At 28.9% G+C, this 141777-nt stretch overlaps 7 protein-coding genes across 7 annotated transcripts; all 7 read left to right on the top strand.

Moving 5' to 3' along the window:
* The first annotated feature begins 13542 nt into the window (after positions 1–13542).
* On the top strand, positions 13543–21166 carry LOC113378589 (ejaculatory bulb-specific protein 3-like). Its single transcript, XM_026619131.1, has 3 exons — positions 13543–13678; positions 17569–17773; positions 20842–21166. Exons 2-3 carry the CDS (start codon positions 17575–17577, stop codon positions 21048–21050), a joined length of 408 nt encoding a protein of 135 aa, XP_026474916.1. The 5' UTR covers positions 13543–13678; positions 17569–17574; the 3' UTR covers positions 21051–21166.
* Positions 21167–28471: 7305 nt separating this feature from the next.
* On the top strand, positions 28472–32956 carry LOC113375388. Its single transcript, XM_026615325.1, has 5 exons — positions 28472–28538; positions 30135–30577; positions 32344–32531; positions 32615–32856; positions 32941–32956. Exons 2-5 carry the CDS (start codon positions 30205–30207, stop codon positions 32954–32956), a joined length of 819 nt encoding a protein of 272 aa, XP_026471110.1. The 5' UTR covers positions 28472–28538; positions 30135–30204.
* Positions 32957–38472: 5516 nt separating this feature from the next.
* On the top strand, positions 38473–44914 carry LOC113378588. Its single transcript, XM_026619130.1, has 6 exons — positions 38473–38615; positions 39272–39434; positions 39628–39854; positions 40100–40296; positions 42243–42386; positions 43536–44914. The coding sequence occupies exons 1-6, from the start codon at positions 38502–38504 to the stop codon at positions 44410–44412; spliced, it is 1722 nt and encodes a 573-aa protein (XP_026474915.1). The 5' UTR covers positions 38473–38501; the 3' UTR covers positions 44413–44914.
* Positions 44915–52524: 7610 nt separating this feature from the next.
* Positions 52525–83355, top strand: LOC113375387. Its single transcript, XM_026615324.1, has 18 exons — positions 52525–52566; positions 59877–60089; positions 60300–60590; positions 72478–72755; positions 72836–72936; positions 73591–73755; positions 74875–75111; positions 75348–75623; positions 76026–76128; positions 76197–78211; positions 79794–80099; positions 80697–80858; positions 80956–81026; positions 81133–81353; positions 81429–81559; positions 81632–81722; positions 81849–81931; positions 82976–83355. Exons 4-18 carry the CDS (start codon positions 72653–72655, stop codon positions 83252–83254), a joined length of 4344 nt encoding a protein of 1447 aa, XP_026471109.1. The 5' UTR covers positions 52525–52566; positions 59877–60089; positions 60300–60590; positions 72478–72652; the 3' UTR covers positions 83255–83355.
* Positions 83356–92027: 8672 nt separating this feature from the next.
* LOC113375386 (RYamide receptor-like) lies at positions 92028–104959 on the top strand. Its single transcript, XM_026615323.1, has 9 exons — positions 92028–92282; positions 95757–95905; positions 97017–97138; positions 97220–97317; positions 97534–97659; positions 97999–98099; positions 98244–98334; positions 100001–100156; positions 104717–104959. Exons 1-9 carry the CDS (start codon positions 92028–92030, stop codon positions 104858–104860), a joined length of 1242 nt encoding a protein of 413 aa, XP_026471108.1. The 3' UTR covers positions 104861–104959.
* A 4858-nt stretch (positions 104960–109817) lies between these two features.
* Positions 109818–118183, top strand: LOC113375385 (DNA (cytosine-5)-methyltransferase 1-like). The gene is made up of 20 exons (XM_026615322.1): positions 109818–110028; positions 110326–110445; positions 110511–110709; positions 110790–111081; positions 111306–111485; positions 111580–111699; positions 112020–112199; positions 112274–112437; positions 112521–112664; positions 112742–112820; positions 112979–113104; positions 113598–113715; positions 113785–113970; positions 114040–114255; positions 114406–114580; positions 114650–114808; positions 114881–115141; positions 115398–115575; positions 117512–117683; positions 117933–118183. Exons 1-20 carry the CDS (start codon positions 109818–109820, stop codon positions 118181–118183), a joined length of 3531 nt encoding a protein of 1176 aa, XP_026471107.1.
* Positions 118184–133448: 15265 nt separating this feature from the next.
* Positions 133449–138085, top strand: LOC113377924 (ejaculatory bulb-specific protein 3-like). Its single transcript, XM_026618382.1, has 3 exons — positions 133449–133511; positions 135476–135673; positions 137779–138085. Exons 2-3 carry the CDS (start codon positions 135484–135486, stop codon positions 137958–137960), a joined length of 372 nt encoding a protein of 123 aa, XP_026474167.1. The 5' UTR covers positions 133449–133511; positions 135476–135483; the 3' UTR covers positions 137961–138085.
* The last annotated feature ends 3692 nt before the right edge of the window (positions 138086–141777 follow it).

Here is a 141777-nt window from a genome sequence, read left to right as displayed (position 1 = left end):
TAAACTTTAAGTTATTTTTCAGTTTACTTAAATATAACACAAAAACTAATATTTTGAAATGCCCCAAAAACAGTGGTGATTGTACTTGATGCAATTTGCTTATGCTCTACATAAGTGTTTTGCGAACGTTATTGATATAATATGCAGAACATGGATATATGTATATATATTTATATATATAATATATATATATATATATATATAACATATTTTCGAAATGTTTTGTTGCCAGGTATACAAAAAAAATGTTAACTATTTATTATGTACGTTTTTTATATGTATCATCATTCAGCAAGTTACAAATTCAAACTAGGAAATATCAAAACTTAACATTTAGGTATATATATATAGATATATATATATATATATATATATATGTATGTATATATATGTATATGTATATATGTATATACAGGCAACCCTTCGTTAACCGTGCTATAAATATATATATATATATATTATATATATATATATATTTTGAATATATAAATTTTTAGGTTGTTAGTAAAACATAATAATTAAAATTATTGTTGATATATTTATCTAATATTCTATGCATTATATACATAACTAAAAATGACATGCAATTTCTTTGTAACATTATATCAAGATCTTGCAAGATAAATAATGTGTAATGACATTTTTCAAATCTATAGAGAGTTACACACAAGTATGGAAATGTGCAGCTGTTTTAAAAGGTGATGGCTTTAAACCTGGAAATGATATATCCGCTATTGCAAATGCTACACACAATATTGTAGCGGCCCATTCAACTACCAGATATTATAAATTAGGTACAATTAGTCATCCTAATCAAGTACCGTGGCATTAGTTAGCATTTCTTTTCCTTAATAATGTGTAAAAAAATTTCTAATACTGTCTTCTTTATTTCATAATAAAATTATTAATTTTACTTGGGCCAACTTATTAGTTTTATCTATAATTTTATTTCTTCTATTATGTAATATTTGTCCTTTAGATTAATTAATATTTTATATTATTGAATTTGCTATATGTTAGGTAGAACAATATGATTAATTTTAAATGGTGAATGTGTCCATTGTGAAATCATTGTATTTAGTGTCCGTGGCTCATAACAAATCTTTACTAACATTTTTTTTTTGTCAAAATAGATAATTTTTGAAAAACATGGAAAAGAAATTGACTGTCTCTCAAAACAATCCAATAAATGTAATGATAACGAGAATTTTATTTTTTATTTGAATGAATACGCTTGGATGTTAGTGCTAGAAATTACACATTTAAGGGGGTATTCTACTGTAGACGCATGAATTTCGCCCGGTTTTTGAAGCGATGTATAAAGGAAACAAATAATATTTTTACTATCGATTTTTTTATCATTTGTTTATTGATATTTTATTATTACATAAAAAAATTATTAAAAAAAAAATAATTAAAATTCACAAAGTTATGAGCAGTCAAAGTGGGGTTCCCAAAAAAAGAGGGTGTCCTGGCGTACATGATTCCAACCCTCCTGGTGATTTGAAACATAAAAATAGATGGATTCTTAATTATAATAGATGCCGCTATCGTAAGAACCTTGGAGAAGTTAAAAAAAATTTTTTTGGTTGAATGGCGGCAGTTTGAAAAAAAAATTTTTTTCATGTTTTTTTTTAACAATTCCGAATTTTTTAAAAATACTAAATGAAAAGTTATAGTTTTGAGCAAGGTCCATACGATAAAGCGATGTATAGAGAAGATCCTCTCCAAATTTGAAGTAAATCGGTTAATTAGAACTCGAGATATCCTTACCGCCAGCTCGAAAAAAGTAGTTCCGAGAAAAACGCGTTCAAAGTTTTGAGACTCGGTCGGACCCTAACCGAGGCCACGTCACTAAAACGGCTATAACTCAGGAAATAATAGTAATTTTGAAAAATCCTTTTAATGACATATTTTTGAATAACTAAACTTTGAAAATATGGAAAAATTTTTTTTTCGATTTTTTCAAAATTCTACAGTAGAATACCCCCTTAAATGTATAAAATTTATGAATTGTTTTGTTTTTGTGTATGATTTAGTTACTGATTGATGTTCAATTTTGAGAGCTTGTGATTTGAGATTCCACTGATGAGAAATCTAGATAAAAATTTAATTGTAAACTGGATATAATTGAGGCTAAATGAGATTCTAACAACAAATGTTCAATTGTTTAAATAATGATATACAGTAGAAGTTCTGTGTTCTCGTTTTCGCTATTTGCTATTTGCGGAAATTGCGGCCCTATTCATATATTCGTGGGCACAATATCCTTTGTAAATTTGAACATTTGAACTAATAAAAAAAAACGACATAAGCCGCCTTCTTTCATTGTCTTGGCTGGCCGTTTTGGCCGCTATCGGTGTTTTTAAGAATTTAGACGAACAAAATGAAGAAAAAACATTTTTTATTACTCAATGAATAATAATATTTTTAAACGTTGCTGTTTCGTTTTATAGTAAAATTTGACACAAACTGACTCGAAACGAAACATTCCCAATCTATTGAAGAGAAGCAATCCATTTGTTTCAACAAGCAATAAAAACGTGACATTTATTTTGAAAAATCATACTGAAGACCTAAAAATGACAAATGATCTGTGCGATTTCTATCAGATATTGACGCAACAACGCTTCATTTTCAAGAGGTAAATTTTTGATGAGACTGTTGACTATCAGTTTGAATTGAAGAAGCTGTTAAAAACCGCAGAGCAAGAGAATATTCTCAAGTTTTTTTTAATCTGAACTTCCTAACTGCCATAGCCTGATCATAATTAATCAAAACGCTCAAAAACTAAAATTAAAAATGTTTTTTTGTATATATATATTTTTTGTTTTATTTTACTGCCTTGCAAGGTATACTCCATAATGCTAAATGAATTACAATCACGGATTATTTATTCGCGGCATTTTTATGGAACGTATCCTCCGCAAATAAGGAGCTTCTACTGTATCTGAATAATATGGGTTAGATTATATACTAAAATAGTACAGTTAAGTGATGTTAACTAATCGTAGATTGATTTTAGACTAATTTGCAATATAATTTTAATAGATTTTTTGAATTGGTATACTTTTTGGGTAACAACGAACGCCGGTTATTGTTGTTGGCCAATAACATTGTATCGTTTTGTGCGGGGTGGGTGCATACCACTCGTCAGTCATATATACAGTATTGTAATGATCATGAAGAAAATTTATAAAAAAGACCATGTACATAATTTAAAAATATTATATATTGTAAGACTGAAAACTGGTGAATTCTAATATCTAAAAAAAAGTTGAGAATATGTAAATATACGGCCAGCGGTGCTATGTGTACGTTTGTACACATTGTTCGTTGTTATTAAGCAGTCGTATATGAAAGCATTCTGATTAGTATCTGTAATTATTAGTCTGAGTTGATTACAGGATTAGATAGTTGACCAGAGGCTAAGATTACAGCAAACGATCTAGATCTGCTTAATCCGTCCGGGTAGAATTACTTGCTTTGTGTCCTTACCTGCAACACGTCACACAATTTTATATTTTATAGTAAATATTAAAAAATATAACGGGTAATTAAAGTGTATTAATGATTTCTCGATTTTAAGAACAGGCGATTACATAAATAATTATTTAAATGAAGTTATGTTTATATTTTTATAATAATAAATGGTAGTCTGCCTGAAGGCAGGTCCATGGTTGGGAGCACCACAAATCGATTATTAACTTACCGAAGGAGAAGTTTATGTTTTCATAAAAAAATTCGATTCGCCAATTTTGTTTTCTCGACGTTTCAAGCCATTCTGAATCGAATGAGACCAATTTGGAAAAAAAAGTAGTGTGTGTCTGTGTGTGTGTGTGAACAGATTTTTTGCCGTAAATCGACGTTTTCTCAAAAACGGCTGGACCGATTTCAAACATTTAAAAGCCATTCGATGTATCTCGATGAGGACTAGCGTTGCTCAGTTTTGTGCGGCGATCGGCCGAGCCGATTCTTTGTAAATAGCAGAAAAGTGAAAAGTTTTTCGTCCACGTTTTAGCCCGCAATTCTGAATCGATTTTGAAAATTCAAAAACCGTTCGAAAGATATTGGTTGGGAATCGTGCTGATTAGTTTTTTGGTAGAGATCGGCCGGGCCGTTTTCTTGTAATAAAGTGCACTTTTTTTAACATGTTAAAAAAATTTTTTCGACGATTTTTATGATTTTTTTTTGACGGTAGATACCGTAGTCTTATAGATCATACTAAAATATTACGGCCCTACGACAAGTCGTTTAATTTTAAAAATTTAGCGTCAAAGTTTTCAAAAATTAGTGTCGTTTTTCGGCATTTGTCAGAATTAGACCTTTCATCGACGTTTGCTCGAGAACGCCTGAACCGATTTCAGAAATTTAAAAGCCATTTGATGTATCTGAGGATTTTCGTTTGTCAGTTTTGTGCGACGATCGGCTGAGCCGTATCTTTGTAATTTGGAAAAAATGTGTTGAACTTTTCGTTCACATTTAAGCTCATTCTACCGAATCGATTTTAAAAAATCAAAAACTGTTCGAAAGATATTAGTTGGGAATGATGATGATTAATTTTAGATGAAAATCTACCGAGCCGCTTTCTTGTAACTAATAGTTGAAAAAAATATTTTGCTTAATGATTACAGCTTAAATCCACAAGCTATATTTTCAATGTCTCTACTTCGTAATTTTTCCGCCGGCCAAAGCGCCACTAATGTTTATCTATCTCACTCTTTCAACAAATGACGAAACGAAAAGCTCTTCGAGTTTCCTTATCTATACATACAAACACAATGCACTCGTTAAAATTTTTCCACACATATAACATGTCTCGAAAAGAAGAGTTCTTTTTTAATATCTTTTTCATTTATTTTATTTTAATTTAATATTTATTTCTTAATAATTTATAGAATAAAAAATTATTGTGAAAGACAGATCAAATTGCTTATTCTAAAGGATTAATTAAGTAATTATTTACACATTTCGGGAAGTTCTTGCAACTTGTCTTAAGGCTAAATGCACTTTCAACTAGTTTCCTTTCCCTCCCTTGTTCATTATTTCCGTTAGAATTCCACTAGCACTATTCACGTTTATACATTTTCCTTTCCAAACTTCTGCTTCAATACTTTCTGGTCCTGTGTTTCGGCTTTCAGTTTTGTTTTTTTTTTCGCGTAGGTCATATATATATATAGTGTTCCAGAACTCAACGTCAAACCGAAACAGGACGATAATATTGATTGTAACGATCATGAAAAAATAAAAAAAAAAACGCCATGCACATAGTTTAAAAATTATGAGCTTTCAAGTACAACCGGTTATTGTGGTTCATTTTTATTTATTTTATTTATATAAACTTTGAATTTCTAATCGTTTCTAGGACCACGGTAAAAATACCAAAATTGCCTCAAGTTTTCAGGAATTAAGACTTTTTGTTGAACTATGAATTTAAAATTTTCAAAATTGGTCGAGTTTGAGAGGCCCTACTTTAAAAAAAAATGTACCACAGTGTATTCGCAAGTTTTATCAAAAGTTTGCGCATTTAGTCAGAATTGTCAGTTTCATAATAAAAAAAAATTGAGTAACAAAATAAAAGCCTAAAAATAACATAATTGCTAGTGCATTTTACTCACAAATAAGTTCAAATGTTTGTTGTACGCGCAGGCTTCAAGGTACAAAAACATTTGAACTGAATGTGAGCGAAATGCGTTAGCCGTTCGTGTTATTTTTAGTTAAAAAAAACGTAATCCTTATTGATTACTTTTACTCGTTTTTTATTACGAATCTATCGAGTATTTTAATAACTTACAATCCGCAAACTTTTGATAGAACAAAAGTTTGCGGAGGGCATCTCAAAGTCGATCTGTTTTGAAAACTTCAAATTCATAGCTCAACAAAAAGTATTAATTCTTGAAAACTTGGGCCAATTGTGTCATTATTTTCATCCGTGGTCCTAGAAATGTTATTTACGATTACGGATCCGAAACTTAAATGAAAACAAAAATTAACAACAATAAAATGGTGACATTTTTACTGAGGCCCGTGTTGCACTTACAACTCCTAATTTTTAAAATAAATGGATTTTTTTTTCTAATTTTTTATGATAGTTGCGATCAGGGCCGGTCCTGGGGTCCAAGCTCCCCCCCCCTCTATTATTTTAACGGTTCTCACAGTCTATCATTAAAATTATGTAAACATTTACAGTAATTTTTTAAAATACCTTTGAATATAATTTCGAATTGATATCGTAAGAGCCAAATTGTATGTATTAATCTTTACTTTCCCATCGTGTATCAGATTATTTGTTTAAAGTTAAATTTTTTATCGTATTTTAAAAATGTTGAAAGATTAGTATTTTTTTAAAATTTTTTTTGAATGATATTGGAAAAAAACTATATTGCAAATTTTATATCCGAATCTCATTCTGGCGCCCCCTAAGACGTGCGTCTACATTTTTCGCATGCATCGCATTCAATATAGGACCCGCCCTAGTTGCGATTATACAGGGTGTCAGCGGACCTTGATGACAAGCCGAAAAAAGTTCATAGTATTGACCTTAACCGTTCTGAAAAAAAAAATCTCACGTTGTTTGGAAATTATTTCATCATAGCTCTAGGTTGTACTTAAAAGCTTATGATTTCTAAACAACAATTCATTTTTTTTTTTTAATTTTTTCCAGGATAGTTAAGGTCAATACTACAACCCCGTTTCGGCTTGACGTCAAGGTATAAGACACTCTGTATGTTATATATTTTTCTTTAAAAACTGTGAAAATACTGTTAAAAATGTTTTATTAAATTTTTAATGGAATAAAATTATATAAAACTAAGTTTGCAATTAACAATATTCGAAATTTTGTCAAAAATAGCTCATATTATAATTTTACATTTAACAACGAATACATTATTTAAGATTTATCAAATATTTCTTATATTTCACACACTGGCACAAATTACAATTAAAAGTCTGAATTGAATCTTTATAGATTTTTCACACATAAAAATCGACGATCTATGAAATCGATTTTATTTAAAATAAAATGATCTAATTAGCGAATTAGATTTTTACTATTAGTTAAAAATAATAACTTTTTGTAAAATGGTGTAAATGTATGTAAATAACAAAAATTGTTAATTGTCCAATACATATATTTGGCTCTATGGAAAATTACTCATGTGCGTTTTCACTCTCAATTTTGCTCATACTTCTTATTATGGCAAGACGTGTATGTTATTAATGTCTAATGAATTAAACAATAGTTATTTGTTGCTCTTGTTGTTAATTAATGCAATTTCGTTTATAATTAATACAGGCCTTCCCGATTATTATGGAATACTAATATCTCGTCAATTCCTACTTACCGATATAAAAAGTCACATAAAATTTAATTATTATTTATTAAATTATTATTCAAGAAATTATGCAACGTTTAACAAATTTATAAAGTATATTTCATTAAAATTAAACCTTGCTTTTCCGCTAGTAAAGTTTAAAACTTTGATGAATCATAACATTCTGTTTGAGAATTTCATATTTTATATGGAAACAGTAGTCACATTTATTTTATGATCTAAAATAAAACAAATTTTTAATGAATTGTGTAAATAAGCAAATTCTAGTTTTCATAACAAACAAGAATCGATGTTATCACTTATAACAACGGAAATAACATTGATTATTGAAGTACATTAATAGTAACATAAAAAAAGTTTATAATAAACCATCATGTATTTTTTTTGCGAATGAAGCTTTAGCATAATTTCTGATATTGTTATTGATTCTAACGTTTCAAGAGCTTTTTTCTTTAAATAAAGCCGATTGCGATTTTGCTTTCAAATTCTTCTTTCAATATTCCATCAATTTCCTGAAAAAGTAATCTTCTGTTAAAGCGTAAAAATTGTGATATATCTGAGTATATTAATTTCGATATTATTAGGCAATATTTTGCTAAAAAACTGTTAGCAAGTCGTATTAAATGTATTTTATCATTCGACAGTTTTGATCACAATACTCATTATTATTGTTTCTTTACACTCGTATCAGCATTCGGACTTACTTCTTCTCAATTAGTTTGTGCTACGTTTTATTTAAATTAAGAAATAGATATATAATTTGCAGTTGTATACATGAAACGTTTTTAGTCATATTTCAAATCTTTATTTTAAACCAGAATATTATTCTTATTATATTCTATATATATTATTGCGTATATACGAATATACGTGTATGTATATTAATATTAGTAAATGTAATGTAAGTTTATATCGTAATATTTATGATGTAAATATAAATTCATAGCACTTTTTTTCAAGCAAAATGGGCTGATGAGTTTGGAGTAGTGCTGATAGCACTCCCTTGAACTAATTTGAAACAAGACAGATGGAAAACAGACAAACTGGAGGACTAGGACCAGAAAAAGCGTGTTATCGATGAATATTTGTTAGAGAAAATAAAATACGGAGAATGAAATGCTGAGACACAGGACACCTGACAATTGTTGTCACCAAAGTTTGGGAAGTAAAATGTACTAAAGCGAACTATAAACAGGGAAATGCATCAGAGTGAACTGTAAACAGGTGAACAATTTAGTGAACTCACACCAAGTCTTCGGACAGAGTGCAAATAATAATAATAATAATAATATATATATATATATATATATATATATATATATATATATAGGGTATACCAGACTTTAACGGGGCACAAGCCGAAACGTGTTAGTATTGACCTTAAATGTCCTGAAAAAAAAGGAAAATAATATCTCACGTTTTTTGGAATTTATGAGCTTTTAAGTGCAATCTAGAGCTTTGGTGAAATTATGACAATTTTCGATTACTATGGTTAACTTTATTTTATTCATCTAAACTTTTCTACGATCACGATGAAAGAAAATATCACAATTGCCCCAAGCATTTCAAGAAATAAGACTTTTTGTTGAACTATGAATTTTTTTTTAAAAATAAGTCGACTTTGAGAGGCCCACCTTAAAAAATGTACAAAAAGGTGTTGGCAAGTTTCATTGGCGCATTTAATCAGAATTGTAAAATGGTAAAACACCGCCGAAAACTTCAAAAAATTCGAGTGAAAAAATAAAAACCTAAAAATGGTATGAATTTTGCTGGTATTCAAATTCAGTTCACATGTTTCTTTCTCGCACGAAGAACTCTCTCTTGTTAATTTGAACTAATTCAAAGCAAAAAATCATGCCATTTTTAGATTTTTATTTTTGTACTCGAAATTTTTCAATAATAAAATTATCAAGTATTTTACCATTTTACAATCCTGAATGAACGCGCTAACTTTTGATGAAATTTGCCAACACACTTCAGTACATTTTATATAAAGGAGGGCTTCTCAAAGTCGAACAATTTAAAAAAAAATAAGTTCATAGTTTAACTAAAAGTTTTGATTTTGAAAACTTGAGGCAATTGTGTTATTGTTTTTTATTGTGATTCTAGAAATGTTATTCGTGATTACGGTTCCAAAGTTTAAACGAACAAATTTAGTAAAAAATATCTCTAATAACCGAAAAATGGTGATTTTACCAAAGCTCATAATTTCTGAACTTCGATAGATATTTTTTTTTTTCAATTTTTTTTCAGGCCGATTAAGGTCAATACTATCACCCTGTTTCGGCTTGACGTTAAGATCTGGGACATCCTGTGTATATGTGTGTCTTTTAGTCAAATCATTAAAATAAAATACGATAAGTAATGAATTGTTCGTTTTGTACATTTTGACACTGTATGTGTATCGTAAATCAGCAAGTTGATACTAGGAAAAATCTAAAAGAAATAAACATTGTTTTGTAATAAAACAAAATTAACACCAAAATTTCATTTAAAATTAAAATGTAAACAATTTTATAAAGTGATATAGTATGTTACACTATTTTTCAAACAAAAGTCAAACATTGAATTAAGCTGAACTTGCTGAATGACAAGGTGTGACGTACAAAATAAATAGTTCAAGTATTTATCGTTTTTTATTTTGACAATTTGGCTGAAAAAATCTCTAGAATTATTCCACGATTAACAAAAAATCTATATATACATATATACATATACATATATATATATATATATATATATATATATATATATATATATATATGTGTGTGTGTGTGTCTGTGTGACGAACTTATACAAAACGTGCAATCATTGGACTCACTAAAAATATTATTGAATATTCAAGAGGTAGATTCTATGTATTATTCTTATGTAATATGTTCTTGCATGTAATGGCGTATCAAAAATATATAGAAATGTATAGAGAAGCGATGAATAATACACGAATAAGTCATAAAAAGTATGAATTCATATCATATATATCGTATCATAGTTTCATGTTAAAGATTTTATTTGAACTATACATAAGCGATATTTCGAGCGAAAGTAAGATTATTGCATTTTGAATCAATTTAAAAAGTTACCAATGATAAATTGAACAATATTTCACATCCAATACTTTGGTCACATAAAAATTGCACATTTTCCCGTTAACTAAAACCCGTTGGTTTAATAATAGTTTTTCTCATTTTACTTATCATAATTTTTGTCTTTGGAACAAACAGTTCTGCTTTGTTTAATTTTTATTAAAATACAATAAATTATATAAAATCAATAAAAAATAACAAATACTAAATGATTTTGAAGACCTACTGTTAACAGTCTATAAGATAATCATGATAAGTTTTATAGATACTCATTTCATTGGTGTTTTCTCATAACGTTTTTTTTTCAATTTCAATTCAATAGAACATCTATTGTTTTTTGTGAAGGTGCATTACATCTAACCATTGCTAATAAAAAGTTGTTTTCAACGGGTATTAAATAAAAAATAATCAAGAAATAAATTACTTATTTCTTGGTACAAGGTTATTTGTGTTTATTTTTTGTGGATTTTCCTGATTTATTTAAAATAATATTATTGCCTGTTACATAATATTCAAGACAAATATACATTATGATAAATGAAGATACTTAATGATTCGTGAAAAAAAGTCCATATAGTGTACAATTATATTCAAGATAATTTATAAAAACTAGTGGTGTGTGACATTGCGTCTTAAGGTAAATTGCTGGAACTTTCCGTATTGTGAACAAATGTTAGAAGAGCTAGTGGGGGTGCATGGCATTGTGCCTTAAGGCAAATTGCTCGAACTTCCCGTACCGTTATTGAAAATTTTGGTACGCAATCCAAAAAAAAAAAATACACAAAATGTGTACACATTATGAAAATGTGATTATGTCTAATGATCATTTTTGGCCTCCAAAAGGCATTTTTTAAACTTATTTTTATTGAGAGTCCATAACCGCTAGATCTGCCTTCACAGCAACTAATCAGCACGTTTCCTTATCAATAGGAATCGAATGTTTTTTGAATTATTCAAATCGGTAGATCCGTGTTCCCGAAATTGTCAACGAAAATTTGTATTCGCGCACACACACACACACACATACATTCAAACTGTTCACATACATTCCAAAATGTTCAGAATCCTTTGAAACGTAAAGATATATAAACATTTTCATTTTCAATTTTTTTTGTGATTACTATAACTTGCCCTACGGGAAGTTAATAAAATTGATTACATGCTATTACGGAATTCAAAATTAGTAAAAAAAGCTATAAAAATCTGATATGATCTTTGAGCACGTTTTCTCTCTAACTCCAAAACCGTTGGCAAAAATGAACGGGATGTAAGAAATTATACATGTTTGTTATATTATGCTTATAGGCCATGAAATTAAAACTGCAACTGTTCTATAAACTAATCTGAAAAAATCGATTAATCCTAGCCACCAACAATGAGGTCAAAAATACATAGCCATACATACATGATTTAATGCAGATTCATACTCTTCTATAATTTTACGAAACGCTATTCTGCATAATGAAATTCATGCGTTATTCTGCATAATTCTGGTCACCTCTATTTTCTTTTTACAAATTTTTACCTTTAGATTGCCTTTTTAACTTCCCGTAGGGTAGTTATAGAAATGGGTCAAAAATCAAAAATGACAATTTTTGCATTTCTCGACGTTTAGAAGGTTTCTGAACAGTTTGGCATACCTCAGAAAAAATGGATGTGTGTGTGTTTTGTGTGTCAGCATTTTTTCGTTCACGTTTTCGGGCGCACGGATCAACCGATTTGAATGGTTTAAAAAACGTTCGATTCCTATTGATAGGAAGATGTGCTGATTAGTTATTGGCAAAGGCAGGTCCAGCTGATACGGAAATAAAGAGCAAAGAGTGCAAAAAATAGAAATCGAGCTTTTTGAGAGATCCGTTTTGAATGATCTAAAAACATTCAATTTGTAATGATTGGGAGAAGTGGTGATTAGTTTTTGGCAAAGGCAGGTCTAGCCATTTTGGAGATGCCGAGATATCAAAAAACTTTCTGCTTGTGTTAACGAAACAATTGCTTTTAAAAAAAATTTAATTTTTTTTTAGTTTATCGAAAATAATTCAGATTCCAATTTTAATTCAGGTTAAAGTCTAAAGCTCACTTATGTACTTTAAGTGAATAATTTTAGCTTTGTAATTCAGTTTATATAATTCTTATAAAATATTAGACGATATTACAGAATTTATAATAATCTATTTGTAGACATTTAATATTCTTCGAACAGTTTGTTATGGTACGTGAAGTTCCAGCAATTTGCTTTAAGGCACGATGTCAAACACCACTAGTTTTTATCATTCTTAAGCATTCTAATAAAAAAGCGTAAGCATTAGGGATAAAATTTCCAAAATGTATCTATCACACATGCGAAATAATAGGTTGTCAAATATCTCCCTTCCGCCTTTTCCGAGAAAAAAAGCGGAAGGGAGATATTTGACAACCTAATATGTTATGTAAGATTTAGATAGCAATGGCAACACAGATTTTTTTCAATTGTCTTACCAAAATGTAGGTTTTAGTTAACTGAACAATCAATAAAAACAAATCGTAATTGATTTAAGATATAAAGCGTTGCGAATTCTAGTATTATATTATATTCGCATACTATATATTTTTGCTAAGTTAAAGCATAATATGCTATGTTATATTATAACTTTAAAATCAACAAGTAAGTTTTTTTTAGAGTTATGCACCCGTAGAGATCGTTCCGAACACTGATGGTACACTAGATTCGAAAATGTTGTTGATCTTTTCCTAATCGTCTCAAAGTTCAAATATCCCCATTCTCGCTACGGTTGTAAATTACGAATCCTCGCGCGCAGTATTTGCAGTTTATTGAAGTTGGCCAATGGGAAATCGCCTTGAAACCAATATTTCGAATTACAATGGAATAACACTAAATCTGCTACCGGGAATTACAATGGAATAAAACAAACAACAAAATTCGCTACCGGGTCGCGCGTCTTCTCGTGTCCCTACCGGAGCGCGGGAAATGATGAGAATGACAACGCGCATTCGGCCCGAGTGGCCGAGTGACAGCAAATTGCGAAATATAACAAGGACAATGCGGACGCATGAGGCCACACCTGTGTGTGCATGAGCTTTTCCACTTCCACCAGAAATTTGAAAACAAAAACTGGAAACCCATGCAAATTAATTCAGTGTTATGATGCGCATATGATGTCAGTACATTAATATATAAAGTGATAACTCTTTGCTCTAAGCACAGTGCCTTCTAAGCAAAGGAATTGATAACAACTTCATCAATACTCTTACTTACAGGTACGTTAATTTTTTTTAAATTTTAACGTATATATATATATATATATATATATATATATATATATATATATATATATATATATATATATTTGTTATTGTTTAAGTTGATTGATGATTTTATTTTTCTGAACTGAGTCACAATTTTTCTAAAAAAATATTAATTTATTTATATTTTACAAATATTTTTACTATAGTTTCGGGGATATGGAAGTTTTCCTATGTACTCACAATGGTAAACAAATTGTAGTTCATAGTTGGGAACATTTTATATCCTCAAAATGTAGAAAAATTTTGTAAATGATAATTTAAATACATATTTTTTTGAGAAAGAAAGAGGATTTCAATTCAGAAAAATAAAATCATAATAAATATATATATATATATATATATATATATATATATATTAGGGTGGTCCTTAAAATGGTCATTTTCGAATTTCCTTGCTCCCAGGGCCTCAAATGGTTACAAATTGATAGAAAACAATTCTCTGAAAGTTTTAGCTCTTAATATTAACGTTTAGATAGAGCGCAATTCAATCAAACTTCGTATGGAAAGAGCATGGAAAATTTTTTGAAAATTTAAAAAAAATGTTTTAGGTATAACTTAGCGACAAATGAATGAGTTGTTTTCATTCATTTGTTCGCTAAATTACATCTAAAAAACATTTTTAAAATTTTCCATGCTATTTCCATACACAACATTGTTTGAATTGCGCTCTATCTAAACGTTAATATTAAAATTAAAACTTTGAAAGAATAGTTTATCAATTTGGAACCATTTGAGTCCCTGGGAGCAACGAAATTCGAAAATGACCATTTTAAGGACCACCCTATAGAAGTGTTTTTGTGCAGACATACAATAATTAAAAAAAAAAATAATGAAGAAAAATGTCTTCATTTTAGTAGCGAAGTTATAGTCTTGATTTGACTCGTCGATTCTTGATCAGACTCATTTACCATGCTTTGATGAAAAGTACCTTTATAAAGTTTTTCATTTATTTTTTATTATTGATATTTATTATTTTTTCTTGCTTTATAACTAAGTGTTAAATTAATTAGTGGTCGTTCATTTGTTTTTGTTATTTGTATGCACTGAAGATGAACCAAATCGAGACTCGAAACGTTTGCTACTACAATAAAGACATTAAATCTTCATTAAATTCTTTTAATTTTTGGATGGTTGCCCAAAAACACTTAATCATATATATATATATATATATATATATATATACATATATATTTGAATATTCTTGAATTTGATGTTGATATAATATATTTAATTTGAGTTAAAAAGTCGGGCGTTACATCAATATATATATATATATATATATATATATATATATACAAAATATATAAATATATATATATACACATATATAAATATATATGTATGTATATATGTATATATATATTATGAGCTGTTTTCAAAAAATCTAAAATTTTTCAATAAATCTGAAAAATCGGGCTGATCGAATTCTACACTTGTTTATACTTATCAAATACTTCTTACCTGACGTTTTTCAAAGCTTTGTTAACATAAATTAAAATAAGTGATTGTTTTATTGTTATAATTATTAAATATTGTTAATTATGAAGTTTATATTGTTAAATATGAACTATTATTATTATACTAATAGTTTTCCACGCCAAGATTTTCATTTAACACGACGCTTGAGAAAAATGTTTGAACTGGCTGGTCATTACTTTTTTCACGAACGTCGACCAACGATCTTTTTCTCCTGAACATTGTAACATACGAATTTAAAATTTAAACTTTTTGACCACGTGAAATTTTTCAATCTAAATACCGAATTTAAATGTAGAGATGTTAGACAAAAAATCTTAATTGACAGCAATAATCACATTAAATTAGGATTAAATAAATCAATGGATTCTTAATTTAAAATTTTAATCAAATAACTATGATAATATATGATCGACCAACAATCTTTTTCTTTTGAATAGTGTGACATTCGAATTCAAAATTTAAATTTTTTGATCACCCGAAACAAACATTTTTATATAAGAGATTTAATGTTTTCTTATTATTGAGACGGAATAGATATTTCAGATAGGATATCTCTATATTAGATTACTCTATTTCAAATTGCAAACTATTTGGAAATCGCATCTCAATTTAGTATATTTATTTCTTCGTAATATTTCACCCAACATTTAAATAATTGTCAAAGTAAATAATTAAAATGAACATATGATTAACTTATACAGTATGATTCACTTAACTACCGGTTTACTAAAAACAGCAGGGACTACTATTAAAATACTATGATTTATTGTATTATAATATCGTGTATGTGTGTATCTATGAAATTGGTACATTTTATCGAAACTTGATTCACGCATATTCTATAAGTATTCTAGATCTTAATAGTATTATATAGGATGAATGGTTTATTATTTTCTGCTTAGACTCATTGCTGCAATCATTTATAAATAAATTAGACGTTGTCGCATTCTAATGAACAAAGCGACTATATCAATGCTATTTTGAGATTTTCTTTGCCAATCATTTATATATATATATATATATATATATATATTTGTATTTTTTATTGCTTTAATTTTCATATCCTTTACTGGAAGATTTATCGTATCTTAATATTGTGACACAAACTGAAAATCTAAATGAAATGCCTTGATTCATATGTTTTACACTAACTCGTCCTCGAAGACGGTGTGCGTGATAATAAAATCGCTTATTTAATCATAATTAATGTAATTGTATTATTTTAAATGGTTCTTATAGAGATCAAGCAATTTTTGTCAACGTCATTTGATATAATAATTTATTATTTGATTTAATCTTTTTAGATATCTGTTGCGGTGTTTCATATAAAACTCGATTGAAATTTATTTCATGAACTTATAGTTGCTACTAAATTTTAATAGAGTCAGTAATTTTGTTGACTTTTGAGAATTTTTTATTAAGCTTATATAAATATTATATTTTTCAATTATTTTGTATTTATTTGTGTTCTTATAAATATTGTCTAACGAGTTCTAGAAGGACATACTAGCTTAACATAATCGTGAATACCTACCTCCATTGAAAATATTGTTTCAACACAATACTCGAGCTTTCGCGATTTATGTGAATAGAAAATAAAAACAATGACATTAGTCGTTTCTTCCATTACTATAAATATCAACTACATTAAATAACAATAATGTAATAAATTCACACTTATGTGCGACATTTGTATTAAACTGCTACTGAAAAGATAGGTGCGCCAAAGTTAATGGTATAATTGCTTCTCAAACAGAAAAGAAACATTCTTTCATATTTGTTTATTTACGCCTTTTGTGGTGTCATTTGGAATTATGCAACAGCTTATTTGATTTGTTATGTTTTGCAAAAGTGTAAAATGAGTTAAGACATTACCGATTTTTTTTATATCTACCAAGCATAGCTTTGAGTTTCGCAGAGTTACGATTTACGAATTTATCTTGAATGAGTGCATGTTCGACTTTTTTGGAAATTTAATTTGCACTAATTATGAAATCTAATAGGTCTCACTCTTAAATCTGAATTTTTTTAAATTAATTTTGTTTTCGATTTGTGCATAAATCTTTTTAGAAGTCACATAAAATTTTATATGCGTTCTGGATAAATATACCTTTCAATATCTCGTGTAATGAACATTTGGCGCACAAGCCTGCTTTAACATTTCCTTCTATTTTTCTAGTAAATTATTAAATACTTTAAATAATATTAAAATATAGTTTTATGGTCGATCATTATATCAACATTATATGAAAATTCGGTATTGGTAAAAATGATGTTTGTTATATTAAATATTATGCATACATACATATACATATTTGAATAAAGAAATTCCAAAAATATTTTTACCATGTTATGTTTTTCAGATCAAAATGAGATCCTTCCTCCTCGCTACATTCGCAGCCTTGTTGGTTTGCTCTGTTTTTGCTAGACCTCAAGAAGATAAATATACTAGCAAATTTGATAACATCAATTTAGATGAAATTTTGCAAAGCAATAGATTGCTCAACAACTATGTAAACTGCCTTCTCGACAAAGGCAGCTGCACAGCAGAAGGAAAAGAATTGAAAAGTAAGTTCTTAGTACGATTTTAATATTTTCCGATTAATTCAATTTTATCGCCGTGGAATTAAAAAAAAGTTTTATAAGTAACGCTCAATAGTAATAAAATTTGTTAAAATTTGCGCATACTATCGAAATGTATTTTTCAATCTAAAATTGCAGTTTTCAGCAAAAATCACTTTAAATTAGGATTAAAATTTATGAATTCCGAATTTAAAATTATGATCATACATAAGTAAATAATTTTATGCAAATTTATATATACATCTTTGCACTCAAATTTTTATATTTGATCTTATTTACCTCAATCGCCTTATGTAACGCGTATTATAATTATATATCCGATAGTCAAGATGAATATTAAAAAAAACTTGCCGGTTTATGATTCGAGGACGGTAATGAATTAATTTTCAAGGCCTAGTTTATTTATTCATAATATTGCATGATACAGTTCTTTATAGCTCTAGAAATTGACGTTTTTTCCCGATATTTATTTTTTACAAATAATGCACGTTAGATTGAAATCTCTAAAAAATCTATAACGATTTATGTCTTACTACGTAAAAGATTTTGTATAATGGGTTGTGTTAATTATCTGCGATAATTTAATTACCCTTGAGGTTTCGCGTGAAAGCCATCTTAGCTCGACATTTGTTATTATTTGTGGCAATAATTAATTAACCAAAATGCACATAAATTTTAATATCATTGCCTTCTCTGTCTTTTATCAATTTTGACTTCCTTGAGCTTTTGTGGTATTCTTTATTTTTATACATCGTTTATACTACAAATCACTATTATTCAAAAACCCTAAATTGGATACTACCACCACGTATTTTGTGATGGTCAAATATAGATGAAATATATGTTTCCAATTGAAAATATCTTATTTCGGGCACTGCGGTGTGAATAGGCAATGAGAAATCTCTCATCCTATTCTTTCCTGAATCGAGTTGGAGTTTAACTCATGTCAGTTGACGGACCTACCCTAGGGAAGTATTACCTATTATTTCCAAATTAATTAAAAACGTCGTATAAAGCTAAGTGATTCTCGATGATTTATTTAATATTAAGATTTTGTCTCGTATCAAAATCATTTAAAAATAACGTTATACTCGAATTCAAAATTTAGACCATCATTAGCCAAAAAACGTACATATATATTCTTTATTACATAGAGGATCGCATAACTCATTTATTTGTCAACTGCCATGACCTTGAAAGATGAAAGAAGAATTGAATAATATTATTTCCAGTAGATTTAATGTAAAAAAGCCGAATGTCACTTGGACCATCTCACAAATAAACGGTTATAGACTCTATTTAATATTCTAAACATTGCCTGGAAATTGTTTTCGAGATTGTATAATCGTTTCGACCATTGAACGTGTTTTTATGATATTACGTCAAATAAATATTATCGGTTTGAATTTCTCGGAACAGAGGAAATAATGCCGAACACACTAACAGAACTAGTTTTTTTAACGAAAAATAATGCGCGTACTTAAGATCCCACGGTCAAAGTTAGATTTACTCTATATCGTTATAGTGGTATTTGTACACGTGTGATTTTGTGTACGTATTTGTATATCTCTATATTTATCATGGCTAATAATGCTATATATAAGATTGCAGAATAAATTATGCATTGGTGGAATTTTACCCTAGTGCAGCATAGCGCGACATCAAAAGGAAACAAATTAATAACGACGTCAATTCATAAGTTGACATTATATAATGCCAATAGATGAAATGGTATTATTAATTCTTTTTCAACCAATTGCAGATAAAAACTAAATAATATTTTTTAGCGTGCTTATCCATCCATAAGGTCGGTTTCACTTTTTTTAAAAATTCATTTTGATTATGTAGAATCTTCTCGAGTGATCTTTGAAATAATTATCTGTGTTCATTCATATGCAACTGGTGCAGCGTTCGACATGAAATCATTGCATTGGTTATTCTTTGCACGCATTTTGATTTGAATTTAATCGAAATTTATATTGTTTTATATTGTTGCATCAGCGGAAAAATCCTTTCGATTTAGTAGTTTCCTTTTTAGAACCATACTAGACATTAATCATTTGTCTCCGCCGTTTTTCTTCTAATCTAATAAAAATGGAAATAAAAAATTTTCACTGTCGACGCTTTTGAATATGAATATGTATATGACTCTAAATCTTAAAAGAAACATTGTTGGCACGTTATTCTATAATAGTTTAAAAAAGTTGTTTTAATTCGAAAATGTGGGATACATTTTATTGACCATCTCAGAACGCAATTTTTTAAATTTTAAGTATGCAACTGGATGTTACAATATATTTACATCATAATGCAATATTTCACAATTATTTTAATCGAAGATTTTATTTATAAATTATTATTTTTTGAGAATGTACTTGAACTTACTTTCACGTTATATTACTATTTTATTCGTACCTACATATTGTTTGGCATCTTCGGTGGGACCTTCTACATATTTTGGGGTGTCATTGGTGATTCAGCATAACAATATTTACTATTTGTTTTTTTTTTTATTATTTTATGGAATAATTTGAAATGGTTATTTGAAGCAATAAAATATATTGGCACATGTTGTCCTTGTGAATATTCTATAATAAATAGCAAATAATATAAATAAAATGATTAATTCAAATGTGAAATAATGATTACTTAAGTGTTGTGCGCGATTATATTATTATTCTTATGAGGGTTTCGAGATATTGATCACATGCGCGTTCTTCCGTAAAGAAACGACAATTATTCTATAATCATAAAAACTTTTATGCACATTTAGGAATACGTTATGAGCCTTGGAATTAATTTTGTCCTCGAATCCTGTACGTGAAAGCCGTTGTTAATTCGATTGATCAATTTTTAATTAATAGATGTGTGAATTAATTTTTATGTGGCAATGTAAATGCACAATTTTATAGATTTATTATTATCAATGTATATGTTTTATTCATGATTTTGGTAACAGATTATTTAAAAAAATGTATTGAACATTGTCACATTGCAATATATTTTAATGACTTTATGTTCTTGTAATTAATCAAGTGGCTTTATTATTGCAGAAGTCTTACCTGATGCCTTATCCAACGAGTGCGCTAAATGTAGCGAGAAACAAAGAGAAGGAGCTGAGAAAGTAATCAGATTTTTCGTCAACAACAAACCAGAAGAGTGGAAGAAACTTTCTGCAGTTTACGATCCAACCGGCGAGTACACAAAGAAATATAGCACCCAAATTGAACAAGTGAAGAGAGGCGAACCCGTTACAGTTTAAATTTCCAAAAAGAGATTTCTCAAAATATTGGCAAGTCATTTAGGAATCATAGTGTTATTTTCACCTGTAGATATTTCTGTTTTTAATAATAAAAAAAATGTAGTTGTAGGACAAATAGAGCATATTTAAGTAAAATAATGTGTTTTATTCATTGCGACATGTACTGTACGCATTAAAAGCTAAACATACATTCGCATGATTATTTATAAATTGATATTAACTTTTAACTTTAATCCGAATTTATATTGATATTGGGGGAACAGATCTATATTTTGTATGATATTCGAACTGAATATTCTTGTAAGCTGTGTTCAGAACTCCTTATCTTTCCGTAGGGTACGTTATAGTAAAAGCAAAAATTTTATAATAAAATTCTTGCATAACTTAAGTTTTAAAGTCTTCCGATCATTTTGGCATAACTTTGAAAAAAAATAGTATATGTGTGTAAGGATGTATGTGTGTATGTTCGGATGCAAATGTTTGTCCACCATTTCGAGAGCACAGATCAACGGAATTGAATGAAAGTTTTCGATTCCTATTGATGGGGAGACGTGCTAATTAGTTTTTGGTAAGGCAGGTCTAGCCGTTTCGGAAACTCGGAGAAAAAAGTTCTTAAATGGCAATTCACTTTTTGAGAGCACGGAGCTTCCGATTTCAATAAAACACATACTTGTATTAACAAAATTCTTGGGAAGGCAGGTCAAGCGGTTTCGGGAATCGAGTGAAAATTAAAAAAAAAAGTCATTTGCTGCGACGAAATGAATTGAATCATTCAAACCGGTTCAACCGAGTTTCCGAAATCTTCGACGCACACATACGAATACACGCACACACACACGCACATATATATATATATATATATATATCTATATATCTATATATATATATATATATATATATATATCCATTTTTCTTCAGTATGCCAGAAAACTTTGAAACGTAAAGATACATAAACATTTTCATTTTCAGTTTTCTGCGCTTACTATAACCAGTAGGGTAATACTGGAAGTTAATAAAATTATTGAATGGTGTTTAAGTATATAGAATTAATCATGCTAATAAATACAAAAATAACAATCTTAATTGATGCATGAATGTATAACACATATACTCATCTATATGTGTATATTTATATTGTTTAAACATGTATATATATAAAAAAAAACTCGTATATATACACATATGTAACATATTGTTTTCCTCTGAATGAACCTCGAGTGAACTGAATGTTTATTATTGGTTTAATAAGAAGAAAATATATTCCTACATCTTTAAATGTTGAAGATTGTTTGATCCTCATTGTCACCTTCGTCTCTTACCAAACTTCGTCGCCAACCTCTCCTTGGATGGCATTATTAAAATTTTTGAAAAAATAAATAGTTAAAGATTCGACTTTTGTTAAATTGTTTAACGTTTAACTTATTATTAATATCATTAATAATATAATAATAATAAGTTATAAATATTATTAATATTATTTTAAATGCAAAAAAAATTAATTAATAAATTCATTAATTAATTATCACATTGCGGTAATTTATTAATAAATTAACGCATGCACCTTGCACATATATAATTTTTACCGCATAATTATGTCAATAATCTTGGCTAATTATTAACGTATGGCTAATATAAAAGCACAAAAAAATAAAATTTGTTCCTGCGCGCGCTTAACTCTACGTTTTCTTTACGAACTGTCAATGCCCCCATCGACGTCAACAACTACATAATAGAACGCATCGGAAAATCAGAGCTCTATTATTTCAAAACTGTTTGGAACGTAAGGAAATTCCACGAATTTTTGAGTTTACGAAAAATCGGTAACAATTAACTTTCCGAGGAGAAGTTTGTTTTTGCCAGCAAATTCGACTTGTTGATTTTGTTTTCTCCATATTTGAATTCATTATGAATCATTTGAGAACAAAATTGGTAAAAGTATGTGTAGGCATGTATGTGAGTCGAAATTTGATTTTTTTATTGGCGTTCTCTCACAAACGCCTTTATTGATGAAAATTGATAAAGATTTGCGTCGATAACTTTCGGGGGATGATTTAGAATTTTTGCTAAAATTTTTGTTTGGCGATTTGAATAAGACTTCGTATTGGGATGGAGTTTATGGTCTATAAACGTATATCCAAAATTAATATGTGCTTACGACGTGTGGTATAATTATACAAATTTATTAAACTTTGGAAGAATGAGCTGCGATTTTAGGATAAAAATCGTGTGTGATCTAAGCCCGAGTTCGGAATATAAGACTGTTTGAACGATGACAGTTGAAAATCGCATTGGTTAATATCATAGATAAACAAGTATAAATGGTTAATATTTAAGGCAAAAGGCTGGAGCTTTCCCGTACCGTAATTTAAAATTATGAAAAGCTCAAGAAAGAATTTTGATTTTTTTCCAGTATTTTTAAAAATTTTGAGAACATTTGAAAAATTTGAATAATAAAAAAAAATTTAAAAAAATTACTTTTTTCAAAGTTATGATATTTTTTTTAAATTGAAAATTAAGATTTTTTTTCTATTTTTTTGAAATTTTGAAATTTCTTGAAAATTTACCCATTCATGTCGGTTGATGATCCATCATTCTGTCGAAAATTTCTAATTCTCGACCGCAAAATGGCATTATTTTAACTTTTTTTTCTGGATCTCCAAAACCGCTAGATTTACAAAAATCTTGGAAATCGTTGGACGAACCTCTGCCAAATCTAATCAGAATCGAATACTTTTTGAATAATTCAAATTGATTGATCTGTGCTCCCGAAACCGTAGATGAAAATTGTATCTATGCATACATACATTTATACACACTCATCCATTTTTTCTAAGGTATGCTAAAATGTTCAGAAACGTTCGAAACGTGAAGATATGCAAAAATTTATTCTATTTATTATTATAACTCCTCCTTCAAAAAGTTAAAAATTATTATAATTCAGTAAGTAACCTGAATTAATATATTACAAATTTCCATCAAGTCTTATGCAAATGTAAAATGTATTACACTTAATAAATTTCTGAAGACTTCGTAAAATTGCTTCATAAATTAAAATATTTTTTTAAAAAAACACCAATATTTTTATTCTATAAAAATCATGTGCATGTGTATAATTTTCCTAAATTGAAATTTATTTCTGCGACCATAAATGAACACATCAAAATAACGTATTAGCACAAACAAAGAGACAATTATCATAACAGCGTTTGCGGAGTGAAAATATTTACAGAATTTTATATCTTTTTATTTATTTATTTATAGTAGCCAGTCAGAAAAACACGATAAACTTTACTTCGGGACTCTTTTGTTGTATTGCTCCGACAAGAGCGACGTAGAGCTTTCTCCATCAAGCGAAATTCTTATATTATGATAAACATTCGGAAAATTTCAAATGCGGTGTTTGGCTGCGGGACAACAATTCACACTTGATAGTTGCGCGTGCGGTTCAAATTCTTATTAGTTATACTTCAAAGAATTAGTTAGACTTCAAACAATTTGGATAAAAATGTTTTCATTCCGCTTTTCTTTGAAGTCTGCTTTTGCTTTGTTTGGTTTTCTTGGTTTGTTTGGTTTCATCGACATAAATCAATTGATATATAATTACATAAGGGGGTATTCGGGAGTAGAGGAATAAATTTTGGGTCATTTTTAAATCATTGTGAAAAAGAAACAATCGAGTTTTTTACCATATTTTTTTCTATAATTCATTTATGAATGTTACAAAAGTAAAAAAATGTAAAAACAAAAAAGTAAATTTTAAAAATTTGCAGTTGAAGTGGGGAGTCCCAAAAAATTGACACGTAATCATGCCTACGATGCCTTCTAGTAATCCGAAATGAAAAACAAAAGTAGTGGTGTATGGCATCGTGGCTTAAGGCATATTGCTGGAACTTCTCTCAGTGTAACGAAATGTTCGATTAATAAAAAATGTTTTCAAATAGATTATTATAAATACTGTAATACTTTCTAATATTTCTAAGAATTATATAAATTGAATTAGAAAGTTAAAATTATTTATTTAGAGTATATAAGTGAGCTTTAGAACTTTAGCCTGAATTCAAAATATTTGAATTATTTTCGTTACAAAAAATATTTTTTTTGAAATGAAAGTTCTTTGAATCATTCAAATCGGGTGCTTAGTTCTTTTAAAAACTGCATTTTTTGTACATTTAGCTTGGTATCTCCAAAACGGCTGGACCTGCTTTTGCCAAAAACTAAACACCACTACTCCTCGTCATTACGAATTGAATGTTTTTTGGATCATTCAAATCGGATGCTCTGTTCTCTCAAAAACTTGATTTCTATTTTCCGCACTTTGGTTCACATCTCTCCGCAACGGCCTTTGCTAAAAACTAATCAGCACTTCTCCCTATCAATAAGAATCGAATGTTTTTTGTACCATTCAAATCGGTTGATCCGTGCGCCCGGAAACGTGGACGAAAAAATGCGGGCATACAAAACACCCACACATCCATATTTTCTGTGGTATGCCAAAATGTTCAGAATCCTCTGCAACGTGAAGATATGCAAACAATTTCATATGGATTAAGTTAGAATTTTTTATTGACAAACTGGCGATTGTTTGAAAAAAAATGATCATTTTTCTTATCACTTTTTGAGTTTTTTGTGTTCTTCTTTAAATAGTAAAAATTGAAATTTGAAGATGAGACTACTATATACCAGAGAGTAGTCTATAATAAAGACACACTGACAAGACAGTTTTGAGAAAATCGCGATTAAAGTTTCGCATAAGGAAGGAAACAGAATAGGATTATCATGGTCAAATAGCTGTATCCCTGTGTATGCTTTAAAAATATGAAAAAAAATTTTATCTTTATTTTTATATTTATATTAAAAATTACCCCTTAGGGGGTATTCTGGTCTAGAATTAGAAAAAACTAGATTTTTTTTCTTTCATATTTCAAAGTTTAACTATTCATGAATCTTTGTAAATCGGGATTTTTCAAAATTTGAATTATTTTCGGAGCAGTAGCTGTTTGAGCACGATAATCCTTTCATGTTTTTTTTCCTTCGCGTAACTTAAGACACATATTTTTCGATACGATACCCATGATTTTGCAACTTTTACTGGACAGATTTTCTTTAAATTTTTAAAGTCTCTTCCTCGATTATCTTTCAAAATTCCATATTTATTAAAAATTCGAGAATATCAAAAAATAAATTTCAGACAGTCCGTGTTTTGCAAAAAAAATTGACGTGCACGTAGTTCATGTTATTGTAGATTAATAATATATATACATTTTTTCTTCCAGAATGAAACCTTTATGATTATTTTGAATTTTTATCTTTTTTATTATTGTTTTTTGAAAATAATTAATTAAGACATGAATATTAAATACAATAACATGTTTTGTCAAAGATATTTGCGTATTTAATCAACTAAATAATGAGATACATTTGTTGAGGAAATCCCAATTTTAGCTTAACGGACTTTGTTTATAAGAGTTCTCTTCGATGTTAATGACTCCACTGATGCTGAACTTGTGACGTCAATTTGGTCGAGCATGATTTATAGCTAGTCATTTCAAATCGAATATAATTATATGTATTTTTAATAGTTGATTTCTTCCTGTTCTTGCTAACGTCTCGAAGGTGATGTTTATGTTTTCGGCAAAAATTTTAATTCGATAATTTTATGTTTTTTTGACATTTTAGATAATTTTGTATAGTTTCGATCTTTTTGAAAAGCAAATGTTTTGATGAAAATTGCAGCACCGATTTAAAAAATTTAAAATTAAATAATGGTTCACGTCGATTATTATTTGACTGATGACTTGGTTATTGTCCAAGCCGTTTGTTTGCAATTAACAGATTTATGAATCAAATTTTTACTCTAATTTCACGTGATTTGCTTCAAAGCTTAGAGTTGACTTAAATTTTATTTATTATAAATTTAAATATTAAATGTTAAAATTATTGTTCAATTTTTAAGTTATACCGAATGTTAATAACATGACTATTTGAACATAAATATTTTATACAATGTGATTGTCGGTGGCATTTTGCTTATGGGCAATTCCGGATACGTGCAAATAATTGACTTAATCATTAACAATTGAGATTTATAGCTAGTTAGATGAAATTTTCAACTGTCAATTTCGAAAATTTAAATAATCAATGCGATTTCCAATTAATGACTTTCTAGCAGACTTATAATATCTGTTATTGCAATAATTATAGAGTACGTACCCGTAGACCATAATTGCATACCTAAATAAATTTTCATTTTTAAACTACATTTTGTAGGTCTCTAATATTTTAAGATGATCGTTAAGACTATGAACTATCACTGTACAAAGTTCAATCGATTTTTTTTAACAATAAATTACTAAGAAACTACTTGGCCAATCTTTACCAAAAACGAATCAGTACGATAACCAACTGATATTTTTAGAACAGTTTTCGAATTTTGAAATTTGGTTCAGGATATTTGATGGGATTATAAAATTTTTATAGACAAAAGGTGAAATTTTTGCTGCATACACATACATACTTTTCCAATGTTGGTATCAAACTATTCAGTACGACTTGAAACGTCGAGAAAACTAAAATTAGGAAGTCGGTTTTTATGACAGGAATTTAGACTTCTCCTTCGAGAAGTAAATAATAATAATAATAATTGTACAGGTCGTGAGTTGAGATGATAAAGAATTTTTATTGCGTTTCTGCTTACATTGTCCAGTACACTGAACGCGCTTTTTAAAAATAATTGCTTCTGATACCATGGACAATCTCGATTCCTTAAATTAACTAAATCCCATGGAGCACACGTTTTTATTTAATAAGTGATAAAAATTGACGCAATAAATCTCAATGTTGGTTCATCGCAATGACAACCTCGACTTTTTAAATTAACCCCTTGAGCACACGTGATTATTTAATAAGTGATTAACGCAAATTCTATTAAATACCTGTTGTTATTAAAGTTAAGATTTTTTTATGGTACTATTGGTTTATAAATAAATTTCAGTGGCATCCAAATTCGGATTAAATTTGCGTATGTATTATTTTGATAATGTTATTTACAGTCTAGAAAATGACATACACATGATTTCCTCGAGCTAGGCTATCAAAATAAAATGTGCAGTCATGTTCTACGTCTGTAGGATTATTAATAGAACACGAACGTTTGTTAAATCTTATGCCTGACTCGCAAGGCGGCGATCAGCAGTTTCTTTTGTGTGATCGTTATAAGAACATCAAAATATTTATAAGAATCCAAGTTTAGACAATATTAAGTGTAAGTTATAAGTAATTAAGTACAATGAACGTTATTCAACAAATTTATTTTGTAAAGTATCTAAAACAGAGTTATTTTTTGGTGAATATATAACGTGTTATTGCTCAAGACTTCTAGCTCTCGAAGCATATCCATGTATATGCTGAAAGCAAATTCATCTCTTGTAAATAAATCAAAACTTTTATTCACAATAAATAATGTTACACTTTTTAATATACCATGTGCATGTAAGTTATTTTGTAATTAATAATATGTAAACACTAACTTTATGTAATTAATAATATGTAGTGTAGAGTTTCGTTTTGTTTTATAACAATGTCATTTTGTCGATCATTATTGCAAAGACGGAAAAATCTGTGGAAAAACATTTTGTTTTAAACAGTAGTATATCAATTTTATATAGTCGTATATATGAACAGAAAACTTCGATTTTCATATTTTAATTATTGACAAAAAATAGGTATCAGTTCATAAATAGTTCTATATCAATCTAGTTTCTAGAAAATTCCGCAGATGCGCTTACGTACGCTTAATGAATATTAATTAATTATTGGCATACAGTTTATATTTTTATATGTTGTATTTTTAAGTACTTTATATTTAAAAATTTTAAGAACAAAAGGAAAGTGCTTAGATATGTTTGCTTGTTAATGTTCGTTTATATTAATTTAAAAATTAACATAAATACACAAAATAATTTTTAATTAATTATAATTGTAGTTTTATAATTATTTGAAACGATTAGATTTTTTTTAATTAGACAGATTATTTCTTGCCTAAAAGCTTGATCATTATTTGAAACATGTCAAGAGTGACTGATGTGTCAAATGCGCCAGGCTTTGTGATATAAATTGCACTACAGAATGTGATTTTTGATTCATATTTATTTTTGAATTTCATTGACTTTAATTGCGTTACTTATTTGTTTCTATCAACAGCTGACTTCTGTCAAACTCAAAAAACACGTTTTACAATAATCGAACAAAATATGGTTTACTGATCAACACTTAACTGTTAATGTTGTTTGTCATCACTTCTATTTTTGTAGTAGAAGAAAATAAATCAAAACTACACATAACCGAAAAATAGAGAATTATGAGTTTTAAGCTCTAGGTTATGTGAATTATATAGAAGTTTGTGGCTCATAAGTTGTTACACAATATTACAGATATTTCTCAAACTAAATAAGTTGTCATTATATTTAACAATATGCGAAGACGAAATTTAAAAAATATAATCCATTTACATTGGTCATCAAAACAATTGTAAGGTAATGACGCACTTTTATTCTGTTTATAGGCTGGTGTGTAGGTATTTACCAAAGTTATTTTGGGTATTGAATAATGTTTAGTTTAATCTTAGAAATATTATACAGCGCAATGTGTGGTCTTCAATCGAAAGTATTTAGTTAGCTTTTCACTTTCAAGCTTTGAAAATTAATTTTCGGGCTAATCAATTGATTAGTTTGTCTCTTCATATTCTTGCAGAATTTTATAGTCACGAAACTTACTCTATATACTTACATATTTATTAAAAACCTGTACGCGGTATTAACCATAATTGTAAATTCAATTTAATTAAAATAATTAATTTTGATTATATTAAAAAACAAAGAGTTGAATAGTATAATATTGGATGATTCTGTGTTGTGCTAAGATCAACTGATAGAGATATTGAATAGTTGTTCTTAATTTATGCATGTTACCAATTTAAATGTTATTTACTTATGTTTGTTTTTCTTTCAAATTAATATTAACAACATTTTTTATTTTTGGTTTTATTTTAATTCTATGAATACTGATCATGTTTTCTTTATTTTTCAGAATTTCTTGTGATGCAATTGAAAAAACTTAAATAGTGTCAAGAATAGGGGTTTTTGTTTATTATTAATACATGGACAAAATGGGCGCTTTACCAAGCCACATTGGAAATGAGGATAATGCAGGACAAAGTAGTTCGAGCGCACCATGGAATTCACCTGTATTTAAATTTCCAACTACTTCACAAGACGAAGACGAAGACAGCTCCAAGGAGGAAAAGCAGGAGTTTTCCGATAAGCTATCAAGAGAACGCAAGCTAAAGATTTTTCAAAAAAAGCTTTTAGAGAAACGAAAGCTACGCCATGAGATTATAGCCAAAAAGTCCGACGAAATGAACAAATTGCGGAAATTAGTGAATGATTTGACTAATAAAGTGGAAGTGCTTGAAAATGAAAATCAACAGTTGCGAATGGGAAATGCCACTCAAGTTGAAACTAAACGAGAGGGTACGTTTTAATAGACAATATTATAGTCTAATTCATATAATAAAACTGTCAAATTTTTATTGTTGTCAAACAATTCAAGTGATCACGAAGAGTTGAATTTGATCTTACACTGGAACCACGTGTTGTTCTTCCTCATTTTTTTAAAATACAACGTGGTGCATCTTGGGCTTCGAAATTGTTTGGTCGGATTTTTGAAACTAGTTTTTTACTGACATCTATCGTTCTTGAGCGTTGATTGAAAATATTGTTATTCTTCATATTTAAAAAGGGCATCAATAAAAAACAAATGCGACCAAAATAAATACTATTTAAGCTTGTATGGATATCTTCTACACGTGAATAAAAATTACTCGTTAACCAGTTAATTGTGATTGACTAGTGTTATATAATAATCATTGAAAAGTGGCAAAATTTTGTGTAATGATGTGTATATTCGTCACGCTTATATATAAGTTAAAATTGGCTAATTAACTTGTAGTTTTTGAGAAAATAAAAAATATTCTGGAAAACACGTTACCAGTTCGCATAAGAGTTGTTCTGTGTATGATGATAACGTTTTAAAGATTATTTATAATTAAATTAATAATAATTAAAGTCCCTATAATTTACTGCTTTACTGGATATCCACTCCATAGCTAAAAATTGATTTTTTTATATGAATAATATTTAACTTCCCGTAGGGTAAGTTATAGTAATCGCAAATATGTGGAAAATATTTTTTTTTATATATCTTTATGTTTCAGAGGCTTCTGAACGTTTTGGGGCCTACCTTACATTAGAAAAAATGGATGTGTGTGAGTAAGTGTGTGTGTGTGCGTGTGTGTGTGGATACAATTTTTTGCCGACGATTTCGCGAACACGGATTAAACGATTTAAATAATTCAAAAAACCTTTTACTTGTATTGACGAAATGAACAACTGGTGAAAATTTTGTAAAGGCAGGCCAGCGTGTTCGTAGATCCAATAAAAAAAAGTGAAAATCAATGCCATTTGGCGGTCAAAACTGAACATTAGACTAGGCATACGCACAGCGTATTATCATATATTTTATAAAGATAATAATAATAAATACAGATTTAGTGTACATTTATATGGGTTCCATACCAATGTTTACACGTTAGACAACTACGCGGCGCTAATGCGCTTTGATATTTCGACTCCAAATCGACTATGAAGCGCGATTGCTTAAAAAAATGTTCAAAATTCTCAAAATAAATCAAAATACCAAAAAAATCAAATTTTTCAAAAAAGTCTTTTTTTTCAAAAATTTCAAAATTTCTCAAAAATCTATTTTTTTCAAAGTTTTGGAAAGTTTTTTTTTAATAATTTAGTTTTCGGTACGGAAAGTTCCAGCAATATGCCTTAAGACACGATGCCATGCACTACTAGTTAATTGAATATATGCGTGTGATGAAAAAGTAAATATTACTAATAAAAAATTTAATTTTACAAAATAATCCTGTCCTTTTCAACTAACGTAACTTATTCCGTAATTCACGAATATACTTGCTATGATTAGACTTCACAAAACTGTACGCACTTTTAAATAATCCACAGTTCACTGGTTAATTTAATTTAGAAGTTCGAAAACTTTATTAAATAAAAATATCACTTTTATTCATATAACATTTTACATGTCTTGATTATATAATTTATATTTTAATATGCTCAAACAACATTATTATTATTATTAATATTATTATTAAAAACAATTTTACGATATTCACAATAATTATTATCACATGGTTAATCTAATTATTTTTTAGATGTGAATAATTCCGAAGAAAATGCATCGAAAATGGCGCAGACAATGGAAATGCTTGAAAATGCCAATGAAGAATTGCAGTTGGTCACAGTGGAACGTGACGCATTGAAAAGTCAGATAGAAGGATACAGAAAAGTTACGAAGTGTACTAAGGACATGCTGCAGATAAGGGACGAACAATTGGCCCAGGTTAGATACGGCCTGAATATATATTCTTATATATAATATATAATAAATATTGCTAATATTTATTTATTTATTTACTTCTTTAGTTGAAAGCAAAATTGGCGCTAATCGAGTCATCAGTAGCAAATTTTGAACAGGAATCAACGGTTGCAACCATTGAACATGAGTGCCTCACCAATTTGAAAAGCGAGTATGAAAAGCAGTTAGAAAATATGAGGGAATTGAAAATACTGTATGAAAAACGCTCAAAAGTATTTGCATATAAAGAAATAAAATTCGATACTAAAATGGCTGAATATAAAGTTCTGCTGGAAGACCAGACAGTAAGGTATAAGAAAATTAATTATTTTTGAGCAAACACGCAATGGAATTCAATCAATAAATACGCTAACAAACCAACTTTGTTTGTTAGCGTACTTATTGATTGAATTCAATTTTATTTTTAACTTCCCGTAGGGTAAGTTATTGTAATCGTCCAAAAATCGAAATCGAAAATTTTTACATTTCTCGACGTTTTGAAGGTTTCTGAACATTTTGGCATACCTCAGAAAAAAAGGATGTGTGTGTGTGTGTGTGTGTGTGTGTGTTTTGTATGTCCGCGTTTTTTCGTCCACGTTTTCGGGAGCACGGATCAACCGATTTGAATGGTTTGAAAAACATTCGATTCCTATTGATAGGGAGATGTGCTGATTAGTTTTTGGCAAAGGCAGGTCCAGCCGTTACGGAGATATGGAGCAAAGAGTGCAGAAAATAGAAAGCGAGTTTTTGAGAGAACGTATCAACCGATTTGAATGGTTTGAAAAACATTCGATTCCTATTGATAGGGAGATGTGCTGATTAGTTTTTGGCAAAGGTAGGCCCAGCGGTTTCGGAGATACAGAGCTAAATGTTAAAAAATTGCAGTTTTTGAGAGAACTAAGCGTCCGAAAAATGGCTGAATATAAAGTTCTGCTGGAAGACCAGACAGTAAGGTATAAGAAATTAATTATTTTTGAGCAAACACGCAATGGAATTCAATCAATAAATATACGCTAACAAACCAACTTTGTTTGTTAGCGTACTTATTGATTGAATTCAATTTTATTTTTTAACTTCCCGTAGGGTAAGTTATTGTAATCGTCCAAAAATCGAAATCGAAAATTTTACATTTCTCGACGTTTTGAAGGTTTCTGAACATTTTGGCATACCTCAGAAAAAATGGATGTGTGTGTGTGTGTGTGTGTGTGTGGTGTTTGTTTGTATGTCCGCGTTTTTTTCGTCCACGTTTTCGGGAGCACGGATCAACCGATTTGAATGGTTTGAAAAACATTCGATTCCTATTGATAGGGAGATGTGCTGATTAGTTTTTGGCAAAGGCAGGTCCAGCCGTTACGGAGATATGGAGCAAAGAGTGCAGAAAATAGAAAGCGAGTTTTTGAGAGGAACGTATCAACCGATTTGAATGGTTTGAAAAACATTCGATTCCTATTGATAGGGAGATGTGCTGATTAGTTTTTGGCAAAGGTAGGCCCAGCGGTTTCGGAGATACAGAGCTAAATGTTAAAAAAATTGCAGTTTTGAGAGAACTAAGCGTCCGATTCAAATGATTCAAAGAATTTCTGCTTGTTTCAACAAAATAATTGATTTTGGAAAAAAAAAATTTTGTTTCTAATTTTTTTTTCAAAAAATTTTTTTTATAATTTTGGATTAAAAATTCAAAAAATCACCCAGGCTAAGCACAGTCTAAGCGCCACTCTGGTACAAATGTTTACGCAAGTGCGTTTAGACTGTTTATGTAGGAGCAATTTTCCAATTTTGTGAGAAACTATTGAAAAATGTGAAAATGCCGCCAAGCTAAGCACAGTAAAAGTGAAAATGTCGCACAGAATTATTTGCAAATGCGTTTAGACTGTGACTATGCGGGAGCACTTTTTTAACTTCCCGTAGGGTAAGTTATAGTAATCGCAAAAAATCAAAAAAATGAAAATTTTTATATCTTTACGTTTCAGAGGTTTCTGAATATTTTGGCATACCTTAGAAAAAATGGATGTATGTGTGTGTGTGTGTGTGTGTGGTGTGTATGTAGTATGTATGTATGTATGTATGTATGTACGTGTGTGTATGTATGTGCGGATACAAATTTTCGTCGACGATTTCGGGAACACGGATCAACCGATTTGAATAATTCAAAAAACATTCAATTCGTATTGATAAGGAGACGTGCTGATTAGTTTTTGGAGAAGGCAGGTCTAGCCGTTCCGAAGATACGGGCAAAAAGTGCCGAAAACGGTAACTCAGTTTTTAAGAGAACGGAGCGTTCGATTTGAATAATTCAAAAACATGTCACTTGTATTGACAAGATGAAGAATCGATAAAAATTTTCATGATGGTAGGTCTAGCGGTTTCGGAGATATGGAGGAAAAAGTAAAAAAATGAGCCATTTGGCGGTCAAAAATGATCATTAGACATATGCACATCAAATTATCAGATATTTTATAGAGATTTTAACAATAAGTATACATTTTGTTAACATTCCTATGGGTTCCGTACCAATGCTTATGCTTTAGACAGCGCGCGGCGCTTACGCGCTTTATATTTTGTCCCTATGCAGTTAAAGCAGTACGATTGCTTTGAAAAAAAGTTCAGATCTTCTACAATATGTCAAAATAAAGAAAAAAATTTTTTCAAAAAAAAAAAAATTAAAAAAAAAAAATTTTTTTTTAAAAAATTTTTTTTTCAAAAAAAAGTAATTTTTTTCCAATTTATAGTTTCTCAAAAATCTTATTTTTTCAAAGTAATTTTTTTTTCAAAAATGTTAATCGTTTTTAAAAAAATAATAATTTTTGGTACAGGAAGTTCCAGCAATTTGCCTTAAGGCACGATGCCTTAATTGCCTTAAGACAGAATTCCACTTACAGCTAGTCAGTTTTGTGTAAATTTGGCAACTTTTTTTTTTTTTGAAATTGAATTTGAAATGAAATGACGATTGTTAATGTTCTGGAGATGATAAATTGATTTATTTATAATTAACTTTCCATAGGGTAAGTTATAGTAATCGCAAAAAATTCGAAAATGAAAATTTTTATATATCTTTACATTTCAAAGGTTTCTGAATATGCGTACCTTAGAGAAAATTGATGTATGTGTGTGTGTATGTGTGTGTGTGTGTGCGTGAATGTATGTGTGTTCGGATACAAATTTTCATCGACGATTTCGGGAACACGGATGAAGCGAATTGAATAATTCAAAAAACATTGGATTCGTATTGATAAGGATTCGTGCTGATTAGTTTTTGGCGGAGACAGCTTAGCCGTTCTAGGGCAAAAAGTGCCAAAACGGTAACTCAGTTTTTAAGAGAACGGAGCGTCCGATTTGAATAATTCAAAAACATTTTACTTGTGTGAACAAGATGAACACTTATCAAATTTTCATGAAGATAGGTCTAGCGGTTTCGGAGATCTAGTAAAAAAAATTAAAAAAAATACCATTTGGCGGTCAACAATAATCATTAGACATATGCATATCAAATTATCAGATGTTTTATAGAGATTTTATTTTAACAATAAGTATAAGATGTGTTAACATTCCTATGGGTTTCGTACCAGTGTTTATCCGTTAGACGACGACGCGGCGCTTACGCGCTTCGATATTTAGTCACTATGCATTTAAAGCAGTACGATTGCTTTGAAAAAAGTTCAAAATTTCCAAATATTTCAAAATAAATTTTTCAACAAAAAGTAAGTTTTCGTCAAAAATTTATAGTTTCTCAAAAATAATTTTTCAGAGTAATTTTTTTTCAAAAATGTTAATCTTTTTAAAAAAAAATAATTTTTCGTACGGGAAGTTCCAGCATTTGCCTTAAGGCACGATGCCATGCGCCCCACTAGTTGAAATTTTGATTTAATTGGAAAGGAACATAATTATCATGGTTACAAGAAAAAAAGTTATAGGTAATTTAAGGATATAATTTTTAGGTAAATTAAGGGCACAATTTTTGTTATAAAAAATATTAAATTAATTAAAGTCAATATTAATAAAATATTAATAACAATATAGAAAATACAATAAACAGAGTGCTTGCTGAAATGTATAATTCATTAATTTTTGTGTTGGTTTAACAATTTAGAATGCATTGTCAAGTTCACTGTTTTTCAATTGTTTTACTCACCGCCATGATGTTTAAAGATTTTTTATTAAAATTCGTTATTTTAAATAATAATAAATAGTTCAATTCGAATTATGTAATGATAATTTTGTTTATTTGGTAGCACTACGTTTTATGGAGATTTTCCATTATTTACTAATGCCAAACTTCATTGCTATAGTTTCAAAATATTTCTTAAAGTTGTGATTTTGCATTTTCAAAAGTAATTTATGATTAGTCATGTTGTTCAAAAGTATATCTATATTTAATTATTTCTCTCTGCCATCTGTGTTAGATAATGAATAGATGCGAAACTTTCTGTTTAATGGATGGGTCAAAGTTAACGATTCATTGTAGATTTTACGATCGCGTAGTACACCACGGTCAAAGTTAACGATTCATTGTAGATTTTGTTAAATAATATATATTTATTCATGATTTTCATTGATATTTATCTTTTAAATCTTAGCGTAAAAAATAAATCATTTTGAATGCAAATCCAAAGTTGCTATTGGCCGTCAAGAGCGTCTGAGTTCTAGATCTTTTCGAAAGATTAATGGTGTGTAGTGTGGAATATTAAATATTAAACTAGTGGTGCATGCATCGTGCCTTAAGGCAACTTGCTGGAACTCCATACTTTAACATTTTCGAAAGCTTTACAATTTTTTGAAAACTTTGATAAAATTTGATTTTTGAGAATTTTGAAATTTTTGAAAAAGCTGGCCTTTTTGGGAAAATTTGTTTTTTTTTTTAAATATTTCAAAATTATTTGAAAATTTGAATGTATTATCAAAGCAATCGCGCTGCATAGCTAGCCGTTTTAGAGATAAAATATCGAAGCGCGTGAGCGCCGTTGTCTAACGGTTAACATTATAAATCTTGGTACGGAAATTATTGAAATGCAAACTAAATTTGTACTTAATATTCAAATCTTTATAAAATATCTGATAATTTTATGTGATAAATATCTGATAATTTCTTATGATATTTTTTGGCTTCCAAATAGCATTATTTTTGTTGTATTCCGAAACCGCTAGACCTGCTTTAGTAAAAATATATTTTGACACATTCAAATTGGTTGATCCGTGTTCTTAAAATCGTCTACGAAAAATTGTATCCGCATTCGCATATGACACGCACACATACATTCATTTTTCTAAAGTATGCTAAAATGTTCAGAAAACTTTGAAACGTAAAGATATGCAAAAATTTTCATTGTTGATTTTTCTGCAATTACTATAACTTACCCTATGGGAAGTCAAAAATGACTATATATTTTTGTATATTATAAGGACAGTTTTCATAAAAGCAAATTTTTTGAATAACCAGTTAAATGTGATTAACTAGTATACTAGTCATAGAAAAGTGGTAAATTTTGGTATATCAACGAGTATATTTATGATGCGTTTAAATAAGTGACCACTTGCTTTATAAATTAAAATTTTCGAGGAAAACCAAATATATTCTCAAATTTCAAGATGTTTAGAATATTTCAAAGGTATTTCAGAATGAAACAAAGAAAAAATATAAACAGTTTGAGATCATTGCTCTGGTTGAAAAAAATTACCAGAGAATTCTATTTTTTATTCTGACAACAAAAACTGTGTGCGCTTTTAAATGTAGGCGTAATTTTGCCATTATTCATCATCGCACATTATAGTGCGAATTGTATACAAAAGATTAAGTGCCCATATTTAGTCACAGGTACACTATCCTACTAAGTGATTTACATAAGGCATTTTCTGCAAAACTTTTAATCATGATTATCATCTTCTTTGAATTAAACTACATATTACATATTTTTTCAGCTTTTTTCACAAACATTATTAGGAGCTAGCAAAAAAGATGCAATGGACATCGATCAACTTGCTGTTTTACTTGAGCAAAACCATGACTTGCTCAGAGATATGGCTGTGAACGAAACGGAAGAGATGAGCGCGATGCCGCGCACACTTCTCGATTTGGTTCGTATTTTTTGATAATAATTACATTTATATTCATACCACGAATTATATGTAATAATCATAATTATTAATTTATTATATTTATCAATAGTTTATTAAATAGTATTTGTTTATAACATAATTAGAACATATCAAAGCATTAGTAAGCGCCCGGCATTGTAATCACAAAGTCGCTGGTTCAAATTCGCGTTTCGCCAACCTCTTCTGGCAGTAGTAATATTCAATTTTACTGAAAATATAGATCATAGCATGTTTCCATTACTGCAAAAAATTTTAAATGTTATACTAATAGATAATGTAAGATCAATGGGTTTCCGATTGTAAAACATATCAAATAACACCACAACACATTGATTTCTAACAGTTCTGATTACTATAAAAAATAGCTTATAGAAATTATTTCAGTACATTATCGTAAATGTTCTATTCCACATTCTAGTTTAGATTCGGTGTAATTAATTTAATAATTGTAAAACATTATTTTAGTGAATATATTGAATTTAATGCCAAGTTTTCTGCATAAAAGTTTATTGAATTCCTTTACAATTTACAATATATATTTCAAGTAATATGAATTCAATGTTATTTTCAAGTCTATCTATTATATTTTGAATTCAATTCATATTAGTTAAAGATGCTATTTTTTAATAATATAGATAAACCAAGTACAAAAAAGTACGGAAAATCGAACTGAATCCTGTAGCGATTCTGAAGTGTCACAATCTAATACCGAGAATTTACCTGCAAATGATGATGAGAGTTGCGCTGGTGACAATACTGATATGTCTTCAGAATCATCTGAATCTGATACATTGACAGGTGGGGAAACAAATCACTATGATCATTTAATATATTTGGATATAATATTTTTCTCAAAAATTACTGCGTTTTTAAAACTTTGGTGTGTGTAAATGAAATAATTGATATTTTAATTTAAAATACTTGCAAAATTATTTAATATTTATTCAATTCAAGTGTTTATATAGATCAATATTAGATTTTAATTTTACAGTAAATTCAGCTGAAGAGATAGTTTCAAAACTCCAAACTGTATGGAGAGTTCTAAGAGAATTACTTAGTCACCAAAGTGAATGTCCGAAGACTCAGGACGTTCCAGAAGTTGAACAAAATGATGGAATGGTTCCAAAGAATAGGGGCAGTGCTTGCTATAAGTCTATTCAAACTCCAACTGGCCCTAGATTAGTGCTCAGCGTTAGCAAAACTTACATTAGATTGAAGGTAATTTATTGACTCAACAAATTATATTTAAATTCATATTTATTTGTGTTCAAATGCACTTTTTTATTCTGAAAAGTCTTTTTATTCTGAATAAATAGTGGATCGCAAACGTGTTTTTGCAATTTATTTCTCTTTCTAACCATCTGATTTTTTAATTTTTTTTTAATTGTTTTAGGATCTAATAATAGAGAAAAAGGCTCTGCTAATCTGATGCTGATTTTTGAATTCTTTTTTAATTGTTTCAGGATCTAATAATAGAGAAAAAGGCTTTGCAAAGAGAATTGGCACGCCTAAAACAGTTGAATAGCCATTTAGAAGCTCGTTTCGGTTCTCAACAAAGGCGATTAGGAAATGTTTCATCCGAACTCTCACAAACATGGTGTTTGGCTGGACGAATGCAAAAATCTTACAAAACTCTGCACAGTCATGAACAAATATTGAGGTAATTACGCTAACAGTTATTATTGAACTTCTTATAAATTCAAGGAGACTTTTGAACAAATTTAAATTTATTTTACTTCATTATTTTAATTCATTATCAACTTCCCGTAGGGTAAATTATAGTGAATTGAATATTTTTGCACTTTACGTTTTGAGCGTTTTACGTCACAAATATGTTGGCATACCTTAGAAAAATTGTATGTGTGTGTATATCTATGTTCGTGTATAATGTGTGCGTATGTGCGGATACAAAATCTCTTGAGAGCATGAATTGACCGATTTGAATTATTCAAAAAATATGTGATTTATATTGATGGGAAATCGTGCTGATTAGGTTTTGGCAAGAGCAAAAAATGGCAAAAAACAAAATTGATGATTCAAAAAACATTTTATTTGTATTGACGCTTTGTAAAATATTTTTGAGAAAGCACCAGGTCCAGCGGTTTTTGAGATAAAATTTGGATTTTTTATTAATAAAGTGCCTTTTGGGAGCCAAAAATGATTTTTAGACATACAATGTATGTAATGATAATTAGACATAATAATATGTACATCAAATTATCAGATATTTTATAGAGATTTTAATAATAAGTACAAATTTTGTTTTCATTTCATTGGGATTCGTACTTTAACTTTGAACTTTATGAATCAAAATTTGGAATTTTTGACAGTACGGATCAACCGACGCTTTAAAAAAATTTAAAATTTTGAAACGTTGATTTTTTTTAAAAATATGAATGATTTTAAAAAATCTTTATATTTTTTTTCAAATAATTTAAAAGCTTTAAATAATATACAAAATTGAATAGTGAGACTGATACATTTTCACCATTATATAACGCAATGGAAGTACAATCATTTTTGTGCATATAAAATACTTACATAAAATTTTATGCTTAAATATTCAAATAATATTTTAAACTAGTGGGGTGGGTGGCATCGTGCCTTAAGGCAAATTGCTGGAACTTCCCGTACCGTAACGAAATGTTCGAGGAATAATGAATGTTTTCAAATAGATTATTAAAAATTAATATTGTAACATTGTCTAATATTTATAAGAATTATATAAACTGAATTGCAGAGTTGAAATTATTTGTTTAAAGTATATTAGAACTATAGTCAGAATTAAAAATAAAATCTGAATTATTTTCGATATACAAAAAATTAAAAAAAAAAAAAAAAAAAAAAAAAAAAAAAAAAAATGGTACAAAATTTTTTTTTCCAAAATCAATTATTTTGTTAAGACAAGCAGAAAGTTCTTTGAATCAATTGAATCGGACGCTTAGTTCTCTCAAAAACTGCCATTTTTTGTACATTTAGCTCTGTATCTCCGAAATGGCTGGGCCTGCCTTTGCGAAAAACTAATAACCCTTTCTCCCAATCATTACTAATGGAATGTTTTTTAGATAATTCAAATCGGATGCTCCGTTCTCTCAAAAACTCGATTTCTATTTTCTGCACTCTTTGCTCCTTATCTCCGTAACTGCTGGACCTGTCTTTGCCAAAAACTAATCAGCTCTTCTCCTTATTAATAGGAATCGAATGTTTTTTAAACCATTCAAATCGGTTGATCCGTACGCCCGAAAACGTGGACGAAAATTTGTATCCATACATACATACACACACACACACACACACACACACACACACACACACACATCCATTTTTTCTGAGGTATGCCAAAACGTTCAGAAACCTTCAAAACGTCGAGAAATGTAAAAATTTTCAATTCCGATTTTCGGCCCATTACAATAACTTACCCTACGGGAAGTTAATTAGTAGTAGTTTTGTGTAATAATAGTGGATATATGAAATACATTTGACCACTGTTTTATTTTCAAATGCTAGACATTTGACAACATTTAAAACTTCATTTTTTCAGAATATTGGGGCATTGAAATAAGCAACATTTTCTTTTTCTAAAACTTTTTTTTATGATATTTATAGATACGAACTTCAACAAAAACGCAAAATGTTAAATGAACTTAAGCAAGAACTACAATTATGCAGAGAAAAGTGGCAGCAAGCAAAAGAGAAAAATTGTGAGAGTGAAGTTGAATGGAAGCGTCTTAGATCAGAATTCGCCAGCAGGTATAAAAAATTAGAAGTTTGTTCATAAAAAGGTTTAATATATATATATATATATATATATATATATATATATATATATATATATATATATATACCAAATTCTAATTCTCATGATTATGAGAAATTAACTGATGCCTTGCATGCTTTTAACTGCATGTAATTATTTTCGTAGGTATGTAAGAAGCCAAGATAATAAAAATAGATCACAGCACATAAATTTGTATACGAGGTGTGTTCAAAAAGTACCCGGAATTACTAATAATTAAATTTCGCGGGTCTGGAGTGTCTGATTGTCAAAATTTTTTTTTTATTGTGTTGGTATACATGCCCCTAAAGTATGATGAAATTTTCAGCTATATTCACTGTTTACTTTGTCTGTGGTAGTCGCTAAGGTTCGACGTGTTTTTCTGAGCTCGGCGATTTTTACAATGGAAGAATTGAAAAGTCAAAGAATTTGTATTAAATTTTGCGTAAAAAATGAAATAAAGTGTTGCAAAGTGCAAAAATTCACCAGATATGGCTCCGTGTGACTTTTTCCTATTCCCAAAGTTGAAGAGACCCATGAAAGGACGGCGGTTTTCCTCGATTGAAGAAAATCGCTGAGAGTGCTCAAGGACATATCAAAAAGTGAATATCAAGGGTGCTTCAAAAATTGGAAAAAACGCTGGCATAAGTGTATTATATCTGGGGGGGACTACTTTGAAGGGGACCACATTAATGTAGACGAATAAATAAATATTTTTTTGAAAAAACGAAAATTCCGGGTACTTTTTGAACAGACCTCGTATATTAAATTACAGTTCATGCTACATCAGATAAATTTTTGCATAGTTTAATCTTTTCATTTTACCCAATATATTTTTTGAAATAACTTTGTTTAGAGAGATCTATTTAGTATTACTATAGACTCAATAGTATTCCGCTATATCGGAAAACATTTATTTGCAATTCTTTTTGTTAGGGATTTGAAGTAAAACAACATTTTAACTGTGACAATCGAACTTAAGTTAGATGAATTGTTTTATTCGCAGTTTACAATTTTATATTCTTTTTTCAGCTCACAATATTAATTCGTCGCAGCATTGCAAAACTAACCTATATTTAATATAAGTAGCTTAAAAATACAATAACCAAAAATCTGATTTTCAGAAAAAAATTGGATCTGGCTGATGGTTGCGGATCCGCTGAGAGCGGATATAGTGACGAACGCAGTGATGAAAGCGATTGCGAGACTAAAAATTTAGCTAATGATTGTACTGATAATTTAGATAATGATGTTGAACATGTAGGTAGTTCGAATGATATTGTAGAAGAAGATGAGCACGTACTGAGTCACAATAATGATGTAGTAGAAGACGAAATTGTGAATGTAATAAATTCGATTGAAATAGAAGAACTCTCTGGTAATGACATTAATGAAATAGACGGCGTGGAAGTAGAAGACGAGACTGATATTCATATTAACAAAGAAAACAGTTGTAAATCTGATTTTAACACAACGCAAATTGGAGATGGCTCAAATAATGTGACAGTCGTTGACAATCCAGATAAAGAAGGAGCAGATAGCACACTTGAACTTGAAGCGCAATCGTGTTCAAGTTCTGGATCTTTTAATAAAATCTCTAATATTGATAATGATGAAAAATCTCAGAATTTAGACAAATTGAACACATGCAAAGACGATAAAGTTGATGCGTGTTCAGAACCATCTACATCGTCGAGTTTTAATGTTAGTTTATTGAATCAACCTGTAGCATCTAATTCTCAAACAAATCCGACTACTACGAGACCAGAACAAACCGCTGCAGAGAAACTATTAGCACGTGATGAAAGACTAAGAAAAATGGAAGAGCAATGTAAACAGCTTGTGAACAAAGTAACTAAGACATCTCACAGGAGCAAAGAACTATGTTGTAGATTGGAAGAACTACACGAGCAATATGGAAGAGATGATCAAACCCGAGGTGAAACAGAATGCGAACCAGCTGTTACCAAAGAAAAAGAGCATTCGGAAGACGAGGAATAGGATCATAAAATATAGTTAGTCTACTAATTTAAGAAAATTAAAGAGTTAAAATATCAATAACGGAATATTTTAAAGACAAACTAAAAAATATATAATAATGGTCTCATGGAGAAAATACCAAAAATGTAGTCTCTAGATTACGTAATATGTTGTTAGCTAAGTTTAAAATTGATATTGTGTTTGAGTTTCGAACAAGCATGAAAATTTTTATTATTAGAAATCCCTACTGGTACGAATTCCTTGTTTTGTCTCATAGTCTTTCGTCGAGTGTTCATTATGTTTCGTTGCGCCTTTAGCAAAGTTTTTGTTTTCTCTAGGATTTTACCAAACCTTATTTTTCTTTAATTGATATTATCGAGACTAGCACGATCACGGTCCCTAAGTTTGTTGGCGAGTTTTCGTCATTAACTGTTATGGCATGTTGTAATTTATACATACGTTTTATAAAATAGAAACAAAGGTTATTATATATATATATATATATATATATATATATATATATATATATCTGAACTGATTTATTTAATAGTATATTACCCCTCTACTTGCTTATTGAATGCCCTTATTTTATTTATACGAAAATTTTAAGCTTATAGATCAAAGTCTTGTTCTTATTATTTATTTTATATTTATTATTTAATTTAGTACTTTTATGACTTCTTACATAATCAGTTCATAAAGTAATTGTAAACGTAAGTACAAACATATTTTTATATAAACGTATTTTTATATCATAGTTTATAAAATTTTATAACTTTATTTATATTTAATAAACAATACTTGCAAAATCATTCAGATAATATTTGATTATCTTTTTAGCAAACAAAGAATTGTTTGGCACTATAAATTTTCGGACAAAATTCTTTTATGTTGTCCAAGCATCCATCTGAATCCTTCGAGCTGAAAGTCTATCTCATGTTGGTTCATCCTTGTTTTGTTAGTATTTTTAATATCCATTAGATAAAAATAATAGATAATTAAAATCACATGAAACTGTACAAAAAAGGAATTTGAAAACGCTTAATGTGTGTTAGAAGTTAAAATTAATTAAATAATGTTAAATTTTTACAATTGAATGATATTTCAAGAATGAGGAACAATGATTTGCATATAATATGCAAATGAACATTATATAAATGGAGAAGTATTATCAGCATTAAAAAAAGAACGCGATGTTCAATAGGAAGACATTTGGTAAATCTGGGTTGAAAAATTTTGTTGCATTCTTCTTATTACACGGATTTAATAATTTTAATAAAATGTCAGGTCTTAAAACACGTCGTTCTTGGTATGAACTGATATTATAGTTTCTTAGTCTTATCGGCTAACATCTATATGAAGTAATTAAAAATTACAAATTTATTACGTGTTTTAAAAAATCTGAACTTATCCTGAGAATAACGAAGCCAAGAATTCTGACCGAAGAACCTTTTACTTGAGTAAAAGCAATATAAAGGAAAACTAATGGTGTACGAGATGGCATCGTGTCTTAAGGCAAATTGCTTGAACTTCCCGTACCGTAACGAAATGTTCGAGAAATATTAAATGTTTTCAAATAGATTATATAAATTAAATACTGTATCATTGTCTAATATTTATAAGAGTTGTATAAACTGATTTGCAAAGTTGAAATTATTTGTTTAAAGTATATTAGAACAGAATTAAAATTAAAATCTGAATTATTTTCGATATACAAAAAAAAATTGAAAAAAAAATGAAACAGAAAACTTTTTATTCCAAAAGCATTTATTTTGTTGAAACAAGCAGAAATTTCTTTGAATCATTCAAATCGGACGCATAGTTCTATCAAAAACTACCATTTTTGAAATGGCTGGACCTGCCTTTGCCCAAAACTAATCGCTTCTTCTCCCGATTACTACAAATTTAATTGAGTTTTATTCAAATCAGATACTCCGTTCTCTCAAAAACTCGATTTCTATTTTCTGTACTCTTTGCTCCGTATCTCCGTAACGGCGAAACCTGCCTTTGCGAAAAACTAATCAGCACATCATCCTATCAATAGAAATCGAATGTTTTTTGAATTGTTCAAATCGGTTGATCCGTGCGCCCGAAAACGTGGACGAAAAATGCGGACATACAAAACACACACACACTTCTGAGGTATGCCAAATGTTGAAAAACCTTCAAAACGTAAAGATATGCAAACATTTCTATTTTCGATTTTTGGTCCATTACTATAACTACCCTACGGGAAGTTAATAAATATTCGCAATGGTAAATTCGATTCATGTTTAAAATCCTGCAGCACCAGCACCTGCTTTATTATTATTTAGATAAAATTATTATTATTTCCAAAGACAGAATATGTAAACATTAAATAAACCATTGTCATCCTTAAATGATTTATCGAGTGAAAGAAAAAACAGTGTTTTGTCAAAATGTATGATTTTAATCTTGTGAAGTTATTTAATTGGAACATGCAGCAATTAGCACTTAATTTTCTACCATATCTCTGACCAAGTGAAAATATGAAGATTGAAAATCATTTTATTATTTTCACCAAAATTTCCACACTAAACAAAAACTAAGGCATAGGAACTATTTTATCATCCGAAATTCATTTGATTGAATGCTTTATTACACAGCTAAAGCAATATTATATTGTTACTAATTTAATAAATGATATTATTTTTGTTAAATAAGTAAAACCAAAGAAAATATTTCGTGATAGGACATCACAACATGCCAAAAAAATAAATTTTTTTTTTTTTGTTTTTTTAAATTTTTGTATTCAAAAAAATGTCATCCACTAATAAGGAAGCGTTTTGCCCAGCTTGCAAGGAGAATGTTGAGCCCACAACAAAAGAGATGGTATAATTTCTACAATATTATATTATAGAACAATGTCAATTAAAATGTCATTTTAGTATGTTAGTTTGAATGCATATGATCTTGGTGTAAGAGTGAAAAATTGAAGTTCCATTGAATATATTAATGACATAAATAGATAAAAAATGACATGCTTTATACAACCACAACGTAACGGTATTAGTTTATTTAAAAATAACTTATGTGGCAGTTCTCATTTTATAGAACAATAATTTTTATTTCACTATAGTTATCCACGTGGAAAAGTAAACTTTCTTGTAAACAAAATTTTCTTTCAGAACTCTTGTCTAACCTACTTTATGTGTATGTTGTTGGTTCTGGTTTGTAGTTGTCTCTACCCATTCAAGGTAAAAAACTGCAAAAGGACTATACAAGTACAGTAGAACTCCAATTATCCGAACTCCGATTATCCGAATCACTTTCAGAAAAAAAATTGTCCAAAAAAGTCTAAGTGCTTCCACCAGCAAAGCCAGTGTAGGCACATTGTTTTTTTTGATTTGACGGAGATGTTTACAAAACAATGATTTTTATTTCTAAACTTGTACATAAGTACATTTTATTTATATTTAAAACATGTGAAAATGTCATGTTTCTTTCATTTAATTCAATAAAAAAGTAGTGCAATATCAAAACGTAACTTTTTTTCTCTCCAATGGCAATTTAAAAAAAAAAACTCCTATTATCCGAATGGGTCCCGGTCCCCATTAATTCGAATAATTGGAGTTCTACTGTATGCCCGAAATGTGGCCGGCGCGTCACGCCAATGATGATGGCAAAGTCGGAATCTTAGTAATTAACTAAAAAGCCCAAATATGTATGTATAGCAATAAATTTTTATGTTAACTGATGCTCATAACGATTATAGTTGTTTGTGGCTAACATATTCACGTACTCGACTAACAAATGCATATTTACCCTTGTGATTACAAATCTCACATAAGTTTTATTTACTAAATGATATTTCTATTTCTTTTCTGATTTTTATATCGCCTGGCTTTGGAATCACAAGGTTTAAGATCGCGTTTCGGTTTTTTATATCTTTATTTACATATATATATATATATATATATATATATATATATATATATATATTATTGATTGTTTTTTTTCCGAACAGTAAATCCAATAATAAAAAACAATTTGTTTTTTGAAGATGTTTAATAACGACGTTTCGGAACTAGGTACGTTCCATCATCAGGTTTATTCTGTCAAATACAATGTTTTTTAAAAATATTGATTAACATTAATTAACGATGGTCAATACAGATTAATTAGCAAAAAATTTTTATAAAGGAATGGATTATGTACCGGGGTAAAGAGTAATAAGACTTAACTAAAAAAGGTTTTATATAAAATTGAGAAGCAAAAATTATTTACCTGTAATAATTTCCAAAAAAATCGAGTGTTTTTAACAAAAAAATATTAGTGATATGGATATATAAATTATTACAGGTAAATAATTTTTGCTTCTCAATTTTATATAAAACCTTTTTTAGTTAAGTCTTATTACTCTTTACCCCGGTACATAATCCATTCCTTTATAAAATTTTTTTGCTAATTAATCTGTATTGACCATCGTTAATTAATGTTAATCAATATTTTTAAAAAACATTGTATTTGACAGAATAAACCTGATGATGGAACGTACCTAGTTCCGAAACGTCGTTATTAAACATCTTCAAAAAACAAATTGTTTTTCATTATTGGATTTACTGTTCGGAAAAGAAACAATCAATATATTGAAAAAATCCAGGACTTATCTATTGAATATATATATATATATATATACATATATATATAGCATACATAACACCTCAATATGTCCAAGGAAACTTATTGAGTTTGCTTGAATATATTAAAGAATTAGAAAAGGATTTGATGTTTTACATTTTATAGTGGCCGGTTATAATATATCTTAATACTATTAAATTAATAATTATATATCACTTTGTTAAATTTATAATTAAGTAGTTACAATATATCTTACGTACTTTATTGAGTGATGTTACATGTCATTTAGAAAAAACGACAGATGCATATTAATTACTGAACGATTTTTCTATAATTTTATAGGACTGTTTAGATATTATCAAAAATATTCAACTAAAGCCATTTTTGGGGCTTTCGCGGCAATTTACGCTATTTTTTTTTAAGTTACTAATGGAAAAATTTGTTTTCGACAGAAGATTCGGCTTGATAATTTTGTTCTCTCGGCGATTCAAGTAATTTTAAGTCGTTTAAGGCCTGAATTGAAATAAAGTATGTGCGATAGCTATGATTGTATATGCAATTAAAATCTTCCGTTTTTTACCATGACTAAGTGTAGATTTGATTTGATTGAAAATGAAACTGGTGTGCGTTTTCGCAACGCTTATTGTTTTATTTATTTATTTGTTTTTTTTTTTCTCTTGTGAATGTCCATCTTTTGTAAAGGGTGTGCTTCATTCTACTTCTCTTTTATTGCATTTTGTTTGCTACTTTATTATCATTTGGATGATGTCGGCATACTAGTTTAGAACGGTGCACTGATTTTTATGTAGGTACTTCATATCCATTTTGACAATTTGATAGTAGAAATAGGTAATTTTTGTTTTTCGGTTTTGCTTATGTCATATCTTTTTGATAAATTGATAAAGTCCGATTTGGGGAATGGCTATGCACATATCAAAGTTGTCTTCATTTGTTAGAAAATAAATATGAAGAGCAATTAAACAAATAAATGAGAACAATAATATTTTATTCGTTATTGTGCTGTGTGTAGTATCCCTAAAAACGACATTAAATGCTGAAACGTATAGTTTAGCATGCCAGAACAAATGACAAAAGTTTCACTTTATAATGACTTTTAAGTCAATATTTATCATACATATTTAAAATCAGCATAAATAAATATGTATGATGAATATTGATTTTATAAATTACAAAGCAAAATTAAAAGTACAATTAATTAATGTATAACAAACAGGTAATGCAACACTTAAAATGTTTATTTGCTATTTTATTAAGCAGTTGATGAGAGAAAATAATTTGACTATATTTTATTCTGTTATCATTCTAAAATTTTAATATAGTTTATGATATAAATCTTACAAAAATAAACTTATAGCAAATTGAAAGAAATTTTGTATATGAAATCTAATAATATTTATAACATTTCTGGTTAACAATATTAATACGTTTGTAGAAGAATGATGACCATCAACCCGTTGATCAATCCGTTTTGATGACTTCAACAGAGTCTCCTAAGTTTTTGGTACGTTGTGTATTGTGTGGAGAAGGATTGCTGTACAGTCGACACCATACATGGAATCTAATATTGCATCTACGAGAAAAACACCCTAATGCAACACTAACTCAATTACCTTGTCAGGTATAATATAACATTACACTATTTTACATATATAAATGAAATATTTTGCCTTAAGGAAAATTGCTGGACCTTCCCGTACCAAAATTAAACATTATTCAATAATAATTGATTAACATTAATAACAATTGTTTTAAATATTTTTCAACAGATTAATATAAATGTTGTAACTATTTGTATTTAGTAGACGAAATATAAGAGTTTATAAATTAGGCGACGAATGGTATTGGACACTTATGCATATTTTCTTAATGTAAGCATATTTTTTAACGCATTATAAGACTTTATTTCTAAGAACTCTATATGAAAGGGTAAATAAGTGAGCTTATATAATTTTAAATGCCTGTGTTTGGACCTTTTTTTGTATCAAAATAAGTTAAGTGTTTTTTGAATCATTCAAATCGGCTGATCCGTTTTCAAAATCTGATTTGCCATTTGTTGCGCTTCTTGCTTCATATCTTCGAAATGGCTGGACCTGCCTTTACCAAAAACTTACCAGCTCGTCTTTCCGTCGATAGGAATCGAATGTTTTGCAGTTCTTGAATCATTCAAATCGGTTGATCCGTGCCTTCGAAATCGTGAACGACAAATTGTTTTCAAACATATATACACACACATACATCCATTTTTTCCAAGGTATGCCAAAATGTTCAGATAATGATATGCAAAAAAAAATATTTTCGATTTTTTTTGCATTTTTCGATTTCAGTTATAGAAAAATATATCAATATACCATACGAGAAGCTAATTATGTGATATTAGGCATTTCATACATTCAAAGCTTCGAAATAATTAGGTTAAAACTGAAAAGTTTTATTATTTGTACGCGTTTTTATCAATATTCTGAATATAACTATTGTAATTGTAAGACAATCTATTAGTTTTGAAGAATCAGAATAAAATGTATTATAAAAAATTACAAATGAAGTTTTATGTATGGTACTAAAAGTATTTATGTGTTACAATTATTAATAATAAGTTAATAAGACCATTTATTATTAATATATTTCTACATCGCTACGGATTAAATTTGAATGAAACAATATATTCTGCTTATTTTCTCAAAATTGTTTATATATATATATATATATATATATATATATATATATATAAACTACTATATATATAATATATATAGTTTAATATAAAAATACATAATTATAAATTTTTCTTAATACTATTCTTACATAATTTTTTCTGAGAAAATCGATTAGACTTATTTACTGAAAACCTTTATTTTTTCTAGCTAAGTTCTACAGCTACGAAACGAAAAAAGAGCATTATAACTCTCTTCATCAGAAAAGTTGAGTACAAATATTATCATAAGTCTTCAAAATGACGAAATAATCAACTATCAAATCTATTCGACTTTCAGAAAGATTCAAAGTCGACGCAGAATCCTGAGACACCACCAAAAATATTAATCGAAAAAGAAGTGGAAATAAATACTAAGAAAAAACTTTCTCCCACAACAAGTAAGTTCTACTCTTTCCGTAATGTATATATATATATATATATATATATATATATATATATATATATATATATATTATGAAAATTGGTATACGTATAATATTTGTGTGTGTAAATATTATGTGAGTTCCCTTCTGTTTTAAACAAACGATTTTTGTATACATTTTTACACTTTTTAATTATTTGAAAATTGAAACAATTTACTTTGAACTTTTGAAGTATTGAAGTTGAAAATGTTTGAAAATGAGTAGTCAAAAAAAAAAATGGTTTTTAGTGTGCGTAAAAACAATTTTTAATTTTTCAATGTACACACAAATTTTATTGAAATGCAGCATTAAATTATTTAAAAATTACAAATTTAGTTTCTACGTTATAGTTGAAACTTGGCGCCCCGGTCCATCGCAAACAACGTGTCTCGCTTGTGGGAAGACAGTGATGCCTGTTTACGAAAACAGAGATCTAGGGTAAGATTATTTTATTTTGATTTACTCGATTCTTTGCAGTTTTGCCAATCATTTAGTTTTTACTTCACGTAGAAGAAGTTATATTTATTGCAAAAAAAAAAACGAAAATGAAAATTTTTATATCTTACGTTTCAAAGGTTTTAGAATATTTTGGCATACCTTAGAAAAAAATTGTCAGTATATAGAACTCAATATCGCATGGGCATAATACCGACGAACTAAAATATCCGCTATTTTTTTGCTACTGGAAACCGCCGTTAGGCATTACTTCATAGGGGTATGATCTAGAATGCTATAATTCTTGCCCTGAAATTATTCTATTTTTATAATTATATGTAATATATTTGCTATTGGTTTTTTTTCTTTTCGAAGATTGCAAGTCTATTTAACACTTTGGTAGCAAATGTGTCTATGGCATTCCCCGCAGCCTCAGTTAGTAGAATCACGTCTGCAACAGTATCTTTTAGAGTGATTCTTTGGCTTAATGTCTTTCCTACTGCGGCCCGTTGTGCACTATATTCCGGGCACACGAAGAACACATGCATCTTCGATTTTGCTCAAACAATATGGGTAATCCGGCGAGCTATCGTGCTTGAAGCGGTTTAGGTAGGCTCGAGAACAGCCGTGTCTAGACAGCATTTGTGTAATTTAAAAGTTAAATTTTTCATGCTTGCTATTTAGCCAGACTTTGATATTTGGATTGAGACGACTATTGCCCTTCACTGCGGCATCCCACTGCTGCTGCCATAAGTCAATGCTGTTCTGCCGTTCTTCTGTTCTCAATTTTTTAGGACCCTCAAAAGTTTGGTTTTTGTTTTTTTTTATTGGTAAATTGTCCGTGTTTTTTCTGCTAAGACTATGAGAGACGGAGTTCCTGAAATGTCGCACACTGCTTTCTCTGATGTTGTGCGAAATGCGCAAGCAACTCTAAAGGCACTCAGACAATATATGGGTCCTGCCATTCTCCGTGATTTTTGAGTCTTGATAGCATCAGGACATGTGTATATGGATGTGGTTAAAAATTTTTGTCGATGGTTTTAGGAACACAGATCAACCGATTTGAATAATTAAAACTACATTCAATACTCTTATTTATGGGGAGACGTGCTCATTAGTTTTTGGCAAAGGCAGATGCAGCCGTTTCGAAGATGGGGGAAAATAGGTCCAAAAATTGGAATTCAGTTTTTGAGAAAACGCAGCGTCCGATCTGAATGATTCAAAAATATTTTATTTATATTGAAAAAACGAGAATCTGATTAAATTTTTGGGTCCAGCGGTTTTGGAGATCCAATAATTAAAAGTAAAAAAATCATTTGGCGGTTAAAAATTGTCATTAGACATGTGCACATCCAATTATCAGATATCTTTAGAAGTTTTGAAAATAAGTAAAAAAATCTATTGGTTTCGTACTGATGTTTATCCCTTATACTGCGAGCCGGCGCTTACGTGTTTCGATATTTTGTCGCTGGAACAGCTACGCTCACTATTGCTTTAAAAAAGTGTTCAAAAATAAATATTCATCATACTTGTTTAAATCAGCTTAAATAAATATGCATGATGAATATTGATTTTATAAATTGCGATGCAAAAAAAAAAACATGTATAATTTACTGAATTATGAACGGTTTGTTATATATTCTGATGCCAATGCTAGAAAACCTGACTAATATTGGCAAGACCAATATTGGTAATACCAATATTGATCTGGCCAATATTGGCAAAAACCAATAATAATAATAATTAGTCTAGAATGTTAATGATATTTGAAGAATAAATAGGCAAGAACAAAGTATATGGGTAGAAAGCAAACAGACAAAACATATGAATAGAAAGCAAATATTGATTTGCTTGATATGAATGACCAATATTGATTTTTAAGAAATTTTGAAATTATTGATACAATTTGACTGTATTTTGATTTATTTTGAAATTTTTGAACATTTTTTTTGAACAATCGCACTGCATACGTTACTGTATGAATGAGTTATAGTTATCGCAAAAGAATCCAAAATAATCTTTTTTTGCATACCTCACGTTTCAAGTTCTTATGAGCATATTGACATTCCTTAAAAAAAATGATGTATATGTATATATGTATGTTCAATTCCTATTGATAAGAAAGCGTTCTGATTGAATTTTGGCATTTGATTAAAAAAGTAAAATCTTGTCTATTAAAAAGGGCGCCTGATTAGATAGGGCCTAGGGCGGCAGTAAGCTTAATCCGCCATTGACGGTAGATGCCCATAACAAACAGGTAATGCAACGCTTATAGTGTTTATTTGCTATTTTATTAACCATTTAATGAGAGAAAATGATTTGACTATATTTAATTCCGTTATCATTCTAAAATTGTAATATAGTTTATGATATGAATCCTACGAAAATAAACTTATATAAAATTGTAGGAAATGTTGTATATGAAATCTAATAATATTTATAACATTTCTAATTAACAATATTAATACGTTTGTAGGAGAATGAAAACCATCAACCCGTTGATCAATCTGTTTGATGACTTCAACAGAGTCTCCTAAGTTTTTGGTACGTTGTGTATTGTGTGGAGAAGGATTGCTGTACATTCGACACAATACATGGAATCTAATATTGCATCTACGAGAAAAACACCCTAATGCAACACTAACTCAATTACCTTGTCAGTTGTGATAGAATATTACAATATTTTACATATATAAATGAAGTATTTTAATAAATATAGAAAATTAGTGGTGCATGGCATCGTGCCTTGCAAATTGCTGGAACTTCCCCTACCGTAATTAAACATTCGAGGAATGAAAATAATCAATAATTGTTTTTAAGATTTTCAAACAGATTATTTATTATGAATACATACTGTTTCATAAGTGCTTTTTAAATTGGACGATGAGCGTATTTTATAAACAACTTATGTGTACATTTACAAGAGCCATTTTTTTAAATTAGATTTTTTTGAAAATTCAGAAATTTTTTCAAAATTTTGAAATTTTTTTCGAAGTTTAAAATTTTTTGGTATATAAAAACACGTTTTTTTAAATATTTTGAGAATTTGGAAATTTTTGAAAATATTTTTTGTAAGAAGTCTTTTTTTTCAATTTTTCAAAATAAAGTTTCGAAATTTGAATTTTTTGAAACTTTGATTTTTTTTGAAAATTTTATTGTTTTTTAATTTTCAAAGTTACTAAAATTTTTGTAAGAGCATTTTTTGCACACCATCTACTCAAGCAAAATGTTTCTTCAATTAATCTAATCGGATAATCCTTTCTCTCAAAAATTGCATAACCGTTTTTACACCTTTTACGCTCCATACGAACCGAATGATTTTTTAATCATACAAGTCGGTTATTCCATACTGTCGAAAATGTCGAAGACATTTGCTTGAACCATATAAAAAACCTTTGTAATTAAGAATCTTGGTACGGAACCCAAAAAAATTTACACAAAATGTATACACAATATTAAACCTTTATAAAGTATCTGATAATTTGATGTACGTGTGTTCAATAAACATTTTTGACCGCCAAATGACATTTTTTTTAACTTATTTTTATTGAGAGTCCATAACCGCTTGACCTGCCTGCCCAAAATTTTTACCAGTTGTTCATTTCGTCAATACAAGTGAAATGTTTTCTGGATTAATAAAATCGGACGCTCCGTTCTCTTAAGAACTGAGTTACCGTTTTTGGCACTTTTTGCCCCATACTTCGGAATGTTTAGACCTGCCGTCGCCAAAAACTAATCAGCACGTTTCCTTATCAATACGAATCGAATGTTTTTTTAATTATTCAAATCCTTTGATCGGTGTTCCCAAAATCGTCGACGAAAATTTGTATCCGCACTCACAACTCACACACACACACACCCACACACAACACACGCACACACACACATACACACACATACATCCATCTTTTTAAGGTATGTCAAAATATTCAGAAACCTTTGAAACGTAAAGATAAATAAAAATCTTCATTTTCGATTTTTTGCGATTACTATAGGTTGCCCTACGGAAAATTAATAGGTGGGGTTCAGAGAATGAATTATACACGACGATTCTAACCTTTTCTATTACCCAGCCTATTTCCAGTAGGTCAAGTGCCGGAGTAGATATTTATAAGAGTCTACAGATTGACGAAAATTTGTAAAATTATGAAATTGTTTATTTTGACAAATCTCTTTATCATTTTGGATTATTAGAGTAGTTGTACAAGGCGTGACTGTTAGGTTGTGTGGCATCAATGATGAATGCCATTTATCCGATTTGATCTTTACGTTTAGAATTTGCTTTATCCTTTCTAGTCATCCACAGAACATCTGTTTATTTCACGACAGTTTTCCTGACTGACAAAGATAAAATTCTAAATTTTCTTGCCTACATAAATTTATTTGGAAAAATTTATTTGTATACATTTCTAAACATATGTTACGTATATATCAAAACAATTCTCTGGATATTAGCGACGAAATGAAAAAACTCGATAAACTAGATGCATCAAATTATGGATCGATTTTTGCATAATCACTGATTTGCAGGATTATCCTATCACACTATTATTTCCCGATATGTACAATAATCACATAGTTTTTCAACGTCTCGCAGAAGAAGCAATTTTAGGGAAAAAAAACTGTAAAAATTTAATATTAAAATCTGAAGATAAAACTGTGTTTGATAGGAAAGTGGATTTTTTAAATTTTTTTATATTTTTTATGTCTTACTCGATTTGCTAAGCATTACACAATATAATACTAAAATGAACGTTAGTATTATGCTCCTTAATTTAAAAATGAACACTTTGCACTTGCGAATTCCGAGATTTGTGTGAATCTTGCCACAATTTCACTTATTTTTTGGCTAAACAACGTTTGCGGGCTTATTATATCCGAAGCCGGATCAACTCGGATTTGACTCCGCTTCATGGTGGAGTTATATCCGCTAAACAACTCCAAGACTCCGGCAATTTTGAAACCGAAATACTCGATACAAATGTGTTCTATAGTACGCTGTTCATGTATCTAAGGATTTGTCAAATCCCATTAATTATTTGAAATGAAAATTTATGAAAAATTATCAATAAAATAATTTTTCTAAAAAATTCACGAATAAATGGCGGATTGTAAAATTTTTCGGTCGAACAGATGATCGACTCAGTGACTCGTATTTTTAGCAGTGTTGACCAAAGTAAAAACGCAAAACTTGAGAATCAAATTCAATTTAATGATTTCCTTTTGATGAGAAAGTAATTGATTTTTGGGATTAATTTTATATAAAAATTATGTAGTCAACTTTGTAATAAAAGCCAAACATAATACTTCTGCTTTCAAAATTTTTCTTCTGCTATTTCCATTTGAGAATTAATATTATATCGCGTAGTTCGATTAGTATATTATAACTTTTACACAATTATATAATTGTGTAAAAGTAATAATATAATACTGAATATTTTTTACTGCTTAAATACTAATGATATCACTGATAAATTTTGTACTCTAAAGTGTTGTTATTTCAGGCTATGGAAAAACAAGATTAAATAAATGTATTTCGTTTCGTATATTTTTCGGTATGTATATACTTGATTGCCGTCATTTACGGCCAAAGTTTGTCGTAGTTAGAAATATCAACCCTTACTATTCAATAAATTATACATTTGAGCTACTCACACTTGAATACAATTTCATTGTTCTGTATCTTCAAAGTAACATTTTTGTATTTTCTGGAGAATACACAATGGTATTTATTTTGACTTTTATACCTAAAAAAAGGTCATAAAACTGCCTGCGAGACAAGAAAGTGACCGCTTCCTTCCTAAATCAAAAACGACAAAAACACTAAATGCCTGTACGAGTTAACAGATTTAATACCAGTTTAAGGAAGTCGGATATGACAAATCCTGTGAAACAACTCCACTCGGATTCACTCCGAGGGAGGAGTTGTATCGGAGTGATAACTAAATTTTTTCATGCTATTTCCATACAAAGTTTGATTGAATTGCGCACTATCTAAAAGGTAATATTAAGAGCTAAAACTTTCAGAGAATAATTTTTTATCAATTTGAACCACTTTAGCCCTTGGGAGCAAGGAAATACGAAAATGTCCAAATTTAAGGACCACCCTAATATATTATGTATAACATAAACATATATATTTTTTATTGATATTACGCCTGGATAATTGGTTCTTATTCATTTTAAGACATTTATACATATGTCAACATCGAATTTATGTATATGTATATATATATATATATATATATATATATAATATAAAGTTTTGTATCATTCTATTTTAAAACTTCTAATTCAATCGTCTTTGGAATACAAATGCGAAATATACGAACACGTACAGAAGTACAGGTATGAGAGAACAGTGAGAAATTCTCACTGGGTGTGTTCGCCAACAATATCACACGGCACGACACGATTTTTATGCCGTTGAAATAGAAGTTCTGGAAGTATTATTTTATATTATCAATGATTCAAATGCATTATTTTTATCAAACATTACAATGCTTCTCGCAAATTTCGTGAAAATTCAGTTTAATATTTGCTCTTCCCAATAACAAGAAAATATCAAATTCTGAAATTATTAACTATTGTTTCTCTCAAATCAATTTTTGCCATATTGTTTGAACAAATTTCGTCATGAACGAAATCATATTGTGTGCATTTTATATCCATTGTGATTAATTGAGTTTATTCAGCATAAAATATTTATCTGAAAATGCAAAATTTTATTCTCAAAACCATATTAACATTTAACGAGCACATTACCTAAAATTATACCCATAGTAGGTTTAAGAAGTTAAGTGCTTCATTTTCAAAGCGAGAGAAGTTGCATAATTAATATCGCTTTATTGGATTTGAATAGAATTGTGTTCGTCTAATATTGCTTGTTGACCAATATTCAAATTAGTTTTTAACTGAAAATTACAGAAAGAAAAGTCCGAAATTTTATGGTAACGCCATGCCGCGTGTATGGCGGCATTCGACTATTTTAGAATATTTACAATGTCGCCAGTATGGTGGAACTCGTTCGTTAAGGGTTAATTTGTTTTAGGCACTATTCCTATATCATGAGATGTGTGCTTGATAAAGCTGTATTATTAAATTTTAATCATTTTAACCGCGACAAAAACGTCCCGTCCCGGGCATTGCGTCGGCGTTCAATATCACCGGTATTCTTCATCAAGTCCATTTTTTTCTAAGGAATGTCAAAATATTCAGAATGACTTATCGTACGGAAAGTTAATACAATATTTTTATTTAAACATTCTGTTTACAGCAAATATGTAAATTAGTAATAATAGAACAAGTTGCAGGATTGACTATTGCACTAAGGTTTTTCTTTCGATGTGAATAATGACGAAGATGTACGAAGATGTCCATGGGTACTCGGCCTCATTTCGAAATGTCGCTGGTATAACAGTATTCGCTCGTATTCGCCGTCGTTCGCTCGCCTGAAACAGAGAACGCAGAGAACACACAAAGCAAAATATGAAATGTCAGTTACCATAACGTGCGCGACGCGTCAGGTTTGTGACCTTGTTCAGCATTAATCTCACTTTTACTCTTTTATTGAAATGAAACGATTGTAATGAAAAAGTATCTTTTTATTTTAACTAAATACATATTGTAATAAATGTGGTGACCGTTTCTATTTCATTCCATTAAAACGTTTATATATTTATGTAAATCTATCAGTGTCATTTTCAATATTATTCATGCAAGTGATATTGTTCCAGGCAGGAAGTTAAAGGAATGTTCAATTTGGGATTACTAAGGACTTTTCAGTGAATTTGATATCGAAGTGATTTTATTTCTAATGCTACAACAAAACATATTGGACAAAAGTCTTGCACAAAGGATGGTGGCGTAAAGCGAAACCAAGACCGAAATGTATTTTAGAAAGTGATTTCTCGAATACAACCTTCAAGTTATAACGATTCAGATTTAATGTAAATATCATCGAATCGATCAATTCTGGATTGTAATATTGTTTGTAACAGTCTATCATCGGAAAGTGAAAAATTCAGGTATTACAAATAAAATTAAATGGTTGTGGGTGTGTTTTGCTAATTGCCAAATTGTAAGAACTTTTTGTTTGAAAGTGATTGGTTTTTTGCACTTACAGTTACTTCATAATATTATATTCATGTAACATTTTAAATAATCATGTCTATAAATAATTCTTAGGTGTATGATCCTTTAAAGAACAATTGTTAAATTGTAGATTAATATTGCTCTTTCATGTTTCATAAGTCATTTATATGTACTCACACTATAGATATACATACACATACACACACATATATATATATATATATATATATATAATATTTACAAATGTATACATACATACTATATATGAATTATTAAAAATTTTGCGAGATTTCACATTTAAGAATTTCTTTCTTATAATTTAAGAATTTCTTTTTTATATTATTGTTTCATAATTTCTCCTTCAAATTGCTACTTCAGATAATTATTATTCATTACTAAGTCAATTTTACATTTCATAGTATATATATATATATATATATATATATATATATATATATATATATATATACTCTTCTAAGTGTTATAAAGATTTTGTTTTATATTTATTAACATATAGTTTTGTGTAATAGGGGATACTGGGTACGGTTGTGGCAGGTTACGGTAGTGGCAAATATCATAACAGCTAAACTACACTGATTTTAAGATTCGGTCCAAAGAGAGAAAAATTAAGTATGTTTATTTGAACAAGTTTCCATTGAGTCAGCGCCCTACATTAACATGATCTGTAGACCAATTTACTTTAAAGAGCCAAACGTAGGTTCTTTTGTTCGATTTCTTTTAATAAAATCTGTTACTTGTATATAGACAAATTTACTTTCTTTGTTATTTTGCTGTAAGTTGAACATTAGTAGTTATAATTACCAGCAATTAGTTTTGTTTTACGTTACATGTATATTTTGTAACGTGTATTTCTTGTCCTTATTGGGTGAAATTTAAACAGTTGAAAAAATCTAACTTAATTAAAAGAAAATACCATAAAGAAAAGAACACAAAAATTCAATACAAGAAAATAAAAGATTTCATAAAAATTTCAAGTTTAAAAAATTTGGTTTTGTCATATATTGTTTTATTTCATTCATAAGCTTAGTTTAATTAATTATGCTGTGTTGTGTTACATATTTCTGACTTTAAAAGTAGTTAAAAATAATTTTGGTGTTTATAGCTGTTATTTTTCATTCTATTTTTATACTTGTCACACCCGTCTCTCGGGTGTTTACGGTTGTGACACTTGCCCTTTTCTTGTATGATTTAATTTCATGACTAATCCATCGTATTTAAAAACAGTATTTCAGTATTTAATTCAATTTTCTCCCAGCAAATTAGTAAATTGACAAAATTATTGCCGATAAAAGTTGCACAACCGTATCCAGTTTTCCCTATTTCATTATTTATGGTTTAAATCGAAAATAGAATTATGATTCATCTACACTCTTCTTCTCAAGGTGTCAAGTTTACCTTGAACATATGCTTTCTCCGAAAAATAAGTCTGGTCTGACTCAGTTTTCTTTAACTTTTCATGGTTAACATTGGATTTCCCCATAAGATAATTCCCCAAAATTACTCATAAGTTTGTTAACATGTGCATTAATCCTTGACCACAGGTCACTGCCTTCTCCAATTTATTTATTTAATAACATGCAACTCATCGTATGTGCAATATTAACTTTAAACATTTTGACACCTTTTTGCCATTGCTCTTACGGATCAATAACCTGCATATTATCGAAAAAAGGAGGAGTAGGATCAGGCACTATAAAAATTCTTAATATATGATGAGAAACATTGTATTGCTGCGCAAAACTCCTCGACTGTTTGACTTGTGTTAAAGTTAGTCTTTACCTATTACAGTGAATATATAGTTGTGTAGTGCATGGATAGTTGAAGTATTTAAAAGTAAACTTTATTATTATTATTTATATATTATATATATATATATATATATATATATATGTATATATACTAGATGACACAACAGGCGTTGTCCTGTACCCACGTCTTCGATTTAAGTTCCAAATTTTTTAATATCCAATTCTATACTTTTTAATATTCTATTTAATGTCCTTCCATTTATGGTCTTAGCATAAGCTATATACGTATTGGAAACTGCAGTTTTTTTATCAGTTTAAGAACTTCAGAAAAAATAAATATAGTAAATAAATTGCTTCAATAATTTATATAATATATAATAGTCTATAATTTGTTTAATCGCGTACCCTATATTATTTGCTTTTTGGCAATTACAATTTCTAAATTACATTTTTCTTACTAATAATTTAATAAACATTATTACTTTAGTTAAGATCTTAGGTGAATTAATTTAAACAAATTAAGATCATGAACAAACGAATTTTTGACACATGAAACAAAATTCTAAATCATTTTCTTAATAAGTAGAAATATTTTTTTGTATTTAAATAATTTAGTAAAGTAAAGCAAAATACAATATGCATAAGTTTAAAAAATAATGTATATACAATTTTAGACCATTGTTATTTATTAAACTAAATTATATAATTTCATCTGCCAAACATATATTGTATGTTATATTGTTTTAATTTCTGGCACATCTCAGCTGCTTTTCGGCAATAATATTGTAGATATTACATTTTCCTCTTTCATAATTATGAATATGGATATTATATACTAATATTATCTGGGCTCGCTTAAACTAAATTTAAATTTCAAATGAATCGACGTTTTTGGCAGATCAAAATGTGTTCAATGTCAAACAATGATATGTTGTTTTTTGCAAATTTTTCCATTTATGTCTACAATATTACTATATTTTTATAATTACATACTAAAAAATTCCCTTAACAAACTTCAGAAAGATTTATCAAAATCCGAATAATCGTTTAGGAAGAGTATATTTACATACATCATTACAGAAGAATTTTATATATAAGATATATATATATATATATATATATATATATATATATATATGTATATATATATATAATATCATTGTATAATAGAAATTATGAATAATTTTCGTATTTTTACTTTTTTGTTCCAACTGATTCTAATAAGAAAAATTCTAATGGAAAATTGACGAAGGGTGTACAATGACAATTATAATAGGTGGGAATCAAAATTTTGTTGAACTATTTATTTAATGTTTTTAAAAAGATTTAATTTATAATTTTATAATAATAATAACTGTTGAGTCAAATGTCGATAACAAAGTGTTATCATGTTTTACAATAATATTCATTATTCTAGGTTGAAAACTAAAGAAATTTTTAATATAGGATATGTGAGAATTTATATTAATGGTCTACTATACGTGATATTAGAAAGCAAAATTATTTATGAATTGAAAACTACTTTTTTAATTTCTCGCAAGGTAAGTTATAGTAATCGTCGAAAAATCAAAAATGAAAATTTTTGACATATATTTCTGACAGAGGTTTCTGAACATTTTAGCATAGTTTAGAAAAAGTTTATGTGCGTATGTTGTGTGCGTATGTGTGGATACAATTTTTCATCGACGATTTTGGGCATACGGATTAGTTCAAAAAAAAACTGATTCCTGTTGATTGGGATACGTGCTGATTAGTTTTTGGCAAAGGCAGGTGCAGCGGCTTTGGAGATATAAATATCATTAGACACATTTAAATTTCCTGCATTCATTTTTAATAATAGTCACTACAGTTTTAATAATTCGCATATATTCAATTTATTTTATAATATCATTATTTGGAGCATAACTGATTGGCATCTGTCAATTACACTTTAGTTTTTTGGCCTGTCTTTATTTTTTGTGGGAAACTTAAAACTTTATTTAAGTTTATAACAAGCAGCTTATTAATTTTTCTATTAAGGTAAACGTGCTTTTCTTAAGTGTGAACTTAATTTTACTTTATGGTATATCATCATGATGAAAAATATTATAATAGTTATATTTTAAATGTAACTTTGAAAGTTTCATATTATAATAACAATAGATTACGATTATTCTGATCAATGTAGCTGAATTAAATTTGACTTCAGAATAAAATCATTCTTAATCGGGCTAACTAATAGTACATGTATATTTTATTCGAACTGTCTTTAGATTATAAATTGCCAATATATTATTTTTTAATCTATAAACATGAATATTAAGCACTTGATATTCCAATATGTTTCATCGGAAACAATAAGTTATTAGCAATTAGGTCACCATAAATGCCGCGCCATACGCCACTGCATAGTACGCCACACGCATAGTAAAACGCTTTTTATTTTTTGAATACTATTAGAAACTGTTATTAATGAAATGATTCAAGTGTAATATTTTCATATTGAGAAAATGTTTCAAACCTGCTAATTATTCTGCAGTAGAGATACAACGTTTCTATCATTAATAGTATGAATTGTTGGTACGTAACGTAATCACAGAGGTTTTCATCATATCGTCCAATCCTGTAGGATGCCTACAAAGTTAATTTGGTGCTCAGAAAAATCGTTGAAATTTATGACCCAGGGATTGAGCATAAACTAAGTTTTTTAATTAACGGTCGAATTGCAATATAGTTTGCAATCTAAGTAAAATAAATAATTTTCAAGACTACTAATTAAAAAATAAAGTTATCGAAATTTATTTGTTTTTTTTTTTTAATTTAAGTTTATTAATGTTAAAATCTAAAATAATATTGAAACAAATCAAAAATAATCCTAATCTAAATGATCTAATTTTTTCTCGTGATTTGCATTAACATTTTTTTGGACGGATTTTGCTGTAACTCGCAGTGTTTATTCATTATAAAGTTAGAAAAATGCTACAAAATTACTAAACTAATTTAATTGCTTCTTTAACTCAATTTACATTTTTATTCACTTTATACAACTTCTATAAAAGCTTGTATGTGGATAGAGTAAAAGTAGGTTTAAAAGCGTAAATTTTTGGTTGTTTACACTTTTTCCAGGGCGAAGGTTCAGTTGGTTTCTTTTACCCTATTCACAAGCAAGCTTTTATAAAAGTTATGTAAAAAAACTGTTGAATCTAATTTAAAAATAACATTACATCTTATAAAATAATTAAATAACGTATACTTAAAAATTATATTAAGGTTTAAAATCAACAATAGTGCTCACAACAAAACTAACAACAAAGGAAAATACTTTTGTTATAGATTTTCAAAAATTATCATTTATGAATATAAAAATAAAAAAACGACGCTATAGAATTATAGCGTCGTCAGAATCAAGGTGGTGGCTAGTTATACATCTTTTGCCTTCTACTTACAAATAAGGTTAAAGATATCTGCTCTACCATACATATTTTTTTCAGATGTTGAAAGGTATATAGATAAAACAAAAAAGCTGTTTAAACAAGCACACATACAGATAATAGAAAGAAAACTAAATTATAATTCTAAACAAATTTTAATAACTTTAATACGTTTCGAATCTCAATTTGACTCTTCCTCAGTGGATAAATCTACAAGAAAAACGATTAAAGTAACAATACGACAAATTTTGTACATTTTTAACTTCCCGTAGGGTAAGTTATAGTAATCGCAAAAAAATCGAAAATGAAAATTTTTATATATCTTTACGTTTCAGAGGTTTCTGAACATTTTGGCATACCTTAGAAAAAATGGATGTATGTGTGTGTGTGTGTGTGTGTGTGTGTGTGTGTGTGTGTGTGGTGTGTGTGTATGTACGTGTGTGTATGTATGTGCGGATACAAATTTTCGTCGACGATTTCGGGAACACGGATCAACCGATTTGAATAATTTAAAAAACATTCGATACGTATTGATAAGGAGACGTGCTGATTAGTTTTTGGCGAAGACAGGTCTAGCCGTTCCGAAGATACAGGGCAAAAAGTGCCGAAAACGGTAACTCAGTTTTTAAGAGAACGGAGCGTCCGATTTGAATAATTCAGAAAACGTTTCACTTGTATTGACAAGATGAAAAATCGATAAAATTTTCATGAAGGTAGGTCTAGCGGTTTCGGAGATATGGAGGAAAAAGTAAAAAAAATGAGCCATTTGGCGGTCAAAAATGATCATTAGACATATGCACATCAATTATCAGATATTTTATAGAGATTTTAACAATAAGTATACATTTTTGTTAACATTCCTATGGGTTCCGTACCAATGCTTATGCGTTAGACGGCGGCGCGGCACTTGCGAGCTTTGACATTTCGTCTCTATGCAGTTCAAGCAGTGCGATTGCTTTGAAAAAAAGTTTAGAATTTCCAAAATATGTCAAAATGAAGAAAACATTTTTTTTCAAAAAATTTTTTTTTTTAAAAAAAGTAATTTTTGTCAAATTTATAGTTTCTCAAAAATCTATTTTTTTCGAAGTAAATTTTTTTCAAAAATGTTATTCGTTTTTGAAAAATAATAATTTTTGGTACGGGAAGTTCCAGCAATTTGCCTTACGGCACGATGCCCTAATTGCCTTAAGACAGAATTCCACTTACAGCTAGTTTATTCGTCTACATTAATGTGGTCCCCTTCAAAGTAGTCCCCCCCAGATATAATACACTTATGCCAGCGTTTTTTCCAATTTTCGAAGCACCCTTGATATTCACTTTTTGATATGTCCTTGAGCACTCTCAGCGATTTTCTTCAATCGAGGAAAACCGCCGTCCTTTCATGGGTCTCTTCAACTTTGGGAATAGGAAAAAGTCACACGGAGCCATATCTGGTGAATTTTTGCACTTTGCAACACTTTATTTCATTTTTACGCAAAATTTAATACAAATTCTTTGACTTTTCAATTCTTCCATTGTAAAAATCGTCGAGCTCAGAAAAACACGTCGAACCTTAGCGACTACCACAGACAAAGTAAACAGTGAATATAGCTGAAAATTTCATCATACTTTAGGGGCATGTATACCAACACAATAAAAAAAAATTTTGACAATCAGACACTCCAGACCCGCGAAATTTAATTATTAGTAATTCCGGGTACTTTTTGAACTCACCTCGTATATATATATATATATATATATATATATATATATATATATATACATACAACTGTTATTTTGAATAGTTTTTGCGAATCTAGCAATACTAAATTTAAGTCATAAATACTTATGTATTTAAATAAGCTTAAAATTATCATAATCCCATCAATATAGGTGTTAATCATGAATCATCACTTGAATTAAGCCCGGTGCACACGACGCCAGTTTTCATGCTGGACAGTTTTTGTTTGTTTGTTACCCTAGGAACGACATGATAAACCATAATTTACGATCTTGCGCGACATAATTTGCGATCTGGCCTGCTAGATTTCACGCATTCACAAGGGCGGTATACTCATCATAATTTCTAAGTGAAACCGTTGCCTTAACAACGTCGAAATTTGATTTCATAACAACTTCAGTCCTTGCAAATTCCTGCCGTATTTTACGAATGGAGCATGTCCTATGTCGGCGATAGATGAACGATCTCGTGGCCGATACCTTCAGTGTCCAATAGGAAAGCTGTATTTTGACACGAAAATATCAATGCGTACTTGATTCATTTACTTCTATTTTGGAAGCGCTTAGTTTTTATTTTGTAAATAGCTATTGTGTATATATAGCGGCGTGAATAAATGATTAGTTTAGCAAATTTCCGAAAAAATTTAAATATGCATTTTTTTTTCAAATTTTCGTAATTTTATCTGAAATATCAAAAAATTCAAAATTTCCAAAAAATTACAAAAAAATTCAAATCGTTTTATTTCAAAAATTTCGAAATTTGCAAAAATACTCAAAATTAAAAAAAAATTAGTTGGGTGTATGGCATCATGCCTTAAAGCAAATTGCTGGAACTTCCCGTACCGTAACGAAATGATCGAGGAATATTAAATGTTTTAAAATAGATTATTATAAATATTGTAACATTGTCTAATATTTATAAGAATTATATAAACTGAATTGGAAAGTTGAAATTATTTGTTTAAAGTATATTAAAACAGAATTAAAATAAAAATCTGAATTATTTTCAATATACAAAAAAAAAAAAAAATTTTTTTCAAAAAAAAAAATTTGAAACAAGAATTTTTTTTCCAAAATTAATTGTTTCGCTAAAACAAGCAGAAAGTTCTTTGAATCATTTGAATCGGACGCTTAGTTCTCTCAAAAACTGCCATTTTTTGCACATTTAGCACTGTATCTTCGAAATGGGCTGGGCCTGCCTTTGCCAAAAACTAATTACCACTTCTCCCAATCATTACTAGTTGAATGTTTTTAGATCATTCAAATCGGATGCTCCGTTCTCTCAAAAACTCGATTTAAATTTTCTGCACTCATTGCTCTTTATCTCCGTAATTGCTGGACCTGCCTTTGCCAAAAACTAATCAGCACATCTCAAAATTTTTGAAGAAAAAAACTAAATATCTTTTAAGTTATCGTCGATCTCCAACGCACAAAAAAGGCCTTTCACTGCTGCAGTGATTCCGGCCTTCTACGTGGATCAAATCCAAAAAAAAAATCGTTAAACTAGATAATGTTGTCTGTAAAATGAACTACGATAAAACAGAAATCAAAAATTGATTAAATGGCGGCGTTTTTATAAAAAAGTTTTTGGACTGCCAAAATTCGATTTTTGATCCTATCAAAAAATCGATAGTTTATTTTACGAGAACTATATATAAAGCATGTACAAAAAAATTGATAGTGATCGGATCATTTGTTTTTGAGTAATCGCTGCAGCAAATTCGGAAAATGCTGTTTCGAGAAAAACGCGTTTAAAGATTAAATGATCGTTATACTATATACTATATACGAGTATATACTCTTTAAATGGCTGTGACTCAAAAACTATTTAAGATATCGATTTGAAATTTTGGTATGTTATTTTTAAAGGTATAACCTATCGAAATATGAAAAAATATGAAAATTCGACTACAGTTTGAAAATTTCACACTAGTTGTGCCCCTTAAACTGAAGCATTTTATTATCTTTTAATTATTATTATTTCACTTAATTCTAATCAGATGCGATACGTACATGTTTTTGTTTACAATTCATACAATTCTCTGTTTGTACACTTATAAGCATTAGTGTATTTTAGACCTATAAAATATAAATTGTGAAATTCACAGTATATATTTATAATAATCTATTTGAAAATGTACGAAATTAATATTAATCATAAAATAAGTGAAAATCTGGCGCAAAATTCTTGCTCGCTAGAAATCCTGTTACGATAGAAATCATATTACAAGGAATACTGGCGTCGTGTGCACCGGGCTTTATTTTATTGATTTCTATAAACAACTCTTCAAAAAGTTAATGAGCGATTGCTGCAATATAAAAAATAAAACCTATCTATGCGAAGTCTTCAATAAGAGACTAAATTGATATCACGATAAATGTGAAATTTTTTTATGATTTTTTTATTGCGAATTTCATTACTATTTTATGAATATCACAAGGTTCTAAAGTATAGTATTAATTTAATTTTTAATCAATTTTAAATTGAAATTGCGATGTGTAATTTTGAAATACTTCTAGTACTTCTTGCCGAGAAGGAAACTGCAACCTAATTGTTGCCATTTTGAATTTCTTTATTTGCTTGTTCGTGTGCAAAAAATTACCAGTATCCAACATTGTGAAATAATTATTGAGTTATCAATCGTTGAGGCATGTGGCTGCTAATGGGTAATTTATTCACATCAGACTCTCAAAATTAATGATTTTCACTAAAAAAAATGAGAAAATATATGTATTTATAATTCATACATTCAAATACATACATACTATTGGATCACATTGCGATTTTAATCATATAGGTCATTTTAATAAACTTTACCGAAGGCAGTAAAATTCGAGCTGGCAAAATTTCCAATATAATTTATTCTCTAATACTAAAGCATTGTGTTAAAAATATCTTTTCACTGGTCAAATGTGCATGCGGGATTTTTAAGGTGACCATGGTTATAGAAATTATTACTACCACAGGGCGCTTTTTTCTAAGGTGACAATACGTCCAGGTTTGGCCGGGACATTCCCGGATTATTTGTCCCGGATTGTTCGCGTTTTTGAAAAGTATAGATTCAAAATGAATCTTTGCAATTACTTGATAATATGGTTATAATTACTCAGGAAATATCTAAAAATAATATATACAACAAGTGTGCTTATATTAAACAATACGATGTTGAATTCAAAATTCCAAAGACGGGTTAATATAGCCTAGAGCCCTAGATCATTGATATAAAAATATAATCGAATAATTAGTGGTAAATGGCATCGTCTTAATGCAAATTGCTGGAACTTCCCGTACAGTAATGAAATATTCGATGAATATTAAATGTTTTCAACTAGATTATTTTTTCAAATACTGTAACATACTTATGTTTACAGAAAACTAATCAAACAAAACTTAATCAATCAAATTTAAACACATTATCTAATATTCGTAAAAATTATATAAACAGAATTGCACAATTAAAATTATTTATTATTACTATATTAGTGATTCTAGGGCTTTAGTCATAAAAAAAATAAAATTCGATTTATTTTCGATATTCGGGAATTAAAATTTTTTTTTCCAAAACAATCGTTTCGTCAACACAAGCAGAAAGTTTTTTGAATCATTCAAATTGGATGCTTATTTCTTTCAAAAACTACCATTTTTCGCACATTTAGCTTGGTACCTCCGAAACGGCTGGACCTGCCTTTGCCAAAAACTAATCAGCACATCTTCCTATTAAAAGAAATCGAATGTATTTTAAACCATTCAAATCGGATGATCCGTGCGCCCGAAAACGTTGACGAAAAATTGTCTCCAAACATACATACATACATACACATACACACACATCCATTTTTTCTGAGGTACACCTAATGTTAGGAACCTTCAAAACGTGAAGAAATGTAAAAGTTATCAATTTCGATTTTTGGACGATTGCAATAACTTACCCTACGGGAAGTTAAAAAAGTTCCTAATAACGCCGGTAATTTTGATTTGAGAAAAATATATATTTTAGAAAAACTGATTATTATTGCATACTTAAATAGCATTTGTTACTTTAAATCATATTTAAATTATTTAGCGTAAAAAACATCCTTTAGATAATCCTTTTAGCTAATTTTTTTTTTGCTTTTTTAATACCTATGTTGATATATGAGAGTATCTTGAAAAAAAAATTTCATTTTCACTTTTTTTCAGTAGATAAAACACACAAATTATTTAAAAAACCCAAAATCACATTCAATGAATAAAATTTTCGATTAAACTAAATTAAAATAACTAATATTTTTTCATTTTGCCTAATTATAAATATATTTATATGCGTTAATTTAAAAAATCGGCAAGAACAAATAACACAATTAAACTCGTAGTTTGTTACGCTATAAATATTGGAATTTCTTTATATAAGAGTATCTTCTATATAACTTTTTGTATGTACCCTTTTTTACCTGGCTTTGACTTTTATTTTCATATTTTTTTTATAAAAATATGAAAATAAAAGACTGTTTAATAAAGTTAGAGGCATTGTTTCTTAAAAATGTTTTTTCTCTAAAAAGAAAAATGATACAACAAATTTGGGCAATTTTTAGCTTATTAATCTAATTTATTTATTATACCAGTAAGGCCAAAAATAGCATAACACAATTCGTATGTTTTTATTTAATGCATCACCCATGCAAGCGCAGTAGACTAGTAGAACTGTATGCAATTTTCAACTTTCTCTTGCCATTGTGATATATTATTGATTACAACATTGAAAGTAAAATAGAAGTACCTACTCAGTATAGAAATAGAAAATGGAATTATATGATCGTTATTATTATTTCAATGAAGCAATTGATTTTCCAAAATATTTCAAATTTTAACTATCAAACATAAGTAGAATAACATATGTTTTTATATTTGTTTTATTTTAAGTTCAATTTATTTTTTATTTCAGAATACTAGTGAGGGTTTGTTCGAGTCTAGTGGTAGCCAAACATAAAATTCAGAACAAATATGATTTTCTAAATAAATGATTAGATGCAAAAATATAAATTAATTTTTAAGTTGCATCATCAAATGCCGCGTTAATTAGGAATTAAATAAATATGCGTTAGTGTACTATTTATAATATGGAATCGATTAATCCTATGATGACCAGAGAACGATGCATAAGGACAATAGTTTCTATCTTATTAGTTTTGGGGTTTGGACCAGCGAGGAGTTGGCAACAAGGTAATAATTTTTATCTTTCAATCACAATTTTACAATGAAGTGATAATTTATTAAAACTAACATGAGTTTATATTTTGCAGAATCGCTGTTGTTCCAAAATCCAAGACTTCAAACGCATTTTCAACAACCTTCTGATTCTTTTCACACTGGTGCTGATCAGTTTCACTTTCAGGGGTTTCAGGTAATGCTATTTATACATAATATATTATTCAATTTGGGTGAAAATATATATATATATATATATATATATATATATATATTATATATATATATAATATATATATATATATATATATATATATATATATATATATATATATATTATATATATATATATATATATATATAAAGTATGTTATGTTATAATCAATTTATGTCGATCAACTACATAATCGACAACGTCGATCAATTTCATGATCTATTATTCCAAAAGCTGTGAAAGTGAATTGTTTGATATATATATAAAGTTTAATGTAGAATTATTGCATAGCATATCAGTCTATAGATACAATCAGGAAAGTTGTCTTAGGTACCATTTCGATTATAAAAATGATACTAATATCAGAGTCGAATGTTGAAAAAAAATCCAGTAGTAAGTAATTCATTGTACCAATTAGCTCTGAAGAACGCTGACAAAAGGCGTATATAAATACAGCTTTTTACATTATAAATGAAATTAATAAGTTGTACATAGCTGTTTTACATATTTTAGGTTTTAGCTTGACACCAGCTAAAGCCACTCAATGATAATGCCACAGGGCCTGATATTAATAAATTAGGTATTACAATTAGTAGATGAGACAGATTAGTGATAAATAAAAACATTTATTTTCAGTCATCTCCGATAGATTCGTTAAGGCATCAACCTTCGCCGTTTATAAAACCATCTTCAAATAGTTTTCTTTCGAATTTGCACGTACAGCCGTTGCCGCAGCAATCTCAATTTCACAAACATCCGCCAAATACACATGACAGGTTTCTGGGACAAGTTGGATTGCAGGTATTATTTATAGACACGTCCAAATTATAAGCAATATATTTACGTTAATGTGTATATTGTTTTTACATCAACGTTCCTATATTATATCAGATGTTTATTAACTTCCCGTAGGGCAAGTTATAGTAATCGCAAAAAAATCGAAAATGAAAATTTTTATATATCTTTACGTTTCAAAGGTTTTTGAACATTTGGCGTACCTTAGAAAAAATGGATGTATGTGTGTGTGTGTGTGTGTGTGTGTGTGTGTGTATGTGTGTGTGTATGTGTGTGTGTATGTGTGTGTGTATGTATGTACGTGTGTGTATGTATGTGCGGATACAAATTTTCGTCGACGATTTCGGGAACACGGGTCAACCGATTTGAATAATTCAAAAAACATTCGATTCGTATTGATAAGGAGACGTGCTGATTAGTTTTTGGCGAAGGCAGGTCTAGCCGTTCCGAAGATACGGGGCAAAAAGTGCCGAAAACGGTAACTCAAACGGAGCGTCCGATTTGAATAATTCAAAAAACATTTCACTTGTATTGACAAGATGAAGAATCGATAAAATTTTCATGAAGGTAGGTCTAGCGGTTTCGGAGATATGGAGGAAAAAGTAAAAAAATGAGCCATTTGGCGGTCAAAAATGTTCATTAGGCATATGCTCATCAAATTATCAGATATTTTATAGAGATTTTAACAATAAGTATATAATTTGTTAACATTCCTATGGGTTCCGTACCAATGCTTATGCGTTAGACAGTGAGGCGGCGCTTACGCGCTTTATATTTTGTCCCTATGCAGTTAAAGCAGTACGATTGCTTTGAAAAAAAGTTCAGATCTTTCACAATATGTCAAAATAAAAAAGACAAAAGAAAACAAACAAAAAAATTAAAAAAAAATTTTTTAAAAAAAAATTTTTTTTTCAAAAAAAAGTAATTTTTTGTCCAATTTATAGTTTTTAAAAAATCTTATTTTTTCAAAGTAATTTTTTTTTTTCAAAAATGTTAATCGTTTTTAAAAAAATAATAATTTTTGGTACGGGAAGTTCCAGCAATTTGCCTTAAGGCACGATGCCTTAATTGCCTTAAGACAGAATTCCACTTACAGCTAGTTTGATATTTATTTTTTAATTTCAGCAAACGGCAAATGAGCACTTACTTCACAGTAATTCCTTTCCTCTTGATTTGGGCGACGTCGGTTTTAACAAGCCGCGATTTAGGTTGCCGGGTTTGAGTGATTCTAAACATAAGCCAGCTCCGATAAGAAGTTTTCCTCAGCCACCGGAAAGATCATTCGCCAGCACAATATTTAATAACAACAATATATCGGGTAAACCATTTAGCTCTCCAGATAGAGCTGGAATACCGGCACAGGTAAATTTAATTAACACCACTGCCTTTAAGCTATTGTAAATAGTTCCAAAAAAATTTCAAATAAAGTCTAAACTCAATTAGCGTTATATTTTTGTTAATTTTATATAGATCTTAAAAAATGATTTTAGACAATTTTGATTTAGATAATGATTATATAGATCATAGAAATGATTTTAGATAATTTTCTGCTACATCAGCAACTTTTGTTAAAATCAATACGACCTCATTATCTACAGCAATATCACAGCAACGGCAGAACTCCTTTCTCATCACAAGAACGTAACTTGAACAGTTTCGGTTTTCGTGAAACGGATCGTATATTTGGCACAACACAGCATAAAAGTAGACCATTTATAGTACCCGCGGAAGAACAGGGGAAAGATTACGATTACGAAGTTCGTTATTCTGGTTCAAAAGAGAAACAATCATCTAATAGCCGATTTCTACCTAATCGTACTGATGCACCACCAGTTGTAACATTCAGAAACACTGACGCCTATTTGAGATCACAGGTACGTTCAAAACGAAAAATTTGTAATAAATGATGCTCATAACAAAATGGTGATATATTCCGGGCCGGATTTAGAAATTTGGCATCCTGGAGCACTGACGAAAATGCCGCCCCATTTTTTAGGTCTCATTTTTCTAAAATTAAAATAACTATTTAATTGCAAAAAATTTATTTAGAAACAAGAAACATAACTTACAAAGTGTTATGGCCGCATTCATGTCATAGCAAAATTTTCTTTTCAGAAGTACCTTTATATTAATAATAATAAAAGTAATGAGCGGAACCAGCGCGAATAAAATGAAAAATTTGTATATAAATAATATTATATACATTTTTCATGGATGTAATATTTATATTACTGCAAATTATATTTTGTTTACTTATAAATATTTTTTGTGTTTAGAAACAGAATTTAGGAGAAGCTGTTGACAAGAAAAAGATTTCCATTACAACACACTCAGTTTTTGGAAATTTAAAAGGTGATTTCGATGAAACGACGCCACCAGGTACTATATTTTTTTATAATTACTTCACATTTTCAATAATTTGCTCACAAAAGTTTATTCTCATATAGGCGATGAAGAATATTACGATGAAGGAGAAGAAGAATTGCATAAAGACTCTCCTGATATACTCATCGATGAAGACGAGGATGTACATAATAAACCAATAAAGGATGAAATCAATAAAGAAAATGGCTCGTTAAAGTATGATGTTTTTAATAAAAAATTGTATGAAAATAGTGATAATGATGACAACCAGCAAAACAAGAAAATGGTCGAAGAGGTGCTTGATGAAATAGATACACATGATGAAGACATCATCGCAGACGATATGCCAAACCAGAAATTAGTAAATAATGATTATAAAATAAACAATATACAACTTGATCAAAATATACCTGAGTCAGAAAATGATCCAAACATCATAACAGTCCGTCCAACATCAGCAGTACCTAATACTACAAATGGTTTCGATGTTCTTACAATGAATGCAGTTACTATGGTAGAAAATGATAATTTCAAAGAATTTATTGATAGTGGTCTTATTGATAATACAGAAATGTTGGCGGTGTTGGATTTGGCAGATCACGCAACGGTTACACCAGAGATAATATCACAAAATGATGAAATAAATAAAACTGATAATAAGTCTGTAGTTAACGATGCTGATAAGCCGAATTCTGAAGGAAAAATAACCGAAATTGAAGATAATAGTTATGATCAAATACAAGATGAACAGGAAGAAATTGATGATCAAGATACCGTCGATGATGATACCAACGACAAAAATTTAGAATACACTGAAAATGAAGAAAATAAGCAAATCGATGATTTACCACAAAATGATGAAGACGTGCCAATTACTGAAACATCAACAACTGTTAATGAAATTAAACCTGAGTCTGCGACAGAAGAGTTAGTTTTAATTCACGAAGTTGTATCAGTTGTCACAACGAAAAGCGTGATAAATGGTACAATATTACCTGATATTACTAAACCAGCATCAATAGAAACATTCAATAATACATTTACTAATGATACCGAAGGTTGGTTTATCATAGGATCAGTGCAAACCAGTAAAAGTGTATCTCAGATCAAACCAATATTAGAAACAGATTCGGAAGAAGAAAATGGTAATGATTTTGTAACTGAAGCTATTGGTATTAACGATTTTTCTACCGACACCACTGTTAGTGATGTTACAGTCCTTCCTGATTCTGTGCAAGATGTAACTCCAATTCCGTCAACAGAATCTATAATTGATAAACTAGATCAGTTGCAATCAGAACTTTCCAGTAGTTTTCTTACCAGAGCCTTTAATAATATTTCTGACAATATTGCAGTATTGACAGATATGCAACATATCAATAACGCAACCAGCACTGCCGCTCCACCGGTTCGAGAAACTCAACAACCATCGCCGGTGGATGTGAAACCAATTAGAAAATTCATACCAAATTTGCATGTGACTACTAGTACATTTAGGCCAAGGCATAAAGCTACAAAAGTTGAGCCGAAAGTAGATTCTGAATTATCTGCATTATTGCCTCCTGGTTTCAAACTTCGAAACTACAATAGAAAAACTACAACAGCTCCTTGGAGCAAACCGGATTCTGAGGTAAAACATAGAAATGGTACAACAGGTAGAAGTTTAGAGCAATCTCATGACGATAATAAAATTGCTGGGCAAAATTCACAATTCAACTTTAAGAACAGACTTGAGAAAAACATGTCGGAAACAAAAGACTTATCGCAAACCGAAAAGATATTGGGAGGTGCTGTGCAGATAGATATCAGCTCCTTACTTCCCCCGGGATACGTGCCACCGCAAGTTAGTTCTAAAACTAGCAATGAAAATACTTCAGAAGCAATTCATACTACCGTTAAACATGTTGATGAAGAAATTAAGACTGATAATAAAAGTAGTAATAGTTCTATTGATAGTTTACTAAAGAATTTAACCTTCGAGAATATTAGTTCTAAATTATTACCACAAGGATTTAACGCAGGTGTAGAACCGGTCAAAGAAGCTAAAGAAAAGCCAATTGAAAAACCGGTTGAAAAACCATCAGGTGGTGGATTAAAGGTAACAAAGGACATATAACTTTTATTCTATTTTTTTAGAATATTACGACACTTTTATAATTGGACACTTAATTACCCTTGGGGAATAACATGTTTTAATTTAATTACGATAATTATACAGTTTGCCCGATAATGAAAAATCAATTCATTTTGTTATACACTTACGAGGTCTGTTCAAAAAGTACCCGGAATTTTCGTTTTTTCAAAAAAATATTTATTTATTCGTCTACATTAATGTGGTCCCCTTCAAAGTAGTCCCCCCCAGATATAATACACTTATGCCAGCGTTTTTTCCAATTTTCGAAGCACCCTTGATATTCACTTTTTGATATGTCCTTGAGCACTCTCAGCGATTTTCTTCAATCGAGGAAAACCGCCGTCCTTTCATGGGTCTCTTCAACTTTGGGAATAGGAAAAAGTCACACGGAGCCATATCTGGTGAATTTTTGCACTTTGCACCACTTTATTTCGTTTTTTACGCAAAATTTAATACAAATTCTTTGACTTTTCAATTCTTCCATTGTAAAAATCGCCGAGCTCAGAAAAACACAGTCGAACCTTAGCGACTACCACAGACAAAGTAAACCGTGAATATAGCTGAAAATTTCATCATACTTTAGGGGCATGTATACCAACACAATAAAAAAAAATTTTTGACAATCAGACACTCCAGACCCGCGAAATTTAATTATTAGTAATTCCGGGTACTTTTTGAACACACCTCGTACATATTTTATAGTTATTATTTTTGTTATTAGTTCTTGGTTCACTGTAATTGGTCTAATAACGTATTGAATACTGTGACAATTCTTTTTTTTAATTTTCATGCATTTATTTCGTATATGTTTCAAGCTTTGATCGTGTTCATCTTCAGCACAAAGGTTTACACAAGTATGATTAAAGTCAGCGTTTATAACTATTAATTCCGCACGTGTACAAGCGCAAGTGTCTTTAAATAAATTTTAGTTTTATTTTAATATCGTTTATTTTTAACTTCTCACAAGGTAACTTACTGAAATAACAAAATAATCAATATAATTTATTTATATCTTTACTTATGACCATTTTGACATACTTAAGAAAAATAGATCTGTGTAGTAGTGGCAGTAGCAGTATGTACTCGTATGTATATATGAATGTATAGATCGGCCACAAATTGGGTGGAACGATTCGAAGAATTTGGTTGGACCGAAAATATTTGGTTCATATTCATACCAATGAATGGAATTTTCATAAGATATACATTGATAAAGTTATATATTACTCTAAACAAACATTTCAACTATTGGGATGAGTTACTCCAATTTTCAGTTGAAGATAGTTGAAAAGTCGATGGCCTTTCACTTGATTTGAGATTCTGTATTAATGTATAAGAAATTTTGCTCTCGTATAAAATTGAAATTAACAAGAGGCTATAAGGCTATCTTATATGTTAAATATAAGACTTAGACTTGTGACCAATTTTCTATACATATTGCTGTATATTGAACATAATTTTTCGATATATACGAAATAAATGTATAGATAAATTTTTTAAATCTTATATCTAAGTAAACATATATAATTATGCATATTATTTAAAGGTTGTTTTTCCGAGCCGTCCTGGTGGCCGCAAGCCGATTTCAAGAACAAATGACGCCCGTCGCCCTGGCTCGGATGGAAATGCTGTGACGACTCCTCGTACATCGACGCTGAAAGCATGGCCTAGTCGGTCAACAACCGAGTTTACCGGTTGGCCTTCACCTTCAACAACTCCCATCTCTATTGAAAAACTTCTAGAGTTGCAGCGAACTCAACAAATAGCATTCGCAAATAAATCATTACTCCCCGAGGGTTATGATCCAGGTGCCTTGAGTGAGACGTCCAGTACAACGACAACAACTACTGAGGCAAGTAGTTATATAATCTAAAGTGAAATAAACAACTACGGTGAGAATATAAATAATATAAAGTGAAGTAGTAAGTATTATCTGCTTCATGGTGCAATGTTCGAAATTCAGAAGCAGCTCTGTCAGCTCTTGCTGAGAACAAATTTGAGACTTAAGGGGACATATTTGTAAATTAAACATCATTAAACAGTATAAATGAGAACTATAAGAATTATGTAAACACTTAACCACTTCGATACGAGTGACAAGTATACTTGAAGGCCGCAAAATGCACACAGCCTGTCGTCACGTTTAGTAGACGGCTGTAATATGAACGCCCAGCGTACGGACGCTGCATGCCGGCTGTGAGCGACGTTTCGCGGCCGATAGGCGCCGTACCGAAGTGCTTAAATAATATCACAAGGCACGTTCTGCCTTGCCATCAGTCTCATTTAGATAAATTATATTAACATATGTGATCAAAAAGGTGTTTTATGTCTGATCTCTTTTAATGGACTTACTTTACTCTAATAACATTTTAATATTGTGTTATAATTTAATTAATATTTGTTAATTTTCAAATTTCGAAATATATTTCTACTAAAAATATTATAACAGGCAACGTCGACTCCAACAACTACACACGTCCCTGGTGTCTGTGAGAATGAATGTTCTCTTGCCGCCACAATCAAGCTTGTGGGCGGTAGCACTTGGGTTCCTGAACTATTAGATCATCATACTAAAGAGTGGCAACTTCTTGCAAATGAAGTACAAACTGAAGTAAGAACGTGTTTCAATTTGTTCTAATTTGTTGTTATTATTTATTAAATTAATATGTAAAAATTCACACATATTTAATTAAACTGTTTACTTTTAGTTGGAGTTAGCATACAGTAACTCAAACATTTTGAAACAGTGGTTCAAGAAAGTTAGAATCGATAGTTTTAGGTAAGATTATTTTTTTGTTTGAATATTTATGAATTTCACTAATATTACGAATATTCATTTTTAAATTAATTTGTAGTTAATGTGTTTTTATTTCTTTGTTCTGCAGTAAAGGAAGCATATTAGTGGACTATTTTGTCGAACTCGCAGATCTACCAGGTCAACTGGGCACTTTAGAAGTAAAACGAATATTTCATGCAGCTTTAAGTCCTGCTCCTGAATCAGATTTTAATGCCGAAAATAAAAGTGATACAGAAGATAGTGAAGATGATTCTTTAAAATTATCATTAGGAAAATTTTTGGTCGATCCTACTTATACGGACTTTGTTGGTGAGCACATTGAATAACTAAATAATCCCGATGCAAAACATATCTTTATTACACTAATCAAATGTTGATTTTTAGTGCTTCCAAAGGCACCAACTTCTACTGTGGGATATTCCGAAAGCGATGTGCTGCTACCACAATGGGCTATTGCTGTTGTTGTTATAGGGTTTGCTTCGTTGTGCTTCGTTATTATATTTGGAGTCACAGTTGTAAGTTATTGTGATAATACTTAAATAATATCAATTTTTACTAAATTTAATTTATCATTTTATTCATCACAGCTCGTCAATAAACAGAAAAATAATCAAAAGAAAAGTAAAGCAGTACCACTGACAGAAGATATGTTACAAGAATTAAACAAAAATCACATGGGTATATTTTCATATAACTCTTTTGAAACAGTCAATAAATAATATACAAAAACTTGAATTTAGACATGAAAAATATTATTTAGGTAAATTATGTATATCATATTAAAATTTATTTTACAATTTATAGGAGGCTTGGATAATTATGGTGCTGATGATTTATATAATGTTAATCTAGAGGACCAATGGAATCAATCAACCAAGCAGGCAAAGGTATTCCAGCGATTATTACTTAGTTTATTATGAATTTTTGCCTGAATCGTTATTGGCTGATATCAACACGTATTTTACAACAATTCTTAAATACTGTAAGCATAATCATTTTTACCCCGCGTGTATTATAACACAATGTTGGAATATTTATTAACTTTCCGTTGGAGATGTCTCTTTTTGCGAAAAAATCCGTTTTTCTAATTTTATGTTTTCTAGACTTTTCAATGGGATTTCTAGACGTTCTAAATAGAATGAGACCAAATTTGGATTAGGTATGTGTGTGTAAGCCGATATTGAGAATTCAAAAACTGTTTAAAAGATTTGGAAAGTTTGGAATCGCTTTGATTAGTTTTTGGTCAAGATCGACTGGGCTGTTTCTTCGTTGAAAATGTTGAAAAAACATTTTTGACGTATTTGTTGAATCTTTATATGATGATAGATTTCGTAATATAAAATATTATAGGCCTACGACAAGCTGTTAATTCATAAAAGATCATTAACGTTTAGAATTTTGCCGCGCGCTTTAGCGATTCCGGTTAGAATCCATACCGAGCAAACATGCACATTCCGTGTTTCGTATGTAGCTACTGATTACAGTCGACGTCCACACATAAATAAAATGGAACACAAAATTTATAAAATAAAATGTACCAAACCAACTAATTTAATTAATACAATTACAAATATTATTGGTATATTTGAAAGACATCAATTGGAAATCGCATTGATCCATTTTTAGTAATAGCGAACATTTTATTTTGGAAATAAACCGTGGAACATAATATCTAACAATAAGTAGCTGAATCACAATTTTTATTGACTAAGTTAATTATGAATACGTATCGGGAAGTTAAAGCAACTAGTTACATATTATCATACTATACTTAACATAGACGTACATAGAAGATGATGCGAGTTTTATTATTTTATTTACTGTTATTATGCAGTACTAATGCATCTATGTTAAACATATGACCTGAGAGAGTTCTGCGCAGAAATTTAACAAAATACGAAAAATGTTTTGAATTGATGAATTGTTTGCAGCGGCCGATGGATAATGACAATATTGGCAGCAACCTATACGATAGTTGGCGTTCGCAGTGGACACGTCCATCCCAACTTCATCCGGCAGAGATATTCCGAGACACGCCGTGGAAAGCGCCCCCACAAGGATTTAGAAATGCACCCCCGCAAAACATGATGTCCATAGCTCCAGAATATAATCCATATGGAGACTCAAGGGCCTACGATGTTTATTTAAATAGCCATCATTATGGCTCAAGTTATCAAAGAAAGCGTCCGGATTACGATACTAATTTTTAATTTCCTCCAGACTTTATGCATGCTAAACAATAAACATTAATAATGAAAAATACTCATTGCGATTTAATTTTCTAATATAATTATTTTCATTTTACATCCAATGGCGCACTCGTTGAAAACATTTAAAATTGACATAATTTGGATAATAATGATAAACCTTTATTAAAGAGCTTACTAGTTTTGTTTTAAATGTGTATAATGATTTTCTACAAATCCGTTCATAAATTGTTGAAATAAGTCCGGGATTTAAAATTATTATGACAATATTATACCATCAATAGTATATTTATTTTTATATAAAATGTTGTAATATACATTGTCAACATGCTGAATAAATATTTTCGATTGACAAATTAAATGATAAAAATATGCACTTGAATAAGAAAATTTTCTTTTTTAATCATAAAGTAGATCATTGCAGAGATTGAGTGTAATTTGTAGTTACAAAGCCACATGCAGTTTTGATTGAGGGATGAATACGATGTAAAATTGCTTTGATATAACGGTTTATGCTTCAGTAGCCCGACGTCTTTCGACTGACATAGATGTTCTGATATATTTATAGAGTGATCCTACTACGGCATATAATCTATAAGTATATGATATACAATTTTAAATTTGAATTAAATAATCAAAATATTGTTTTGCGGTGTTCCTCTTTTAACATTAACCAAATCGTGTATATAATGCATAATAATGAATATATTCATTAATATATATATCTATATATCAATAGTATAAATATATATTAATGAACATATATGTATGTGTGTGTTATACATGTGTGTTAATTTTAGTGTTAAATTAAATCCTGAGTATATATACATATAAGTTGAAGCCTTTGAAGTTTTTTTGATATATATATATATGTGTGTGTGTGTGTGTGTGTGTGTGTGTTTAATTTTGTGTTTGATGTACCTGCAAAATAAATATTCGTTCGCAATCGATCGTTCCAGAAATCAACATCTCTGCACTTTAGACGTTAATACATCGGAATATTTTCACTTTCTCAATTGAATATTCAGAAATGTATTTAAAATTAATATTAGTTATGGTGTGTTTTTTACATATATTTATAACTTGCGTATTAACGCAAGGTGCGATATATTTAAATTTTCACCTCATTCAGACTTGTTGTGTGAAATTTTTCCATTGCAATATTTTTTAAGACTCCGATGTAGGTTTTCACATTAGATTCATCTTTTCGATAAACTGAAATTTGATCACATTCTAACCGTTAATTCGCTAATTTTTATATATTAAGGGTGTATTCTAGTGCAGAAATTAAAAAAAATCTAATTTTCAAATTTTGTTTCATATTTTCAAATTTTAATTATTTGAGAATATGTGTATAAGAAATTATTTTTGGAGGTACAGCTGTTCGACCATGATAATTTCTTCTGTTTTCCTTTTTTTGCGTAACTTTGAACACGTTTTTCTCAATTTTTCAATACAATGTACACGATTTCTTGAGTTCTTGAGCCGAATCACTTGAAATTTTCAAAGAATCATCATTATAGACTTTTCTCTGGTATATACTATATTCTAGCTTCATCCCCAAATTTTAATTTTTACTATTTTTAAAAAAATCGTGAAACAAAAAGTTTTAAGAAAAATTATCCTTTTTTGTAAACGGTCGTCATTTTTATCAAAAAAAAGTTTTTAACTTAATCCTAGTATATACCATTGCGACATCATTCTAAATTAACAATCTTTTTTTCATCATTTTGGTTTACTGGAGGGCTGCAATCATTGGCATGGTTACGTGTCAATTTTTTGGGACGCCTCACATCTATAACTGCTAATTTTTAATATTATAAACTTTTATTGTTTTTACTTGTAACTCAACTCTTATAACGTTGATAATTAAAATATAGAAAAGATGATAGTAAAAAAAATTATTGTCTTTTTTCAAATATTTAAAAATGACTTCAGTAAATTCATGCTTCTACACTAGAAAGCCCTCCTAATTGTTATTTTTAACGGCATTGTCCACAAATTTGCAGAATATGCTGAAATGAATAAGCATAAAACTAGCGGGGCGCATGGCATCGTGCCTTAAGGCAAATTGCTGGAACTTTCCGTACCAAAAATTATTTTTTTTTAAAAAATTAACATTTTTGAAAAAAATTTACTCTGAAAAAATTAGATTTTTGAGAAATTATAAATTTGACAAAACTTTACTTTTTTTGAAAAAAAAGACTTTAAAGAAAAAATTATTTTTTAATATTTTGGAAATTCTGAACTTTTTTTCAAAGCAATTGTACTGCTTTAACTGCATAGAGACGACATATCGAAGCGCCGCGTCGCCGTCAAACGGATAAACATTGGTACGGAACCCATAGGAATGTAAACAAAATTTATACTTACTCATTGTTAAAATCTCTAAAATATATCTGATAATTTGATGTGCATATGTCTAATAATCATTTTTGACCGCCAAATGGCATTTTTTTTACTTTTTTTACTAGATCTCCGAAACCGCTAGACCTGCCTTCATGAAAATTTGATCAGTTCTTCATCTTGTTAATACAAGTAAAATGTTTCAAATCGGACACTCCGTTCTCTTAAGGGGGTATTCTACTGTAGAATTTTGAAAAAATCAAAAAAATTTTTTTTTCATATTTTCAAAGTTTAGTTATTCAAAAATATGTCATTAAAAGGATTTTTCAAAATTACGATTATTTCCTGAGTTATATCCGTTTTAGTGACGTGGCCTCGGTTCGGGTCCGACCGAGTCTCAAAACTTTGAACGCATTTTTCTCGGAACTACTTTTTTCGAGCTGGCGGTAAGGATATCTCGAGTTCTAATGAACCGATTTACTTCAAATTTGGAGAGGATCTTCTCTATACATTGCTTTATCGCATGGACCTCTCCCAAAACTATAACTTTTCATTTAGTATTTTTAAAAAAATCGGAATTGTTAAAAAAAACATGAATTTTTTTTTTTTTTTTCAAACTGCCTCCATTCAAACAAAAATATTTTTTTGACTTATCCAAGGTTCATACGATAGCGACATCTATAATAATTAAGAATCCATCTTTTTTTCATGTTTCGGATCACCAGGAGGGTTGGAATCATGCACGCCAGGACACCCTCTTTTTTTGAGCTCCCACTTTGACTGCTCATAACTTTGTGAATTCTAATTTTTTTCTTTAATAATTTTTTATGTAATAATAAAATATCAATAAACAAATGATGAAAAAATCGATAGTAAAATATCATTTGTTTCCTTTATACAACGCTTCAAAAATCGGGCAAATTCATGCTTCTACAGTAGAATACCCCCTTAAAAACTGAGTTACCGTTTTTGGCACTTTTTGCCCCATATCTTCGGAACGGCTAGACCTGCCTTGCCAAAAACTAATCAGCACGTCTCCTCATCAATACGAATCGAATGTTTTTTGAATTATTCAAATTGCTTCTTCTGTGTTCCCGAAATCGTCGACGAAAATTTGTATCTGCACACACACATACACGCACACACACACATACACGCACACACACACATACACACACATACATCCATTTTTTCTAAGGCATGCCAAAATGTTCAGAAGGTTTTGAAAAGTAAAGATATATAAAAATTTTCATTTTCGATTTTTTTGCGATTACTATAACTTGCCCTACGGGAAGTTAATAAATATTATAGCTCACAGGATATTAGTTTTGGCTTTAACTATTTATTTTATGAACTTTTTAATTCTTGTGTATTGAAACAGGTATTAGAAAAATCAAAAAAAATATTTATTATTGCGAATTGGTACATTTACGGATCATGGTGGGGCACGAAGGCACCGCGGTCCTGTACTTGTGAATCACTGGTGAGTCCTGAAGAATGCACCCACAAAAATGATTTCGTAAGTATTAAATCTCACATTGTATTAAAACGGCGCATTGAGTTTATGCAACAAATACAACTGAGTCAAATTTAAAAGTTTGCCGTGCTTATTAATGCTAAAATATTTTTTGTAGTGAGGCGTTCAGAGTCGCGCACGAATTTTGAACAACTTTAAAAATGTATTACACATAATGTGAGTGCTCTGAGAGAATATGATATATATTTCTGCATTCTATTGCAGTACTTAATTGTGTTATCCCGAGAAGTAAATAATTATCTAATGTGCTCCCTGAATATATAAATAATACTGTAAACAGTTTTTGAAATGGATTCGGTGTGTCACGTGTTTCTAATTCGAGGTGTTTTAATACACTTATTTTTACTATGTTGATATTATGTGAGCTACAAGTGAAATAAAAACCTTTAAATATATAAACATATCATGAAGTAAGTACTGTACATACTAAGTATAATATGTAAGCTGGTTACACACGTGTATATATATATATATATATATATATATATATATATATATATATATATATGTGTGTGTGTGTGTGTGTTGTGTGTGTGTGATATATGATTGAGTTGTAATGTTCCATCAGTAAAAGTTTAATGCATCTTAATATAATTTATTATTTTTATAATTTATTTAAAATCCATACCTTTCAAGTGATCCCGTATTCAGTATAATGGTGGTGGTATTCAATTTTTTTTTTCATTGACTACAAGCTAGGATATTACGCGATAGCCACGGATTTTAAATTGTATATATTAATATAATTAATTAAAATTATATTTACATTATATATATATATATATATATACGTATGTGTGTGTTTGTGTACATTTACAGAGCCGGCCTTAAAATGATTCTGTAATATTCCAATTACTTAACGCTTCAGTCGAGGTATTTAACTAAACAATATAGGTACTTCTAAAGAATTCTTTGTGAAAACTTAAACATACTTAAACATACCTAGATTTGTATATACAAATAAAGTATTTGAGTTGATTCGTAATTTAATAATTTAATTACAATTGATAATTAAAAGTTACTAATGATTCATCATTGAAAGCGAAAAGGGAAAGTCGTTTTGTAATGGTGGCAATTTACCAAATTAATCTCATAAAAAAATTTGATTTTTTTAGTTTCTTTGCCATTCTCAAATTTATTTATTTAATACTTAATTGTTTGTTTTGAATTCATATCTAAATGTTTAATTATAAACTTATATGTATATTTAAATATTTTTATTGTTGATGGAGGATTGATATGGATTATTTATTAATATGTATATATAAAAATATATTATTGTACTGAATTCTTGATCAATTGAAATGTAACGATTTTTCGGAAATATGGTTTAATTTTTCGTTGTAAGACGTTGTAGACGTTCAGGTTTAGTTCGGTCATTTTTTCGATTAGATCCTTGAGTTAGTGACATTTTCTGTTTTTATATAGAATTTTGTTATTGTACAACAACCAGAATCATATAATTTAACATAATTATCCAACAGCCAAAATAAATATATATACAAGTTCGTCTTATTAACTTCCCGTCGGGTATGTATTTTTGCATATTTTTACGTTTCAGGGGTTTCTGAACATTTTGGCATATCTCAAAAAATGAATGTGTGTGTGTGTATGTGTGGAGACAATTTTTCGTCGACGATTTAGGGCGTATGGATTAACCGATTTCAAAAATTCAAAAAGCAATCGATTTCTATTGATAGGGAGATGTGCTGATTAGTTTTTGCCAAAGGCAGGTCTAGCCATTACGGAGATACAGAGCAAAGTGTGCAGAAAATAGAAACAGTGTTATTGAGAGAACGGAGTATCCGATTTGAATGATCCAAAAAACATTTTGCTCGTGTTGGCAAAACAATTGTTTTCGGATTTTTTCCTTCAAAAAAATCATTCAGATTTTAATTCTAATTCTGGCTAAAGTTCTAAAGCTTACTTAAATACTCTAAATAAATTATTTTAACTTTGTAATTCAGTTTATATAATTCTTATAAATATTCAAAAATGTTACAGTATTTATAATAATCTATTTGAAAACATTTAATGTTTCTCGAATATTTCCTTATGGTACGGGAAGATCCAGCAAATTGCCTTAAGGCACGATGCCATACGCCACTAGTTTATAAAGAAGTAGGATTAAATAAAGGAAATTATTTATAAGGGATTACTGAATATGAAATATCAGATTAACATTCTATAAACCCACAATAGATTTAGCTCTATTTCAATTTGAGTGTTTGTTGGTAGAAGGCCGATTATACGACGCGCAGTATAGAAATTACAAAAGAACATATAATCAGTTAATTAAACAACAAGAACATAATGTAAATATTGAAGAGCTTATTTTAAAGTTCATTTGTGTGTACATATTTAATATAAATATATGTATACACACACACACACATATATATATATATATATATATATATATATATATATATATATATATATATGTATGTAGGAAATATGTGTTCGCCTAAAACAAGAGTTGTCTTCTATTTTACATAAGGATGTTTTAATAAGTTAGTTGACATAATTAATAAAATTATATTTAAATAAATCAATTTTAACCTCATTGCCGCATAAAATATCAAAGATGCTTAAACTTTTCTCTGATTTTTTCAAAAGAAATTAATTTGTTTTTTTTTTCAAATTTTTGAAGCGCAAAAATTTAAATCATTTTATCGAAATTAATAATACATATAAAAATTGATTTCAGAAAAAAATATATTTTTAACATAGTTCTTTTGTATTTATGTGTTTTCGCCAAATCCTTTTGATTTTCGGTTAACATCTTTCGAAGCTTTTTGTCAAGATTTCTTTTATCTGCTGTGTTTAGTTTGCTATTAATTTTGCAAATCGTTGATTAAACAAGTTTTTTTCACTCATTCGGTATATTTGATTTTAACTTTTTGAGTAAAAATTTTATTATTTTATTTTTCACTATATAATAAGAAAATAAGGAATAATATATATTCCATTTTTGAGGTATAGAATCTCAAAGCACTATGTTGTTTTATGAATTTAGAATTTTCTAGATATAATAATTTTTGTTCATTTTATAATTGGTAGAAGCGTTTGCTCTTTCCCATAAGTTGCCGGACAATGAAACTAAATTTATGATTTATGTATCTATAGACTATTCATGCCAAGTGAATCCTGATCAAAATTATTTTACTCTAAAAATATTAGTCAATATACAGTTCAATATACAGTCGCCTGCACAATTATTTTGCAACTACTTTCATAAATGGTCAAGCAACAACATAAATGCAAGTTGAAATAACTAACTTAAATTAGTTCCTTTTTGCCAACCTGGTATAGGTGCTGGTACCAGCTGGTGGTACCAGCTGGTGGTACCTAGCTGGTTCATTTTTGAGCACATACACATATATATATATATATATATATATATATATATATATATATAAACATAATTCAATCTTAAATATAAATAAATGACATTTCTTCACCTTCAGAAATAAGCAAATAAACTTTCATTATTAATTATGCATTTTATTTAACGGTGCTAATATATTTTCAGCAGCACTGATGGACAGAATCTTATTCATTCTTCTACAATTTTGTTCAATATAAGCATGTTTAATAGTACGGAAATCAATGAAGGTCAGTAAACGAAATAATTATTATTAATATATTATTGGATAATAATCTATAATATAAGAATCGATACAAAAGTTTAGAATATTTCAAAGAAAAATAAAAAGTTATCAAAAATCAAATATGATTCTTTTTTAGAAATTTAAACTTTATTAAATAAATAACACCATAAAAGTGTGTTGGTTAAAAAGTACCGTCTAATCTTAACTTTGAGAATAACAAAAATGATCTGCATTTCTAATAGTAATTATGTATTTAAGTTTTTTTCGTAACAATTAAACTTGATCCTTCTTAAATGATCGTTCATTTTTATTTTTTATGCGGTTTATTTCTTGTTACCTTACCGCTTTATTTTATAAGCATTATTTCAAAAATAGCTGCACCAATTTAAAACATTTAAAAACCATTTTTTGAAACTTGATAAGAACACGCTTCAATCAATTTTGCAAGTTAAAATTGACAAAAAAGTACATACATGAACCGTTTATATTGCCATTGCCAAAAACCCTGAACCGTTTTTTAAAATTGAAAGTTATCAGGTGGGAGTGATTAGCCCTTGGTAAAGATAGATAAAGATCTAAATAAATCTTTGAAAATTTAGCTAAATAACTTAACTCAATTTTTATTGATTTACACGATTATTTACACATATCAACTTGCAACTTGACTAAGACAATATGCCACTTACACCTAGATTTTATTTATTATACATCCTTAACCATTAACTGTATTGTACATGCATCGATTCCTTAGAAATGGACTCTGAAAATTTGTTTAGCATCTCTAACTTTTCCTGGGAAAAACCAGGATTCATCTGAGTTAGGAAGACTCATATACTTCAGGAAGACATTAATATTTGCATTATGTTCGAAACTTTTTGCTAGGAAATTTGGGACACTAATATTCTAATATTTTATGATGAAAATAGTTCATGATTTATGGTACGGTATTTAGTTTTAAATAGTAATCAATATTAAACAATCACAAATATCTTCAAATAGTTATATGAAAACAATATTAAAATTTGGCATTTGGCAACAGATTTTTTACATGAAATCGCCATTCTGAATATTTACATGTAATATATTTTTTTCGCGTGAATAACATTTACATTTTATATAACGTTATATTAGAGTAGGATTACAGAGATCTGCAAGATGATCTTTTTTTTTCATCTTTTTGTCAGAGAACAATAATAATTTACAGTAAATTTTTAATTTGCATTATATGATGAATTACAGTAAATTATTACCGTTATATATAAACATTTTCTGAAGTGATATGTGTTTGGTCGTTATTTCTGGTGTGTTTTCCTCATTTGATATCGTTACAGATTTACTGTACCAAGTGCCCGGTTCGATAATAGCCCTACTGTCGGTTTTCTATGGGTCAATTAGTGTGATGTCGGTGGCTGGTAATTCCCTGGTCATATGGATAGTAGCCACTTCGAGGAGCATGCAGTCAGTCATTAATTGCTTCATTGCCAATCTGGCGCTTGCCGACATTGTTATAGGACTTTTTGCCATACCCTTTCAGGTGAGAACAAATTTATTTTTAAAAAAACCTGTGGGCTCTTTTGCGGATTAGTGGTTTACGCTATGTGCTTCCAATCAGAATTGGACAGACTGGCGTCAAGCAGTTGTGATATGGATTTCTGTTGATAGCAATATGTTTTCAAGTCAAAATAGCCCTCACTCGGCATTGCTGCATCCAATAAGAAGTCAACACTATTAGAGTTATTTCAATAATAAATTCATCAAAAATAGATATGCCAATAATGTTAGATTGCGGTTTCAAAATCCGCGTGCTGAAAAAGGTTTACAAACAAGCAATAGGAAATATTAAAAACTGCGGACTATCTTAAGGTTAATATTAAGAGCTAAAACGTTTAGATTTTTTTTTTATCAATTTGGAAGCATTTAAGTCAAGCCGAAATGAGGTGATTAGTATGAGTATTGACTTTAACTGACCTGAAAAAAAATAGAAAAAAATATCTCACGTTGATTGGAAATTATGAGCTTTTGAGTGCAACCTAGAGCTTTGGTGAAATTATGACCAATTTTTGGTTTTTGTTGTTATTTTTACCTAATTTTGTTTATTAAGACTTTAAAACCATGATCATACATAACATCTCTAAGACCATAATCAAAACCAATAACAGTATTGTCCCCAGTTTTCTAGAACTAAGACTTTTTTTACTAAAGTATAAATTAAAATTTGCCAAAATCGATCCACTTTGAGAGGCCCTCCTGTAGAAAAAATGTACTAAAATGTGTTGGCAAGTTTCATTATAAGTTGACGCATTTAATCAGGGTTGCAAAATCGTAAAATACTTGAAAATTTTATTATTGAAAAATTTCGAGTAAAAAATAAAAACCTAAAAATAACATATTTTTGCTAGAACATTTTACTCACAATTAGTTCAAATCAAACAAAGCACAAAATTTCATTTGATATCATTTATTTTGCCTATTATTGTTTAAAGTTTAAAGTTAGTCAAATTATATAAAAATTTATCGATTACTAAAATTAAAAAAAAAAAACATATTTAATTAGTTTAATTCAAGGTATATTGATAACTTTTGCTATTTTATGTGACTTTTACTTTTATTGTAAAAAATATTCCTTCAAACATATATTTGTGAAGTGAATTTTTGAAACCAAGTATCTAAAATCCACCAAGAAACCTATAAAGGTATTTTTATAACATAATACAAAGGTGTAGGAATAAAAACTTGAGATACAATAGATCAAATTGAAGAATGTTAGAAAGTTCATTGGTTTCAGGAATAGTTGCTAATTTGTCTAAATAGATATGGCTATTGTACATCTCTCTATCCTTTATACTTAGGTTGATTTTATCAATTTACACATATACGTATATACATATACATAAATCATATTGATATGCCAATTATATATATATATATATATATATATATATATATATATATATATTTATATATACATATGAGTATATTTCAATAATTAGAGAATTTTATAATTATTAACTTAATATGTTTATGTACTGTTTTTTATTATGATTAGTATTGTATAATTTTTTTTTATTTTTTAAATTTATCGTAGGGTTATATTTTTTAAATTAAAATATAATTCCAATAATTGATGCTTGTTTTAATCAATTTAGTCCATCCGTCATGTCAATATATTTTACCTAATATGCGATCGATTCAAATCTACGTTAATTTTTGTTCTGGTGCAAATTCGTTTTTTTTTCTACAATCTCATAATAAAATGTCGATTTAATATTCTATGCTAAGTCAAATAATCCGTTAACGAAAAAAGAAATGATTTTAACATTTATACGAAAGATTTCTATCTTTTCTAAATTAGTTTTACGATGGCTGCGTTATTATTTTACAGATTTTCCCGCTGCCCACATGACGGTGAACTTTTTCAATAACGCGGAGAACTCATAATATTCTATCAGACTTGGCTATTGATTCCAACGACAGTCACAACAAAAGGACTCGAAAAGTTTTTTGGCTAATTGAGTAAGTAACTAGAACAAAAATAATTCTTCTTGCCAACGATATCCTTGTAACTTTATTTTCACCCTTCTACTTTCTTTCACAAAGTCGATTTTTCATACTAATTTCTTTCTTTCACTGTCTTTATAATTTTATATGATTTTAGGCTTTAGTAGTACATAATTATAAATATATATCGTAATATATAAATATATTTATAAGTGTGAATTGGTTTCTGTAAATTTGTAAATATTTTAAGAGGACGAGTTAGATAAGAAATAAGTACGTTATTGCCATGGCTTTTATTTTAACATTGATTTCCAAAGCTAACCGATAACCTTTATAAAAACACTAGTATATTTTTGGCATAAAATATGTATATGTATAAATGTATATGGAACCATAAGTACATAGGGGTGGCTGGGTACGATTGTGCCACTTTTTTTGATCAGCAATAATTTTGTTAATTCAAAAGTTAGCTGTGAGAAAAGCGAATTAAATGATAATTTGAACATTTGTGTACATGGAAATTGTGAAATCAAATCATACAGAAAAGGGCAAGTGTCACAACCATCTACACCCTCAGGGACGGTTGTGACCGGAATAAAAGTAGGTTAAAAAACAATAGGTATAAACACCAATGTAAGTTTTATTGTCAGAAACTACATTCATTGTCAGAAATGCAACAATATATAATAAAACTTATTTTTTTAAACGAAGTTAATAAGAAATCTTTGTAAAACCTTTTTTTTGTCTTACATTGATTTTTATGTCTTTTTCTTTTTTGCATTTCGTCTTAATTAAGTTAATTTTTTTATCTGTTTAATCTTCATTCGAAAAGGACAAAAAACACATTTTACAACCGTATCCATAAAAGTTGTCACAATCGAACCCAGCGGCGCTGGGCCAGCGCACACTTTTGGATACAAATCATCGTTATGATCGCGCTAAATTATCTACGCTAAAGGTAATTGCTGATAATTAACTACTAATGTTCAACATACAGGAAAATAAACAACAAAGTAATCTCTCTGTATATAGTTATCATTGAAAGAAATCGCACGAGAAAACTTACTTTTGACTTCTTAAAGGCAGTGTTGAAGGCACGTTAACGCAGTGCGCCGAATGAACGCAATAATGAGAACTTGTTCAAACAAACATAATACATCTTTCTCTTCTTGGACTCTATCTTAAAATCTGTATAGTTTAGATTTTATGACAACTGTCACCACCGTTCCCTGGTGGCACAAACGTACCCTGTCTCCCAATATATGAGAGCCAATGAAACCAAACCTTTACAGATATTAGGAGTCTTACTTGTTAGGCCAAGATTCATGACAAAGTTTCTTCTTTTAGAATACGAAGAAGTAGAATGAGACTTAATGATAAACATTTAATGTATAATCTAAATATACTGTAAAAAATTGTTAACAGTCAAAACGATGCTAATTTAACTTAATTCAATGCCGATTTTGCAATAATTAACAAAATTTATAAGTATTTATTTCAATGGTTTCAGTTTCAAGCCGCGTTGCTGCAGCGATGGGATTTGCCCGAATTCATGTGCGCCTTCTGCCCTTACATTCAAACGCTCAGTGTCAACGTCAGCGTCTTCACGCTGACTGCCATCGCGATTGACAGGCACAGAGCCATTATGACGCCTCTCAGGTACCTAAATGCAGTAGGTATTTATTTATTGATAATCTAAAACTAATTTAACAATGAGTAATGAGTAAATATATTATATCGCTTTTTATTATTGTTTTGTAAAGCGCAACAGAAAGCAAATGATAACTAAAATTTTACATAATAGTATTTTATTTCAAATGTTGTCCATTATTTTAAACATCTACTAGCGTATAGTTTAAATAATTTTAGATTAATGCTTAGCAGAAAAATGATATTTTGTACTTTCATTTGTCACATGATTGTTTTCTTTTTGATACAATAAGAATTATTCCGTTATTACTATTATTATTACAAGTTTTCTGCCCTTTCTAAGGCAGCTCCATAATCTGAAAGCACCACAAATTACAGTCTCCGCCTCCCTCTTTTGTCCATTATTATTAATATTCACATTTCCAAATTTCTGCTTCTATACTTTCTGGTCTTGTGCTTCGGCTTTCAGTTTCCTGTATTTTCTCTTCTCGTGTAAGTTATCTATCATCTGAGTCTCAGTCTTGTTCTTCCTAATCCTATCAGTCCTTATATTTTATTTTTGACAACATCGTGCAACAGTCACTCTTTTGTAATATGGGTTCGATCCAGTTTTCCCTACTTTTCATGATCGTCTTCAGTAGAGTTTTTTATTCTCCTACTCTCCTCTGTATTTATTCATTTGTTATCTTATTTGTTCACTTGATCCTTTTCAATCGTCACCAACACCACATCTCAAAACTCTACAAATAGTTTTTGTCGATCTTTCTCAGAGTCTGTGATTTGTACAAAGCTTTACTCTAGATATTAATATAATTAATAGTTTCTTTCCAAAGTGGAAACCCAATTTGCTCGTGAATAGCATCCATTTTTCGTGAATTTCGCTTTGACGCTTTCGATCTTTGGCCTGATCTCTGTTAAAGGATGCTTCCAAAGTAGCTGAAGTGCTCTACATCTATAAATTTTTTAATTAGTGTTTTTTAAAGAAGTTTTAAACGTCCATAAGTTGTTTAATTTTTCCATTTATCGAAGAAGTATCAAAATGATTCGTCTATTTTTAGATATGTTATATTGTGTTAGAATATCAGGGTTTGTTTTTAAACAATAACAAATATTTTTTCAGAGCTCGACCTTCAAAAAGCAAAGCTAAAGTAATAATAACATTAATATGGTTGGTCTCTGCGGTTCTTGCATCGCCGATAGCGATCGCTTTAAAAGTGGAGCAAGTACTTGACGAGGAGCAAAGTAAGAAGTCTGCACTAATTTAGCATATAAAATTGTGACTTATATGGGGTTAATATTAATAACTATATTCATTTTAATTAGACGAACTTGGTATTATGAAGAAAAAGCCGTTTTGCCGAAATGTTCGATTAGACGACAATGTTTTGATGGTCTATAGATATTTACTAGTATTTTTGCAAGTAAGTATTTCTATTTCATTATTACGAATTGATAAGTATGAAAACTATAGCCATTTTAATTAAGTATCACATTCACAATAAAGAATGTATTGTGAAATGTGAAAATCTTGTTATTTATTGTTATATATGATGAATCATATACAATTTTGTAACCATAAGGGATACCATATTCATTATATATAATATACATCATGCAATTAAATTCTCTGTTTCTAGTATGTCACGCCATTGTGCATCATAACATGTGTCTATGCCAGAATGTCTCTAAAGCTTTGGGGCTCTCGTGCTCCAGGTAATGCGCAAACTTTGAGAGATGCTTCTTTAACCAGAAACAAAAAGAAGGTAAACCGAGCCTTTATCATATAAATGAATATGAAATTATTTATAATCCATAAAAGACCTCTGGAAATCAAGTGTGAGCATTTTTGGTGTCAAAAGCTGGCAAAAATATATTAATTCTAAATTGGTAACTATGTGCCAAAACATATTTTTTGATGTCCAAAGTTATTTCTAGATGTTCATATATTATATACTTTTATTCTAACTGAAATTATTAAAGTAGTCAACCTGAAAGTCATTCTGATATTCAGATTTATTACATATTATATGATAGTAGATGTGCAAGATTTATTTTTAATACGAGTGTCATTATATTGAATTTGTAATAATTCTCATTATCAGGTCATAAAGATGTTGGTAATTGTAGTTGCTCTATTCGCGTTGTGCTGGCTTCCTCTTCAAACGTACAACTTATTGCAATTTGCCTTTCCCGCAGTAAATGAGTAAGTGTTTAAACATATATGTACTTCTTGCATGTTGCATGTAGCCAGTTTTCAGTGAAGAGACCATTGATACTATAATAATTTAAAGTAGATTTATAGTAATTTTGTGACAAACCATTATATTATGCCTTTTCATATTTTTAGGTACAAATACATCAACATTGTGTTTTTCACATGTGATTGGCTCGCTATGAGTAATAGTTGCTACAATCCATTTATTTATGGAATATATAATGTAAGTATAATGAAGAACAGTAAATCCAAAAAGTAATAAAAAACAAGTTTTGTTTTAAAAAAACATTTCTTTATTTATTCACTGTCGACGTTTTGGAACTAGGTACGTTTCATCTTTAGGACATCTGTCAAGAAACATGATCTTGATATGATTTAAACAAACAATATATTTAAGAAAAGTAGGTGGATTTTTTATATAAAATGTATAAAATTGTGGAAGAAATACCATTTCAGAAGTATGAGAATATTATCAAAATGAAAGTGAATTTATTTGTCAAATCCTGTTCATATGTGTATCATTCAATCTGCCATACATATACTGTAACTTATATTTTTTTAATTTCTAGCACATCTCAGCTGCTTTTTGGCAATAATAATGTAGACATTTCCTTTTTCTTATTCATAATCAAGAATTTATTATACATATTCTTATATTGTCTAGGCTCATAAGTAAATTGAAATTTTTGGCATAGGGGGCGTCCATTAATCAAGTGAGGTTTTTAGAAAGACAAAAAATCACAAAATATCACGTGGGGGAGGGATGGTTATAGTAAGATATTATGTGTATTTATTTTTAACTGATTTTTTTTTTAAATTAAAACATTTTCAATAAAAATCAAAAACTTTACAGTTTTATCGCGCAACTAAAAATACATATGTTGTTTGGTGGGGGTAAATTTTGAATATCACCATGTATCGCCAAGGAAGAGGGGGGGTCCAAAAATCCTTAAAAACTCGCTCAAGTGATTAATGGACGCCCCCATATGACAGTTTTTATTTGTTTTCAATGGCAAATAAAGTCTCAAATATTTACAATGCCAAACAAACAATGACATGTCGTTTTTTGCAATTTTTTCTATTTATTTCTACAATATTACTATATTTTTGTAATCACATACATCCTAAAATAATCTTTAACAAACTTCTGAAAGATTGATCAAAATCCTAATAATCGTTCAGGAGGAGTATATTTACATACATCATTACAGAAAAATTTTATGTATAAAATTATGCCCCTTGCCTCATGGGAACCGCTGTTAAGGCATTACTTAACAGGGGGAGGTTCTAGAATGCTATGATTATCTTTCTTAATTATACTTTTCTCCTAATTAGTGCCATTCGCTTTATTTCTTTTTATTGTGTGTAAGTTATGTTTATGTAAAAAGTTTGCAAGTATACTTTCAATTATTAAAAAGCAAAATTAAGTTATAAGTAACTTTCAATGATGCGTACGTTTCCAGTATCAATTTGACTACTATTCATTGCGAGGATATAGATTTCAAAATAAAAATAAACTAACTGAAACCATTTTTAAAGATAGATATGAGTAAATAAATAAATCTAAAATAAAAAATTATAAATAGATAATCAAAATCTTAAAATATTACGTGGTAACACATGGTATTTGACGTCTTACTCAAAGCCACCACAAGATAATTAACCGTCAGAGTATTGATGCATATATAGATCATAAAACACAAACTTACATGTGTTATCTATATAATCGTTATTTTTAACTACATGTACTAGATAAATACACAATTTGAATTAGTAGAGAAATAAAATCCAAATATAATGAGTATACATGGAAACATACTACAAAATATTTATTCGACTTGATAATTGAAAAATATATATCTGAATTTATATTAATTTTATATTTTCAGGATAAATTCAAGCGCGAATTTCGACGGCGTTTTCTATTTCGCGATCAAAGCTATCGCTTTTCATCACCAGGAACAGACAGTTTCGAGCATAACAAAACAAACGCTCAACTCAATCGTGTCAGATCTACTTACGACTGGGACCGTAACACTGCCCAGGTAAGTACATATTTTAAATCATTAATAACACTGCGCGACAAAAATGGCACTTTTATTTTTTTCCTCGAGCTTTCGTAACAGCTCCAGTTTTGTAGTTTTAGGGGACTACCTCAATTAGTCATTTCGGCTATAATTATTGCAGTTTAAAGAATAAATACGACTTTATCTGCTGTTTTTGGTATGGCTTGGACTCTAAGACGTTTTGTGCATAATTCAGATAGTTTTTGTTACATATGTGCTTAATATGTTTTTGACAAATACCGGAAACCTATGTAGAACTGCGCAAAGACATCTTATTTTAACCACTTTAAAACTGCTTTGCGCAATAAAGATAAAACATCGATTGTTTCGTCTATGTGGTAAATACCAATGAAATAAATTCAGGCAATAGAACCAAATTGTCATAAACCACAACCCCAATGGTATTAAGGTCTACTTATGATCAGCTATACAACCCATATCCATGCTAATGATGAGGAACCTAGAACATCAACATCTCCTGCCTACCAAGTAATGGATGCAGTAACCAACGTTAAAGGAGAAGACAGGAAGAATTAAAATCTGATATATTTGATGTAATTGATTTGAATTCATCACCCGCACTCTTATCCAGAACGGTTTTCGGAAAATTTTGGGTATATTAGCGAAGAACAGGGCGAGAGTATCCACCAAGACATCAGGACTTTGTAGGAGCGATATCAAGGAAAGTTAAACATGATAGCTGACAATTGTTAGAGCTTATGACGAAATCAGTCAAGCCTCGTCCATGTGCAAAAATCATATAAAGACTTTTGGAAGCATAAAATGAAATATGTTGCATTTTTTATTGTAATTTGAGGTAAAACTAGCATATTGGTATATCTCAAAAACTAGATTTGTTAGTAAGTTTCTGTTTTCGGAATCAGTGTCCTCAAATTACTTAAAGACCATCATAACATATCAGGAAAAGTGTTTATTGTCGCGCAGTGTAATGTAACAAATAGATGCATGATATTTAATTATGCCTGATGGTTTTCATTGAGTACTTGGATGGATCCGAGTTGAAAAGATGAATAGAAATTTCTATACATTTGAGGACACTGATTTCTCCAAGATTCTAAACATTCAAATTATATTTGAATTTTTGCTGAAACGTTATTAGAAAACTTATTTATTTATTATCTAGAGTAGTAATATGGTACGAACTTCTGCAAAATGTAGAGTAAGGACGTATTATCAAAATAAAACTCTACTAAAACGCCAACAAATCATAATAAAAATAAAAATCTTTCAGGGTATTTACACATTTACATAAACATATGTACATGTGATATGTATGTAAATTATACAGGTTTACTAATTAGTCGAAATTAGTACAGAAGTGAAATCCAATATTATCTACAGATAGACCATAACTGTCGCTATTAAAATTACATGCCATATAATTTAAAAAAATATAATATGCAAGCGCAATGAAATACAGAAAAGTGAATCTTGCGAACAGAACACACTCACAATTATACGAAATCAGATAGCGTTATACACTAAAAATAAGATATATATGCTGCAAAATCTTGAATTTGGATTATTGTTTGTAACATCTCGGTGGAATGAAACTAAACTCAAAAAAGCACATTTCCTTCTTTAAGTGTAAACCAATCTTTGTACACAGAAGCATGTGCTTCAAGAACTCCGGCTTCCGTAAAAATAGTAAGAAAATAATATCTTACATTATAGATATAGTTTTCCTAACTATTTGTTATTTTTATTAAAGCAGCAACTATGAGAACTAACAATTTGATATCCAAAAAGTACAAAAAAAGAATTTAATGATTTCTAATTATTTGACACGGAGAGTTTTGTTCCGAAGGACATTCGACGCGCCTCAGAAGCATAATTTTCAACGTATTATTGAATTATTTTTATCTTTTTGAACTAGTTTATGTTTTTGGCGAAAAATCCGACAAAATTGGGAAGAAGTATATATGTTGAGCCGAAAATTAACCTTTCGGCGACATTTTCTCCAAAACGACTGAACCGAAAAATTTGAAAACCATTCGATGAAACTCGATAAGGACTCACGTTAATTAGTCTTGCAAAACGCTCGGCCGAGCCATTTCTGTAAATAAAATTAGCAAAAGTGTAAAATATTTCGTCCATGTTTTCGCTAAAATCCTAAGCCGATTTTGAATATTTAAAAACCATCCGAGATATATCAGTTGGGAATCGCTTCATCACGATAGAGTTCACGAAAATCAAGTATTATATTATTTAATATAGTAAATTATTATATGTGATTTAAATATAAAATCTCTTTAAAGTTTGAAATAAGGGCCGCGCTTTTAGGACATACAAGTATCGATTAATTTTTAATGAAAGCGAAGTCGTTTATTTTCTAAATAAACGATTGAAAATTTCATCTAACTTCTGAATCATAACACTGAAAGTCAATTATTTATTCACACGTAGCAGAAAGTTCATGTAATTTTCAAGGCAAAGTGCTACTTACCCCTAGCACGCAATGTGACTTGATGGTTATTGACAGCTGCAGTAGGCAGACAATAAATATTTGAATGTTTTATGGAAAAATATTGACACTAATGACACTAATAACGATGTTCTTTTCACTAAGCTTATGAGAATAACTTGAACTAAAAAAAAAAACAAAAAATATATAAGCACCAAAAAAACAAAAGTAAAATAATTTAAAAATGTCGAGCTAATGTTGGTTTTAATTAAATAAAAATACTACCATCTTAAAGTGAACAAACTGCTTATATTTTAAAGGAATTACATCCATACATCAGATCTAAACAGCGTTAGTAAGTAATAATATGTGACTTACATATACATACATGCCTACACATTCACGACATACGCACTGTATACATTGTATATTATATAATATATAACGATTTAACCCTTTTCACTCGCAAATTCCAGAATTTCTGTGTATTTTGCCGCCCGAATGGCGGCATCCGATTGGAAAGGATTAATTATATATGTATATATGTATATATATATATATATATATATATGTGTGTGTGTATGTATATATACACATATATGTGTGTGTATGTGTGTATGTGTGGTTATTAAAAATTTTAAAACTAAAGCAGATCAGTAATGCCGCAATGCTCCAATCAGCCTTGTGCCGAAGTAATCGTGTATTCGCCTTGCTTACCTTGCCGACCCTGTTCTCCCTGTCCAGCACCAACATGTCCTATGGTATGGTATTCACTTGAAAATTTACAATAATTTGAACGGCTGTAATAAGTTTTTCATAAAAATATGTCGTTATATAGGTATTGTATGAACTCTAACTTATATTAATAGATAACTATACCTCTAGTGAGATACCTTAAACTTATTCGCAATAAACCAAATACACAATGTAAATTTGGAAGGTTCTGCAATTTGTAAGCGTAATGTAAGCGCAACATAATGAAAAGTTCACTTTATAGGATCAGCATATTTCATTAAATATTTTCATGAAAAATTCTTTTTTAATATAGTCTTTACGTCTAATATTCACATTTCAAAATAATAATGCAGAAAGCGGAATGCTGTGTAACTGCGGCTACAAGCGCTCATCCGCCGTGCCCTCCACCTGTCTGCCAAAAACCATCAACGACAATGCGTAAGATTATCTCATTAATAGATAATGTTTAATTAACAGTTCAGCTTTTGCTGTTTACTAATAAAAAATGTGCAGAGTAGGCGTCGAAATCGTCGGTCAAATTATAAAAATTGAAAAAAAAATTATATATGTACCATCCAAAATTCTCTAAATTGGATGTATGTGTATTTGTGTGCAATGCTGTTTGGAAATCTACAGAATTATAGAGACTAGCATTAATATGATCATTTACTTCATCAGGCAAGATAGGAAAGCCATGACACCACACAAAGCATGGTCTCAAAGCTCTCTCTTCCTGACAGTCTCACAAGAAACACATACTTTAATTTAAATATGAATATTTTACATTTTACATAAATTTATTGGTGTATTATATCAAATAAGATATTTAATTGGAAGTATTTAAGTTTGACAACATCAAGTATGTGTTTTTAAGAAAAAAGCACAACAAAAATATTCAGTGTACTATCGATAAGTGAGATATGTAGATTAGAACCAATTCGAATTGTTCCAAAATCATTTGATTTGTTATGATAATGAACAAACTACATTGAATGATTAATGCAAATATTGTGATAATTCTTAGAAAAAACTGTGTTCAAAAAGTGATACTTTAAAATACTGAAAAGCATAAATGCAGAAATTTGAAATTTTTGGCTTAGTGACCGAAAAGTGAAGTGAATAGCAAAAGATTTTGCAAAAAGATTGTTAACAAGAAGTCATAAGTACAAATTTTGAGCTAATATATATGAGTTTTATACGATGTTTAAAACTACAGAAATCAATAATTGAGCAAAACTAAAACAAGTTAGCAAACTAATTTCGTAGTTTCTAAATAGAAATTAAACTTTTAAATTTAAAATACTATTAAATTAAATTAAACTACCATATAAAAGTGTTCTCACATGTACATAACATAAAATAATCTTGTATCACACTAGTTAACAACTGCATGCCATGTTGCCGCCCAGGATGCAAGCACGCACCAAAAGCACCACCATGCTGCTGGGATCTACCATGCAAAGCGGATTGTTTCAACACCAAAGCTGACCAACGAGAATCCGGAAGATATCACGATACAGTAGTTTATCCTGGAAATCTTTGATTATGTTCACTGAATACAACATAAGTCAACATAGAGTAGATCATAGACTAAGGTCATACAAAGTAAATCAATACATGCACCCGACAAAATACAACTGTCTTATTATTTTTTTTAATTTATTATTGTAAAATTTTATCATTAATTGCTTGTAGCTTCTGAACATTTTCTTATTTATTATTTAAAACTATAGTAAAATACTTTTGCCTAAAATAATTACAGTGATACCCCGCTTGACGCTGTTTTGTTTAGCGCTGTTTCGGTTTAGCGCTCTTTCATTCAAGTCGAGCTTTGCGTGCTAGAATATAACATCATAGAGGAAATAGAAAAACGACTGTCGATATTGATCGACAAAGAAATTTACCACCATAGATAAACAAGTATAATGTTTACCACAGTATACCATTAAGCTAATATTTCCTGAAGCCCAATATTTCCACTTATATTAAAGATAGCCTCGTTTTGCATTACGCTTTTATTTGATGGAACGTATCCCCTGCGTTAAGCGGGGTATTACTGTACTTCTATCGACAAATTATATATTTATTCAATATAATTATTTCAGGCATTATTATTATTATTAATAAACTTATTTTCTAATAACTTAGTCGATGTAGTATATTACGGTCGGATTATTAGACTTAATAAACTATGTTATAAATATATTTAGCTTGTCATTGCATTTTGCATCACTAGTATTAAAAATTTTGTGAAATAACCTGATCAGGGTACATAGTACTTGCAAAATACGTGTTTGATTACCAAAATCAATGTAACGGCAATGGCATTTGTAAGTTTGACTTCTAGGTTTTTTCTAGAAAATGCAATTAATCGATTATTAAAATACGCGAATTAATAAACACTTTTCTAGAAACTTTACAGTATATGTATATTATATTACTCATAGTAAATAAGCAATAAATAAGATATTACTGTTCAACCACATGTTCGGTATTTACCGATGTCTGCAAACGATAACAATTGTAAACGTACACCACCGCACAGTAGATTGTATTTCAATACGAGAATACGACAAAATAAGAAACTTCATTAAATTTTATATACAGGAAACAGAAATAAAATTGGTCCGTAATCTGCTTGCATGTCTAATATCAAGACATAAGTTCCGCTAATATAGTTAATTGTCCGGTATCTTCTAATCAGTAAAAGTAAAAGCCTAAGGAGACGTATATTTTTGCCATTTTTTCGGACGGAAGGTAAAGTAATTAACCCATGATAAGATAGTTATTTATTGTACCTTAAAGTAACAAAATAAAATATCATTCTAAAAATAAATTAAATAGCGGCACCACAGCCACTTCAGCGGGCCGCATCAAATTGGAGGCGCTTCGCGGGACGCAAAATAAATACAACAATTTTTAGTTTTTTGTCATTTTTTACTGTGTATTTAAAATAATATTTTAAAGTGCCTATTGTAGCAAATTTTAAAAATATCGATTTTTGTTTGTTTGGTGAGCACCTGGATAAAGTCGTTAATTTCAACGAAAAAACGGATAGTAATTTATTAATGTTAATATTTGTTGAATAAATTAACATACAGAAAATACGCTAAAATGGGTGCTTTGAATTATTAATTATTCTAAATTTACAGTAAAAAATTCGAATGAAAAAATAAAAATGATAGTAGTTATTTTGCGTGCCGCGTTAAAAAATCGTGTTTCGAGAAGCGTTTAAAGTTTTGAAATGAATTAGAGACAAAAAAAAAGACAAATTGTCAGTTTAATTTTTTTACTATTACCCCAGCAATATACAGGTGTTTTTCTATATTTATGATTTTTTTCTTGTTTTCTTTAGTTGATGATTTTATATTAGAGCTTCCTACTTTTGGCGCAACCGTCAAAGACCGTTTGGCATACTTAACCCGTTAAGAAACGGTTTCAAGACAAAAAGCTCATAAGTGCAGTGGTCATAAGACTAATATAGAAATGATACAGAAGTTTCAGAACAAATTTTTGAAAATTGCTTTAGGAGCACCAAAATATATCCCGAACTGCTAATTCATCTCGACACAAAAACACCTTCCATAAAAGAAGTAATAACAAAAATAGGACATAAATATAGAAACAAGCTCATTAGTCACCCAAATTTAGCAAACTTCTTAATAACAGAGAACTATCGACGTAGGTTGAAAAAAAAGCGCCACTGAATTTAAGTCATCAATTTTCCTGATAAAGATTGAAATAACTTAGTCATTATTTACAAAAAATTATTTATAAGTAAATAGTTAAGATTATATCATTATCAATAAAATATCGTTAATATTATAACGAATGGTAAAACAACTATTGAGTTGTTTTTCCAACATGTCCATTTAGTATACAATAATCCTTACGGCTGACAATTGTAAATTCCCCAAATTTATTAAATGTCCTTAACTGGACAGTTGTAAATAAAATAGAGAATAAAAAAAAATATATTCTAAAACTATTTTTAAGAAAGTATTCTAGGGTAGAATTTTGAAAAAATCGATTTTTTAATATTTTCAAAGTTTTACTATCTAAGAAGACGGGTACGAGAATTTTTTTGAAAATTTGAATTATTTTCGGAGATATAGGCATTTTACTGGCCCGGTCTCCAAACTGGTTCGGCAGGGTCTAATCGGACAAAAGGAATTAGGAAGACATTAGACCAATTTATGACAGTTTATCGTCAGATGATATATTAATTCGATGTTTAGGTTCAGAAACTCAGAACAATAAGGAGTCTCTGAACTCATTGATTTGGACTTTCACGCCGAAACATATTCATTCCTGGTTTCGGGTAATTGAAATAGCAACGTTTATTGCTGTTTGCATATTCAATGAAGGTTTCTTTCCGATTTTAAAAATGATGACCCTTATGGTAATGCAAATTGGGCCCGAAACTGTAATTGCTTTGTAATTACTTCTAATTCATTTGCTGTAACACGAGACAACGCCCGGATTGAACGATGTGAAATACGTACATCAAACGCTTCAAAGGAGGCTAGAACTGCTCCATTGGAAGAAAGAAACGAAGAAAATAGTTTTTTTGAAGTAGAAGAAGATCCGATGCATGAAGCAGGAATGGCAGATTAAATAAAAGTAAGTACTAGTGGAGCGCATGGCATCGTGCCTTCAGGCATATTGCTGTACCAAAAAATTTTTTTTTCAAAAGGTTAACATTTTTGAAAAAAAAATTACTCTGAAAAAATTTGATTTTTGAGAAACTATAAATTTTTGACAAAAATTTACTTTTTTTTGAAAAAAAGACTTTTTGAAGAAAAATTTATTTTGAAATATTTTGAAAATTCTAAACATTTTTTTTTTCAAAGCAATCGTACTGCTTTAACTATAAATATCGAAGCGCGTAAGCGCCGCGTCTCCGTCTAACGGATAAACATTGGTACGGAACCCATAGGAAATGTAAACAAAATTTATACTTTTTGTTAAAATCTCTATAAAATATCTGATAATTTGATGTGCATATGTCTAATGATCATTTTTGATCGCCAAAATGGCATTTTTTTACCAGATCTCCGAAACCGCTAGACCTGCCTTCATGAAAATTTTATCAGTTCTTCATCTTGTTAATACAAGTAAAATGATTTTTAAATTATTGAAAACGGACGCTCCTTTCTCTTAAAAACTGAGTTACCGTTTTTGGCACTTTTTGCCCCATATCTTCGGAACGGCTAGACCTGTTTTCGCCAGAAACTAATCAGCACGTATCCTTATTAATACGAATCGAATGTTTTTTGAATTCAAATCGCTTCATCCGTGTTCCCGAAATCGTCGACGAAATTTTGTATTCGCACACACACATGCACGCACACACACATACATCCATTTTTCCAAGGTATGCCAAAATTTTCAGAAGGTTTTGAAACGTAAAGATATATAAAAATTTTCATTTTCAATTTTTTTGCGATTACTATAACTTGCCCTACGGTAATTTAATAGCATATCATTTTTTGCCTTTGACAGCAAAAAACTTCACGCAAAACTTTAAATGCGTTTTTCTCAGAACAGACATTTTCGGTACTCTTCCCATGATTTCTTGAGTTCCACTATATCAATTCACTTGAAATTTTCAGAGAGTCTTGTTTATAGACCTATCTGTAGCCCGAACTAGCATCATCATCCAAATTCCAATTTTTACTATTTTTAAAAAAATCGAAAAACTTTTTTTCAAACAGTCGCCATTTTGTAAAAAATAATGTTTTTTACTCATTGCTTGTTCGGGCGATTGTGACATAATTGTAGGTTAATAATCTTTTTCTTTATTTCAGATGGCTGAGAGGGTTGAAATCTTGAGAAAACTTAGATGCCAATATTTTGAGACCCCTCCACTTCATCAGCTGTCAGTTTTTTAAATTAAACTTTTTTTATTTTTTTTTATTTTATTAATATTAATAAACGTGTGATAAAAAATGGATAGTAAAAATATTCATTGCTTTTTTACGACACTTTAAAAACGACCTAAAATTCACTGCTTTACACTAGAATACCCCCTTAAGCCTAACAAAAAATGTTTGGTTTTTCGAAAAAATTACAGTGGCTCCTAAATCTCCTAAACTTAAGGTTTGGCACATAGATGTAAATAAGCATAAATGTTTGGTTTGCATATATGTAGTGTGGTGTGTGCTTTAAGTTATTTTAAGTCTTTAGTGTTTTTACTGTTGGTTATACTGCTTTAGATAGCACGCATATGAAAGAAACACGTTTGAATTCAGTGCATTGTTCGATTACACAAAAGTTATGGGGAGCACATAATCTTTTAATTTAATTGATATACATCAAACTTAAGTTTTGTTGTGATAAGTAAATGTGCATTAGAATAATCTTTATATTAGAGGTACGTGAAACAAATCGTTATCAGTGTTGACTTATATTGTATTATATTATATATCATAATCAACTACTTTGCTGCTTAATTTAGTTTTTCACTCAAATATTGAAATGGATAGCCCAGAAGAAAAAATTGCTTTAGGCTCAGTAATACATAACAGTGAGAATGATTCAAAAGGGGGTAATATTCCAATGGAAGCAAAATATGCTCAGGATATGACATCTGCTAGAATTACAAGAAGCTATGTGAAGATGATTTCACAAAGTGTTAATAGTAATTCAACAGATATAAAATTTAGGAAGAAGATTAAATTAAGTAACGGTAAAATAACTTACTTTAATTATCTCTCTATCTTTTTAATCACTTTTGTAATTATCATTTGAACTATATAAGCTTAGACAATATTCGAATATGATATGTTTATATTCTATATAAGTATATTGTTATTTGTAATATTTTGTAAAGTATAAACCTTCATGAGAGTCTTCAGGAATTAGCTATTAATTCTAACTGTTTTACTATGATAGTCTAAAGTTATTTTAATCTCATTGACCTTAAATTTTAGTGTTATTTTATATGTTATTTGCCTTTTATATTCTAATTTGTTTTATTTCATAGATACTTGTAAATTTTGTTCCCAGTCAACTGAGAACACTAAATACAATGTTAAAACAGACAGTTTTTTCTCGAATGCAATACCCGAACGCCAAGGAATTAAATATGTTCACAAAATAGAAGGTGAATATTCATCACATTTATTTTGTTTTATAATTATTAGTAATATTAAATTTGTATTATAACAGATTCTGATAATGATGAAACTGTGTTCAAGCTAACAAATTTTGTAATTCACTGCAAAAATGGTCATTTGGTTTCATTAGAAAGTGATTTATTAGAACAGTCAAAATTATTTTTTACGGGCGTTTTGATACCTATTTTAGATGAAATGCCCATAAAATCAAATGAGATAAAAATTATTTCTGAGCAGCCTATTTGTGAATGGTAATGTAGAATAAATGGGGATTAATGTTTTTTATAATGCAATGCTTGTTATGACATTATCTATGGTCGTTTGGATTAAGGTTTATTTCTGGATTTGATGGCGGTGAACTCTGTTTGATTGGTATTACAACGAGTTATGGATATTATTATCTTTTAAATCCCTTACCAGTATACAAAGAATATATTCAAGGCATATTGTATAAAGGTGAAGTAACAAAACTAGTTGTTGAATATGTATTGGACTATGGGTATCTAGATCCAAGCTACGAAGATATGTGTACATTTGTTGACAGCCAACCGAAGTATCTCTCCAATAATAAAAAAATTATTATTGATGATGTTATCAATAATGGTAAATTTATCTGCAAGCAGGTAATTGTTGATTGATCTCTTCAAATTCTTCTTCTAATTATATAAATGTCTGTGACCATCTGAACATTAATTATTTATATTATATTTAATCTATACAATATTTTTTTGTCTGCTGTACAACTGTGTCTAGTGAAGACACCATATGTAATATAGTTGTTTGGCAGGCAAAATGTCTACAGTTGTTTGGATTAGGATAATTATTAATTGAGACATATATCGAACAGATTTACCATATTGATAATGAAGAGCAGAATGAATTCATGCTGTCTGATATTTCATGCGTTCGTACTTTGGCAAAATTAAGTGGCGTCAGTTTAAGTAATATATGCAGATCAAATACACCTCACTCACTGAAGCAGTTGAAAAAAATGAGGAAAACTGTAACCACTCCGGCTGTTCATGAAGTAAAGTATTGTCATATCATAATAGCCTGGAATATAATTTATTTTACATTCACATATATTGAATAATTAATATCATTAATAATTGTTACTGTAGGTTTTCAATTCTTTTATCAGTAGCATTAATGCACATATGGACTTCTCTAAATGTGATGAGCAGAAAGTTAATCATAGTAAAATTGTTAAATGGAATTGTGATGGAACTGCCTACAAAGATGCATTTTTTTACAAATCTATTAAGGTATTAGTTTTTTTCGTGTAAAATAAATGAGAAAAATGTTACGTATATGCTTGGTTGGGCAAACAATATAAAAGAAACACAACAACAATACACAAAGAATTACACTACAACTGGAATTTTAATACTCAAAATAGTTCTCAAGGACTCTAATGCCTTTTTGTTCAATAATAATATTTATTTTGCATAATGGTATTTGCTATTATCTTCTTCTGAGACTCATAATTCTATGTTTTTCTTAATCTAGAGACTCATTTTTAGTAAATTTCTATACTTAACATATTTTCTAATAATTTTAGATTGGTACTATTATACTTAATTCTGGTGACTGTGTTTTATTGAAATCATTCAATGGCAAAGAAAATATAATTGCTTGTATTACATATTTTTTTGAAAAGGCCTGCATTAAAAGATTTCATTGTCAATTTTTTGCACGAAATTGTGACATTATATTGCAAGAAGCAGGAAATTCAAGAGAAGTAAAATAATTTTTACTGTAAATATGCATACACTAAATTACACTAAACTTATTGAATGATTTATCTATAATCAGATATTTTTGACTGATATTTGCCAGACACTGGATTTGAAATTAATAATCAAGAAGGTATCAGTAATTTTTAAAGAATCTTGGAATAATGATTATTTAAACCAGGATAGAATTGAAAGTATAAATATTAATAATTCAGATTTATTTTACAGCAAGTTATATCAAGAGTTTGTATATTTTATATTAATTTTACTTATTTTCTGTTTTTCAAAGCATGTAGTTTTTATTTTGATCATTTTACCAATTTCAGGGAAAGTGGATCTTTTATTAATGCAGATAATATAATAAAATTAAATAAAAATTCTGATTTTGAATGCATCATATGCAATATGAGAGATTTGAAACCAAAACCTGTTTTAATAAATGATAGTACTATATTGTGGAATGAGGAAAGGTATGTCAGTTTTTAATTTTCTCATTGAACTTTTTGTTATCTTTATTTTTAAATAACTGTTTGATTTTTTTTTCCAGATACTCTACTGGTGATTTTGTTATTTTGGAATGCCGAATGCAGTCACAGAATAGGAACAGTGATGCTTCTCAAAATAAAGTACTAATATTTTATTTATTTTGCATGCACTGATGTTGGTTTGAAATGATTTCAGATTTTCTTTGCATTCAAAAACAATTTACACATAATCAACTGCATTTTACAAGAGCCATCATTTCTATTTTATGAATGTAAAATAATTGTTGTTTTATTATCAGGTCAATGACTTTTGCGATGAAAATTTATATACGGAATTCTTTAGAAAATCTGATGTGCCACACGAGAGTAGTTCAAGCCAACCTTTACAAATTGGTTACATAAAAAGTATTCTGCAGAAAACTAGGGTAATAAAAATATTTTCTCAGGTTATTAGTTCTTATACTGGTTCAGTAAACTTGTTTACATAATTACTATTAGTTTCAACATAGTCCTTGCCATAATTTTTTTAGATCTTAATATACAAACATTCTGTTTTTTTATGGGTGAATTTGGTTTGTTTTAGACATAATTTTGACTTAATATTGTTTGCAATGAGCAAAATATAAATATACTTAGTGTGACGGATAAACTTTTTTGAATGTCAAGATTTTATTATAGTTATTTTTTGACAACAATTGTTGTAATAATTAGGTAATTATAATTTAACTCTTTCACTGGGATTGAACATCTCCAAGAAGTATCAATTTAATCATATAGTTTAAACTATAAGTTTAAATTGGGACTTCTTGGAAATGTTCAATCCAAGTGAAAGAGCTGAATTATAATTAACAAATTATTGCAACAACTAATTTTTATATTATAAAATAGAGTTTCAATTTATATATTTTTTTTTTTCAGAAAAGTGATAGTGGTTCAGAAATATGGTTGAAATTATTAAAAATGTATAGACCAGAAAATATTACTGGTGGAATTGAATATAAATTTGAAGTGAATGAAATTATTTGGTCCTATGAGGGTTTGAATAATAATCACATAATATATGGTAAAAAATGCTGCATTTTTTTCACTTTCTATATTTTTCCAGAATTTGATACTAAAGCGACTAATATATATAAGAAATGCTATATTTCATATATTAAAAATTTACCTCAAAATCCGGATGAATGGGTTGCTGCAGGTCCATTACGGTTTTATTTTATTAAGATGCTAAATGATAAATATGAAATGAACGAGGTTTCAGGCTTCTGTTTGCAAATTCAATCATTACAAGGTATTACATATTATTATAAATAATTATATCAGTGTAACTTTCTTATATTCATTGTCATTTACAAATAAGCTCCATTATATGCGAAGCTTAAGAAGCGTATGAGCACTTTGGATATATTTTGTGGCGCTGGAGGATTCTCTGAAGGTTTAAAAGCATCAGGATTGAGTGAAACCAAATGGGCTATAGAGATAGATAAATTTGCTGCTTTAGCTATTCAAAAAAACAATCCAGGTGCAACAGTTTATAATGAAGACTGCAACTCTGTTTTAGAAACATTACTACAAGGTAAATAAGAATACTATTTGAATGTATTTGTGATACTGTGAAGAATTTGTGATACATATCTTCTTGAAAATGCTGAAAATTAAGTGATATAATACATGTATACACATTACCCATTAAATTAACATGAGATTACTCTTTGATTTGATATAGGCGGTACTCATAGCAATGAAAATCTGTTACTTCCAAAAAAAGGAGAAGTTGAATTATTAATTGCAGGGCCACCATGTCAAGGATTTTCCTCAATTAATCGTTTTTCTAATACTGATGTTGCTCAATTATCAAATTTTCTAATAGCAAATTGCTTATCTTTTGTGGATTTTTACAGGTATACTTTATAAAAATTGATAGATGTTTTAAATAAATATATTTAAAAATATATTTCTTACCATTACAGACCTCGCTTCTTTATATTAGAAAATGTAAGAGCATTCGTTACACATGAGAAAGGCATTACATTAAAGTTAACATTAAGTTGTTTACTATCATTTGGCTATCAGTGTCGTTTTGCAATTTTGCAAGCTGCTTACTATGGTGTTCCACAAAGCAGAAGACGGTAACTGTTTTTTTTTTATTTATTTATTCTCAGTAATAATTTATTTTATTAATATATAATATATTTGTGTAGTTTATTCATAATAGCTGCTGCACCAAATGAAAAATTGCCTACTTTTCCTGACCCAGAAAATAGTTTCAGTCTGAAATCAACTTCTTTGATAATACATATAGATGGTAAACAGTATTCACATTCTAATTTATTAAGAATATCGGCTCCATATCGTACAATAACAATTAAGGATGCTATATCTGATTTATCAGATATGTGTCAAGAATATGCTGATGAACATGATATTGTGGAAAAGACTTTTTATAAAACAGATCCAATAAGGTGTGTTAAATTTATATAACTTTATATAATAGTTTGTTAACTTGGGTATAGATTTTGGTTAATTTATGATTTTGAATAGATTTATTTATTTTATAGTTTTGTATTAATGTAACATGTTTAATTATTATTACTTATTCATTAGTATCACTTATTAACTATTATTACTTGTTTTATATTAATTAATTGATCAAAACAACTATGGCAAATTTGGACTTGTATACTTTGGAATAAATATTTGTTTTTTTTTTTTTTGAAGTTACTATCAGAGAACGGCAAGAAAGAATAATAAATTTGAATACGTCTTAGATCATGTGGCAAAGCATCAAAACATGGTAAATAAAGCAAGAATTCGTTCAATACCTTGTCACGCAGGTGCAGATTGGCGAGATCTACCAAATATAGCATTTGTTTGTGAGGATGGAACCCAACTAGAGGTGATAAAGAAATAATATATATATATATATATATATATATATAAATATATATAAATATATAAGGCTTGCACCAAATACTCGGTTACTATTCGGTATTCCGCATATTCGGCAACTTTTTTAATCGAAAAAATACCGAACAGTAACTGCCGCCACACTCAGCGACAGCATTGTTGATGTTTTATCTTTTATGCAATAATGAGCGATGGATCTGTATTTGGAAGAGTTTAGTATACATCATATGATATAAAGAATTAGTTTCATTATTCTATATATAAAAATTTGAACTTTATCGACTTTTGAGATTATAAATGTACTTTTTTCATGATTTCACCATTTATTTTCCTATCACATATAGTATTCAAGTATTCGGCGAATAGTATAAATAATACCACATATTGCAAATTGCAAAGAGTAACCGAAAAGTGATTGCAAAACTAGACCTCAAACTTGAATAAACATGTAGCGCGTTAGTAATATAACAACTACTGATAGTAATTATATTAATACAAACGAGTTTAAGCGCCAAAAACCTGCCGAATATTCGGTATTCGGTCTCTAGAGCTTGCCGAATATTCGGTATTCGGCATTTTGCCGGGCCTGATCCGGCTCCTGGCCTGAACCAATACGGCCCGCGATTGCAATCTGTCACAGAAAAAAGAATCATGTTCTTTAGAGCTTTTAGACTTGTTTTAAATATTCATAAGGGCGTCGATTAATCACGTGAGGCTTTTAGGCGGAGGGGAGGGGGGGATTGACAAAAATCACAAAGTATCACGTCGAAGAGTTAGAGGTAAAAAGGATAGGTGGAAGATATCATGTGTATTTATTTTTTACCTGAATTTTCAAAAAAAAAACGTTTTTTTAATTTTAAACAAAATTTTTAATATTTTACGATTTTAAATAAAATTTTTGTAAATTCAAAAAATTGGTTTGAAAAATTTCACATGACTAAAAATGCACATAATGTTTGATGGGGGGGAAAGGCTAATTTTAAATATCACGACGTATTACAGAGGGGGGGGGGTCCAAAAATTCCTAAAAAATCGATCACGTGATTAATGGACGCTCCCTAACGAGACAGAGTTATCGCATCGAACAAACATCCTAAAATATTTAATAGCCCACAGAAGTTTGTTTAATTATAAAAATTTATTGAAATGATTGTATACTATAATTAATTTAATTGCATATACGTATTAAAGGTCTGTTTGAATGATATCAATTAGAAATCGCATTTTAGTGAGAGGGATAATTTTATATTCGAAATAAAAAATAGTTGAAAATTTTATCTAAAAAGCTAAATCTTAATTATAATTGATCAAGTCAATTATTACATATATCTGTTCACTCAAAGATGAAAAACACTCTTATCGTCTAGGTGAAGTTGAAATATTGTCTACTTTTATTCTTACCACTCAGTTGTAAGACCAGTTCTAAGGTCTACATTGAATAACTAACGAAACCAAACAATGCAGTTGAAGTAAAGCTGTCAAATTTGACAAATTGATACAGTGATTTATTTTATTATCGACATCACATATCTTTGACCACCTGCCAAAAATTATTGGAGCTTCGTGAATTCAATGATTATGATGGTGTCAAATTGTACCTGGTTCAGTTTTTTGCTAATAAAAATCAGAAGTTTTATGAAAGTGGGATAATGATGCTAATGACATTGATCAAAATGGACAATGCATTACAGAATAAAGTTATTTAATTCCATGAAAAAATCTTACAGAATTTGATTATTATAGTTCTTACAAAAAGATAAATTAACAATGAAAAATATTTAACTTTTAGAATATTTAATTTATGATTTAAATGTTTATAGTTAAGGAGACAAAAAATACTTTTCATATAATGAGTATAAAGAACTAAACAAATAATTTTTCAGTAGATGTGTTAATATTTAATTTGAAATCATTCATCATTCTAGATTCTTCAGTACAAATATGAAATACAAACTAATACAGGTTTACAAAAACGTGGTGTTTGTGCATGTTCAATGGGTGGTAAATGTAGTAAGGAAGACTATCAATTGAATACTTTTATACCATGGTTTTTACCGCATACAGCTAAGCGAAATAATAATTGGGCAGGACTGTTTGGTTAGTACTGAAACTGTAACAAATATTTAATGCAAGTATTATGAAAAAACTGACCTTGTTATGGTATGTTGTAGTGTATTGAATATATAAAATGTTAAGTTTAACCAAGAGCATTTAGAAATAGTGAAATGAATTTGATTCTAAATTTACTGAATTTTTTATTACAAGATTATAAGATGTAATCAGTATTTCATAAAAAATATGCTTACACCAGTATGTATAACATAGCATTTAATCATTTATTTTCAGGGCGTTTGTGCTGGAATGACGTATTTAGCACAATTATAACAAGTCCTGAGCCCACAGGCAAGCAAGGAAGAGTTTTGCATCCAAGTGCAGATAGAGTGATAAGTATCAGGGAATGCGCGCGTTCACAAGGATTTCCTGACGAATACGAATTTTTTGGAAATATCTCCGATCGATATCGTCAGATTGGTAATGCTGTTCCACCACCTGTTGCCACTGCAATTGGAAGAGAAGTAATAAAAGTTGTTTTATGAGTTTTATTTTCTTATTGTATTTAATTTCAGACATGAATTATATAATGTATTACACTTAATAATAATTAAGATGGTTAATTAATTAATGATTCACTAATTTCAGTTCAATATTATCTATTTTTTATGACTGTGATTTATTATTTTTATTGTATGTTTTATTGTAGTTTCATTTTTCATTTTACCGAACTACAGTGTATTCTTTTTACAGTACAGTTTCTTAATACTGTAATATGTATATACGGGTTCGTGAGTTCGAATTCCGCTCTGGACAACTTGACTTCGTGCAGTAGCGATTTCTTATTATTTTCATTTTCGATTTTTTTACGATTACTATATAACTTACTCTACGGGAAGTTAAAAATATGTTTGCAATTGAAAATATTCCATTTTTGAGCACTGCGGTATGAAATGGCAATGGGAAATTTTTCACACTTTCTTGAATTAAGTTAGAGTTTAACTCAGCTTAAGGACTTGGCTTAAGACAACACTACTTACTATCATTATATGTAAATATATATAGTGGTACCCCGACTTATGAGTCACCTGACATACGATTGTTTCGATATAAGAGCCGCTAAAGGAGCGGCTCGTTTGCTTCAACATGCGATAGCAAAGTTCACAATACAAGCTTTATTCGGAAATGAAAATATGAGAAATTTCGTGAGTTGTAACAATGATTATCCTACCATAGAAATATTTTGGCTGTGTATGGAAGGAAATTATCAAGGATTATTTTAATGTTTAAAATTTTGACAATAGTGATTGTACAGTTATATATGTTCGGTTTGCGTTTTTTTTTTTGCTATTTGTACATTTACAAAATGTGATTAATTTCGATAACTATGGAAAGTCTAAAGAAAAGAGCCAGGTCACTTGAATTAAAGCGTGAAATTATTGAATATGAGTTCAAACAGAAGGAGTTGATAAAGGGTATTACTTTAGCTAAGGGTCTTGCAATAATTTATAGGCAGCTTTCTGAGCTTTAAAAGTTTTATCTGAGCGGACAAAAATCAGTCCGAAAAAGTTGCAACAATTCGACCATGGGAGTTGTTCAATGAAACATGTCTAACTCATTTGTGCTATATCATAAACGGACAGAAAAAATTTTAATTAAATTAATAAATAGTAATTATATTTACTTCCCAGGGCGGCAAATTTTCGGGGGCGGCATAATTTGGATAGTGAGAAAAAAAATCTATACCATATAATTGACTCATTTTTTAATAACATTTTTTATTTAAAAAAATATGATTAACAAAACATAGTATACGAATGCAATGAAGAAGTTGGCAATTTGGCTAATATAAAGATTAGCAAATGAGCTGAAAGTTTAAGAAAAATATGTTTTTCAGATCTCGAGCTCTTAACATAACGAATTTCCTCCAAGCTTCTAGCGCTGAAAAAAATTAAACTAGTGACGCATGGTATTGTGCCTTAAGGAAAGTTACTGAAAATTACATTTTATAAAGAGCTTTAAAAATTTTTGAAAAATGAAAAAAAAATGAATTTCTTTTTATTTCGATTTTTTTAAAAAAAATAACTTTTATTTATTAAATTTATTAAAATTAAATTTTATTTGAAAGATTTGATTCCTATTGATAACGATAACGTGCTGATTAGTTATTGGCCAAGGCAGGTCTAACTGTTTCGAAAATACGGTCAATATCATTAAAAAAACTACACGTATAGACAAAATAAAGAACTGCTTAACTTTGTGGGAGGCAGGTCTAGCGGTTTCGGTGTTCCAATAAAAAAAATGAAAAGAAACATTTGGTGGTCAAAAGTGATCATTAGACATGTGCACATCAAATTATCAGATATTTTAATAATAAGTATAAATTTTGTTTACATTTCTATGGGTTCTGTAATATTATTTATCCGCTATTCTGCGACGCGGCGCTTACACTCTTCTATCTTTTGGCTCTACGCAGCTAAAGCAGCGCGATTGGTTTAAAAAAATGTTGAAAATTTTCAAAATATAAAAAAAACCCAAAATTTTTCAGTTTTTTTTTTTTTTTTTTTTTAATTTTAATTTTTGGTACGGGAAGTTCCAGCAATTTGCCTTAAGGCACGATGCCAAGCACCACTATCTATAGTATGTGTAATAAATTTTCTGCAATCAAATAGTTACTTTAATTTTTTAAAAAATGATATATAAAAACTGTTTTAAGTATAAATTCAGGAATGGGGCGGCATTTTTGTCAGTGCCCCAAGGCGTCAAATTTTTAAATCCGGCCCTGTATATATAGTTAAAAGTTGAAAATGCTTGAGAAAAATCATGTCATTAATGGACGGCCTCTTACCAGAATATTGTTCTGCACTTTTTCTTGAGCTTCATACAATCCATATAAAATCCATTTTTATTAGTTCAATTTTATCTAAAAAGGGAGAATTTCGCGTGAGCCTAATTCTGCGAGGAAGGAGCATTTGATTAGATTGATTCAAAACACTTTGAATTCATATTGATGTCGACACGTACGAAAGATTTAGATATTAAGCAACTTTTAAAATTGCAACAATAGAACTTTGAAATTTGGACGCGACCGATTATACCAAAAGCTTTAATGAATTTTTACAATTAAATTACTTTTTTGTATTATAAGTTTCATCATAAAACGCCCAAAAAACAGAATTAATTACAATGAAACGGCCTAGCCAAAGACATTTGCAGAAAACGTTGAAAAAAGTTTTGCACTTTTCTGCCAATTCTAAAGAAATGATTAGGCTGGTCGTATCACAAAACTAATCAATGCGATATTATTCAGTTTCATCAAATTTTTTGGAATTTGTGCACCCATTTTTGAAATGTCGGCGAAAGGTCAATTTTTCGTTTGCATATAGGTACATACAATACAAAGAAGAGCAGAAGAATTTTACTGCTTTCAGTGATTAACCACGGTGCTGACATTCTGAAGACTGAAAAATTATTGAGTATCGCCGGACTAATATACCACCTGTAGTGCTAGAGTGTATTTCTGTATTTTGTATTTTGCGGATTTAACACAATAAATTAGAATGAAAAATGAAGGGTGTAGTAGCAGAAATTATAAACAATAAATAACAATTAATCAAATTAATAAAAAAAATAGACTGTATAATTATTATTAAACTAATAATAAAATTATTAGTTTGTTAATAATAAACTTAAAAAAATAATAAATACATGTATGGGTAGGTTTAGACATTTTTTCCAAATAAGTGGGATGTTCATCAATTCCTTTTATCTACACTTTTCTGAGAATAATTTAATTTCTTCATTCAGTGCCCTCGTATTGCTGTTGTGATGATCTAACTAAATAATAATATCTTAGACAGTCTCATAACTAAATCTAATTATGTCCAATAATTTAATATTGGCCAAAGATTCGTTCGCTTAACCAGTAACTAATAATATTTATTGAATAGTCTGAACAAAGTTTTAGTTGTATAGTACATACGTTTCAGTTCTATTATATATAGTATTTATCTAAATATAAATATACATTTTTATGATGGCATTCACGAAATAATAACTAACGAATAAAATATCTGGTTTATTTGACCAATATTTGCTTTTCACTATATTTATATAAAATATTATCAGACTACATAATGTCCAGATAATCCAGAATAAGCTTGGAATGATATATTGCTTTAGTTTCTAAGGTTTAAGAATTATTAATTATATGCTATATACATATTTTTAAAATCCATGCGCAAAATTAAATCAATAGATAAGAAATAGATTGAGCTTATTAATTTTTTAAGCTGTCAAAGGGTCAAATATTTGATATGAATTATTCTGAATAAGGTCCTTCAGTATTTTGCTAATTTAAAAACATACGTATTTTTTATAGATATAGTAAGAAGAAGATCTTATTCTTATTACTCTTATTTTTAGCATAATATTCTTCTTTCAATTATCATTTTGTGATTTAGTCATTCAGAGAGCGTTAATTGTGATAAAATGCACAATTACTTATATTGGTATCATAAATTGTTACTATAAATTAAAATTTCCATGCTAAAAATATTGCATTGCATATTTCGTCAAATTCGAAAAAAAAGCAATGACATAACTAATGTAGTGAATCGAGTTTGTCATGGCAACAAAAAACAAACGAAAATGAAAAATATTTTTTCATAACCATTATGGTTTTTACGTTTTTTTTTTCAATTTTATACAAAATTAAATTGGACAAAATATCGATCAAGGTAATATATTATACACACACACGCATATATATGTATATAAATATATATATATTATATAAATTAAATTTCATCAACAAAAAACTTGACGCTTTCCTAATCTTGAAATGCAAAACGTTGAATGTGAACACTGAATCTTTATTGTTCGAAAATTTTAATTTAAATATATTAGCTATCTAATGAATATCAAATACATATTTATGTATTATATAAAAAACAATGTTTAGTTTGTCGTGTTATTTCAGAACGCTTGATCATTTAACTGAAAAGGTGATGAACGTGTCACGAGCAGAACAGCGATGTGAACAACAAATGTCCAGGATAAAACCAGACGGTAAGCGTTTCATTCCCAATATTTTGTTTGTGTTTGAGCAAAATAATATTATTAGTTATTGATTTTAATCATTTAAAGGGGCTTTTGTGGGACTTCTTAAGTCTACGAATTCACTTTCATGTTATTTCGAAATTGATTTAACACACAGTTATTGGCATAAATTATTGGCATAAGTTATTGGCATAAATATTGGCTTAAATTATTTTTGATTGCTAAAAATGTTTCACCTACGTATAAAAAAAATCGACGAGTATGATTTTTATTGAAAATAAATTTTAACTAGTGGTGTATGGCATTGTGCCTTAAGGCAAATTGCTGGATCCTTCCGTACCGCAATTAAATGTTCGAAGAATATTATATGTTTTCAAATAATTATTATAAGTATATAAGTGAGCTTCAGAATTTCAGCTAGAATTAAAAGTGAAATCCGAATTATTTTTGATATTTAAAAAATGGAAATGAAAATAAAAAATTGAAATGAAAAAATAATTTTATTTGCTTTCCCCAAAAATAATCGTTTTGTCAATACAAGCAATAGATTTTTTGAATCATTCAAATCGGATCCTTCGTTCTTTCAAAAACTTGATTTCTATTTTCTGCACTTTTTGCTCTGTGTCTTCGAAACGGCTGGACCTGTCTTTGCCAAAAACTAATCAGCACGTCTTCCCGTCAGTAGGAACCGAATGCTATGTGAATATTTCAAATCGGTTGATTCGTGCGCTCGAAACGTGGACAAAAAAATGTATCCACACAAAACACACTTTATCTGAAATCCACTTTTTCTGAGGTATGCCAAAATGTTCAGAAACCTCTGAAACGTGAAGATATGCAAATATTTTCATTTTCGATTTTTGGACAATTACTATAACTTACCCTACGGGAAGTTAGTAAGACATATGAAAATATTATTTTCAGGATTTAAAATATATCTCTATGAAATTTTCAGAACTGCAATATTCAGTTTCGACGAAGAATTAATCACTTATATGTATGAACGTTTCTAATTCTTACTTTGGTAAACCTATAAATCGAATTACTTTTGTCGAATCAGAAAGTATTCGGAAAAAGACAACTAAATATTTTTACAATTGGCCCATATTTGGGTAACAGCAAAATTCCTGAGTAATATAAAACTTATAGTTACATATGGCGTAACTAATCCAAGATAGTTTTTGATTAGTATATCGTATTAGATACAAAAAATCGATTGTTTTATTACTACTATATTCAAATAAAATTTAGAATATATCTTAAGTATTTAAATTGTAATATACTTAGCAGATGAGACTACGAAATAGTAAAATACAATAGTTCCGGGATTGTTATAATTGTATTGTTCATGTGCTTCATCAGAGTTTATGGAGCTGCAAATATATAATAAGGGAAGCCTATGATGAGTGCTGATTCTCACAGTTCAAGGAGCACGAGTATCGAGAAGCATCGACTGAGCGTATTGTGACCAAAAACGGTATATTGACCAAGCTCACAGTTCAAGAAGCCAGCAGTAGCAGCATTGTAGAAGATTTCAGGGCAGATCGACATAAAATGTGCAAATCCAAGAGTTAGACTAGCATTGATAAAGTATGATAAAGCAAATAATCATGTAATTGTATGAGATAACATTATTACTTCTGACTACAAATCAATTTTAAATTTAAATCAGATGCCGCGGATCTACGGTACGTGTGGTGGTACGGCAGCTTCGTAGCACCTAAATTACTACGCCACAGCCGCGTTTCCAGCATTACAACGCCGCTACGTCGCACGACCGTAGAGAGCAAGATAAGAGGCCTATACCTAAAAGGTAAGAGGTTAACTAAATCGCACCTTACTCGTATTATTAGTTGAATCAAATGTATTGACAATCAAAACGTTGCTCTCTATTCCAGGATTATATTATTTACGTTTCCACCTTCTGAGCTGATTTATTGAGATTTGAACAATCAAAGTTTATTGCATGAGAATTTTCTAAAAGCATTACTATGACCTTTTTCTAAATGTCATATTACTCCATTATTTTAGGGGAACAGGAACTTTCTTTTTGACAATGTTATAAAATAGTTCGTATTTATTTGAACAACATCATATTTTACGAACTTTTAAAAACTCCACTCTTCTTCTTAAATATGGCTGTGAATTTTAGATGATTTCAGTAATATCTTTCTTTAAGTTTTAATTTTTTTAAATTAGTTATTATCACTAACTCATTTGTTAAGTTGAATTTATTCTCTGTAATCCAAATAAGTATTAGCAGATCATATATTAGCATGAATCTTGATCATTTACATTGAAACACTGTTTAACTATTTTCAACAGGATGAAGAAGTACAACATTATCGCCGGACCTTTATGAAACTGCGCGTTTTTAGTCTTTTGGGAAATTCGGAATTTTTCTAGAACTCAATATTGCTAATTGCCAGATTCTAGACTGTGAGCTTGATCAATATACGGTTTTCGTTCCCATGCGAATATTCGTAGCAATATGCGTGCACGTGGAACTTTGTGAATGTGCACTTCGTCATGTCCATTCTTTTGTATGACAATGCACACTGTTAATTTTTGATGGAGGTATCAATCATTTGATAATTTCGTCGTAGCTTCTTGTGCCTGCAGATGAACGAGAAGAAATTCCTCATTTGCAAAATGTTTGTTTCATTCTCGAGAAGATTTAAACAACTCCATTCACGAAATGGAGTTGCTTAGTGCAAAGTACACTGTATATTATAAAGAGAACGCTCAAGACCTGCAAATCATAATTAAGAAAACTTAAATTTGTATTTTCAATTAGATAATTAAATAAATATACTGTTTCGAATGTCCAATAATAGTTTAAAAATATTTATTCTCGTGAAAACCTAATTTTCACGATAAAGTTAATATTTTCGATATTATAGATTAAAACAGTGTGATTTCTTACTTTCACAAAATTAATTTTTTAAGCTGTCAATAGTGTCAAATATTTGAATGAATTATCAACGATTAAAGTCGTTCAGTAATTTATTAATTTAATAACATCCGTAAACTGTTTAGATATAGTTAGAAAAAAAATGTTATTCTTATAACTTTTTAGATTTCGTTTAATTATCATTAAGTGAGCGCAAAACATTGCAAAAGTGTAAATCACACGTATTGATATGAAAAATAAAAAAATTGAAATTTCTACGCGAAATATCGCATATTTGTTTAAAAAGCGCTATATGAGAATATAATATATTCATATGGTCAAAATATATAAGAAATTATAATATATTCATATAATCAATAACAAAAAACGGCAATGACATAATTAATTCAGTAAATCAATTTTGTCATGAAAACAGAAAAACATTAATTTTTTATAATGATTTTAGAAGAATTTTTAATTTTAATTAAATTTTTGTTCAATTTTCGAGATAATGATATTTTAAACAAAATAATCAATCCAGGTAATATATTAAACGCACACGCATATATATAAATATATATATATATATATATATATATATATATATATATATGTATATATAACCACATCTATGAACACGGGGTATTCTAATATTGTCTAGGTATATAACTTTGTGTCGCAGATAAAAGAAGAGTATATATTTGCTTTGAGTCTCTCATAGTTTGGTTCCCTTACTGCACTATATAAGTTTCCATAGAACGCACTACGAATTAGCTTGAATTGTACGTTAAATACGAGTTTTTTATAGCACGGTCCCCATACTGCACGGTACGCACTTGCCGCGTTAACCAAGGGTTGACTGTAGTTAGGCACTCCAAACTTTGATATATGGAATGATACGATGCTGTCATCGGCCTAAACTTTTTTGGCCGATTATCCATTTTTTCAAATTTCACCACGTACCGCCAGGAGTGTCTTTAAAAATCTTTAAAAATTATTCACGTTATTAATGGACATTTCCTCAGAAACTGGATGACGCATTTTAAGATATTTGGATATTTCGATCCAAAATTGATTAATTTAGAACAGAGGAGAATTAATTCGAATCAAGTAAAATCTGTTACAGTATATTACAGATTTGAAAAAATAAATATAAAATAAATGAAAAGGTTAGAAAAAGCTCTTCTCATCGAGACATGTTATATTAAGTATAACAAGTCAACTGGTTAAACAAATTTCAAACGAATAACATGTCTCGATGAAAAGAGCTTCTTTAAATTATTTCATTAATTTTATTTTTATTTTTAGTTTATTAATATAACATTAATTGGTGTATCACATTTTTGTGTTCTTTCTGTGCTTTTCTTAATTATTTGTATGGACTGAAGATGGGTCAAATCAGGACCTCAAACGTTTGATACGACATTTTTCTTCGCTAAAATTATATATATATATATATATATATATATAAATATATTATATAACAATTATTGTCTATGTTTATAATTTTGAACTTTCCGAATGTGAAGTTTGAATAGGATGGAGGGGGGGGGGTGTAAAAATGCTACAGGTTTCCGATTAAAAAAGGCTCCGAACCCCTAAGTAGACGTTTATTTTTATCGACATCGATTATCAGTCTTCTACCTTTCTCGATTTTAATTCAAATCTTACAAAATATCACATTTTTTTTAAATAAAATAATTTTCCTCCAAAAAAAAGCATTTATTTTGAGAAGATTTTTCATTCTCATTTTCATTTTGTATTTCTGATTGCTAAAAAAAAAATCCATTCTATTTGAACATTAGGAGTTACGAATTTATTGTTGATTTTTACATTATCTGTGCGGTGTCTTATAATAACACCATTTTAATAATCGTTAATAAGAGCTTTGCATTTAGAAAAGTGTGACTCAAACCTTTTTTATTTGTCATGCTAGTATAATTAATAACTTTACAAAAGATATTAAAATATACATTAGAAAACATATTGAATCATTATAAACGAAACAAAAGAAAACGTTTGCATCTTGTAATACAGTTTTTGCTCTTGACATATTAGTGGAATTGTCAGTAGAAGTTCAGGTTAAAAAATCGATTATATTATGCTATGCAATTCCACTAATTTGTATATAATTTGAATTTCATATGAAAAAGATCTATTTGAAATCATTTTCTTACAAAATTTTTGTTGTAAATAATTTTTAGAATTGATAGCAGCTGTACAGTTATAGCAGCGCTTTCCAACTTCTTTGATAAAAAAGTTGATGTAAATATAATTAATTACATAAATTACGTAAAATTTACGCATTTATTATTTCCTTGAATTTTTTAATGAACATACAACAGACGAATTTAGATATAAAATTCGATGCGACACAGAGTTTACACCACTAGACAACTGATCAACGTTTATGCACAAAAACACAATCGACGCAATGAACCTATCTATAAGGTTCTTGTTTTTTTTTATTTTATAATTTCTTACGATATTATTATTTTATTTGCTTGAAATACTCGAAGGCATAAACACATAAAATATTATACCAAAGAATGGTACTAATTTTGATGGTTTTGTTATTTTTGGTGTTTTGAGGTTTCATGTTGAATGCATTTGGGTACAGTCTAAATTTTTTTTTTTTAATAATTTAGATGATTAAATCAAATTAAAAATTTTGAAGCAATTTTTAAATAAAGAGAAACATCATATGAGCGGAACATCGAAAACAATGTACAAATAATAATTACTAGAAATTCTTAAGGGAAAAAAAACAAGGCTTTAGTACAGAAAAACAAAACATATATATAAAACTATATTATATAGATATTAGGGTGGTCCATATTATCTCTGGAAGTTTTAGCTGTTAATAGTAACTTTAAGATAGTCCGCACTCCAACCAAAGTTTATATATTTATGTATGTATATTTAATTACTTTGGTTTAGAATTTCCTATTTAGAGACAACACCGTACACGGGTAAAAATCTTAAAAATATGTTTTTTGAAGATTATAAAATTATTCTTTGTTTCAAATAATATTAACTAATGCTTCTCAAAACCCAATCAAATATTAACTGGACTCACTCGTCTTGACCATGTCGTAATCTATACTGGCATAAATTTATTTATTTACGGATACTTCTTCTTCTCACAAAAAACTATTTGTAATTCCGTTGTGGGAAATTCCTATTTTTTCAGTATCTGTTTTTAAGAAATGTTTTTTTTTGTTATTTGACAATAATAATAACCCGTTTTCAGACATACGATTTACGCTAAACTGTTGTTCATCCGTCGATGTTTATAAAAAATATGAATTTAAAACATCGCATTTTGAATTTTAGGGATTAATTATTTAAGAAGTCTTTTTTTCTGCAATTGACTAATTACATAACTAGATCTTCACATTTCCAAACACTACGATGTATTCAGGAATTCCAACTGCAAAAAATAAAACATTAATAATTATTATAACTGTGATAGTTTTATTTTTATTAAACAATATTGTGATTATGGTTTTAAAACACATTAGAAGAAATACTGAATGAACCAATCGGTAGCTGCACAAGGGACTAATATATTATTTATATATATATATATATATATATATATATATATATATTATTCAATTTGTACGTGAGCACTTAGCAAACTATCGTTTATTAAAATTATCTTCGTCATTCAATTTCAGAATGTTTATTTTGGATTTCAATTACTTCCAAGGTTTTCAAAATATTATGTGAGACGGACGTTACATCATATATATCTTTGTCCCAATATCGAAAACGTTTTGTACAAGTTTATTTAATATAATTAAGTATTTTAGTAATTATACGTGCATTTAAATTTTCATACAAAATATATTTTAACAACAGCTAATTTGATATTTTTCCATTATGATTCGCTCGAAATAGAAGCTAATAAAAATATGATTGCAAAAAATATTTCTGTGCAATTATCAATTTTAAAAATTTAACACTTGAATTATCATCAATTTTTATATTTTTTTATGTATTTATGATTTATTAACTTTCCGTAGGGTAAGTTATAGTAAATGCAAAAAAAAACGAAAATGAAACATTTTATATATCTTTAAGTTTCAGAAGTTTCTGAAAATTTTGGTATACCTTAAAAAAAATGGATGTATGTGTGTGTGTGTGTGTGCGGATACAAATTTTCGTCGACGATTTCGCGAATACGAATCAACCGATTTGAATAATTCAAAAAACATTCGATTCCTACTAATAAGGTAAAGCTGATTAATTTTTGGCAAAGGCAGTTCTAGCCGTTTCGGAAATACGGGGCAAAACGTGCCAAAAATAGTAATTTAATTTTTGGAATAACGGAGCGTCCGATTTGAATAATTCAAAAAACATTTTACTTGTGTTGAATGAACAGCTGGTACAATTTTTGTAAAGGCAGGTCGAGCTCTGGAGATCCAATAGAAAAAGTAAAAAATAATGCCATTTGGCGGTCAAAAATGAACATTAGACTAAATGAATCATATATTTTATAAAGATTATTATAATAAGTACAAATTTTGTGTACATTTATATGAGTTTCGAACCAATGTTTACACGTTAGACGGCTACGCGGCGCTCACGCGCTTTGATATTTCGAAATTTCAAATTTTCGAAATAAATCGAAATATAAAAAAAAAAGTCAATTTTTTTCAAAAATCTCTAATTTCTTCAAATCCTCTATTTTTTCAAAGTTTTGCAAAGTTTTTTTGAATAATTTAGTTTTCGGTAAATTTGAAACAGTATGACGTCACATCTCACGTCACACCAATAATTAACAGTATAAAAGCATGCATATCTAATTTTGCTTTATTGATTCTTATTCATGATACAATTTTTAGTCATCTTTGCGCTTGAAATGTTTTTATTATAGCAAAAGTATTTTTTACAATTCATTAGCATAATGGAAAATTTGATCAAACTGTTTATCGATTTCGTATTACTTTAAGCATAGAGAATGTTTTGCAACCGAGTCGTGATAATTTTTAGAAGGATATGTTAATATAAAAGAATAATATTGGCAACTTGAATAAATTGTTTTGGATTTGCATATTCATATTAATTGTTCACTGCGATATTTACTAACTTATTGTTCTTCACTTAAGATTCAGAAATTGAAAAATCAAACATAAAGAAATTGAGATGATTTGATATCTATATGAACACTAATAATTTTATGATCATGTTAATAAAAATATATGTATTTTTTATATTCCGACGTATATTAAGACATAATATGTTTTAATTTCAATATCCAGTTATTGAAAGAAGTCATTGGAATCATCGTTATCGATAAAAAATTAATACAACAAGAAGTTAAATAAAAAACTTGTCGTGTCGACTATAGCCTAAGTGCTCGTCATTCAGTTTGGAATATTTCAAAGTCATTTGGGCATTGTGATGTTGTATGGAAAGACAGCTAGTTGAAAATTTATTATTCTTGCATATTATCGAATTTCAATAAATATCTGCAAAACACTAAAGGATATTCAAAAAAATCTCTACTGTAACTTTTCTTTTATTGATGCTTTTCCATGATCGTAGACAATGATCTTTTTCGCCACCCCCAGATGAAATGAGAATTGTATTTTATAGTAGTTGGAGTCAGTCCATCCATTTTTGCAGAAAATAAGATTAATAAGATTTTTTTTAATATAGAAGAATTGTATAAATAAATAAATATATAATAAATAACAATACAGCTACTGAACTAATTAATAATCTTATATATATATATATATATATATATATATATATATATATATATATATATATATACTTTATAAACTTCGCGTAGAGTAACTTATAGTAATAGTCTAAAAATCGAAAATGAAAAGTTTTGCACATCATTACGTTTCAGAGGTTTTTGAACAATTTGGCTTACCTTAGAAAAAATGTATGTATGTATTTGTGTGTAGGTATGTATGTGTGAATACAATTATTCATGCACGTTTTCGGTAGCACTGCTTAACCGATTTAAATGATATAAAATACATTCAATTATTATTTACGGGGCGATGTCCTGATTAGTTTTTTGGCAAAGACAGGTCCAATCGTTTTGGAGATACGTAGAGAACGGGACATACGATAAGAATTATTCTATTTCTATTAATTGGAATCTATCTAGATTTCTATTAATTGGAAGACGTGCTGGTTGTTTTTTGGCAAAGAAAGGCCCACCCATGTGGGAGATACAGATCAGAAAGTGCTAAAAATTACAGTTTTTGAGAAAACGGATTTGTTTCTGTTAAAAGTCTGAAGAAACTATCAGTTTTCGATTTTTTTTATTTCAACATTTCAATTTTATTTTAATTTCCGAAAAAAATTTGAATGTCGTGAATGATTCGGATTTTACTTTTAATTCTATCGAAAAATCGCGAGCTCACTTATATACCTAAAATAAATAATTTGAAAAATATGGGATGAGGTTCTTCATTTTTACTTAGCTTAATTATGTTTTGTTTATTTACTTTTCATATGATGCACATATGTAAACGTTGTCGTCCAATTTATAAGTTCTTATATTTTGTTTATAAAATACGAATAATGAAAGTTACAGTATTTATAAAAATCTTTTTGTTAAAAAAAAAACAGTTTAAAATTCCTCGAATATTTCATTACGGTACAGGAAGTTCCAACAATTTGCCTTAAAGCACGATGCCATTCACCACTAGTTTATTTTATATCTGCATTATAATTTACAAAAAAAATTACGTAAATTAATATTATTTAATTATTATTTTTGATTCAATATAGAGTCCTCTTCTTTCTCTCTTAAATTCCTTTTAATTATTGCTACTTTTTTAAATACATTATATTTTTTATTTAAAATTTTATCATATTCTTTTAAAATTTATTTATATTACATTTTATTAATTTTTGATCTTTTAAAAAATGTGAAAATATAAATATCTAATTAATGTAACTTAATTAAAAACTAGTCGATAAGCTATGTAACTAGCAACTAAGTCGATGTTAAACAAAATTACAAAACCGTAAATAAGAATAATGAGTGAGATAAAACGTCAAATTAACTTTAAACTATTAAAAAATAACAAAAATGACTAAAAATGATGTATTTAATTATTAGGTTTTAAATTAGATTTTCAACTCTGATTTTAATAGTCTGCTTTGTTGTTTGGCTATATAAAATTCAACAGAATACATTATATGTATTAACGTTTTTTATCTACTAGATTTAATTTCTATGAAAAAAATTCTAGACAAAAAGTGAATTCTTTCAGTTATTGAATAATTAAAAAATATTAACACACATACATATATGCATACTTTATTGCAATATAAATTGTCCAAATAAGTTTTCAGTAATTCTTATCAATAATTTAAATATTTATATTGGTTTTGATAAAATACTAATCGAAAACAGTTTTTTATTTATTAAATATTGAATTTTGGTCATACTATTAATTTGGGTTTAATCCAACCCTAAAATTATCAGCAAAATACAACCCGTCCTTGCAGAGGTGGCATTTGATAATCCAAACTTGAAGATGACTTGAGTTGAGACGATCTGTAGCCTTACCGATATAATATTATTTAATATTTAATTAATCTCAAGGATTAAAATGCAATCAATATTATCAGATTCGAAGAATGAACTTGTCTGTCCTTTTTCATTTAACGTCTGTTATACTGTCGGTTATACTTTATTTAATTCTACCGTAGTTCTGACGTAATTCTCTTGTACACCGGTTTTGAAATATTTGGTATGGGTTCACGATAGAGACAAAAATATTCTTATACATGCTGCTTAAATAAATGAATTTATTAGCATAACTGTAAATGGTATTTTCAGGATTTTTGTCCATATAAATAAGAGGCGTGCCGGTGGTAAATCAGTGAGATCTTAATTAGTTTCTTGTCGATACAGACACATATTACATTCGGTAGGTGACACTGCATTAGATTTTATTTATTCTATTATTAGATTTATATCAAGTTTATTTGGTGAGTTGTTTATGTAGTTTTGAATCAAATATATTATTTTTATTATAAAATTTAAGTTATACTTCTACTTATTTTCAAAACGTGAATCTATTAAACTATTTTAAAACTATTTTAAAAATTGAAGTTATTAAATATTGTTCGGTCAGTAATTACGAATAAAATCACATTAAAAAAATGAATAAAATTAAGTATTTAGATATTTTCTTATTTATTTAGATTCTCTAGCATCCTCTCTCATCATTCATAAAAGCTCATTGCATATTGGTAATTTGTTAATTAATTTTACTGTTTAATTATTATTGCTGTTTTGTTAATTAGTAGAGAGAAAATACATTGTTTGATTAACGAAATTACTTTTAGTTTTTATTAATATTTTTCAAAAATTACAATAACGGATTACTCCATTTATATAATATTTTTTCTTGCCGTGTTTTATATTGTATTTTACGTTTGTGTTGTGCTACGAATTAGTTATTAATCTGTGAATTATTTAATTTATATCTGAGTCGTACTTTAGATTTTTTTATTTAACAGTTTTTTTTTGTTTAATTGATACTTTTTTGCTTTTGTTCGGTGATTTTATAAATCGTTTCTATTGCACTTTCAAACGTTTCATATTAATTTCTTGTATTTTGACATTTATCTGCGGAGACGATCAATAATATATCCTCAACATTTTATTTTTTATTAAATCTTTATTCAAACAAGTATCACTAACTATAATTTTTCATATCAATTTAATTTGATTATTACTACTTTTTTCAATATTATCATACTGTTGTTATAATTTGCTACGTTTGTGTTCTATCATAAAAATTATTATTTTTAGTAACTTAAACTTATTATATATATAAATATATGTTTAATTCCATATATAAAAAATAAGTTTCAGTTAATAAAAATAACAATTTTTATGACAAAATACAAACTTAGCAAGTTATAACAATATATTTAATATATATGCAAGCTAATGTATGTCCACGTTGTATATATATATATATATATATATATATATATATATATATTTGTGTAAAATTGAAATATACTATTAAATTCGTGATTTAATCTACGTGTCGCACCTTATTGCTTCACCCGTTGGAAAGTTTCAATCTAGTTGATTTCATAAATAATTTTAATTGTATGTAACCAAAGCAAATGAATTAATCGTAATATATATTTATTTATATAAAATATTTTTATCTTTTTATGTCGAATGTTAAATTTGTATTCAGTTTCAAATTTTGTAAAAAATATACGCTTTTCGGGATTTATTTGATTTTAGTAGTCTTCGTGATCTTTTAGGCAACAGAAAGTGAAATTATCTGGTTGTGACGACATGTAATAAAATTTTATAAAACTTTGGTAATATATTTTTCATACAGTGTTAATGTGTTAATATTTGAGAGTTATTTTGTTATCTTTTTCTGAATTTGGGAAACTAAACTGTCATAACCAATATTAGTAACGAAAATAGCTTCATACCAATATAATCCGTTTATTTCTTTATTTTTTACAATTAATTAAAATGTTGTAAATTAATGCCTTTAATGACGTAATTTGTTTTATAAATATAGTTCTTTTAACAATTTTTTTTTAAAGTATCGTTCATAGTTGAAAAATAATTTGAATGAAAGGAACTTTATTTTTAAGCATTATCAATTATTTGTGAAACGTTGGTTATTTTAAGTTTAGTTCGGTCTTTTAACGTTTATCTATGATCAATCCTAAAAATTTGGCTTTCGTACAATATGTATGGTGACGTGAAAATTTTGGCGATAAATTCAAAATAATTGTTGTCCAAAAAATATTATGCCATTAATATAATGAACTAACTAAAACTAATTAGATTCAATATCAAATAGTAATAAAATATATTATTATTATTTTCTTTTTTTCATTTTAGCTACAATCATGAAACTGTTCGTGGCTGGTCTACTTTTGTGCATGGCAGTTGCCATATCTGCAGATGAAGTCAAATACACCACCAAGTACGACGGTGTAAACCTTGATGAAATCTTAGCAAGTGATCGCCTTTTGGGCAACTATTTGAAGTGTCTCAACGACGAAGGAAAATGTACTCCAGATGGAACTGAACTGAAACGTATGTTAATATTATTTTATTTATTAGGGTTATTATTAATCATTGTCAGAAAATTTTATTTTATTTTTTTTAAACGAGCTTCGCCAGTCTTTTATATTTTCTATTATTCTTTAAATTATTATTTATTTGTTTTCTTCTTATTTCTATAGAATTTTGTTTTTAGAATATAATGTATTTAAATTATTTATTTCAATTTTACTTTCAGTAATTATACTGTCTCAATCAAATGAGCTACATTACAACAAATAACACGTATCAAAGAATCCACTATAAAACTATGTTTAGTAAAATTTTAGTTAATTCCTAATTATAGAAATATGTTTTTTCCTATTTTTCTTAAATTTATCATCTCCTTCTTTTTACCCAATATGCGAAATGAAAGGATTTTACGAAACATTAGCTACATTATGCAAACTATTCAAAATATGAATTTTATGGGTACTTTTCTTACAACGATAACACTGTATATAACCTTGATCTGATATTTTGTTAGAAATATTCATCAGCAGAGTTAGAATAACTATTAATTTGTTTTATCTCTTATAAAATTGCTCTTTTAACTTATTTTGTTTTTATATTTACTATTTTTTATTATTTACACCTTTGCCAGTCTGAAGTTTCACTTGGTCTTTTTTATTCCACCCACATGCAAGCTTTTATAGAGATTATACAGAAACATCTGTTGAATTTAACTTAAAGAGAACAATACATAATATAAAACAACTAAATAACGAATACCTAACAATTATATTAAGGCCTCGTGCCCAAAAACAAAAAAACTAACAATGAAAGGAAAAACTTTTGGTATAGATTTTCACACATGGCCGTTTATCTTCTGATAGCGACGTTGCTTGATTTAAGGCGATGGCTGGTTACAAATCTTTTGACCTCTACTTTCAAGTAGTGTTGTTAAAAAAAATCTAACATCACTTGTTTTTGAGATATTGATTGTGAACCTCTTTACTAGCGGACATTCATGCCCTGCTCTACCCTGCATATGGTGTATATTTTCTATATTGAATCAGTTTCATTATATGTTTGAAATATATGCCGAAACTAGTAGGGTGCAAGGCATCGTGCCTTAAGGCAAATTGCTGGAACTTCCCGTACCGTAATTAAAAATCTTGGTACGGAACCCAAAAAAAATTACACAAAATGTGTACACATTATTAAAATCTCTATAAAATATCTGATCATTTGATGTACATATGTCCAATAAACATTTTTAACCGCCAAATGACATTTCTTTAACTTATTTTTATTGAGAGTCCATAACCGCTGGACCTGCCTTCCCAAAATCTTTATTAGTTGTTCATCTTGTCAATACAAGTAAAATGTTTTTTAAATAATTAAAATCGGACGCTCCGTTCTCTTCAAAACTGAGTTACCGTCGGAACGGCTGGACCTGACTTCATCAAAAACTAATCAGCATGTCTCCTTATCAATACGAATTGAATGTTTTTTGTATTATTCAAATCGCTTGATCGGTGTTCCCGAGAATCGTCGACGAAAATTTGTATCCGCACACACACACATCCATTTTTTCTAAGGCATGCCAAAATATTCAGAAACCTTTGAAACGTAAATATTTTTTGCGATTACTATAACTTATCCTACGGGAAGTTAAAAAAAAGTATAGGATTTTTTATATTAATTCTTCTGTAAAATAAACTACGAAGATTATATAATTGGCAACGTTAAACACCTCTGGTGCACAAAAATTTATAATTTTATAAATATTTTTTTATAATCGTATAATGAATTTTTAAAATAAAGTTATATATATAATAATATATATTTCAATTTAATGTTACATATTAAATGATTTGTATAAATTATATATTAATCAAATAATAACTGATAACAACACATACTAACGTGAACAAGCGCCGCCAGGTGATGGAACATTACATCAGACACGCGTCGATCATACGGCTATCGAAAAATGCGCCAGATAGAACGTGTTATTATAGCATGTATCTAATATAATCGGATAAAAAAATAATGCTGGAATTTACAAATAAATTCTTCTCCAAAATTGCCTATTTTAGTGATTTTTCATTAACATTAGTACAATATTTGATATTTAATAAAAATATTTCCAGGAGTTTTACCTGACGCTTTGCAACACAACTGCAGCGGCTGCAGCGAGAAGCAAAAGGCCGGAGCAGAAAAAGTCATCCGTTTCCTAATTCAGAACAAGAGCGAAGAATGGGCTAAATTGCAGAAGAAATACGACCCTACTGGTGAATACACCCAAAAATACCGTGACCAGATTCCCCATTAATCTCCAATAAAATTATACATTTTTTTATCATTACTAAAATATTAAATTAATTTTAAAACTGTTGACTGACTTCTGTGAATATTTTTAATTATATTGAAAAACGCAATCGTTGAAAAATAGTTATAACACAGCAAATTGTATCTTTAAAAATAAAAGACAGTATTTCTAAATAATATTTTATATTATAATAGTTTTATTAAGATGACGTGCTTTGCAACTATATATTTGATACTATTTTATTGTAGGTTTAAAAACCCAGCTAAGTTTTGACTTAATTTGGTCTTTAGTTTTTGATCTGAATAGCATAACTCATAACGCATACCTAAATAATATTTATAATTATGAAAAATATTTCAAATAATACATGGGTTGAATTTAATTTAAAATTAAATTAATGATTATTATTCCGAATTAATTATAGAGTAATAATATTTTTTATATTATATTTCATAGCGAATACTATTTATAGTAAACTACTATAGTTTTTTAGACATAAAATATGATTTAGGGGTTAAAGCCATAGGATCCATAAATGATCTTTGAATCAAAGATTCTAGGTACAATAACCGCCTCGGGCAGTCTGGTGTCAAGCAATAGTGGCATCGGTTTTTACTTGGGAATAAAGATGGCAATATGTTTCCACGTGAAAATAGCCCTCCGTCGGCATTGCTGTAACATTAAAAAATCATCGGTATTACAGATATTATTACTAATTTTTTAAATGATTATTACAATTACAAATACAACTACAATTGCAAATGAATTGAAGACAAATATTATAATAATAAAATAATCAAATAAGGAAACCGTTTGCGATGTTGTTGTAAAACAAAATTGTTTAGATTCAACACGGCAACCTAAAGAACTTGTAAAGTTCAAAGTTTTCTACATAATATAATTATTTCACATGTTTCACTAAAATTTATCTTAACACGAAACTAATCTTATTATAAAGCTTACATTCAAACGTGTGATAAATTACCATCATGTTTTGAAAAGAAATATTCAAAATTTCAAAACATTTGTATTATTAACAACATCATAAGTAGTTTTGGCTTTTTTGTTCTATTAGCATATAATTTACAAAACACGGGTAATAGTTATCAAACAAAATCAAAAATGTTTACATTATTGTCATATGAAAAAATGTCGATAGCTTTAAATTTAATCGGTGTAGTAAAACAGTTTTGAGCGAATCGTCGCAACGATCGCTTTGCTTCTTTGTAAATTCATAAATCGCACAATTTTATTTATTTCTGAGCATTTTGTCTGAAAGAGTATGTACAAACTATATTGTTTTAAAAATTATGACATCAAAATTTTATGACAAATAATGATGTGGATCCATCATTACCCAAAACAAACTGTGACTTCTTCTTCCAAATCCAAAGCTTTTGGATGCTAAAATTATTCTTTTATTTTTTATTTTATAATTGAAGCTAGAATTGGTGTTAAATAAGAGAAATAGTTTAACTTTGTGTTTCGCTCTTCCGGGTATGACGATAACAGATGTCGAAACGTTTAATAAATAATTATCAGTATTTATCCTTTTTAAATAGCCAATCGACGAATTGGCTGCTATGTATATAATGTGAGATGAAAGATACATAATGAAAAGTGTTTGGGAATTCATCAAATAATAAAGAATTTAAGGAAGAAGAATGCCTTTATAAGTTTATATGAATAGTCTACGTTTTGAGACTTAATTGTCAGGGCTGAAAAATTACAAGATATTCATTAAATTTTTTATTATTGGTGATGCCCAAAAATATCTCATCGTATATATATACATATATATATGTATATATATATATATATATGTAACCCCCGCATAACACGGTACTTCTATAACACGGATTCGCTCTAACGCGGTTTAAGAATTGAATCCAAAATTAGTAAAATCACTGCACAATAGCTCAATAAATGAGATGAAACTAATGCAAAGGTATAATAATTTGATACTTATTATTAGAGTGCATACGTTCTATAGATAAAAAAGCTCTAGGCTTATCCGAACAATTAGTCCTAAACAAAGATCCTTCAAATAAAATGAGCATAAAATTTTAATAAAGATAACTTTGCAAGTGGTAAATATATAAATATATTTTTGCTAAAAGCAACCCATCGCAAATAATTGCAAAAAATGCACGGATCTGGAAGTACTACAGAAAACTGCTCAGAGGATGAAGATATCTTGCAAAAAAAGAATCGTGTTGGATAGCACTTACCATTTAATTATGACGAAAAAAACATATAATTGATGTAATGTATATTACTTCTTTAAAAAATTAATAAATATAACAATATTTATTAAAAAATCATGATATGTAGCATGTATTTTTGAATTCTTGGAACGTAACCTCTCTTTTTGCATTAGTTCTTTGTTCCGTATAACACGGATTCACATAACACGCTACTTTTTTCGAACGTTACTACCGTGTTATGCGGGGATTACCTGTATATATATATATATATATATATATATATCATATATAATATATGTATGTATGTATATATATATATATATATATATATATATATATATATATTATATATAAGGGCGGTCCTGGGGTCCTTAGCGCCCGCATGCAACTTTTTTTCTTGCGCCTCACCCCCCATTAATTTTACCTGTTTTAACAGTTTATCATTTAAATTATATAAATATTTACATATTTTTTAAAAACTAATTTTTAATTATTCTGGATTTAGTACGCAAAAAATTATATATAATCTAAAAGCGTATAAAATATATTGATTTTAAATTTATTTAGAAAATCGAGGCTATTCGCGGGTTGATTATAATCAAATATTTTTAAATTTTCAATTATTTTTAACGTATGTATAATATTTATATTTGGGTTTTAAAACATTTTACTTATTTATTATGCGATTTATTCTATTGAGCAAATCATGCTAAGAGAGCTAAAAAAACTAGAACTCATACACTCGTATTTCATGTTGGATTTTTTAAATTTTAATTTAATTTAATTTTTCATTATTTACAATATCCAAAATTGCATCGCAAACTTCTCCTTATTGATATCGTAAGAGCCGAATTGTATTCATCCTTGCTTTCCCAGAGTATCAGTCTGTTGTTTTAAAGTTAAATTTTTAACGTATTTTGAAAGTAATTTCCAAAAATCAGTAAAAATGTAAAGAAATTTCACATTTCTTGAACTATATTTCTGCATAGTTAAATTATTAAATTTGGAGTATGTACACTACTCAGTATAAAAAAAAGCCTCAAGATTTTCGTTCCAAAGTAAATTTTGCTTCCATTTTTCATATTTGTTCCATTTCCATAACCCTAACCACGCATGTCTTCAACATTCAATTCAGTTCATCAGAAGCGAAACATTTGCAACAAAAGCAAAAGTTGCAATTCAATTTCTCGGAATGAACATGGCATTTTCTAAGCACTTATTTTTCATTTTCCCAATTATAATTTGTTTATATTTTTTAACAAGTTCCGTTTCAACTAAATCAGCTCGCAATTTTTCGTCAATAATGCCCAATAATTAATTTAATCTTATGATATTAAACACTAGATAATTTCTTTTTTGATTCCACGTTAACTTCAATTAGAGCAAAAATAGAATAAGTAGATTAATCAATAAACAGAGCTGTTATTTCCTAATTTGCAGAGTTATTAATCGGTTAATTGTTTCTACTAATATCACATTGCAAAATAAATATGCTTTTTGTTTCTCCGTATCTCTAGTTAGATTAAGTTTTCTAGATTTTATATAAATAATAAAAAATATAAATATTATATTTCCGAAACACGTTTTGGCGCTCCCTAAGGCGTGCGCCCGCG

This window comes from Ctenocephalides felis, unplaced genomic scaffold (assembly GCF_003426905.1).
Source record: "Ctenocephalides felis isolate EL2017-DRISC unplaced genomic scaffold, ASM342690v1 CF-g0.4_SCAFFOLD_01886, whole genome shotgun sequence".
NCBI classification, from domain to species: domain Eukaryota; kingdom Metazoa; phylum Arthropoda; class Insecta; order Siphonaptera; family Pulicidae; genus Ctenocephalides; species Ctenocephalides felis.
Note: the sequence above shows the minus strand (reverse complement) of the source record. Positions and strands in the feature narration are given on the sequence as shown.

Bases quoted from the DNA above. Each gene is read 5' to 3' on its own strand.
- LOC113378589 (XM_026619131.1), top strand. From the start codon at position 17,575: ATGAGATCCTTCCTCCTCGCTACATTCGCAGCCTTGTTGGTTTGCTCT. The intron at 17,774-20,841 runs GTAAGTTCTTAG...TTATTATTGCAG, and splicing joins AGAAGGAAAAGAATTGAAAA to AAGTCTTACCTGATGCCTTA.
- LOC113375388 (XM_026615325.1), top strand. From the start codon at position 30,205: ATGGACAAAATGGGCGCTTTACCAAGCCACATTGGAAATGAGGATAAT. The intron at 30,578-32,343 runs GTACGTTTTAAT...ATTATTTTTTAG, and splicing joins AGTTGAAACTAAACGAGAGG to ATGTGAATAATTCCGAAGAA. The intron at 32,532-32,614 runs GTTAGATACGGC...TTACTTCTTTAG, and splicing joins GGGACGAACAATTGGCCCAG to TTGAAAGCAAAATTGGCGCT.
- LOC113378588 (XM_026619130.1), top strand. From the start codon at position 38,502: ATGGACATCGATCAACTTGCTGTTTTACTTGAGCAAAACCATGACTTG. The intron at 38,616-39,271 runs GTTCGTATTTTT...TTAATAATATAG, and splicing joins CGCGCACACTTCTCGATTTG to ATAAACCAAGTACAAAAAAG. The intron at 42,387-43,535 runs GTATAAAAAATT...TCTGATTTTCAG, and splicing joins AGATCAGAATTCGCCAGCAG to AAAAAAATTGGATCTGGCTG.
- LOC113375387 (XM_026615324.1), top strand. From the start codon at position 72,653: ATGGAATCGATTAATCCTATGATGACCAGAGAACGATGCATAAGGACA. The intron at 75,112-75,347 runs GTAAATTTAATT...CATTATCTACAG, and splicing joins GAGCTGGAATACCGGCACAG to CAATATCACAGCAACGGCAG. The intron at 81,723-81,848 runs GTATATTTTCAT...TACAATTTATAG, and splicing joins ATTAAACAAAAATCACATGG to GAGGCTTGGATAATTATGGT.
- LOC113375386 (XM_026615323.1), top strand. From the start codon at position 92,028: ATGTGTTTGGTCGTTATTTCTGGTGTGTTTTCCTCATTTGATATCGTT. The intron at 92,283-95,756 runs GTGAGAACAAAT...CAATGGTTTCAG, and splicing joins TTTTTGCCATACCCTTTCAG to TTTCAAGCCGCGTTGCTGCA. The intron at 100,157-104,716 runs GTAAGTACATAT...GTATCACACTAG, and splicing joins GGGACCGTAACACTGCCCAG to TTAACAACTGCATGCCATGT.
- LOC113375385 (XM_026615322.1), top strand. From the start codon at position 109,818: ATGGATAGCCCAGAAGAAAAAATTGCTTTAGGCTCAGTAATACATAAC. The intron at 111,082-111,305 runs GTAATTGTTGAT...TATATCGAACAG, and splicing joins GTAAATTTATCTGCAAGCAG to ATTTACCATATTGATAATGA. The intron at 112,665-112,741 runs GTATGTCAGTTT...TTTTTTTTCCAG, and splicing joins ATATTGTGGAATGAGGAAAG to ATACTCTACTGGTGATTTTG.
- LOC113377924 (XM_026618382.1), top strand. From the start codon at position 135,484: ATGAAACTGTTCGTGGCTGGTCTACTTTTGTGCATGGCAGTTGCCATA. The intron at 135,674-137,778 runs GTATGTTAATAT...AAATATTTCCAG, and splicing joins AGATGGAACTGAACTGAAAC to GAGTTTTACCTGACGCTTTG.